This window comes from Choloepus didactylus, chromosome 2 (genome assembly GCF_015220235.1).
Source record: "Choloepus didactylus isolate mChoDid1 chromosome 2, mChoDid1.pri, whole genome shotgun sequence".
Classification (NCBI taxonomy): domain Eukaryota; kingdom Metazoa; phylum Chordata; class Mammalia; order Pilosa; family Megalonychidae; genus Choloepus; species Choloepus didactylus.
The window spans coordinates 246,485,054-246,624,994 of NC_051308.1; the positions used below are offsets into that span (position 1 = coordinate 246,485,054).

The following is a 139,941-nucleotide window of genomic DNA, read 5'->3' on the forward strand; positions in this document are numbered from 1 at the left end:
GACATTTTTCTGAAGAGGAAATACAAATGGCTCAAAAGCATATGAAAAAAATGCTCAACTTCACTGGCTATTAAGGAAATGCAAATCAAAACCACAATGAGATATCATCTCACACCTACCAGAATGGCCATTATCCAAAAAACAGAAAATGACAAGTGCTGGAGAGGATGTGGAGAAAGAGGCACACTTATTCATTGTTGGTGGGAATGTAGAATGGTGCAACCACTCTGGAAGACAGTACGGAGGTTCCTCAGGAAGCTAAATATAGATCTGCCATATGACCCAGCTATTCCATTGTTGGGTATATACTCAGAGGAACTGAAACTTAAGACACAAACAGACATTTGTAAACTGACGTTTATTGCAGCATTATTCACAATTGCCAAGGGATGGAAACAGCCCAAATGTCCATCAAAGGACGAGTGGATAAACAAATTGTGATATATACACATGATGGAATGTTATGCAGCTGTAAGACAGAACAAAGACATGGATCATGTAATAATGTGGATGAACCTTGAGGACATTATGTTGAGTGAAGTTAGCCAGAAACAAAAGGACAGATTCTGTATGGTCTCACTAATATGAACAGACATTAATGAACAAACTTGGAGAGTTAAAAGCTGACAACACAGGTGACCAGGAGATAGAAAGAGGGCAGAGATCAGCCATTTGATGCTGAAGGACTACAGGATGTTTAGGATTGATTGCATCGATCCAGAAATAGATAGCATAATACCGTGTGATGGTAGCACGGTATTGTAAGTACACTGAACAAAGACGTCTGTGAGTAAAGCTGAAAGAGGTGGGATAGGAGAATGTATGACACCAGAGGTAAAGATAGATGATAAAGACTGGGACTGTATAACGTGGCAAAAACTGGAGTGGCCAATGACTGTTACTAAATATACAAATATAAAAATGTTCTTTGCATGTGGGAAAGCAAATGAATGTCAACCATGTAGAAATTTGAAAAAGGGATGGTATTCAAGAAAAAACATAATCAAAGCAAACTGGAGTCTATGGTCAACAGTAACATTGTAATAAACCTCCATTAAGTGTAACAAAGGCAATATGCCAATGCTAAATGTATATGAGAGGGGGATATAGGGGAGTAATATGGGATTCTGGGTAGTGGTGTTATTTGCTGTCCTTAGTAGTATATTGTATTGTATGACATGTTATTTTTCTTTTTATCATTTTTTCTTATTGCTAAAAAACAAACAAACAAACAATTTTTCTTGTAGTGATCAGTATGTTCAAGTGCTGATTGTGGTGATAAATGTACAACTTAATGATGATACCATGAACAACTGATTGTACGCTGTGGATAAATGTATGGTATGTGAATATAACTCTATAAAATTGTAGGAAAATATATATATAGGAGTAAAAGTGTTGGAGAAAACATGGTGAGAGGGATGATGCCTCACCAATATGGACTAACTACAATGTGTAAACTCAGAATTGAATCTTAGAACATAGCCTAACGTGGACACAATAATTGTAATAGTCCCTAGATTGTAAGCTCTTACAGCAGTTAACTCTATCCCTGAATTGTAAGGCCTATCTCTAAACTTTGAGATGCTGATCCCCTAGCGTATAACCTGATTGGTCTCTGGAACAATGCATATCTCTGAGACACCTGAAACTCAGAGCTAGAGCTCAGCAGATATGAATGTCACTATTAGTGCACACAGCCACTGTCAAAAAAAAAAAAAAAAAAAAAAGCTGAAAAAAGAGCCCAGACTTCAATTAGTGATAGGAATGAAGCAGGTCTGGTTAAGACCAGGGCAAGCCAGGCCAAAGGATAAAGGTTGAAACTGACTGTGTTTTAAAACGTCAACTTCCATATGAGACCAAGGGAAGAGATATATATTTGGTACAGGATCTAAATTTTCTAAACGGTACAACTCTACAGTCGATTTGTTCAAACACCACAATTGCATGGAACTTTGAATAGGAAGTGAGATACGGTAGGTTAGTATAGGCTGGAGTGAAATAGTGACACATTCCAGAGTAATTTGGGCAGATAATAAAAAATATATTTACAGCCTCCCCCTCCCCAGCCCCGAGGATCTGGGGGAAGGTGTGGATGTGTTGGACATCTTCGCCTGGACTGGTGTTGATGTTGTCACAAACATTGGGACTGGCGGTTTGATGTGCTGAGCCCTCGAGCATGGGACTTGCCCTTATGAAGCTCATTACCACAAAGGAGAGTCTAAACTTGTATGTAATGGTGCCTAAGAGTCTCCCCCCGAGTACCTCTTTGTTGCTCAGATGTGGCCCTCTCTCTCTCTAACTGAGACATCTCGACAGGTGAACTCGCTGCCCTCCCCACTACGTGGGACCCGACTCCCAGGGGTGTGAATCTCCCTGGCAACGCAGAGTATGACTCCTGGGGATGAATGTGGACCCGGCATCGTGGGACTGAGAGTATCTTCTTGACCAAAAGGGGGATGCAAAATGAGACGAAATAATTTCAGTGGCTGAGAGATTCCAAATGGAGTCAAGAGGTCACTCTGGTGGACATTCTTACGCACTATGTAGATAACCTTTTTAGGTTTTAATGATTGGAGTAGCTAGAAGTAAATACCTGAAACTATCAAACTGCAACCCGTAGCTTTGACTCTTGAAGACGATTGTATAACAATGCAGTTTACAAGGGGTGACAGTGTGATTGTGAAAACCTTGTGGATCGCGCTCCCCGTATCCAATGCATGGATGGATGAGTAGAAAAATGAGGACAAAAACAAAATGAAAAATAGGGTGGGGGGTGATGTGGGTGTTCTTTTTTTACTCTTATTCTTTTAATTCATATCTTTGCTTTTTCGGATACAAGGAAAAGGTTCAAAAAATAGATTGGGGTGATGAATGAACAGTTATTTGATGGTAATGTGAACAACTGATTGTACACTTTGGATAACTGTAGGGGATGTGAATATATCTCAATAAAATTGAAAATCAAAAAAATAAACAAGTAACCTCAAGCTTGTCTGACCACATACATCTGCTGCCCAAGCAAACGGCAGTTTGCCATCGAAACTGCCCGAGGCAGCGGGGGCATTTGTGTGACACAGAAACCGGAATCTCCTTCCTGCATCTGTTCCATGGAGAAGTCACTGGAATTTCAAAGATGACCTGCCCTGCACAATACGGGAGCCAGCGGCCCCTCGCGGCTGTTTAAATTTCAATGATTTAAAATTAAATAAGCACAACGTCAGTTCCTCAGTCACGATGGCTAAGTTTGAAATGCTCAGAGGCCACCGTGGCCAGCGCCGGCCGTGTCAGACAAAGCAGACGCAGAACATTTCTCTCCTGGCGGAAAGTTCTGCTGGGCCGCGCTGGGACCCCAACGACCACGGCCCGGGTACCCCAGGGTGGTGTCCAGTACAGAGTCGGGACTCAGTGAAACTCGTGGGGTTGACTCCTTGCCATCTCCACAAGCCCCGGCTCCGGGTTCGACTTCATGGAAGGGGGCAGGATGGGGGTGGCTGAGCCCGACGGCCCGGATCCCCCTCCCGCCGTGGCCGCAAGGCCCACTGACCCACCCAGAGCTGGGCACTGAGTGGGGCATGGTGGGAGCGGAGTAAGGGAGCAGCTGGTCAGGGAGGGCTGCCTGGAAGAAGTGGAACCTCGGCCACTTGGATGCAGTTGACCAGTGGGGACCCGGCCGAGGTGGAGCAGACCCTCCCAAGCCACCCTGACCCCCCAGCATCTCCTGGCTGCAAGCCTCTCGATGATTCCCACAAGCAGACCTGAGCCCCACGGAAGGAGGAGGGGAGCCCGGAGCAAGCACGGGAAGCCGTGCCCAGCAGGGCCGGGGCCAGGGACCAGCCACATGCCCCCACAGAGCCCGGTGGGCCCATCCTGCTGCTGCACTTCCTGCGTGCCCCAGAGACCCCCGGGCAGGGCCCCCCGCCAGAGCTTCCCCCTCTCACCTGCACCTGGCGGCCATTACTCCAAGCTCGAAGGGGGAATAATGCACCGAAGGAAAGTCCTTTCCTTGTGTTGTGTTTTTTATTTAATTTTCCAATGAACACCACTCTTTTATCATCCAAAACCGTGAAAGTAATTAAGAAGAAATGGGTTTCTTTCAATTAGGCTCAGCGTTGCTTTGAGTAACTGCCTATAATTCTATTTAATGAAAAAATAAAATCATTATTCCACTTTTCCCCGGCCCTGTCACAAACCCACAGACGGCCTCCATTAGTGTGCGCCGTAGATACATTTAATTAGAAAAATATTTTGTTTTCTCTGATTTTGTTTTGGGGGGGGGGGAGTGCAGAAAGAAAGAAAGAAACCTCCAGGCACAAAATTAATCAAATTCTGTTACCTGGTAGTTAGCGGTTTCTAAACTCGGCCTCTCTCCCTCCTCCCGGTTGTTCCTGCCCTTAGGTTTTGCCCGAATTTGGATTCTGTACAAAGGCTGCCACCTCCCCGGCCGTGCCTGGCAAACCCAGATGCCAAGACCCTCGCCGCCAGGGTGGGGACCCCACGGCGGGCACATGGGGAAAGGGGCCAAATTCTTCCATTGCCAGGAAAAAGCCAGTCTTCTGGGTGCAGCTCAGGGACGCACACGTGCTGCTCGTTAGGCCAGCGCCTGGGACGCGCCCCACGTGTGGGTCCTCGGGGACCAGGGACCGTGTTGTGGGGACCAGCTGGGACAGCGGGGAGAGGTGAGCTCACCGGGGATGACATTCTCCCTGCCCTTCCCCAACGGAGCCCCTGCCATGCGGCCCTGCCCAGTGATGCCCCCGCCGGTGGTCCCCAGGGTCTCGTCCACAGAGCGGGTGTACCCCAAGCTGGCACGCCTGGCGCAATTCTGCACATTTACTTGGCCAGCTCTGAGCCCAACTCAGGAACACCCTTAGCTCTCCCGGAAGACAGAGCACGGACCCCCCTGTGGACTCGGGGTGCAGGGGAGTGGATCCCGGGCTCTCCCTGCCTGGGCAGCAGCTGGATGGACTTCAGCCAGACTGAAGGGAGAACTTCCCCAGGGCAGGGCCTTTGTCCAGCACCCACAGCAGGTGCTCGGTGAGTGTTCACCGAGGACCAGGGGACTGAGGGGGGCTCTGGAATCTTCCCTCTGGAGCAGGGGGAAGATTTTTTGCTTTCTTAAGATCCTGAAGGAATCTCTCAGTGAAAACCCAGCCTGAGCTGTTCTCCTAAGGACCCTTTCAAGGCCCCTCGCCCAGAGAGAAGGGTGCCCCCAAAAGAGTACCGGGGGGGGGGGTCCCAGAGTGTGTTTCATGGAACATAGTATCTGTGAGGTCGACCCTGATAAACGCCCCCCCCCCAGCTGAGCTTGGGGGTCCTGAGAAAGAGAGGCAGATAAAGCACAGGACGCCAAGTCAAATTTGAATTTCTGATAAATAAGGATCATCTTTAGTACGACTGTATCCCAAATAGCACAGGGATGTGCTTACACTAACGAGCGGTTCCCCGCTTGTCTGAAATCCCCTCCAGCTGGTGTCCCGCGTCTGTTTGCTCAGCTGACCACCCTGGCTGCAGATCGCAGCCCCCACAGGGGACACCAAGGGACCCCCCTGTGCCCTGTGGAGACTCAGGATGCGCCCCCTCCAGCCCCATCCCCAGAACCGGCTCCCCCACCCATGGGCCAGCCCATGGGGACCCCAGACGAGGTTGTGCCCCCAGTCCTGGAATGAGGCTCTACAGAAGAGCTTGTGGGGCCCAGGGTCTGGGGGAGACCTCGAGCCCCCGAGGCCCCCGCCCAGGGGTCTGCTCTGGGCAGCTTCTCCAGGGCTCGCCCCCCCCGACCCCACGGCACTCGTGACCCACAACCTGCAATCCCCACAAATTGCAATTTCCAGCTGTGAACTTGCATGTCTGTTTTCCCCAACGGAATGTCAGCCCCATGGGTGGGAACTCGGCTTCTGTGTCTTGTCTGATGGAAGCCGAGAGCTGGGGGGATGCCAGAAGGTGCTAGAACCTCGGTGGATAACGGACACACACACCTTTTGTGGACTAAAAAGAGAGACTGCGTGTCCTTGTGAGACAGGCCCCCACCCTGAAGCTCGTGCCCAGGGCTCCCTCTCGTCCTTGGGGGCCCGATTCGTGGCTACCCCACCCCGCCCGGGCGCTGGGCCGGGGGCTCCAGGTAGCTGGGTGCGGCCACTGGCCGCCGGCTCCTCCCAAGGGGACCCTGACAGGCTCTGCTCCCAGGAGAGCTGGTCCCTCCGTCCACTCTGCAGGGGCCGGGGGTGGGAACCCTCGCGTGTGGCCTCCCTTTGTCTCCCAGTGACCCCATGTGACTCCTCGAGCGTGGAAGGGCCGGGAGGGCTGGGGAGGGGGGTTTCAGTGGAATTCTCTGGGGAGTTGGCTCAGCCGGGCATGGGGCTGGGGCCGGCCATCAGCTGTCCTACTCCACGTCCCAGGCCAGGCCCAGCCCCTGGTGCCTCCCGGCCAGCCTCAGCCAGGCAGTCTCAGGGGGACGCAGGCTGGGCCCTGCCCCACCACGGGGGGTGTGCCGGCCACTCCACTAGGGATCTGGGTGCAGGGTGGGCTGCGGTTCCCTCGGAGATGCCCCTCCTCCAGGGTGGGGATCATGACGGTCCCCAGCCAGGCCACACACCCGCTCGTCCCCACACGTGGCCCAGGGATGGACGGGCAAGGGGCACCGGCAGACGGAGGACACTGAGGACCAGACTGCACCACTGGGGCTGAAACCCACCTCCAGGCCAGGTGGAGGAGTGGTGGGCCTTGAAGCCGTGTGTGCCCCAGAAAAGCATGTTCTTAAAGCTGAGCCGTTCCCGTGGGTGTGGACATTGGAAGTAGGAGGTTGGAGAGGCTCCTTCACTCTGGTGTGGCCACGGCAACCAGGATGGCTTTGGTCCTCTTACGGGAAGCCTTTATAGGAGAGTGAATGCAGAGAGAGAGGGAGAGAAGGAGAGAGACAGACAGACAGAGAGCACCACGAAAGCAAGCAGCACGAAAGACGCAATGACACCCGGGAGAGAAGGGAGTGACAGCAGACGTGCCCTGTGCCTGCCCCGTGGCCAAGGAGCCTGGGACGCTGCAGCCAGTCTAAGGAAAGAAGCATCAGGCTTGATGACACCTTGATTTGGACATTCTCACAGCCTCAAAACTGTAAGCGGACAAATTCCCATGGTTTAAACCCAACCCATTCCATGCATCCGCCTTCCACAGCCCAGGAGACGAAAACAGAGGGGCCCGCGACACGGCAGCCACGGCGACCATGAGTCGGACCCTCCCTGTCTCTCTCATTTTCCCAGAGGACCTTGCAGCCCGGCAGTGGGACCCACAGCTCTCACAGACCCGCCTTTCCAACCCCGCGTGCCCCTCACCCCCACCCGTCCCCAGCGCCTTGAGAACGGGACCCGCTGTCTGCTCCCGGGACACTGTGAGGGGCTCAGGGCTCTTGCCCTCCCGAGGTGACCAGCGAGGCCCTCAGGCCTCAGTCCAGGCCACACGCCTCAGCCAGCGCCACGGCAGAATCCTCCTGGCAGCTCCGAGCAGCATCGGCGGCTCTTTGGATAATTGGGAATAAAAAACCCTTGCCTTGAGATTGTCAAGTAATTCAAGTAAAAGAGGATTTGGCAGGTGGGGGCAACCTTTAAAGGTAGTCAGAGAGTGCCACATAGGGCCAGGATCCTGGATGGGAGAAGGGCACCCCACCCCCCTGAAGATGGGGGGCAGGGGAGGGTGGGGGTCCCCTCCCAGCCTGCTTGGACCTTGCCTTCAACAGCTGTTTAGTCCCATCACCCCAGCCACGTGCAGCCCTCCATCCAGGCACCCCCGGGGCTGGGGTCCCACACGAGCTTCTTTGCACGTGGCCACCGTGGTGTGCACCCCACATCCCCCAGGACCTCTTCCCCTTGGCAGGTGCCCCAGTTTACCAATGCTGCCATTTTGCAAAACATCAGATTGGCTTTTATAAAGGGGGGTTATTTGGTTACAAAGTTACAGTCTTAAGGCCATAAAGTGTCCAAGGTAACACATCAGCAATCGGGGACCTTCACTGGAGGATGGCAAATGGTGTCCGGAAACCTCTGTTAGCTGGGAAGGCACGTGGCTGGCGTCTGCTTGCTCCCAGGTTGTGTTTCAGCTCCTCTCTCAGCTCCTGTGCATTCTTCAAAGTGTCCCTCTTGGCTGTAGCAAGCTCGCTCCTTCTGTCTAAGCTTATATAGGGCTCCAGTGAACTAATCAAGGCCCACGCTGAATGGACGGGGCCACACCCCCATGGAAATTATCCAATCAGAGTCATCACCCACAGTTGGGTGGGCGCATCTCCATGTAAACAAACTAATCCAAATGTTCCAACATAATCAATACTAATACATCTGCTCCCACAATATTGCATTAAGAGATCATGGCTTTTTCTGGGGGATGTAGTGCAGCAGGAGAGCCCACGGGGGGCAGCCCCATTATGGCAAGGGATCTCGCTGCACAGGCACAGGTGCCCTCTGGGCAGAGGGCCAGGCAGGGGCCAGGAGAGGGTCTAGGGCCGTGTCCCCGTGTGGGGAGCCAGTGGGGAGCACACACATCACCCACTTCTCACCCTCCTTTAGCCTTGCCTGGGGTGCAAGCCCACTCGCCCTCCATGGCCACAGAACTCTTCTCCAAGCCTATTCAGGGACAAGGCTGGCACGGCCGGTGACACAGCTCTGGGAAAGACCCCATTTTCAGGTGCTGACCCCCAGGGCCTCACAGCAAAGAAATGGACAGGGCCAAGTCCAGGAGCCTGCCCTGGGCCTACCCCTGGCCCTGCCCCTGCTCTGGCCCCACGGCAGCCGGTGGGGATCGGGGTGCCCACATGGCACCCCTGGCTCAGGCTTCCACCAGACACACCCACGAGGACCCTGGGTCCGGGGGCTTCACACATGGAGGGGTCTGAGCCGCTGGGGCCTGGTGGGGAGATGACGGCCACACGGTGTCCAGGGGAGGGGCCTTCCATGCTGCCCCCACCCCTCACCATGCTCTCATTCTCACCCCCATGTGCTGACCCAGAAGCCCCTTCCTCAGGAAGATCGCAGTGACCTGAGGGTGCTGGCACAGGGCAGTGGCGAGGCTGATTCAGGGCTGGCATCTGAGGCGGCACCTCCAGGGGCCACCCCAAGCCCGGCTGCAGCGCCTTGGGTGGGCCCAGCTCCGACCCCCCAACTCCAGCCCCTTGGTCACTGCAGCCGCTCACACCCAACGTCCTCCGTGGAGCAGAAAGACTGACGGCCAGTCCCCGCAAGCTCAGCTCCCTTCCAGCTCTGCTGGGCAGCGTCTGACGGAGACGCGAGCCCACATGGGCGCTGAGCAGAAGCCCGCTTTGTGATCAGTGATTCCTTCTAGCCGTTCCTCCAGAATCGTCTCCCATCACTGATGCTGTAAATCGCACCGTGGTGAGCTCTGTGCCCGGGGCCACCCTGGGACCTCACACTGTCCCCTGTGGGTGCGTAACCAGCGGGACGGCCGCACCCCCACGTCCAAAGCGCTGACACTGCACGACCCGTCCACTCGATGGCTTCTGCAACCCACGTGACATGAGGGGACAAGAGACCTCGTTTTCCATGGCCCAAGGCAAGTCCCCTCTCGGGGGGGGGGGGTGTCTGGTCCTGTGGGGGCCGCCCTTTCTGTAACGGGGCACCATCTTCTCTCGGTGCGGTCCGGTCTCCTGACATGTGTCTGTGGGGTCCTTGGCCGGGGAGCTGGCTTCTCGCAGGCCTCACCTGCCGTCCCCCCAGGAGAGGGGAGGTCAGCACTCTGCCCCGGGAGGGGCCCTCGGTGTGCTTGGCCGACACTCACGGACAAAGGCCCACGTGGGTGCAGGGCTGGGGGGCCATAAGTCTGGGGGTGTCTCAGGCAGGGCCCCTCTTCTATCAGCCCCCTCCCCAGTTAGATCTGGACGTAGCGGAGTATGGGGTGTCCCTGCTGCCCACCTGTCCCCCCTCCCAAGCCCAAGCCTGGGGTGGCCCCGCTGCCCACGTGTCCCCCTCCCTGGCCCGGGGCCTGGTGTGCTCCAGCCACACACCACACCCCTTCCGCCCCTGCTGTGGCCTCGTCCTGGACCTGGGTCCGAGGCCCTGCGCGGCCCCCGCCCCTCCGGCCCCCACCGCACCCCGGGAGGCCGCGGCCGCGGGCAGGGCTGGGCTGGGCACGGAGCGCGGCCGCCCTCTGCTGGCGCCTGAGTGCAATGACCGCGGGCGAAATGCCGCCCGGACCACGGGCCCCGAGTCCCCCCGGCCAGCCCGCGCCAGAGCCCCCTGGCCTGCCAGAGCCGCCCAGCCCCTCGCTACCCACGCTGTATCAGGAGGGAAACCGAGGCACTGCTCTGGAGAGGTCTGCTCAACCTACACTCACCCCTCCCCAGGGCTGAGCCTGCCGTCTCCCCATGTGGGTCTCTTCTCTCCCTGGACACGCTTCAATGTCACCTCACCCACTGCCCAGAAGGAGAAACTGAGGCACAGCGGCCTGAGCATGGCGGCAGGCCGGAATCACGGCTGGGCCCGGCTGCAGCTCAGCACCTTGAGGGTCCGGCCTGGGGGCTGCCCCAGCCAGGGTCACTCTGGAGGGAGGGCAGTGGAGGGGGGGATGCTGACATCGTGAGGAGCCTCAGCTGGGGGCCTGGTCACCGCCCCCCGCCCCACAGGGCCTCCCTCAGCCCCATAAGCCCCTCCCAGGCCTGGCTGTGGAGGTGTCCAGGGGGCAGGACAGGGTGGCAGGTACTTGCAGCCTTGGGGACAGACCCTCCGCCACGGCTGGGCCCGGCTCGGGGCTTCCTGTGGCCCCAGCTATGTCCCCTCCCTGAGACCCCCTCCCTGGCCCACCGCCCACATTTCAGCCAGCCCCCACTCGAATGAGGTCCCTCTGGGAGCCGGGCGGGTCTGTCACCCAGCAGCTGCCCCTCACCACCCCTCCCCCGGCTGGCTCAGAAGTCCTGGCTTCCGGGTCCCACCCCAGCACCCCCTCCAGCTGCCACCGGGACCCAGGGTCCACAGTCGGAGAGCAGGCCCAGCCTGCGGGTGGGCCGCTACTCTCAGGGCCCGGGCACAGCCCAGCCCCAGTTCCCAGGAGGGGCCTGGCAGCCTCCACAGCAATAAAAAAGCAAAGCTGGGCTGTCTCTGTCGGCCGGGCCGCCCCCAGGAGGAGCCCCCGCAGGACACAGACAAGCAGGGACCAGGATGCGGAGGCCGGCTGCACTCAGCCTGCTCCCCACCAGACGCTGGGCTCGCTGGGAGCGTGGGGCACCACCCTCGGGCTCCCGGTCTCCAGTCCCCTGACCTCTGACCCCTGGACCCGGGACCCCAGTCCCCTGCCCCTGGCCCAGGCGTTTCCGCTTTGTCATCTAAGCACAGACAAGTAAGAAGACAGACAGCCCTGGCCCCTCCGCGCCCCCCACCTGTTATCATCTGAGCCTCTCCACTGTCCTGGGCTCTGAGCTGGGCGTCACTGCTACAGGAGGGGAACTGAGGTCCAGAGGTTAGGGTGGGCCCCAAGGCTGGTGCAGGTCAGGGTTAAACGAGGGGCCACTAATGCACGAGGGGGGCTCGTCCTGAACAGGAAAGCTGTGACTGTGGCGACGAGGAGGCTGGGCCTGCCCCAGGCATCGTGGTGCCCCCAGGAAACAGCCTGCTGAGCTGGCCGGACCAGCCGTGCCCACCCAGGCTCCCGGAGAACAGGGTCGAGAGCAACTCCAGTCTGCTGGGGCCACCTGCAGATAAAAGAGTCCAAGTATGGAGAGTCAGAAGGAGCTTTTCTTTTATTATATGGTGTTTAAATTTTTTATAAAATGCTTGATCATAATTAATGTTTTTGCTAATACCTTATTTTGGATAATAGTATATGTTTGGTGTAAAACCGATGACTTATAAATTTACATTTTTGCTTCATGTGTGTAATATGCATAGGCATTTTTGTATTTCAAGTGTGGCAAGTATTTACTTTCTTTTGATTTTTAAACAAAATTTGGAAACTTTTTCAAGAATATGCCATTCTAGTATTGTGTGAAATAAATACCAAGCAGCGGAATGGCCATTCTGCGGCGGCTTCGTGGCCACTCTTGTCACAGACTGGGCCACACGCGCACAGGAGAACACATCCCAGGGCCGCACGGACCCCGGGCCCAGGCACCTCTCCTGCCCTGGGGATCAGAGCCGCGTGGCTCCGCGTGTCCCTGGCTGACCGCTGGGCAGAGACCACAGCCCGGGACAGTGAGGGAAGTGTCCAGCCCCGCTCTCCTGACCCCACCCCAATAGCCCAGATGCCCCCCCAGGGGTCTTGAATTAAAAAACCTGGCTCAGGCTCTTGTGTAACACACAGAAAACTTACTATCCTTTTTCTAATTTTAGAAAATTGTAACCATCATTTTTAAGGGTGCTCACAATTTAATTAAATTCCTTCAAACATTTTAGATAGCACCCATAAATGGAATAAATTTTCTTGTATTCTTTAAGTACTTCCATTGTCTAATAAAAAATCTTCCCAAGTACTCACTAAACAACTCTTATGATTGTTGTGAATTAAACTGATAAACATGGGAAATCTTTCTGATATTGTTCACAAACTTCACGAAGTTATTTTATGCCATTGTACTAAAATTACAAAGCTGAATCGATTACTTTATTTAAAATGTTAAACTAGAATTACGAGGCTGATCTGTTGGACAATCTAATATGCCAATCACCCCTCAATATTACAGGTACTTAAAATGCCAAGTGCATGTAGATCGGTTCTAAACTTAACGGCAAAACATGAAGAGGGCAGGCTGCTCTGCACCATCATTTCTGCCCTCTTTTGCATTCTCCAGGGGATGCAGATGGTTGCCAGGGAAGTGGGGGCTGACCTGCGGGACCCTGCAGAGAGGGATGCCCTGGGCCCCGGCCCATCCTTCACCTGGGATGAAAGTGGAGAACGTGACTCAGGGGCTCCCGGCTCCCCGGGGTCCGAGGTTGGCCCCACAGCCATGCCATCCTCCCAGCAGGCTCCAGGTGTGGTCTGTGCACGATCAAGAAGAAAGCCCCGGGTGGGAGGTAGAGGCGTGCCCTGGAGAGCCAGGTGGTGCCCGTTCGAGCTCCCCCAGGGCGCCCCATGGGCCAGGAAAGAGGGCAGGGGGCAGGAGGATCTGCACTGGAGCACAGCGGGGAGTCGCTCAGGAGGGCAGCACAGGAGACCCCGCAGCTGCTCGCCATGGCACGGGTGGTCCTATAGGCGGGAGGGGGACATGGAGGTGAAGACCTGGGAGTCACCAGGCCCGCGGGGGATCAGCCCCTCCCTGGAAAAGCAGCGGGGAAACGTGCTGGGACGCGCAAAACTGACGCGGGAACTCACAGCGCCGACGTGCGCCAACACAGCAGATCAGGAGCTCCCGGGGAAGGGGCCCGGCGAGCAGAGCAGCAGGAAGAGGCCACAAAGCGGGGAGCCACTTCACAGTGTGGACGCAATCAACAGCACTGAATCACACGCTTGAACGTGGTTTAAAGGGGGAGTTTTAGGTTGTATGTATGTTCCTAGAATAAAAATTAAAAATAAAAAACACAGGGCTGTACCACACAGTGAACTCTATCGTGAACGACAGGCCATGGTTAACAGCACAATCACAAAAATGTTCTTTCATGAAATGCACCAAACGTGGCGCACTAAAGCAACGTGTTCCTAATAGGGGGTAGACGGAGACTCTGTTTTATGGATGACTTTTCTGTAAAATAACTTCTCTAATTACTGTACATATATATGAAATCTGTATGAAAACAGCAGTCTTTCATAAATCAATCAATACATTTAATAAACACCCCCTTAAAAATCCTATGCAGCTTCATATTGGAACCAGCCTGAATTTAAAGTTCACATGGAAAAGTAAAACTGAAAGATAGCTGAATGCACCCACTGCCCGGGTCTCTACAGCCCGGGAGCAAAGAAGGGTTTCTACATTTATAAATGAATGGAAAACTTCAAGAAACGGGACTATTTTGTGATGCGTGAAAATGATACAAAATTCAAATGTCAGCACCCATAGATGAAGTTTATGGGAACAGCCACATCTTCACACTTAGAACTGTCTGTGGTTGTGTCCCCCACGACAGCAGAGCGGGCTGGCCGCGACGGAGGATGACTGGCCGCGATGGAGGATGACTGGCCGCGACAGAGGACGACTGGCCACAATGGAGGACAACTGGCCGCGAGGCCCGAGCCGTTTGCTCTCCGCCCCTTTCCAGGAAGCATCTGCGGAGCCTGCTCCGGGTGGCACCGAGCTCGACTTAAGCCCCAGCTCCACAACCCCCAGCCAGTGCCTGCCACGTGCCAGTGCTGGGGACAGGGCGAGGGGGCAGCTCTGCCTCGTGAGCTCACATCCGAGTCGGGAAGACAGGCAGTAAGCCACACAAGCCAGGCAAGCACTACGGACAGAAATAAAGCAGGAAAGGAGGACGGGTGGAGATAGACAGGGCAACTGCGGGGTCCCTACAGACAAAGGCTCTTGGGGGTGGCCCGAGGGAGCCGGTGGGTCTGGAGGGGAGGGAGCAGAAGTGGCAGGTGCACAGGCCCTGAGGCCGTCCAAGGAGCAGCAGGGAGGTGACTGGGCCAGCAGCTGCCACTTGTCTCTCTCTGCCTCGGTTTCCTTGTGGCTGAAACGAGGCTGTCGTGGTCAGTCCTCGGAGGGCTGTTCTGTGGGCAGGTGGGATAAGCAAAGCCATCCAGCCCCTGGGCCCGAAGAGGGAGCTCCACGAGCGTCACCTCTTCTTATGAACAAGAACTGGGGCTTGGCTGGGGAGCCCCCAGCCCCGGAGAGAGCCAGGGGTGGAACCAAGGATTTCGAGTCTGTGACCCCTTCTTTCCAACCCAAGCCCGAGTCTCGACTCTTCCAGTCCGTCCGTCCCAAGACCCTGCCCCAGGGTAGGGGAGGGGTCACGCCCTGGACACCTCAGCAGCCCCTGGTGGCCCCACCGCCTCCGAGGTGCCAACGTCCAACGTGCCACCGATGGGCATCGCCTCTTACGGGCACAGACAAACCCCCACCGGCCCCGCCCAGCTTCATTAATCACACTCGCTCGTGTCAAAGTGCACGCAATTTCTTGTAAAAATGATTTGGCTGCTAATTAGGCTGTTTATAACTTGTTTCCCCGGTCGCTAATGATAATTAACATGCAAATTAGCTCCGGGAGGGGAGGCACTGGGGGCCTCAGTTCATTACCAGTTAATTACTGTTTGCACACTTAACCATCACAGATACAAATGGCGGCACTTAGCGTAATGGGCAAATGATAATTATACCAACGACATTTGGAAAAGTCATTTCGCGGCGCCGTTTCTCTGCGTGATGGATGACCCGGGCCCGGTGGATACGCTCGGTGCAGACCGATGCGGGCTCCGTACACAAGCGGATGCCCAGGCCCGCGGCACCCATTACTCTCGCCCGATCCGGGTGCAAAGTTTCCCAGGAGGGGAAAGGCCAGAGAGGGAGTCGGGCAGCTCTGGAGGAAAGCGAACCTCCCGCTTCAAAAGGCGCTGGTGCCCTGGGAGCGGGGCCAGGGGGGCCTATTTAAGGGGCTGAATTTGGGGAGGTCGGGACATCCCAGGGAGCCCGAGTCGGCCCTCACAGTAGCTGGTTTCACCCCTTCTCCTTCCCTTCGTCCCTCCTTCCTCCCCTACGTGCCAGGCCCTGGTGGAGCAGCCACCAGCCAAGCCTGTCCTCCTGGGCCCACCTTTCCCATGAGGAACCCCGCAACGCACAAGTGTGGGGGCTGAAGCAGGGGAGGGGGCAAGAGGACGGGGAGCTGTTTCAGATGGGGGAGGGGGTCCGTGAGGGCCTCTCGGGGGGCCGGGCAGTGGCAGCGGGAGTAGGGCAATGGCCCGGCTCAAGGGCAGTCTTGTCGGGGAGCGGGGGCTCTGCTGCTGCCGAGTGAGGAAGGGGCTAGGGCAGGGGCCGCAGTGAGGACACGCAGGCTCATTGCACTGGGGTCCGCAGTGGGCGCAGGGGAAGGGAGAGACCCTCAGGACACGCTCCACAGCTGGACTGCCAGGGACTGCCGGTGGCAGATAGGGGTGTGTACCCAGCGCTCAGAAAACATCACCAGCACCCGGAGAAGCTGCTCCCTTCCTGGAGCCCGGGGCACTCCTGGGCTCCCCAGCCACGGGACACCATGGCCACCCCTCCTCTGTGGCCCAGGCCCAGGGCCACTGGCTCACGGGTCCACAGCTGAGCCGTCAGCACCAGGGAGCCCGGGGCCCTTTGTGGTCACCCCAGAAGGTGCTCCCCTAAGGCACTGGGACAACAGGACGCAAACTGGCTGCTCCTGAAATGGGAGCCGGCTCCACGACTGCCCCCACATCCCCCAGCACCCCGGGCTGTAACTGAGAGCCAATGCAGGCAGGGGGTGTGCAGGAAGGGGGGGCACCTCCCACTCTGCATTATTGATCAGGGGAGAGAGCTGAAACAAGAGAGGAGGCAGCCCGGCGAAAGGTGTGGCCCTGGCTTCGCCCGCCAGCTGCCGGGCCTGCGGGAAGCTCGGGGTGAAGCCAGCATTGGGGTGGGGGAGGGTGTCCAGCTGGTGGTACGGCCCGTGGCCTGTGGGTGGCCACGAGGGGACAGGCCGCCTCCCGCCCGAGCCCCCGGGCTGCACCCCTTCCCTGGAGTGGCCCAGCTGCAGTCCCCACCGTCTGGCCCAGCGTGAGAGCAGGAAATTTCATCTGGTGACCGCCAGGCTCCCGCCCCGGCCCGGTGCCCCGGAGCAGGTGAGTCTCCCCAGAGCAGGTGAGTCTCCCAGGGTCCGGGGGGCTGGGCTCTGGCAGCCAGGGAGGGGCCTGGGGGGCTCGCACGGTCAGAGAGCACCCGGGTGTCCACGGGCTGACAGGGGTTGCAGCTGAGCCCAGAGAAATGACTGGAGCTGCCCTGGCTCTGGGGGGGTACCCCAAGATACCCCAAAGTTATCCTTTCTGGGGGTGCAGTCATGGGCTGTTGCTAAGAGTTCCCCTTTCCAATTGAGGCTGGTTTAGACAAAATGAGTCTGTCTTCCAGGGTGAGAACCACGGAGGAGGGGAGGGATGGGGGGCAGGTGATGGGGGACAGACTGGGGAAGGGGGGCACCCCGGGGCAGCCCAAAGCTGAGACTGTGAGAGCTGAAAAGCTCAGGCCTGGGAGGTCCGTGGCCTGGTTCCAGCTGTGGCTCAGGGGCCTGGGACTGTGTGGACCCTCCCCCTCCCTCACATGCCAGGGGGGTGCACAGGAGCCCTCGGGAGCCCCTGCTCTGGGTCCTGGCAGGGAAGCCCCACATGGGTGTCGAGGGGCCCTGCAGTGCCCCAGGTCCAGACCTTCCAGCTGCTGGAGGAGCAGCCCCCACACGGCCAGTCTTCAGGAGCCACGGCTGGGCCTGTATCCAACGGGCTTGGCGGAGGGAGGGTGGAGCTGGGAGCCCATTTTCTCAGTTTCTGGGCCCTGAGCAGGGACCAGACTTGGGCATCGGGCAGGCAGAGAGCAGGCAGAAGGTGGCTGCTGACCGCCAGGGCGATTAAAATGCACCTGCTTTCAAAAGATGGTGTGTAACTTGGATGTCCCTCGGCCGCACACCTTCTAACCCACCTCAGGAGAGCGCCCTGGGTTTGCAAAGATTCCTTTACAGGACAGTCACCCCCATGCCTGCTCTTGGCACCACTCCTGCGGGGAGAGAGGCCTGGGGAGCTCTCCCCTGTGCAGGTGACATTGCTGCTCGGGGCAGCCCCCGGCGGGCAGGGCACAGTGAGTGAGTGCCCACCAGCCCCAGGGAGGACATCGGAGAGGGCTGTGGGGTAAAGAGCTTCACAAACGCAAGGTGATGGCCCATCTTTCTGAAACTACTTATATTTACAACGTCTCTAATGTACTCCTGCTTGCACGTAAGAAAATTCTCGTAATGGGAGCTCAGAGCTCTTTCTCCAGCCAGCAGCCTCTTTCTCCCAGAGTCGGGGTCGTGACAAGGACACGCCGTGCCCGGCTCAGGGGTCCCTTATGTGAGCACCACAAGCAGGCGCCACGTCAGAAGGGAGCTCACCTCCCCCGGGGCAGCCGTTTCATCGTCAGGTGCATCCAAGCGCCAGCGGGGGCTTGTGGGGAGCTCATGGCACATCCCCGTCCCTCTCTGCACCTGCCAGGTCCGACCCCACCCTGGGGCAGCCGGGCAGGCCGGACCCACTGCAGCAGGACGCACAGCCCCGGGACCCCATCCTCCTCGCCGGGCACCCGGGGTGCGGCGAGAGATGGTTATTGTGGGCTTGGCATGGTACTTACTTGGATCCAACATACAGGGTGTCGGAGGAAGTGTGGACAGTCGGAGCCCAGAGCCTCCATCACAAGAGGGATCCCACGCCCACCTGAACCCACAGCTGAGCCACGAGCTCCCCACAAGCTCACACCTGCCCCAGGCAAGCATTTGGCAGAGGGATAAGATCAAAAACCCCTCCGGTTAGATGCACATCAGAAACCGTAACAGGTATCTTGACTCTTTGGAAGTTGGCCGCTGTGCCTGGGACATCAGGCAAAGTGCACCACGTGTGGGGCCAGGTCACGGGCCCTGAACCCTGACATCCCCCTTGCAGGCCTCGCCCTCACCCCACCTCCCAGCCCGGCCGCCATTTCCCTTTGCGGCAGAATCAGAAATGAGAGTGGGTGTGTGTGCTGGCCCCGAGCAGGGGGCCTGGGGGCCCCACTGCTACCCTGTGCTGCTCCCGGGTCCCCCCACACAGCAAGGTGCAGGACCTGGTATCTCACAGGTCCCAAACTTGGGGTGCTTCTTGCTCAGCCCCAAGCCTGCCGTCCTCACGGCTGCCACTGGGTCCCTCACAGACATCTGGGGGTGGCAGGGGCTGGGGTTTTTGCAGCTCGTGAACCTCTGGGACAGCCGGGCTCCACCCTGCAGGTCCCTGGGCCCCATGTGCGAAGGAGTGGAGTGGGGGGTCAGCTGGGCCAATGTGACGGCAAATGTCACACAGCCCCCCTGCCACCAGGTCCCTGGCCCGTTCCCACAGCCGGTGACAGCCGTGCTCCATTACCGCTCCACACCTAATTAGGGTAATTAAAATGAAAGTAATCAAAGTAATGGGAAATCTCTTAATAAACTGTCACCACTGCATTCCTTGTGTGTGGTGGCGCCTTTGTGAATGTCAGAGAGCCGAGTGGGAGAACAGAGACAGAGCTGGACAAGGACACTGGCCCTGCTGACCGCACCGGCCTGGCCCAGGCCACAGCCCAGCCTCCGGGGACACGAGCCGCCCCAGCACCCACCTCCCCCAACGCCTAGTCCCAACAGCCCCACAGAGGAAAAAAGGGTGAGCCACGCAGCTCACCCACCTCCCGTGGGTCCCCAGGCTGCTGCTGCCTGTGCCCCTGAGGGCCATAGCCTGCCCTGCTGCCCCGCTGCTCGGCTCAACCCTCCTGCCGCTGCTGGGGTGACTCTCAGACCAGCCCTGGCTGCGGTGCCCCCTCCCCACACAGCTGGGGCTCCCCATCGCATCATGGCCCCTCTGCTCAGGGCCAGGCTGCCTGGTCAGAAACAGGGTGGGCGTGAGTGAAAGGGCCCTCGTGCACCAGCCCCAAGAGGGAGCAGCCCTGGAGGGGTGGGGGGACCCAGAGCAGGGTGAAAGGGCCCTGGGAGCATGGGGGGGGGCCGGGACACAGGGCACACCTGGGCCAGTTTCCCCAGCAGCAGCCAGGAGAAAGGAGCTCGGGGGCTCAGCCAGGGCAAGCTCCTGGGTGGCAGCCAGGAGGAGGCAGCCCCCCGCGGCCCCCCGCACCCCCCGAGCCCCCACTGCACACTGGAGTTTCTCTGCAGGGGCGCCCCCATCCGCGCAGTTCCTGTGGCCAGGAGGGCCGCGGGCCTGGCCACCGGGAGGGTACCCGCAGGGCCGGGGCGCCTCTGGCCACCGGAGGCGCCGCCGAGCGCCAGGCAGCGGGGTGGGTGTTGACGCTCTCCCGGGCAACGGCCCTCGCGGACCCGGGCGGGCGCCTCTGCAGAGACCCGCTGCGTCCCGCGACCCGTCCAGGCGACCCCCCGGCCCCCGGCCGCCCCCGGCGACTGTGAGTGTGAGCCGGGAGTGTGCGCGGGCGTGCGCTCCGGGCAGGAGTGTGTGCGGCCGGCGGGCTCGGGGGTCCCGGGCGCCTGGAAGAGGCTGACGCGTCCGGGGAAGTCCCTCGCGGACAGTGCCCCTCCGACCCGCGCAGGAGAGGCCGGGGGTGCCGAGGGGCGAGCAGGGGGACGACGGGGGTCCTTGAGCTGGGGCGCCGTCCCGGGACACTGCCCTGGCGCTGAGAAGGCTGCCGGGCGCCCCCGGCGTGGACTGGGTGGGTGGAGGGGTGCGCCGGCCTTCCTGGGGGTCCTCGCGGAAGGGGCCGGGGGCTGGGGGCGGGGCCCTACGCAGTTCCGCTCGGCGCCCGCCCCTCGCTCCGCCCGACCCCTCCCACCCGGAGCTCCGCCGGGGTAGGGGGGACGGGATGGGGGGACGCTGCAACCTGAGCTGAGCCGGGCAGCCCCGTACCCCCAATTTAAGGCGGGGACCCCGGCCTCCAGAGTTACGTCGTCTGTGGTCTCGGCCCCCACCTCGGGCAGGCCGCCCGCTGGGGCAGCCCACAGTGCCCCGGAACGAGGGAGTTCACCCCGTTTTCATTCGGGGGGCTCTGAGCCGGCCCTGGGGGTGCGGCGGGGAGCGGGGTGGGAGGGCTGGACTGGAGGCTGGGGGGAGACACGGACCGCCCCACCTACGCGCTAACCATGCCCCCTCCTGCCGCAGGTGCCATGAGGACCCCAGAAGGGCGGGTCCCCGGCGCGGGCGGGACATCGGCCCAGGAGCTCGCGGCCGGCCTCTGCCGGGAGGGGGACCGGCACCTGGCCCTGGGGGCGCCACCCCTGGCCGCCGCCTTCTACCTGGCCGCTTTCAGCTGCCACGCCCGCCTCCACCGTGCGGAGCGTCCGCGCGGCCCCTGGCGGAGGACCGGGGCGCGCCCGTGGTGGCCACCCTGGAGGCCTGGAGCCGCGGCGACGCCGGGATCCCTGGCGATCCACTGGGGACGGCATGGCGTGGTCTCCCTGAGCGGGACGCTGGCTGCCGCCTTCCTGGCCGCCCTCCGCCCGGACCCCCCCGGCCGCCACCCTCCACGCGCTGGCCGGCCTGCTGGCCCGAGGGCGCCACGACGAGGCTGCCCGCCGCTGCGACGACTCTGCTGGCCGACCCACTCCCAGCAGGCCCTGGAGCTGCGGCTCACGCGCGCCCTGGCCTGGGTGCTGTCCGGGGCGGCGGGGCAGGCCAGGGCGTGGCCGCCTATCTCCAGGCCTTTGAGGCCAGCGCCAGCCGGACAGTGGCCTTCATGCGCACCCACCAGCAGCCCTACCTCCCCTTGCTGGTCAGCGCCCTGCAGGACCACATCTCGGGGCAGTGGGAGGCTGGCTGCAGGGGCTCCTGGCTGCCCTGGACCCAGAAGGCACCTGGAGCCGACCCCCTGTCACCCACGGCTCTGCTCCGCCACGGCCGCTATGAGGACTGTCCTGGCAGCGTGCAGCCCGGGCGCTGGAGCCGGACCCTGCAGGCAGCAGGCCTCAAGGTAGGGGTGCGAGTCCCGTCCCCCTCTGGGGCCGGGGCACAGGCAATCTCCACTTTCCTAGCTGGCTCTGTGAAGTCCTGGATTAGCCAGACGCACACCCATATGCCGGCCCCGGGGTGAGCAGGCGGGTGGCCCGTGGCCCTGAGGCGGCAGGACGCCTGTCGGACCTGGTCTGATGGGGGCTCCCAGCTTTCCTGAGGGGTCCTGTGCCGGGAGGGAGTGAAGCAATGCGTACCAGCCTTGGTGGGAGGGAGGGGCTTGTCCTGGGGCTGGGGACAGGGCAGTGACAAGACGGGCAATCCTCCTGCCCTTACAGAGCACCCAAGGAAGCAAGTAAACAAAGTAAAATAACCCAGTGGGTGCTTTGGAAACATGGAATGTGCAAGGTATTGCTCAAGAGCCAGTGGTCAGGGCAGGCTGCTCAGAGGCGGTGTCATCTGAGCTGCGACTGAAGGATTCTGGGTCCTGGGGAGGAGGAGCCTGATCCCCGCCACTGCCCCGAGCCAGGGAAGGGGAGAGAGTGGAGGCAGCAGCTGCCACCAAACCCTGCTGGCCTCTCCAGGACGTGGCTTTGAGCCTCAAAGCAGCGAGGGCTCCTGAAGGACATTCCACCGTGGGGCGAGGTGCCCGAGCTGCGTCTTTTCAGTTTCCTCTGGCTGTTATGGGCAGAGCACACCGCAAGGAGCTGGGCTGAGGGTGGGGGCTGGCGCGGGAGGGAGCAGGCTGGGGGTGGGGGGGGCAGGTGGAGTGGGGCAGGAGGGTCTGAGTGGTCAGCGAGGTGGGAGCAGTGGACTTGCAGGTGGTGTAAGGTGGAGAGAGAGGCTGGGGTGGGACGGCAGGAATGATTTTATAAGTCGAGCAAATGGCCTGGGGTGGGCCAGGGGAGGGGCAGCCGTCACAAAGCCCCAACCCAGTGGCTTAAATGACAGACATTTATTCTCCCACAGTCCTAGGGGCCTGAGGTTGGGTCCAGGCGCCGCAAGACTGGGCCCCTCCAGAGGCTCTGGGGGTCCCCTTCCTGCCTCTTCCAGTTTCTGGTGGCATTCCTGGGCTGGTGACCACGTCCCCCTGTTTTGGCCCCCCTCTGTCTGTGTCCAGTTGTCCCCTATTTCAGGACATGGTCCCATTGGATCAGCCCACCCTCCCTCATGTTAACCAATCACGTCTTCAAAGACCCCATTTCCAAATAAGGCCACAGACATGAGGGGCTTAAACAGTCTTTTGGGGGGACACGACTTACTGTTGTGAGGGGTGTCGGGAGCTTTAGACATGTCCAGTTCAGGGTGCTGCTCCTCCCCAGTCCCCTTTGCCAGCCCCCCTTCTCCAGCGTTCTGCCAATTCCCACTCCAGTTGCCAGCTCCACCCCCCCCACTCCTGGGCTGCTCCTCCCCGGCCCCTCCACTGGCCCCTCCATCTCAGGAGGCAGCTGTGGGGTTCAGAGCACCCCAGGGCCAAATTCCAGGTTTAAGTGAAAATGCATAGAAACCTGTAAGACGGTGTCCACCACAGAGAGGACTCGAGTGTCACTTGAGCTGATCAGGCAGATATGTCATCAGGCAGCTGGACACAAGGGCCTTGAGACAGAAGGACCTTGGGTTTGATGAATGGGTTTCAGAACCACCAGCACAAAGTTCTTAAAGCCAATGTCCAGATGCACCAGGGGAGGGCACAGAGCAGAAACTCAGAGCCGTACTGAAGGACAATGAACACCCCATGAGTGGAGGGTCGGTCAGTGTCCATCATTAGAGGACCCGATATGAGAGCAGAAGAGCAGACGGCCAGAAAGTCAGAGCTTTCCGGAAGATGAAGGAGGAGGAGATAGGCTTTCAGAGGGTGGGGGTGGCAATATTATCTGGCATTTATGAGTGTCACTGGGGTGGAAATCATTTTTGAGGGTTCAATACACTTTCATTTAGTCCACACGGCAGCCATCGGAGGTGGGCACGAGGGTCACCCCATGCCAGATGGGGAGCTGCTTGGAGAGGCCATGTGCCACAGAGACCCAACTGATGGTCAGCGCCAGGCCCCAGACACATGGATAGGGCCTTAGCCTCTCCAAACCCAGTTGAGCCACCAGGTTCTGCAGCCACAGGAGGGACCCAGGTGAGCCCAGCAGGAGAACTGCCCGGCTGAACTCAACCCCAAGCGAATAATCGTGGGGAAGCAATGGCTGGTGTCTGAAGCCACTGTGTGCTGATTTGTTACATGGCAATAGTTAACTGATACAAACTGCTAACTAGACTGAGAATCCAGTTTTGTTCCATGTTTTAGCCAAAACTGAGTTAAATGTTATAACATTTGTAATTTATACATTTTCATAATAACATAAATCTCTACATTCAGTGATTAGAATAAAAAAGAATATATTATCAACACAGTAGATTCAGAAAAATCATTTATAGTATTTAACAGCCTCCAAGGAACAGAAGGAAAATAGTCTATCAAAATCTAGCTATAAACCTTATATTAATGGTGAGATTTTAGAAGCCTTCCATTCCAGTTTGCTAAAGCTGCCAAAATGCAAAATACCAGAGATGGATTGGATTTTACAATGGGGCTGTGCTGGTTTGGATATATTATATCTACCAAAAAGAGCCATGATCTTTAACCAGTCTTGTTGTGTGGAAACTTTTGATTGTTTCCATGGAGATGTGACTCACCCAATTGTAGGTGATACGTATGATTAGATTATTTCCATGAAGGTGTTGCCCCACCCACTCAGTGTGGGTCTTAATGAAATCACTAGAGTCCTTAAGAGCTCAACAGGAGCTCAGTGCTGCAGCTGAGAGATACTTTTGGAGAGAAGCTGGGAGTTGACATTTTGCAGATGCTAGTCTAGAGTTTTGCTCTGGAGAAGCTGAGAGAGACAAGCCCAGAGACATTTTGGAGAAAGCCATTTTTGAAACCAGAACCGCAGAGCAGATGCTGGCCACGTGCCTTCCCAGCTACAGAGGTTTCGGCCGTTCTTCAGTGAAGGTACCCGATTGCTGATGTGTTACCTTGGACACTTAAGGCCATAGTCTTAAGACTGTAACTTGTAACCAAATAAACCCCCTTTATAAAAGCCAATCCATTTCTGGTATTTGCATAATGGCAGCATTAGCAAACCAGAACAGGGAGCTTATTAGTTCACTGGTTTACAGTTCTAAGACCATAAAAGTGTCCCAAACTAAGGCATCAGCAGAGGATACTTTCACTGAAGAAAGGCTGATGGCATCTGGAACAACCTCTGTCAGCTGGGGAAGACACGTGGCTGGCATCTGCTGGTCCTTTGCTCCTGAGGTGTATTGCTTTCAGCTTCTGATTCCAGTGGCCTTTTCTTTAAGTGTCTGTGGGTTCTCACTTAGCTTTCTCCAGGGCAAACTCTGGGCTTCATCTCTTAGCTTAGCATTTCCAAATGTTGTTCTGTCTGCATCTCCAAGCATCTGGGTCTGTGTTGGCCCCTGAACTCACTTAAGGACTCCAGCAAAACTAATTAAGACCCACCTTGAATGGGCAGGGTCACAATTTCCTTGGAAATAATCTAATCAAAAGGTCCTGCCCCACAATAGGTCTTCACCAACAAGATTGGATTAAAGAACATAGTCTTTATGGGGTACATAACAGATTCAAAACCAGCACACCTTCCATTTAAAATCAAGAATGAGATGGCTGCCTACTTTTCTGTTTATTCTTTTATTGTGTTTTTCTGGATTTGGCAGTCTGTGTCCTATGATTGATGATGATACGAGCAAGCCAGTAAGGAATGCAAAATAATGAGATGGCTGCCTGCTCCTCCCATTTATTCTTCATTGTGCTAGAGATCCTCGCCAATGCAATAAGATATGAAAATGAAACAGAACAGTAAGACTGGAAAAGGAAAAAATGAAAGAATCAGTATTCCGGACAATTCAATTATCTTAGTAAAAACTCCAAAAGAAACAAGAGAAAAAGTATTAAAAATAGTAAGAGGGTTTAACAGGATTTACAAAAAATCATTTACATTTATAGATGCAGCAATAATAGAAATTTTATGGTTTTTTTAAAAATATATCATTTAACATAGCAACAAAAATAAGTTATTTAAAAGATTCATATGCCTTTATGGAGAAAATTATAAAATTTTATTGAAAGACAGAAAAAAGAATCATTAATGGAGAGATATTCAACTTCTGTTGTTAGAAAGATTGATATTATAATTGAAGAGCAAAGGCTGGTAATAGATAAAACACTCCAGAAAAAATGAGGAGGAAGAGGAGAAGAAAGGAGGTGAGATGGGGAGGAGAGGGGTGAGAAGGTGTTGGGAGGAGGCCCTTATTCTACCAGTTATCACAAATTCATACTAACTATACAGAAGGTTACTGACTTATGGAATAGATAGGATGATCAATAGAACAAATTAGAGGGGCTAGAAATAACCCTACATATATCCAGAACTTAATATGTGACAAAATGAGCACTGCAGAGCTATAGGGAAAAGAAGAGAACTGATTCTGTCCTTCAAACCATGCCAAAACATAAATTCCAGGTGGATTAAAGACTAATAGGCAAATGGAAATTACAAAGTTTTTTTAAACATATATGAGACTATTATTAAGACTTCTGTATAGAGTTGGACTTAAGATACAAAAGATGGAAACTATAAAGGAAAAATTGATGATACATTTCATTAAATTAAAATGTTAAAGTCCCATTTTGCTTATAACTATAGAAAATGAATGGAGGATCCACAGAGAGAAAATGTTTGCAAAATATTCAGTGAATAAAAGATTAGTATCCAGAGTGGTTGAATAATTCGTACAGATCAATAAGAAAAAAAAATCCACTAGAAATGTAAGCAAAAGCATTTCCCAGAAGAGAAAACACAGATGGCTAATAAGCATGTGAAAATGCTCAACATCATTAGTAACAAGGGAAATGCAAATTAAAATAATGAGATAACATATTCTACTCACCAGATTGGAAATAAACTGATGAATGGAAGCTCATTAGTAATAAAGAAAATGAAAATTGAAACAATGGGTAACATTTTTATATCCCCCCTACCCCCCACCCCCAAATGTAAAATTTTAAAACCTAACAATAGAGATTCTGGGCTTCCCATAAAGATTGGAGTAAATTAACTGGACTAAATGTCCCATTAATAACTATTATATATAAAGTTAAGACAAAATATAAAAAGCAAACTATTTGAAGGTACTTGATAGTGGCCAAAATCAGAAAGAACTAGAGGGACGTCAACCCTTGCAAAATGGGGACTGAAACCAGGTGAGAGTTGCAGCTATTTGCCTGAAGTAACTCCCCCCAATCCCATATGTCACAGTACACAGAAAGCTGCAGCTTTATTGGCTTGAATGTCATAAGACAGAGGCCAGAGCTGACAAAAGTGGCTGGAAAGTTGAAGGGGAAATCTTGGAAAGGAGGGACCACAGAGGGGATGGGATCCAAAATCTGTGTATTGAATTCACTTCAATCCTTGGCTGGTCACCAAACTGCCCATAGAAGGGAGAGAGTAGTGGCTGACAATGCAGCAACTGGAAGCCTGCAAGAACTAAAAAGATTTCAGTTGCTGCCCACCATATAGGAGAGACAGAATTTGAAATTTGAGCCTAGGCAATTTAACTGCCCACTAGAACAAAAGCCAGCCTCTTCCGAGGAACATAACTGAATCCAGAGTCTCTACAAAGCCTAATTCACAATATACAATAGAAATTACTAGGCATGCAAAGGAACAAGAAAATAAAATGTGACCCACATTGTGGTCCATTTAGGACATTGGACAGGAGAAAAAAGAAGTCAATAGAAACCAACCTCAAGATGACCCAGATGTAGAGTAGGACGATGTTGGAAGTAAAGTAGTTATCTTAGGTTAGTTGTCTTTTTCTTACTCCCTTGTTATGGTCTCTTTGAAATGTTCTTTTATTGTATGTTTTTTTTTTAAATTTTTTTAGTTTTTTAATTTTCATACAGTTGATTTTAAAAAGAAATTAAAAAAAAAAAACAAAGGAAAAAAATATGCAGAGCCTCCTCGAGGAGCTGGTGGAGAATGCAGGGGTTATTGGCCTGCCCCACTCTGATGGTTGCTAACATGCTCAACAGACATAGGGGCTGGTGGTTTGATGGGTTGAGCCCTCTACCACAGGAATTTGCCCTTGGGAAGACTGTTGCTGCAAAGGAGAGGCTAGGCCTCCCTATAATTGTGCCTAAGAGCCTTCTCCCGAATGCCTCTTTGTTGCTCAGATGTGGCCCTCTCTCTCTGGCTAAGCCAACTTGAAAGGTGGAAATCACTGCCCTCCCCTCTACGTGGGATCAGACACCCAGGGAGTGAATCTCCCTGGCAACGTGGAATATGATCCCCGGGGAGGAATGTAGACCCGGCATCGTGGGACGAAGAACATCTTCTTGACCAAAAGAGGGATGTGAATGGAAATGAAATAAACCTCAGTGGCAGAAGAGATTCCAAAAGGAGCCGAGAGGTCACTCTGGTGGGCACTCTTATGCACACTTTAGACAACCCTTTTTAGGTTTCTAAAGAATTGGGGTAGCTGGTGGTGGATACCTGAAACTATCAAACTACAACCCAGAACCCATGAATCTTGAAGGACAATTGTATAAAAATGTGGCTTATGAGGGGTGACAATGGGATTGGGAAAGCATAGGACCACACTCACCTCTGTCTAGTTTATGGATAGATGAGTAGAAAAATAGGGGAAGGAAACAAACAAACAGACAAAGGCCCCAGTGTTCCTTTTTTACTTTAATTGCTCTTTTTCACTTTAATTATTATTCTTGTTATTTTTGTGTGTGTGGTAATAAAGGTGTCGGGGATTGATTTTGGTGATGAATGCACAACTATGTAATGGTACTGTGAACAATCGAATGTACGATTTGTTTTGTATGACTGCATGGTATGTGAATATATCTCAATAAAATGCATATTAAAAAAAAAGAAAAGAAAAAAAAGATGACCCAGATGCTGGACTTAGAAAACTAATGACTTCAGATGAACAATCATAAATATGTTAAAGCACTAAAGGAAAATATGGCCCTAATGAATGCACAGATGTGGAATCTCAGCAGATAAGAGGAAACTATAAAAAAGACCCAAATGGAAATTCCAGAATTGAAAAGAGCAAAAACTGAAATGAAAAATCCAAAGCAGAGTGGAGCCAGCAGAAAAGTCAGTGAACTTGAAGGTAGATCAATAGAAATTATCCAGTATGAAGAGCAGAAGAAAAATGAACAGAGCCTTAGTGACCTGTGGGACAATATCAAGAAATCTAACGTGTGTGTTGTTGCAGTCTTAGAAGGAGAAGAGAGAACACATTTCTAGGGGGTAAATAAATAATCACTCCCCCTAGTCCCAAGAGCTCTTTTCCCACTGCAACTCCCAAGGATCCAGGAATGATCACAAAGTCAGGGAGAGGCTTGTGTCTGCTCAGCAGTTGGTAACTGAAAGAAAGGGGCTCAAGGTTTCCTTTACTTCAGCCACCAGGGTTGGACAGGGCCACCTGTTGTAGTTGGTTAATTGGTTGGTTGGTTGGTTGATCTCAGGGTGCAAGATGCTTTTCCTACTTGACTCTGGGCTGTGCTGTAATGCTTATCCATGTGGGAAGGTGTTTTGCCTTCCGCAGAGTACTATGTGATTGTTAAGCTGCTTTCAACATTAGGTTACAAGTTTAAAGGCTCCTTGAAACTTCTGAAGGACTCAGTGCAAAGAGCACTGAAGTGAAGGTGCAGCGAGCTGGGGTTGGGACTCCCTGGCCTCAGAGAAGCCCTTGGCCCTGGCATCAATTTCCTGAGTGCCCGCAGCCTCAGGCCACCCCCAGCACCAGCATTTCTGTGCTTCTCTCCATGGGAGACCTTTTTGGATGGGACTGAGCTTTCTTTACTAATCCGAAAGACCCTGTTTATGTTGCTCAGACATAAAATATGAGGATGGTGGAGGGGACGCTGATGCTGCTGCCACACCTTGCTGGGTTACGCAAGGCCCTGCACAGGCACCAGATATGTTGGTCCATTCGACCCCATTAACCCATTGTAATGCAGAAAAGGAAACTGATGCACGGTGAGCGTCAGCACAGCCTCCAAGTTGGCCCACCCAGTAAGCCGCATTGGCTGCATCACTCCCTCGTTCCTAGGCCTGGCAGGGGGATCCCTGTTTCAAAGAGGAAAACCCTGTGACTACATAGCCCCAACAAGGCAGGACACCAAGATGCCTCAGGACAGATGGCTCCTACAGAGATGGTGGTCACAGCTGAGGCTCTGACCGGGGGGCTGGTTCCCGGAAGAGGGGAACTTAATCCTCAGAAACCACCGTTAAAATGCCAGGGAAGGGGGAGAGACGTATTAGTAACTAATTCCCGTTTTGGCTGAGAGACGAGGCTGACTTTGAAACCAAAGCTGCCAGAACAGTGTTCACGGGGCCTCAGGTTCCATCCTGCAGAGACGTTACCTCCGTGTAGGGGTGGCCCGTCCGAATCAGACTGGACTTTAATCCGGATTGCTCGAGTCCTTTATAAGCACAGTGAAATTCAGAGAGGAGAGAGAGTCCAGGGTGGTGGGGAAGAGAAGAGAGAGAGACAGGGAGAGGGATGGAGAGAGGGAGAGAGAGAGACGGAGGGAGGGAGAGAGAGGGAGAGGAGGGAGGAAGAGAGAAGCCGCAGGGATCAGCGAGAAGCCGGAAGTCAGTGGGACGCAGAGGAGAAAGGAGGGGCCGCCAGGTGCACGGCCACGGGACAGAAAAGCCAAGGACCAAGGATGGCGGCAGCCAGCCCAGAACTCCACAGTCTTCAGGGAGAAAGCGCTGCCTTAGCTGACGCCTCAGTTTTGGATTCCTCCTGCCCTCAAAACCGTGAGCCGATAAATTCCCATCGTTTAAGCCAACCCATTGTACAGTCATCGTTTTAGCAGCCTGGAAGCTGTTTTTTGGTACAGGTTTGGGTTCTGCCACTAATGGGCCTTGTGGCTTCTGGCTGGCACTTGCCTGGCAATGTCGGTGTCAGCACTTTGGAGGATCCCAAGTGCTGGCCCAGAGCAGGGTCTGTGGGAGGCATTCCAGAAAAAACTGCTGCAAATAGGAACCACACCTCTGATTCCCTCCCCAGGTGAGCGCCTGGCGGCCCTGCTGGTCACCCGCGCAGCCGCAGCCTTCTTCCTGGACGGCCGGGCCCAGGATATGCTCCGGACCTGCTGGAGGCCTTTAAGAGAGCCCCTCCGGGGCCCGGAGGCAGTTCGACGCCGCGCTCTCCGCCGCGGACAAGGAGAGCGTCCGGACCCAGGCGCAGGAGGTCGCGGATGTGGGCTTTGCCCGCTTCCAGGAGGCCGTGCGAAGCCGCGCGGAGCTCCGCGAGGACGCGGACCGCGAGCTGCTGGCCCCGGTGACCCGCGCTCCGCTTTCTGCTGCGCGTGGCACCGCCCGGGGCGCGGCCAGCGCTGGGGGCCCGCCTGGCCGAGTGCCTGCTGCTAACCGGGGACGCGGCGGGCGCCCGGGTGCTGTGCGCGCCTGCTGCGGCCCGCCGCCGGGGAGACCCTCCCGGCGAGCGCCCCGGCCACCGGGCGCCCCTGCTGGCGCTGCGCGGCTTCTGCGCGCTGCACGTCGGCGACGCGCGGCGCGCCCGGGAGGACTTCCAGGCGGTGGTGGAGCAGGGCGCGCCGCACCCCGGTGGCTGCGTGCGGGCGCTGTGCGGGCGCCGGGCTGCTGCGTGTGCTGGCGGGCAGCACGTTCCTGGGCGCGCTGGACTATGTCACCCGCGTGTCGGCTGCGGCACGAGGAGGTGCTTCTCGTGGCCAAGGCGCTGGTGCCCTGGAACCAGCGCGGTTCTGCTGCTGACCGTGCTGCGAGAGGAGGGCCGCGGGATGCTGCAGCAGACGCCACGGCCGCGGGAGGAGGGCCGCGGAGACGGGCGGCCCCCCCGCGCCTCAGGAAGGGTGAGGACTGGGCGTCGCCCGCGGATTGCCGTTTCTCCATCCTGGTGCCCTGGGAGGTAGGGAGGGCAGGGGTGTTGTTTCTTCCGATTTTACAGATGAGTAAACTGAGGCACAGAGCGGCTGCAATTCCCCTAAAGCACGGGCAGATTGAGTCCAAGGCAGTACGGAAATTAGGAAATTAAAAAGCATGAGAAAAATGGAAAGAAAAAAAATTTACCCAGTGTCCCACTCTTAGTGTTTTCTTCCAGTGGTTTCGCACTGCACACATAAATATATTTCATAAATGAGCTTCAACTGTATTAGTAGCTCATATTCTTTTTTGCTCGATAGATCACAAACCCTTGTTGTTAAACCTGTTTCCAGGGCAGCACAATTTCCCGTGCTGCAAATGTGCCATAATTCTTTTGGGCATTTCCAGATTTTTTTGCTCATAGTTGTAACACCATTGTGGACAACTTCTCGTTGCCACAAGTCCGCCCAAAGGCGGAGACCCGGACCCAGGTCACAGAGCCGGCCCACCCGTGGGGTCCTTGGCTTAGGAGCTGCCCAATTGCCATGTTTTGTAGACTTTGCCAACCTGAGGGGCCAGGTGGCTGCTTTCACTGGTGCTCCTCGGGCCGGGAGGCGCAGGGGGTGATTTTAGCCCAGTAGAAAGCGCTGCGTCTGGAGGTCCTTGCCTGGGGGTGTAGGCTGCCCCCTCCCTTTCTCTTCCTCTCCGGTTCATTTCCATGGCCTCGATTTGCCGCGAGGTGGAACTGTCATTTGTGTGACAAGAGGCGTTTATATGTGTTTTCTCTGCATCTGGCTCCTTTTCCCAGTGGGAGCTCACTAGCGTTCCCACTAAAGTGCTCTCACATTCTGGACGCAGCCGTGTGTGTCACCGCTTTCGGCCTGTAGTGCATCCCTGAGTCTGGCAGGGCCAGCACTGCTCCCGTTGCAGGAAAGGAAACTGAGCCAGGGCCTGCTCAGGTCCGTGCCTCTACTGACAGTCTCCGAAGCCTCGATTCTGCCGCCTGTGAAACACCCCCTCAAGGTGGCAGGAGGGTTGAATGAGGCAGTGAGCCAGGGGAAGGGCAGCATGGGGTTCTGGGGCTGCAGGGACCCCTCCAGTGCCCCACTCGCAGTTGTGGGAACGATGTGCCCGGGGACACGGTGGACCTGTGTCCGGACACCTGGGCAGGTGGAAGGGTTTGGGGAAGGAGGGGTCCCCGAGCTCTCCTCTCGCAGGACGCCCGCGGTGGTGTACCAGCTGCCACGCTGCTGATGGAGCTGGACACAGAGGACGGGGCCGCGCGCCTGCTGGGGCCGACGCCCTGTACCGCCTGGGCCACCTGAGACGCCCATAGGGTGCTGCTGGTGGCCCTCTCCCCGAGGCCCCAGGCGGCCCCTGTGCTGGCGCGGCTGGCCCTGCTGCAGCTACGGAGGGCTTCTTCTATGACGCCGACCAAGTAAGGAGGCAGGTGGGGGGAGGGGGGGGTACGGCAGGGCAGAGCCCCCCGGCTGGCAGAAATGGGGCTCGGCTTCTGTGGAGGGCACCAGACCTCTGCAGCCCCATCGTTCTGTCTGTGTCCCACAGCAGGGCCTTGGGGTCAGGGCATACCTTCTTCCAGCCCGACGCTCTGCCACCTGGGGCATAATCCCACTCCTGTCTGACCCTTGGTCTCTCATCTGTGCTCTGGCCTTGCTGTATCGTGGGAGTTCCCTGGGAGGAGGTACAGTGGGGCCCAGCAGGCTTCCTGCATGCAAGTGGGCGCTCTGTGCTTGCTCTGCTGTGGTTGTGAGAAAAGGGCCAAGAGCCGATTGTTAGCTGAACACCATCCACGTCTCTCACGTAAACCGGTTGGCCCTGGAGGTGAACCTGCCTCCAGGAGGTCAGCAGAGGGGTCCCAAGCCCATTGGACCCCTGCCTGCCTCGAGCCTCCCTCCAAGACAGCTCTGCCCCAGGGAAGTGCAGAGGCTCGGCTCACCGGGTGTTGAAGCTTCTTTTTGCGCCATAATCCGAGGTCATGTTTGAGGGGCCGGGTTTTCGGGCTTTGGGGCCAGGGCTGTGGGCCTGCTGCTCCCGACCCTGTCTGTCCTCGGCCGGTAGCCGGCGTGCACCCACGAGCGGCCGGCAGGGGGCAGCACTGGGCCTCGCTCGCAGCCTGGAAGGGACCTAGGGGACCACGGGGTCTTGGCACCCGGGGGAGCGGGGACAGGGGGCCAGGGTGACTCGGCCCTACCCCTGCCTTGGTGGAGAGGCTGGTCCGGGCCGGGGACACAGCCTGCCTGCCGCCTGCCCTGGAACGTCTTCCGTTCCGACGAGGAACCGGCAGCTGCTGCACAGGCCACTGCCACGCCGGGCCCTGGGCATCCTGCGGGTGCAGCCAGGCGCGGTCGACGGCGGGCCCCGCACCCGGAGGCCATCGCCTACCTCTCCCTGGCCATCTTCCCACAGGTAGGAGCCGCCCCCACCCCACCCCCACAGGGAGTCCCGCCTTGCCAGCTCTGGGGGCACAGGGATCACGGGGGCCGCGGTCATGCTTGGTTCATGGCTTGTGCACCCAGGGGTACCCGCTGGGGTGGACTGGATGGGGCATCCACTGAGGGCCCCCCTGTGCCAGGCCCCGACCGTCCAGGGAACAGGCCGTGGGGACAAGAACCGCGTCCCCTTGCCAGCGTGCCAGGCTGCCCAGCTCGGCCCCCACCCTCGTCCCCTTCCTGGAAATCCTGACTGAGGCTCCCGGCTGGGCCTGGCCACCTCCCTGCGCCCCCCTTCACAGGCCCCAGATGAGGGGGCTGCCCGGGTGAGCCCGGGGTGCAGGGCCATCCTGAGCACTCAGTCAGGCCCGAGGAAAGAGGACCTTCCTGAGGATAAGCAGCGGGGTCCTAGGGCCCAGGGGTCCTGGGGATCCAGGTGGCCGGGCTCCTCCCCACCCCCGCACCTCACTTTGCTCTTCTCCAAGGAGGGGCAGGAGAGACGGTGCAGGCCCCCCCCCCCCCCCCCCCCCCTGCTGTCCACTGGCTCGGCCTTGCTGCTGGGCCCCATTTCCTCCTCTAGCAGGTGGGACCAGGTCACGTGTGTGTGATGCTAGATGATGAGGGGGTCCCTTGGTACCTGCCCCCCAGGGAGCTGCCCCCAGGCCTGGGCCACTTGGCCCCCAACGTGCTGTGTGCCCCCGGAGAGCTGCTCACCTCCTCTGGGTGGCTTCCCAGCTGTGACGAGGGTCCTCTGCATCAGCAGCGCCAGAGCCCCCAGCCTGCCCCTTTGAGGTTCACTCCACTCACTGCCCTGAGCCTCAGCTTCATCATCCAGGATCGTCCCCCTCCAGGATTGGGGTCCTGTGCGTGGACAGCCAGCACCATGCCCAGCCCATGGAAGGCCCCTGGCACACCTGAGCCTGGTCCTCAGTGCCCCCCCGGGACAGCAGCATTCCCTTCCAGAGCTCACGTGGCGACCTCACAGGGCAGGGAGGGGCGAGACCCGATGGAGAAGGGGCATTCCTGGAGCATGTCCAGAGGGACCATCGAGGAAAGCCCCCCACCCGGGGACACATCTGCCTGGAGGGGCCTCCTGCGGCACAGCCATCCCTGGGGCTGCTTACCCCACCACAGCCCAGAGACGCCCGAGGGGGTGCACCGCTGCCCACAGCCCCCCCCCGCCGAGAGCATCGGGCTGCATCACCCCAGCCCAGAAGAGGACCCCAATGCTGGGGAGGCCGGGCAGCCTCAGAGGCCTGGATGAGAAATGTGCCTTCGGAAAGCCAGTTTTTAAAAAGAAAATGTCAGGAACTCTCCAATTATGGGGGTTCTCTCCCAAACACAGTAATGACTCCTCCTGTCAGGGTACCCCTGTGCCAGGCTCTGTGCTCACACCTTGGTCACATGTGCACATTTAATCCCCAACAAACCCAGGAGGCAGCCTCGGTTGTCCAGAGGAAGACAGAAGGTCAGAGAGGCTCAGGAGCCACCGGGCCCAGGCTTGGACCTGGACCTGGCCTCTTCCCTTCCAGGCTGGGGTCCGGGGATCAGCAAATCATTCCAGCCAGTTATTGCTCTGATGCCCCGACTGCCCTAACCTTTGTTTACAGGTAGGGAGACTGAGGCTCAGAGAGTGGCAGTGACTCGGCCAGGCCACAGGCCCTGGAACTGAGCCCACGGGAGACAGCCCAGGCCTGGCTCTGTCTGGGCACTGGGCCAGCCTCTGGGCGTCATCGTCCGCCTCTCGGGTTTCTGCACTGCAGGCCCTTCTCCCGCGTGGCCACAGCCACACTCGTGCTGAGTCTAAGGAGCAGCACAGGACAGTTCCCTGAAATTTGGGTGCCTCTGTCCCACAGGGCCCAGTGGGGTGACCAGTGGGGACTCTCCATTCCAGCAGGGCCTCTCTGCAGTCTGTGTGGCTGGCGATGGCTGTGCGTCTGAAAGCAGAAGAAATGGAGCTGTTGAAGCCACAGCCTCCGCCATGGCCCTGAAAGCTCCAGGAAGGGGGTGGGGGTGGGGGTGGGGCAAGCAGCTGCCTCCAGGCTTGGGTCGCAATTGCTCCTGCTCTTAGCCGCCGAGAGCCCAGGTCCAAGTGCCCAGACCCCTGGTGGATGGGCAGCCTGATGCCTCGTCTCCACTGGAGCCCAGGGCAGCGGGCCGGGCGTCCCCTGCCTGGGAGAGCCGAAGTGGAAGCTTCACCCCGTGGGCAGAAGTAAAAGGCAAAGTCAGAACATTGGGAGTCGGGGTGAGCCGTGTCGGACAGCACCCTCTCCACTGGAACATTCCACCTTCCTCGAGTGCAGAAAGCCAGGGGCCCCAGCAGGGACGTCAGGTACCCACTTTCAGCCCCGAAAGGGCCATGTCCGAGCCCCTTCTGCCCCAGACCCGGCTCATGCTGTCCTCCCACCCCACCTGGTCCCAGGGTGTGACCCCCAGGCACAGCCCCAGCTGCCCACGGGAGGCCTGAGGTCCTCGCTGTGAGACCCGTGGTGCCCGCGCTCTGCCGCCCACAGGAAGGACGAACACGATGCCTGCGTTTCTGCTTCTGGGCTGCTCAAGCAAGCTCCAGGCAGTGTGCTGGCTTCAACAAGAATTTACCAGCGCACGGTTTTGAGGCCGGGACAAAGGCCATGTCGAGGCTATGCTTTCTTCCCGAAGGCTGGCATTCGGGGCAGCCGTCCACCTGGGTCCTGGGCTCCTCTGCCCTGGGGCGGTGCACACGGCGGCCTGGCCTGGCCTCTCCCTTCTCGTCTGGGTTCTGCTGACTTCTGCTTCTGGCTGCTCCCGCTGTGGCTCTCTCTCTGTCTGTCTGAATTACTGCTTCTAAAGGCCTCCGTGACAGGAGTAAGACCCATCCCGATGGAGAGGCCACACCTTCACCGAAGTTGCCTCACCCGAAGGTCCTACTCAGGGTGGGTTCACACCCACAGGGATGGGTTAAGTTCACCAACATGTTTTTCTGGGGGACAGAGCTGCAAACCACCACAGTTCGCCTCTGCCTGGGTCGGGGATGTCACTGGTGGGCAGCGTGTCAGCATGTCCGAGAGCTTCTGCCCCGATGTCCTGGTGGCCGCGTGGGCAGCCGAGGGATGGGGCAGACAGTGGTCCCCGTGGCCAGGCCGGGGCTGACAGGGAGAAAGGGACAGGCAGGAGCACCCAGGCCACGGGTGCTGGGCCGAGTGGCAAGGTCCCCCACAGGGTGCACCCAGGCCCAGGGGCTGGGCAGTTGGTTCCCTCTGCCCTGTGGGGGCGCGGGGGCAGGCACTGGCCACGGAGCTGCAGGGGTGAAGCCAGTCCCGGCTCCAGCTTCCAGGTGCCTCCTGCCGGGAAAGCACTCCTGCCCCACGGAAGGGGGAAGTCTCCCCGTAGACTTGGAATTGGCGGAGGCTGAGGTTCACTTTCCTGCTGCCAACCAATGAATAAGCCCGCGAGGGCCTGAGGCTCAGGGCCGTGGCGCGTGGCCCCTGCGCCCCTCCGGCTCCAACTTGCAGCCGCACCCGGTCACTGGCTCTTCACGCACTTGAACGTGATCGCGAGCGTGTCTGTGAAAATGGTCCAGGGCTCGGCCGTTCTGTAATTCTCCCCGGTCCCCTCACACGCCCACCTCTTCACACACTTTTGGCCAAACTCCGGCTCTGTGGCTGACTGACCCTCCAGGGAGGCCCTGTGGGCTCTGCGTGGCCCGAGCTCCCAGGGACTGGGGGTGGTGGGGGCTTTGACAACCCCTCCAACTCAGGAGCCCGTGGGGGGGGGCCTCCCTGGCCTCCTCCGGCTCCTGGTGGGGGCCGCCACCTTGCCGTCCTCGGCCTGTGGCCACATCACCCGTCTCTGCCTCCACTGCCGCATGACCCAAGTGACCAACCCCGTGTCTGCATCAGGACCCCCAAGGGTCACCTCGTCTTAACTGACACGTGTTCAAAGACCCTCTTTCCACATGAGGCCACATCCACGAAAAGGGGTTCAGACTTGAATACAGCTTTTGGGGGGCCCAACATAGCCTATAGCACCATGGGATCACCCCCGGCCAGTCCCCATCCCCCAGGAAGGGGCCATGGTGGGGGCGCTGTCTGCGGGGAGGGCCCCTCACTGCCTGCTGGCCCCCAGCCTGTCCCTCCATCCCCCTCCAGCTGCAGCCCCGTGCCCCGGCTCTCAGAAGTCCCTGCTGGCCACCCAGCAGCCTCCCTGATGCACCCCTCCTGCTCAGGCACCCCCAGGTCATCCCTGCCTGTGTCCTCCTGGGCCATGTGGCAGGTGCCGGACAAGGGCGGCCACACTGCGCTCACGTCCTGACACCCAGCTCCCCCCAGGGCCCCAGGCCGGCGAGGCCCTGCTCACCCGCGCCCGCTGCTACGGTTTCCTGGGCCAGAAGAAGACTGCCCTGCTGGACTTTGACGCCGCGCTGCGGGCCCAGCCAGGGAGTGTGCCTGCACTGTGCGGACGGGCCCTGGTGCGCCTGGCCCTGGGCCAGAAGGAGGTAGGGGCTGGGCAAGGTGGGCGGCTGGGTCAGTGGGGAGGGACACTGGGGAGGCCCCGGAGGAGAGGAGGCAGGGAGCAGTCCAGCAAAACCCCGACCTCCTCATCCCAGCCTGCACCCCGGGCTCACCGGGCCTGTGTGACCCTCAGGGGCTCCCAGCCTTGGTCTGCACAGAGAAGCTCAGCCCTCGGGCACATGAAGGGGCCTCCAAGCCTACAGGAATTCCTAGAGGGCACGGCGGTCCCCACAGTGGGGTGGCAGGAGTTGTCACCTCAGTCACGCGGGCTGGAAAGCTCCAGAGGCCGCGTCCAGACCCAGCAGCAGCAAGTGCTGGGATCGATGGTGAGGCCGCCGGGGGCGTGGGAACGGAGTGTCTGGAACCTGGTCCGAGCTGAACTGACCCTCTGTGCAAGGTGAGGCGTGTGCCCACCGAGGCCTTCCCGTGCAGAGGCTGCTCCGTCAGAATGGAGGGCCGGGGCAGGGGTGCCCCGGGTGTGGGGACCTGCGTGCTAGGAAGGCTTTTGGGGTCTCTCTTCTTTTTTTTAATGGTCAAAAACCTTAAATTTAGAATTTGCCAGCTGGACTCAGTTTAGATGATCCCAATTTTGTTGGCAACATCCAAAGCATCATAGTCAGGAGCCAGTCGAACTATGCCTTCTTCTCTCCATCAGGCCTGATCAGGGTGTTACCCTTTGCCACGTCAGTGTCACAGAGCTTCACAGCCTGTGTGATCTGGGGCTTGTTGGCCTTGACATCCACAATGAACACAAGCGTGTTGTCTTCAGTCTTCTTCGTGGCCAACTCAGTCGGGGGAACTTGACGATGGCACAGTGGTCCAGCTTGTTTCTCCTTCCGAGGATATTCGGGCTGTCTCCTGAGACGCAGCATCTTGGGCCGCCGGAATGTGGGTGAAGTGCGGCTCTTCTTTTTCTTGTGACCATGGACGCCTTTCAGTACTGCCTTCTTGGAGGGTTTCAAAGCCTCTGCTTTGGCTTTGGATCTGGGAGGGGCAGGGGCTTCCTTCTTCACTTTCGGCGCCATCTTCGTGAGAAGCTCTCAGTGGTTTTTAACGGGCCTTTCTCATTTGCCACTGTACTGCCCACCACACCTCGGACCCTGGGGTCCCAGGTTAGGCTGCATCCTCACCCCACTCCTGCTCCCCTCAGCACGGGCTGCTGCCAGCTGCTGACCGGTGGCAAACTCAGCTCAGTCTCTTCCCCACCCAGTGCCTCGGTGTCCTGCTGCCCCACCTGGGGAGCACTGAAACCCTGTGTGGGATGTGCCCCATTAACCTTGGCACGAGGCGGCTGGGGGCAAGGGCAGCCGAGGTGCAGCGCATCCCCCAAACAGCCAGGATCCAAGCCAAGTGGAGAGGCAGCAGCAGGGGAGCCACATCAGCATGTCCAGGGGCTCGTTTCCCTGTGAGCCGGGACATCAGGCCACCGTCCAGAGGTACTGAGGGCCTCGGGAACCAACCTGCAGATTGGATTCATCAGACAGGCTAGGTAGGGGATATCACAGGAGCAGGCCTCCTGGAGCCCCTCAGCCGAGGCGTAGTGCCCTCCTGCTGGCAGCTGCTGGGGATGAGGGTGCAGGTTGTCCAGAGCAATGTGGCTGGCCAGTCCCTGCGACGGGTGGCCTGCCAGATGCCCCGCTGCACAGCAGCCCAGAGGCAGCCGGCAGCCCAGGCTCCCGAACGCTCTTCAAGGTTGGAATCCAGGAAAGCAAGGAAAAGAAATCCACACCACCACTCAGATGAGAGCACCACACAGCAGCCCCATAGCGTCTGTGGGGCCGGGGGGCCATCCAGGGTGCCTGTGCCTCCCCAGGTCTGGGGGGGGTCCGACTTCCCATCCAGCCTGGCCTGCACGGTGGGAAGCCTGGCCCCCTGCAAACTCCTCCTACCGCGGACGAGCATTTGTGGCTCTCGGGGACCAGACCATCAAGGGGAGATGGGATGTCGTCAGTCAGACATGACGAAGGAAAACGACAGACCAACGCTCTCATGAAAACAGGTGGGAAAAGTCCTCAATGAAGTACTAGCAAGTCATATCCAACTGTGTACAGAAATAATTATACACCACAACCAGGTGAGACGCATTCCAGGTGTGCAAGGCTGGTTTAACATTTGGGAATCACTTAACAGAATCTACCACATTAGCAGGCTAAAGAAGAAAAATCATATGATGATATCAATCTGATGAAATCCAACACCCATTCATGACAGAAACTCTTAGCAAACTAGGAATAGCAGAACCGCCTCAATTTGGTAAAGAACACCTACAAAAAACCTGCAGCTAACATCATAATTAGTGGTGAGACTGGGAACAAAACAGGGATGTCCCTTTCACTGCTCCTATTCACTATCATACTGACACTCCCAGCTAATCCAATAAGACAAGAAAAGGAAATAAAGGTACACAGACTGGGAAGGAAGAAATGAAACTGTCCTTGCAAATGATACAATTTTCTATGTAAAAAAAAATCCCAAAGAATCAACAAAAAATTTCCTGGAACTAATGAGTGACTGTGGCAAAGTTACAGGACAGAAGGTTAAACATACAAGTCAGTTGTTCCCCATATATCAGCAATGAACAATTGCAATTTGAAATTAAAAGCACAACACCATTTACATTAGCACCAAAAATTAATTAATTAATTGAAGACTTAGGTATAAACCTAAGAAAGTATGTACCAGATCTGTAGGATGAAAACTACAAAACTGATGAATGAAAAAAAGATTTCAGTAAATGGAGAGAGACCACATTAATGGATAGCAAGACAATGCTATTAAATGTCAGTTCTTCCTGGCGTGACCTAGAGATTCAACATAATCCCAATCAAAGCCCCGGCAAGTTATTTTTTGGATATCGACAAGCCAACTCTAAAGTTTATACGGAAAAATAGCCAACACAACACTGAAGAAGAAAGCTGGAGGACTGACCCTACCCAACTTCAAGACTTACTATAAGCTACGGTGATCAGAACAGTGCGGTGCTGCTGAAATAACAAACAGATCAGTGGAACCAAACAGGGAGCCCAGAAACAGACCCAGACAAGCACGGCCAACTCATCTGTGACAACGGAGCAAAGGAATTCCATGGAGAAAGGAGAGTCTTTCCAACAAATGGTGCTGGAACAACCAGACGTCCACATGAAGAAAAAATCAATCCAGACACAGATCTTACACCTTTCACAAAGAGATATACAAATATGGGTTACAGACCTAAATGTAAATGGCAAAACTATACAACTTACAGAAAATAACACAGGAGAAAATCTAGGTGACTCTGCGTTCGGCAATGAGTTCTTCGATACAACACCAAAAGCATGATCTGGTCCATGAAAGAAAAAACTGATGAGGTGTACCTCATTAAAATTAAAAACTAATAAAATCAATGAAAAAAATTAAAAACTGCTGCTCTGAGAAAGACATCGTTAAGAGAATGAAAAGACTAGCCACAGACTAGGAGAAGATATTTTCAAAATACACAACTAATAAAGGACTTGAATCCAAAATATACAAAGAACTCTGAAAGCTCAACAATATGAAAACAAACAACCCGATTTAAAAATGGGCAAATATCTGAACAAACACATTACCAAAAAACATACACAAATGTCAAAGAAATATATGAAGATTCTCAACATCATATGTCATTAGGGAACTGCAAAGTAAAACAAAAATTAGATACCACTATACAGGTATTAGAATGACTAAAATCCAAAATACTGACAACATCAAATGCCGGCAAGAATGTGGGGCGGCAGGAAGGCTCATTCATTGCTGGTGGGAATGCAAAATGGTCCAGCCACTCCGGAAGACAATCGGGCAGTTCCTTACAAAGTTAAAAAGAGTCTTATCAAATTATGCAGCAATTGTGCTTGTAGGTACCCAAAAGAGTTGGACACTTTGGGTCTGCACACAAAAATCTGCACATGGATGTTTACAGCATCTTTATTCATAAAATTGGAAGCAACCAAGATGCCCTACAATGGGTGAATGGATAAACCTAATGCATGTATTCAATTCAGTGATAAACAGAAAAGAGCTATCAGGCTATGAAAAGACAGGGAGAAAATTTAAATGCAAATTGCTAAGTAAAAGAAGCCAGTCTGAAAAGGGCACATGCTTTATGAGTCCACTATATGGTATTCTAGAAAAACAAAACTATAGAGAGAGTGAAAAAATCCATGATTACTGGAGTTTTGTGGGAGAGGGAAGGAGGGATGAATGGGTGGAAAGCCAGGGATTTTAGGGCAGTGAAACTGCTCTGTATGGCACTGTAATGGTGGATCCATGGCACTGGGCATTTGTCAGAACCCACAGAACTGTGCAACACAGAGAGTGAGCCCTAGCTTAAACCATGGACTTCAGTTAGCAATAGTGCATCCATACTGGCTCATCAATTGTAACGACTGTACTCACAAATGCAAGATAGTAATAATAGGAAAAACTGGGGGGAGGGGAGGCAGAGTATGGGAACTCAGTATCTTTTTGCAAGTTCACAGTAAACCAAAAAAGCTGTTCTAAAAAATAAAGCCTATTTAAAACAAACAAACAAAAAGCCAAGTCTGGCATGCAGTATGATCCCCCCAAATTTTAAAACCTACCAGACAAAACTGAACACCCTTTAAAGAAAGGGGACGTATCATGCACAAACACAAGCACAGTCAAAAAATTGCTGGAAATGCAGAGAACCAGAAAAGTGTGATCAGCAAGCAAGAAACTAAGCCCTCACAAAATAAAGCTTCAGTGGCTGAGAGATTTCAAATGGAGTCGAGAGGTCACTCTGGTGGACATTCTTATGCAGTATATAGATAACACCTCTTAGGTTGTAATGTATTGGAATAGCCTGAAACTATCAAACTCCAAACCAGTAGTCTGGACTCCTGAAGAAGATTGTATAACAATGTAGATTACAAGGGGTGACCGTGTGATTGTGAAAACCCTGTGGATCACACGCCCTTTATCCAGTGTATGGATGGATGAGTAGAAAAATGGAGACAAAAACTGAATGAAAAAATAGGGTGGGATGGGGGGGGATGATTTGGGTGTTTTTTTATTTTTATTTTTTATTCTGATTCTGATTCTTTCTGGTATAAGGGAAATGTTCAAAAATAGATTGGGGTGATGAACGCACAACTATATGATGGTACTGTGAGCAGCTGATTGTACACCATGGATGATTGTATGGTATGTGTATATATCTCAACAAAACTGAATTTAAGTGAAAGAAAAAAAGACGAGAGAGAGAGAGAAAGAAAGAAAGAAAAGAAAGAAAGAAACTAAGCACTTGATAAAACAGGCCCTGAAGATGACTCAGATGATGGCTTCAGCAGACAAGGATTTTAAAGCAGCTACTCGAAACACGTGAAGGGTTTAAAGGAAAATGTTTCAGATGGGGATACTACAGAGAAACGGAAACTACAAAAGAACCAGTTGGAAAGTCTAGTGCATCTAAAATTAAAAATGTAGTAGATGGACATAGCAGCAGATTGGAAACTGGAAAAGAAAACAGTAAACACAAGGACAGATCTATAGAAATGATCCAATCTGAAAAGCAGAAGGGAAAAAGATTGGAAAAAAAATGAAGAGACCTTCAGTGACCTATGGGGCATTTCCAAGGCATCCAACATATATAATTAGAGTCCCAGGTGAAGAGGAAAACAACAGAGCAGATCTAGGTAGGTAGGTAGGTAAGTAGATTTGAAGAAATAACAGCAGAAAATTTCCCAGGAAGCTCAGCAAACCCCAAGATGATAAACACAAAGAGAAACACATCTGGCATATCTTGGTCAAACTGCTGAAAACAAAAGATAAAGAAACCTTAAAAACAGCCAGAAAAAAAACATTACATACAGTAGGCCAAAAAATATGAATAATGGCTGACTTCGCATCAGAAGCAATGGAGGCCAGAAGACAACAGCATGATATTTTTAGGATCAAACTAGAATTCTACATCCAGTTAAAATACTCTTCAAAAATGATGAAATTAAAGATATTTTCAGATAAATAAAAATCAAGAGAATTCAGCAGCAGCAGACTTGCAATACAAGAAATGTTAAATGAAGTTCATGAGGTTGCAGAGAATTGATACCAGATGGAAATTCTCTCCTGGAAGAAATGAAGAGCACATTAAATACAAAAGAATATATTTATTTCTTCTCTTATTTTTTTGAACAAAGCTTTTAAAGCAAAAATAACATTGTAATAAGAGGTTTATTGCTTAATACATGTCAACAGCAACACAAAAGTGGCGGGGGAGGTAAATGAAATTTACCATTGTGTAGTTCTTACATTGTGCCAGTTTGAACACATTATGTCCCCCCAAACTCCATTATCTTTGATGCAATCTTGTGAGGGCAGATGTATTAATGTTGATTAGATTGCAATTCTTTGAGTGTTTCCATGGAGGTGTGCGCCACTCAACTGGGTGATAACTCAGGATAATTTCCATGGAGGTGTGGCCCTGCCCATTCAGCATGGGCCTTGATTAGTTCACTGGAGCACTATATAAGCTTAGACAGAAGGAGCGAGCTTGCTACAGCCAAGAGGGACACTTTGAAGAACACACAGGAGCTGAGAGAGAAGCTGCAGCTTACAGAGACATTTTAGAGATGACCTTTGAAAGCAGTCTTTTGCTTCGGAAAAGCTAAGAGAGGAAAAATGCCCCAAAAGCAACTGAGAGTGACATTTTGAAGAGGAGCTGCAGCCTAGAGAGAAATGTCCTGGGAGAAACCCATTTTGCAACCAGAACTCCAGAGCAGATGCCAGCCACATGCCTTCCCGGTGAACAAAGGTTTTCTGGACACCATTGGCCATCTCCAGTGAAGGTACTTGATTGTTGATAACTTACCTTGAAAGCTTTATGGCCTTAAGACTGTAACTGTGTAACCAAATAAACCTCCTTTATAAAAGCCAATCCTTTTCTGGTGTTTTGCATTCTGGCAGCATTAGCAAACTGGAACATACGTTGTATATGAAGTGGTACCAGATTAACTCTACCTGGGTATGAAAGGATATATACTGGAATCTCTAGAGCATCTGCCAAAAGTAATATCAAGAGGCATGGCTAAATGGCCATTAGAGAATCAGAATGAAATACCAAAAATATTCAATTAACCCAAAAGTAGGGAGAACTGGAGGAAGGAAAACACGGGTGCACAAGCCACTGGGACATTTTTGTTTCCCAGGGCTTCCATGACAAAGCGCCACCTCAGGAGGCCAAAGGTCAAAAACCAAGGGTGGGCAGAGCCTCCTCCAGCTCCCAGTGCTCCTTGGCTTGTGGCTGCGTCCCTCTACTCTCTGTCTCCACCACCACATGCCCCCATCCCCGTGCGTCTCTTCTCTCCGTATAAGGTCACCAGCCCTGCTGGACTGAGGGCTGCCCTGCTCCAGTGACCTCATCTTAACTAACTTCATTGGCAATAACCTTATTTCCAAATAAGGTCCCATTCCGTGATACTGGGAGTTCACTTTCAACATACCTTTCCAGGAAACAATTCAAACTTGTAAAAGGACAAGCGGAACACGATGATACCGTGAGCCAGGGATTGTATATTTTGGATGGTTTCTATGGTGTGTGACAATATCTCAATGAAACTGCATTTTTTAAAAAAGGAGGCACCTAGAAAACAAATATCAGCTAGGAAGACTTGAAGATGCTCCAACGGCTCTGCACTCTTGATTGCAAATCACTTTCTTGACCATTAAGGCATCCCTAAAGGGGGCCACCCACTGCCCCAGTCCCCTGTGCTTCCCCCAGCACAGTCAGGGCCTCCGAAACCTCCTCTCCTTTGCCCTCTGTCCTCCACACTCAGGGCTGCCCTCCTGCCCAGGGCCTTGCTGCCCCACGGGTGCCCACTCAAGCCTGTTCCATTGTGGGTTCTCCATCAATGCAATCCTTTGCCTTTCCCATCTGATCCCTTCCTTTCCCAAACTCTAGCATGCTTGCCGGGCAGCTTCACCAGATGGCCCAGCTATCTTCACTTTGGCTGCACGTCGGGTGCTGCGAGGGCAGGATCTGTGCTTTCTGCCCCCTCTTGTAGTCCCCAGTTCCCCACACTGGGAAGAGCTCTTGGCAGATTGAGCTCCTGAGTCACTACCTGTGAGGTAGACCAGATGCCCCTGCGGAGGGACAAGCATAGGGTGAAGCCACCTATAAGCAAAGGGGACACTCAGATTGCAGGCAGCATCAGGGGACTGAAACCAGTGAGGTTTCATGAGTGGATGTGGGGCCTGACCTCACGAAGGGGGTTCTGGGCCCAGAGACACTAGGGATAGAGGCTGTTCCAGTTTGCTAGAGCTGCTGTTGTGCAAAATATCACAAATGGACTGGCTTTTATAAAGGGGGTTTATTAAGTTACAAATTTACAGTTCTATGTGTCCAAGCTAAGGCATCAACAAGATGATACCTTCACTGAAGAACAGCCAATGGCATCTGGAACCCTCTGTGGGAAGGCACGCGGCTGGCACCTGCTGGTCCTTTGCTCCCAGGTTGTGTTTCAAAATGGCTTTCTCCAAAATTTCTCTGGCTTTCTGTATCTCTTAGCTTCTCCGGGGCAAACTCTGGGCTTCATCTCTCAGCTCAGCATCTCCAAACCTCCTTCTGTCTGCATCTCCAACAATCTATAAGTGTCAGCAAGCGTCTGGGTCTTGGCTTAGCATATCTCGGGGTGTTTTCATCTCTCTGCTCTCTCTGCAAGCTCCCTTTAAAGGACTCCGGTAAACTAATCAAGGCCCACGCTGAATGGGTGGAGCCACACCTCCAGGGAAATAATTTAATCAGAGTAATCACCCACAGTTGGGTGAGTCACATCTCCATGGAAACAACCTAATCCAAATACCCCACTAGATTGGATTAAAAAATCATGGCTCTTTCAGAGGTCATAATGTATCCGAATTGGCACAGAGGTCAATAAGCTGGGACTCTCAAAGTTGCTGGGCCAGAAAAAGGCTGGAAGGTAAAGGGGCTGCCACCATGATGGGGAGGGGCAGAAAGCTGGGCAGCAGAGCCTGAGAAAGATGGGACAGCAGAGCCAGCCCTCCCAGCCCCAGCCTTCTCCCAGCAGGGAGGGGTCTGCCACCCACCCGACCCCTCCCCCGGCAGGAGGCTGTGGACGACATCATCTCTGCCCTGAAGCTTGACCCAGGGACCGCGGTCCCCGAGATCTGCTCTCTGAAGCCAGAAGCCCAGGCCCTCATCACACAGGGCCTCTACTCCCACTGCCGGGCGCTCCTGAGCCGGCTGCCAGACACTGGGGCCCCCCTCAGCGACGAGGACTCCGAGGGCCTCCTTGCCGCAGGGGAGGCGCTCATCAAAATCGACGCCCAGCAGCCCAGCTGGCACACCCTCCTTGCAGACATTCTCATGGCAGCTGGTAGGTGTCAGTTCCCAAGAAAGCAGCACATGTGTCTCTGGGTTCCTCTGACCTTCTGTATTTTCTGTTAATGGGGAGGACACTGGACATTCTAAGGTCCTGTCCAGGCCCATCTGTGACCCCTGACCCTGCTTCCTGGGGGGCTCTCGTTTACCCTGGCCTCACGTGGCTGTTTACATGGAGCAGGGACAAACAAGCGACTTGGGTTTCATACGAGAGTCACATGCTAGGCCTCCTCGGTTCAGGTATTTGTTCAAGGGAGACTTACTGAGCAACTGCAGGAGCGAGGACCTCTTCCAGGTGTGACCACCTTAGGCTCACCAGTGTCATGGATTAGGTCTGCCCTGCACACCTGAGGGTGTCTGCAGCCTGCACTTGCTTGTCCTGTCATCTTCACCCGATGACCCAAGGCCTCCAGCACTGGGAGGTGCCCCCACCAGGGGCTCCATGGGGTCTCCAGGGGCTGTGGCCTGCCAGCTCCCATTCCATAGTTCTCCTGCAGGCCGTGCCTTCCTCCAGGCACTTGGGGTGAGGAAGCAGCCCCTCATGGTGACCATGGCAAGGGGCTCAGAGCTGTGCAGCTTGGCCCAGGGGTTAAGGGGTTTAAAACACCCCCGCGACCTGCAGGAGGGCAGGGGCTCGGTCGGGAAGTGGATCCCTGTGACCCATGGGGTGTGCCCCTGCTCCCTGCACCTTGCTCCCATCAGCCTGTCACTCCTGGAGCCAGCGGTGATCAGCAAAGGCTCCAGTGGGCTTCCTGGAGCCGGCATGCCCCACCTGTCTGGGACATCCTGCCCTAGCCCTCGTCTTCTGACCATCCTCCCCAACCCCCCGACAGGCAGGTTTGAGGAGGCCAGTGCCCATCTGCAGAAAACCCTACACCTGGCCCTGCAGTCAGAGAGGGCACGGGCCCGGCTCAGCCTGCTCCAGCTCAGGAGTGGAGAACCGCTGGCCGCTGCCCAGGAGCTGCAGGGCCTGGCGGAAAAGGATGCCGAGGACCTCAACTTCCTGCTGCATCTTCTGGGGGCCTCGGAGCGGCAGAGCCTCAGCCAGGTGCGTGGCAGACGGAGCCCCCACCCCAACACCACAGCTGTGAGGCCCTGGGCTTGCTGTCGGGACAGCTTTTCCCTCCCTGCTGTCCATCCCAGCAGGTTCCACCCGACAGGTGCGCTTTGGGGTGGTGGGGGGATGGGGGCGGGAGGCAGCCAGGACTGGCCCGAGAAGACGGTCTGTGGCCGACTCAACACCCACACCGCCGCTGGCCTTGGGACACCTAAACCACGGCGGCTTGGGGCCAGCCAGGAGCACTCGCCCTCGCAGGAAGCCCACCCAACCTCCAGGTGAGGTCAGGAGAGGCAGCGCCCTTTCCCGGGGCCCAGCGGCCACGCAGGGGTGGGGCGAGGTGGCGATGCCGGGGTGCTCTCGCGCCTGACGCAGCTCCCACCTGGAGCCGGGGCGGGGCTGTGGGAGGAGCCAGGGGCCCGCCCTGCTCACCTGAGGCCGTTTCAGGGCAGGCGGCGGCGCAGGGACGGCGCTGTGCGGGGCAGGGCGGCAGTGAGGGGACGCGAGGGCAGAGCCAAGGCCCTGAGGCAGCACAGTGCTGGGGACGTGCGAGACTCGAGGCGGGGGGGGGGGGGGGAACCGGAAGTGGCTCTGTGCGGGAGGGGCGCCGCGGGCTGACCCGGAAGTAGACAGGAAGTGCTGGCGCCCAGGCCGCACTCCGGGGGCACTGCGGCTGCGCAGCCGGCGGCTCCGCCCACCGAGCCCGGAAGTGGTCGGCCGGAAGCGGGTCCGCTTGGCGCTAACCCGGGGTCCCGCGATGAGTTGCGTCGGGGTCCCCGGGGCGCCGGAGGTTGGAGTCGGCGCGGTCCGGGCTGTTTCGAAAAATGCGCTTTTAAAACTCCGAGCCCGGGGCCGCGGGGCGCCCCGCACCCGGATGGGCCGAGACGGGCCCAGCGCGGCGCAGGGCGGCGGGACGTGCGGGGCCCCCTGCCCCAGCGCCGGGGGAGGGCGCGGAACGGAGGCCAGAGGAGGGGGTGCCCGGAGCGCGGCCGGGGCCGGGGGCGCACGCGCGTTCATTCCTCCGCGCGTCTTTTCGCTCAGGATGCGGTGGAGCCGGGCGTTTGCCGCGAGAGCCCGCGGTTCCGTTCGCGTGGCCTCTCGGAGCCTCGTTGCACAGGCGAGGCGGCTGAGAGCAGAGGGGTCACACGGAAGGAAGGGGAGGCTGGGATTCAAGCCCAGGCCGACCCACTCCTCAGGCCTGCTCTGCGCCCCTCGCAGCCAGGGAGGGAGGGAGACAACCAGGACGTCCGCAGGGACCCCCGGCCGCAGCGCTGGGTGCTGATCCGGGGATGGGGTGCACCCCAGAGCTGGCCCTGCAGAGTGACTGCTGAGAGAAGCGCAGGCCCAGGGATGACGAAGCGGGGCAGTGGGGATGCAGGAAGGGGCAGGACTGGTGAGGAGGTGACCACCCGAGACCTAGGGACAGTGGGAGTTGAGGATGCCATCTGAGAAGGGCCTTGCAGGTGGGCGGCTGCCAGCGGGCAGCAGGGAAGGGGCCTCTGTGCTTGCCCCCACCCCGTCCCACACGCCAGCAGCTCTTCTGGGGGAGCCAGCAGTGCTGTCACACAGGGACGAGGCCGGCTGGGGGATGTGCCCACTGCAGGGAGCGGCAGAGGCTACTGTCGGGCTTGAGCAGGTGGGCGGCAGCTGCTCTCTGGGCTCACCCTCCCTCCTCCTGTGCAGGCTGCAGCCCAAGAAGCCAGCGCCTTCCTGAGGAAGGGGCTCCTGGAGCAGGCCCTGGGCTACTGCTCGCTGGCGGTGCTGGCCGACGGGGGCAGTGCCCGGCACCTGCGCCTGCGGGCTGCCTGCCTGGCCGAGCTGCAGGAGTTTGGCCGGGCCCTGGAGGACCTAGACCGCGTGCTGCAGGTGGGCACAGGAGACGGCGACGCTCCAACGCAGGTGGAGGACTTGTGCTCCCGGGGCCGCCTGTTGCTGAGCCTGGGCGATGATGCCGGGGCCGCCAGGGCCTTCTCCCGGGCCCTGGAGCTGGCGCCGGCCCCAGCCTTGTGCAGCCTGCGGGAGCGGCCGGGCCGGGCCCCCACAGCCTGTGTGTTCCTGCGCCAGGGGCAGCGCTGCCTGGAGGAGCGGCGCTACCCTGACGCTTGGGCGGCTGCTGAGAGCGGCCTCCTGGTGGACCCTGAGCAGAGCGACCTCAAGAGACTGAGGGCGAGAGCCCGGTGGGAGGCAGCGTCAGGCTGCCGGCTCCACTGACCATCCAGCAGCCCACCACGGGTCCCCTGCAGTGCTCATCGGATGCCCAGCCCAAATCAGGGAGACGCTCACCCACCTCCCGCCTTTCCCAGCCGTGGGTGGGTGGGTGCTGGGGGAACTGCACCTGCTTGGCAGGACCCTCCTGGGAGGGTGACTCAGAGCCCCCTGCCACGATGACACCTCACCCCTGCAGTTGGGCACCTCTGGGCCAGCACCTGCGAGTCAGGCTTCAAAGGAGCAGCCACAGGCTTGTCCCTGACTCAGGGTCCTGCAGGTTGGACGGGTTAAGGGCAGGCCCCCCGTGCCCTCAGGGAGATGGGTGCACACCCACCCCACAGGACCCTTCCTGGGGTGAGCAGCTGCCTGAGACGCAGAGCCTGGTGTGATCCTCAGGCTCCTGCAGGACAGAGGGCCACCCCCAGGACACCACTCCCAGGCAGGGCACGGCCTGCTGACCCCACCAGGGGCTTTCGTCAGTTCCTCTCCCCGGGGGAGCCCAGCGCCTGAGCCCTTCACCCACGACCACCAGCTTCCAGGCCTGCAGGTCCATGGAGCCAAACAGAGACCACCGAGGGGGCCTTGAGGAGAAAACGTGCCTGGTTTCTCCATGGTTAAACTCGTGGTGAAGCTGTTGGTGCACACGGTGTGTCCCAAAAGCTCGAAACGGCCTGGTCTCCGTGGATTAAACTCCTTTGCACGATCTTGCTTCCCTGTGGATTTGCTTGGTCCTTGCTGGTTTCCCAGGCTCAAGGGCAGCAGGAAGCAGGTTTCTCTTATGCTTGGCAATGGTGGGGCAGCCTGGCCGTGGCCTCGGGTGTGACATGGCGGTGCCCAGCCCTGTCCCTTCTTTGCCCTTCCCTTTGTCTCGCTCCACCACGGTTCCTCCTCCTCTGTCCCTTCCCTCCATGGTGGGAGCCGCACGCAGATCTGCCCCTGCCCCCTGCCTGCCTCCCTCCTCGGATCCCAGAGCTGACCACCCCACTCCCATCCCTGCCCCAGCCCAGGCAGCAGGTGGGCTGGTGGAGGGGCTGACGGCCCCCCTTGTCCCTCAGGCCACCTCTTCTCCCTGTCCCCACCCAGTTGGGGGAGCCCTGTGCCCCCCTCACGGTCTTCATCCCGCTGGGACTTGCTGGGCTCCGGCCTCCACCACAAGGAGCAGGGGAGGCAGGGAGCCCTAAGAGTAGGGAAACGGGGTCCAGTGAGGGGCCACTTGAGCCTGGCGCTCTACTCGTGCCTTCCTCCCCTGTGGAAACCAAGTGGTTCCAGCTTTTCCAAGATGCTGCAGTGCACAGTCCCTATCCAGTCATGCCCTCACCCACCCACCATCCATCCATCCATGCCTTGATACAACAGGCGGGGTCCCTCTGGGCCAGCCCTCAGCCCACCACCAGAGTCCGTGGACCCTCACACAGGCCCTTGCCCCTGGGCCCACACCTGGCTCTGGAGCTTGCAGGCATTTGTAGACTCCCCTCTTTGGCCCCAACCCTGCTGTGCCTGCACCCCTGTTCTCTCCCCTGGGGTGACCTGCCCCGCAAGGCCAGGCCAGAGCTTTGTGCCCCAAGGACGTGGATGCCTGGCTCCCACAGCGGCTCCTAGGACCTCTTGGGCGGTGCCACTCACCATCCACCGGCTCACACTGTGGGACTTTTGAAAAATTAAGCTATAGCGTTGTCTTGAGGTTAGGTTCTAGCATCTGTACCATTTCCACTTCTCAGTTCTGCAGGGAGCATCAGCACATCTGCCCACATTCCCTGGGGCTCCCCCAGCCCACCTCTCCTTGCCCCCCACCTGGACCCCACCCCATGCTTCACCACTGGAGGCTGAGAACGCAGGGTGCCCCTTTCTTTGCTGCCTCCTGCCTGGCTTCCCCTGGGGCCCTGTCACTCCTGGGTACTGGACGGTAGGTCCCCACACTGCCCTCTCTGCTGGGAGGACGGAGCCAATGGCTCACTGTTAGCAGCCGCAGGGGGTCCTGCATGGCCTGTTCGAAAGTCTTATGGGTCCATGCTTGGAAGGCAGCTGAGGTGTCCCGCTGCAACAGCTGGGAAGCTGAGGCTAGAAGGGTCCAGAAATGTGCCCACGATCACAGGGCAAGTTAGCACGGGGCAGCTGGAGGCCAAACCCGCTCCTGGCCCCAGGCAGGCGTTAGCCAGGAGACCCACCAGAGGGGCTCAGCCACCCGCTCCACGGACAACGCTCGGCCCTGAGCCCACACCCCCTTCCACCCGGAGCGACTCGGGGTGCGTTTGGCGTCCACTCCCCGCCCTCCAGGTACGCAGGAGGGATGGCGCCAGCCCAGGCCTGGCTCCCCAGGGGATGGCGGGGACAAAGCCAGCAGGCTCTGGGAGGCACCTGCAGAGTGGCCGGAGCAGGGGCTACACCTGCTCCACCAAAACTACCGCATGTCAGATCACCAGGAAAAGGACTGAGAAGTGAAAACAGTACAGATCAAGGAAAATGTTCAAAAAATTGATTTTGGTGATGAATGCACAACTATATAATGGTACGGTGAACGACTGATTGTACACTAGGTGATTGTATGGTATGTAAATATATCTCAATAAAACTGAATTTAAAAAAAAGGTACAGATGCTAGAACCTAACCTCAAGACAACAACAGTATAAGTTAATTTTTCAAAAGTCCCTCAGTGTGAGACAACTCCTGGGTCTGAGAGAAAATCAAACCTGGAATTGCAGAATCTCAAATAGTAATAACAGAAACAGGACACGGCAGCGTCTATGGGACACAGCTGAAGCAGTGACAGAGGGAGGGTCAGAGCCTAAACTTCTGTCATTAAGCCATAAAAATGAAAATAAAAAGTATATGTTCAAAAGGTTAGGAGAAAAAAGCAGAATGAAAAGGGGGATTAGTAAGTATAAAATTAGAAAGTAATGATTTGGAGCAGAAAAATGGAGGAAATATATCTAAAATAGCGTTCTTTAAAAAATAAAATAAGTGAACCAATAGGTAACTTGATCAAGAAAAATGGAAAATGCACAAAGACTCAAAATAAGTGATGAGGTCAAATTAACAATACAGAGCAAGTTTTAAGAATCATGAGATTACTTTTCTTGACTCTATGCAGCTAAATTATTTCCCATGAGAATCTTTGACTCCAGAATGGATCCGATTTGTACAGAAAACTTTGCACAGAAGGTTGCCCAAGAGCAGCCTCCAAACAGGCGCAGTTCTAAACAGTGTCACAGGGAAACCCACACGCCTTTAAAGAACAGTCATCTCTGAAACGCCTCAAGCTGCTTAATCTCCCAGCAAAAGAAGAAACGTGTCCAAGGTCTTTTGGAAGCAAATATAAATAAATAAAAAGAAAACCATGAACCCATTTCATTTATAAATAGCAGTTCCAAAACCTTAAGTAAAACACAAAGAAGACCAAATCCACCAGTGCATCGGAAGACCCCACCATGATCAGTGCACACGGGAACGCGAGGACGGCTCACAGTTAGGAAGTGTTGTCGTGTCGTTTGCCATCAGAGCAGAACTAAGGGGCAAAACCTCAGGATGTGGGGTGTGCCCGCCGCCTGTGAGAAGTCCGCTCCATCGCTTCTTTCCAGGCCTTTGGCCCCTCCCTCTACACGGTGCCGGGGCAGTTCTGGCATCTCGGCCTCGTGAGCTGCAGGCCCCGTGGCGGCCGGACCCCACCCCGTCCAAGGAAAGCGCCAGAGCCGCGTCCAGCAGCTCCCTGAGCGGACGCCGTGATTCCGTTACCTCCGCGGGGCGCCCGCGTCAGTAAATGCAGCCCGATCCAGCGTTACGGTCCGCCTTCCTGGGTCTAGTGCTCTTTGAATCCTTTCCCACACGTATCTCCGGTTTCTGCCTGGGAATTAACAAAATCTTGCGATTCTTTTGAAGAATAAGCTACTTCCTCCTGGGTGGAGACTTTGAACCTGCCGCCCTGGACCCGACCCTGGGTCTGGAGGGGGTCGTGGTGGAGGGCGAGTAGAAGGAGCATCTACCTGCAGGGACGTGGCCCAGGTGAGCTTACCCCTGAGGGTTAGCCTGGGACACGGAGGACAAGCTTTTGCGGAGACAGGCTCAGAGTGACCCGGGTTCAGGATTCTCATTTTAGTGAGTCCAACCCGGGACCCCATTCCCGCTTTCAGGGTCCCATTCTCCCCCATCAGTGCCCTGACTTTCTTACAGGTACTTTGGTGAGGCTGAGTCCAACTTATGTAGGAATTACACAACTCAGGATTAAATCTACATGAGCCCTTCAGCAAGCTCAGCCCTGGGGCTGGGAGGGGTAAGGGTCTTCCAGGGTGCGCGGAAGCGCTCTCGTTCTCTGGCTGAGGCTTGAGCCGAGGGTGGAAGGGCTGCTCCAGGGCCCTCCTGCCTGCTGTCGGCTGCTTCCCGCCCATGCTCCTTCTGCCCGCTCCCCCGACCACGGCGAACCTCCGCCTTCCCAGGCCATTGCGTGGGCACCTGGCCCCTGGGGCACTGGGCAGCGAGGAGGGGAGAGCCCACCCCTGGCCACCGGGCGAGGCTGAAACGATTCACAGACATCACCAAGGTTGGCCTGTGACCCAGCGGGCGCAAGACAAAAGCAAGGCCACATCGTGACCAGGTCTGAACTCAGAAATAACAAGGGCTTTGTCCAAGCCACAAAAACAACAAAACACAGCCCATCCTGGCTGATTTTTAACGAAACACAGCTTTACTCCCACACCATTCTTCTTACATTCTTGGTGAGATTTATGAAGATACCCAGTTGTGGACTCACTCCTGCTTCCTGACAGCACCCAACCCAGAGCACACCACCTCCCCCAAACCACCCAGCACTGCCCTATGGAATTCAGACTTGCCAATCCCAGTGTCACATGAGCCAATTCCTATAATAAATCTCTTAATATTTACATAATTATGTATATATATGTACACATAATTGTCCCCTGTTGGTCTGGTTATCTGGAGAACCCTAAGACCTCTTCCGGCCTTCTTGTGTCCTCTGAGTGGGCCACTTGTGTCCAGCCCATGTGGCCGGGCACACCCAGGGAGGGGGCACATGCACCCACGGGAGTGGGGGGCTGGGCAGGATGCAGCGAGGCGTGTCCAGTGCAGGACGGCCACCAAACAGCCCAGGCCGGAGCGGGCAGCAGGGAAGGACGGCACAGTGGTCACGGGCAGGGGTCAGGGGGCCCCTACAGCAGCATGACAAACACCCCACGCTGACTCTCTCCAGACACCGTCTATCCGAGAACCTGACATGGAAAGGGGTGGCCTGCCTGCCCTCCACCGGGGGCCATCCCCTTGGACCCCCGAGCTCAGCCTGGGTGGGCCTCAGAGCTCACATCCCACACTCCTGCCCAAGCAAGGGGGAAGGGGGCAGGTAGGGACCCTCAGGCTCCCCGACCTCGGGACCTCCCTCCAGGAGAAAGGACTAAGGCTCCATCCTTCACAGGGGGCCTGAGCCCCAGGTGTGGGGAGTCTCTAAGTCTGCTTGGGTGTCCGTGAGTCTGCCCAGGCACTGCCCAGGTGTCTGTGTGTCTATAACTCTGCCTAAGTGTCTGTGAGTCTGCCTGGGCATTGGCTGTGGCCTGCAGTGGGTGTCCAGGTGTCTGTGAGTCTGCCTGGGCTTCTGCGGGTCTGTCCAGGCCCCTGGGCTGCTGGGCCCTGTGGCCTCTCTGGCCCTGTAGACCTGCCCCAAGGTGCCCCACAGCTGGCAGACAGGGCCGTGAGCACCTGGCACTGCTTTGTCCTGTGAACCCCAGGGCCCGACGGAAGCACGGGCCCCGCTGCTCAGCTTCTGGGCTTCACCGAGGGAGCTGCAGGGAGGGGGGACCTGGGAGCAGGGCAGCCCCAGGTTTGGCTTGTTTTCTCCATCCCTGGAGCGGAGATGGAGGTGGCAATGGGGCCACGCTCCAGGGACAGGCCAGCCTGTGGTCCCCGGTGTCCAGGTGGGCTGAGCCCGGCACCTGGGGTCAGCCCAGAGGGACGGGGGCAGCTCCAGCTGGGCCGGTGTGGCACGTGGGGTGGGGCCACGAGAGTGGCCAGGGGGGTGCCCTGTAAGGCACCGAGAGACCCAGCAGGGCTCCCAGCCGCGGAGGGGAAGCAAGGGAGAGGCGGACACAGGGGGTCCCTGCCACTCCCCAGGGTGGCTGCCCTCCCAGAGCCCCCGGTGGCCGGGCAGGACCCCGGCCACCCCCGCCTCCTCGTGGGAGCTCTCACCTACCTAGACCCTGCTTCCGAGGCGGCCTCGGGCCTGGATGCCGGCTCCTCGCCCAGGGCCGGCTTCTGGGCCTGGGGTAAGCCAGGCGGCTGGGAGGGCCTCCCCTGGGCCCTGGGGTCGGGGCTGGGGTCTGAGCCCCCGGCCTCGGGGCCCCTCAGTGCACCCTCCCCAGGACGAGGCTGGACTCAGGGCCGTCGGAACATTCCTATTGGAAGTGCCAAGAGTGGTCCTCGGGAGACGGGCCAACCCGAGGGGCTGTGTGCCAGGAGACCCCCGGCTCTGTGGCCCAGCCCCCACCCAGGTACCCTCGTGGGGTCTCGGGTCTGGCCGGGATGTCTGGCTCCGTGGGGTCCGGAAACAGAAGCAGAGCCAGGCCGGCAACCACACCAGGCCTGGAGAACAGAAAGGCTCCGATTTGGAGCCTGCTTGGCCCCAGCCCACCCCTCCCTGGCCTCACTAGGGGGTCCAGGCACAGCCCCCCACCAGCACGGCTTCTGACCCCCGCCTCAGCAAGCATCGGGTTTGAGCTGTGAAAGAGTGTAGTCAGGGGTAGGGGTGTGCACGTGTGTGTGTGCGCGCGTGTGTGTGTGTGCGCGCGTGTGTGTGTGAAGGGTCCAGCCCTTGCCCTGCAGCCCCCTGGACGAGCTGTCTTGCGCCTCCACCCCTGGTCCAGAACCCCCCGGAACCCCCTCGGAATCCCCCGGGCTTCGACTGCATCACAATGGAGGCTGGAAGCCGGCACGGCAGCCTCCGCAGCTCGCTCAGGCCCCCCAGAAGCCGCTGCCCTCTCGCCCCCGGGAGCCCACCTGCCTGCCCCGGCCGTCCCCAGCCCCAGTGGGCGACGCTGCTGTAACGCTGCTCCCGAGTGATCCGAAGGTGAGTGCGTGGAGAGCAGGGGCCCCTGGGTGCCGGGAAACACCGACCAGGCGCCCGGCCCCTCGCCCGGGATGGGGGGACAGCCCTCCCGCTCGGGGACGCCCCGGAAAAGCTGCGCGTGTCCTCGGCCGACAAGGACGCGGCGCCTGGCTGCAGAGCCCCGTCACGGGCCCCTCCCGTCAGCAGCTGTCCCACCCCCTCTGGCCGCCTGGCTCTGTCCCTAAACCCAGATTCGAGGCTGTTGCTGTGGCCGCCCCTTTCCTGTCAGGCAGCGAGGACAGGACGAGGCACCCAAGGGGCGAGAGAAGCCGTTCTGAACACTGGTGATGCGAGTGCCAGGCCCGGCCCGCCCAGTCCAACTCATTCATTCATTCACTCAGTCAGTCATTCATTCCCTGACGCTGATGGAGGCTCCCAGGGTGGTGGGTGCTGGTCCGGGTGGTGGGGAGAGAGCAGTGGTGTGACCCCTGCCCCCAGAGCCAACGGACAGTGGGAAGGAGAAATGAGTGAACGGGGATGCTGGGGCCAGCAGGGAGGGGGAGCCGGCAGGGGCCGGGCTTGCTTTTGGGACAAGGTTGCCATGAGGGTGGCTTTGAGCAGGGACTAGAAGCAGGTGAGGGGGAGCCGGGCGGGGGTCTGGGAAAGGGGGTCTGATGAGGGGCCTGCCTGGGGGCTGGGACGGGTGTGGAGGGGGTGGCAGGGGCTGTAGAGCCCCAAGGTCACAGCCAGGGCTGGCTTCTCCTCCGAGGAGAGCAGAGAGAGGTGCCTCCCGCTCCGGGACACGGGCCCCTAGGGCTGCTGCTGGGATGGGCAGGGCAGGGGACCCCACCGGGATGGGCGAGGCAGGGGACCCCACCGGGATGACCGAGGCAGGGGACCCCACCGGGATGACCGGGGCAGGGGACCCCACCGGGATGACCGAGGCAGGGGACCCCACCGGGGGACCCTCCTGCAGTGCAGGATGAGGGTCAGACTCCGAGAGTGTGGAAGCAAGCGAGGGGCCAGCCGCTGGAAGGACAACGGTTTGGGGGCCAGGAGGGTGGGCACAAAAGAGCTCAGTTTGGACAGGTGGGTGCAGAGGTCCTTAGCCTGTCCAGGTGGGGCGCCAGGCGGGACGTGGGCAGGGGCCGAAGGGCAGGGCTGGGACTGCAGAGCCGGGGACCGAGGGCGGCCAGTGGGGAGCAGGGCAGCCGTGGGGGATGCGTCCAGGGAGGCCGAGGAGGTGGGGCAGAGGTGGAGCAGGACACTGAGGGTCCAGAGGCCCCAGTGGTGCCGACGGAAGGAGGGACGGAGAGACCGGCTGTCATGGCGCAGCGGGCAACAGGACCGGCGGGGGCAGGAGGGCAGGGTGGGGGGGTGGACATGGGCACAGACCTGGGCAGGAGTCAGACGGGCCCAGCCCTTCACAGTGGGGTCCTGGGAGGGACAGACATGACAGGGAGTCTCCCCACTGCAGGAAGACCCCCACCGAGGCGCCGAGGGTGCCCCGAGGGAAAAGGTCTGGAGCAAGGATGGTGCGGCCCGGGGCTCTGGGGGCAGGAGGGAGAAGGTGTTTAGGGACCGCGGGGACAAGGCGGGAGATGGCCGTGCAGGGGAGGGGGCTCGGGCATCGGCCACCGCACTGGGACCCCCGCTGCTCAGTGGTCACAGCGTTGTCCCAGCATCAAACGAGCATCAAGTGGATGTCGGTTCTTGCCCTCAAGAGTTGCCCAGTCCCCTGGCAACTCCCGGGAAAGCCCAGCTGTCGGGCGGCCCGGGGCAGAGAGTCAAGGACCACCCTCGCCCCGTCCTGCATGCAGGCCCCAGAGGGAAGGGGGAGCGGCCCCCAGCCCAGGGCCGATTCCAGAAGATGGGCGGCTCCCGAGCAACCACCCACTGGGGAATCTGCAGGAAAAGGAGGCTTTAAAGGACAAAAGGGGACTCGATTGTACAGGGGGGTGGAGGGTGATCAGGGCGCAGACTTGGGGCCTGTGTAGGATGTGAAGGGGTCCCAGCCCACCCAGCACAGGCGCTTCCCGTGGGGACACAGCACCCTGGGCCTCCCGGAGGACACCCCTTCCCCGCCCCGTGGAACCCCAGCTGCACACAGCTGCCAGCGCCCACTGACCTGCCCGGGTCCAGGCCGGCCCTTCCCAGCAAGGCGGTAGGAGGCAGAACTCAGAGCAGGAGGAAGGGCCAAAAAGCAGAGGAGGGCGCGGCCTGCCGGGCAGCTGCCACCACGGTGCCCACCCCCATGTCGGCTGAATGCCAGCAGGACATCCTGCTCGGGACCGGCCGAGGGCTGAAAGGTGTTGGACCAGGGCAGAGCAAGGCGCCAGGGGAGGGGACCAGCACGAGACGAGCCACCAATGAGGCCTGGGTGTCTGGGGAACCCCCACATACCCCCACTGGAGCAACGGGCCACCCTGGGGCCTGGTGTGGGCTCTGCCTTCTGTGACTTCGTCTAGTCTCCTTCCTTCTCTGGGCCTCGATGCCCCCGTTGGCCCAGGCTGACATGTGGGAGCTGGGGGAGACCTGGGGGAAGCCCTGAGGGCTTCCTGGAGGAGGCAGTGCTTGAGGAGGCTCTGCCCTTCTGCCCTCTGTAACGGAGCCACCTTGGGATGTGGACACAAAGGAGTCGATACCTTCCCCAGCCTGGGAACAGGGATGTGTCTCTGCTCAGAACCCCCCCCCCAGGCACCCCCACTCCAGCAGATGCGGCCACAGCCAGGCACCCCTGTGCTGGCCACGGCCACTCCCTGGGACACTGAGCTCTGGGGATTCTGAGCTTTTCAGTCTGGGGGGATGGGGACCTTGGAGTCCTGTCAACCTTTAGGAATCCCAGGGTCAACTGCACCCCGAGAGGCTGAGAACAGTGACTTGGGGGGTGGGGAGAGTCCAGCGTCAGCTCTTGGTGCCAGGAGTCAGGTTGCTTCTACTCGGGAAGTGTAGGGCACATGGGGCCCAGCAGAGGCAAGGACCAGTCCGAGGAGGAGAGGGTCCATCAGCCGGCCACGGCGCTCTGCCAAGGAGGGGCCACAGAGCACCCCATGCTGTCACGGAGGCTCAGGGGCGGCCCCCAGAAGTAGCCCCCAGCCCGGTGTCGCTGGGACCAGAACCCATGGTGGGAGCACGTGGCCAGGACCTGGCGGCCCGAGGCTGAGGGAGGGGTTGGCAGTCATGGCTTCGCACCCCTACCCGCCCCTGCCCGCCGGATCCTCACCAATTCCAGGAGCGCGTCTGGTCGGTTTCAGTAGCGCACGCGTGGGAGCTGGCTGGACACCCGGAGCTGGGGGGGGCCGAGGGGCACCTCGGCACGTTCCGGAACGTGGCTGAGCTTGTGTCACCCGGGAACCTGCAGAGCAGAGCCGGATTCAGTGTCACGGGGGTGCAAGGGGACTCAGGCCACAGAGACCGGGGACAGCCAGTCTGCACCCGCACAGGCCGGGGACGGGCTGCACCAGGTGGCAGAGGCCTGGGGTCTTCACGGGTTGAGCCGCCTTTGCCCCTGACGATCCAGGGATTGCCTGGTGATGTCCAAGCCCCACAGGGAGGGTGACGCCCAGAGAGGCTGAGGCACACATCAAAGACCCACCACCGCAGCAGGGACAGGACTCGGACCCAGGTCTGCAAGGGGGCGGCCAGCCTAAGAGCACTTCGCCTGGTGGGCGGGGGTCTATGCAGCAGGACGCCCCTTGTTCTCCCAAATTCCCACCCTTACCAAGCACAGAGCGGGGCGTGGGCGCGGCCCCGGGTGAGCAGCGTCTCCTGGAGGGCTGGAAGGGGGAGCCCAAGAGGGTGCCCCAGCTAGGACCCAGGAGCTCAACATGCTCAGCCAGCGAGGAGCACGTTCCTGCACACACACACATCTTCATGCTCACAATGCACACACATTCTCACACACTCACATACCCCACAACACTCACACTCATGCACTCACATGCCACATATGCACAAACGTGCACGCACACATTCATTCACACACTCATGCATATTCCACAACTTTCCCACATGTATTCACTCACTCCCATGCACACACGCACACACCAACACATATCCACAACTCTCCCGCATATGCACACACTCCCATGCACACATGCACGCTTACACACACTCATGCACAAGCAGACTTGTAAGCCCATGGCTTCCTCCAGCTCCCCCCCCCCCAGCTCCAGGCAGCACCCCCTCTCCCACACCTGATGCAGCCCAAACCCCAGCCCCACGTGTCCTGCCACCACTGCCCGCTGCTGCCTGGCTCGAGGACACATTCCCTCCGCGGCGACAAGGCAGGGCAGTGACAGGAGCTGCACGCCAGCGCCTGATGCTGCAGAGCCCCCAGAGGCTGCAGTGCCTGTGCAGCCCCTTCCAGCCCTGGGCTCCGGGCAGAAAGTGGGCAGGGAGTGCAGTGGCCCGAGCTACTGCCCAGATGGTGTCCCTGTCCCAGAGCCCAGGCCCACTGCCCCAGGACCCCTCCCCGGCCATAAGCACTCTGGGCGCTGGGACACCCACTGCCAGAGGGTGGGTGGGAGACGGGCCAACCAGGAGGGAGGAGAGACCCACCAAGGCCAGCAGGTCGGGGTCCCTCCCCTGTCACGGGCCCCCCTGGCACAGCGAGCCTCACGCTCAGGGCTGGTGTCAGGAGGCGGAGGCAGACCCGCGGGCCAGGGGTGTGGGCTGGACCAGTACAAAGAGGCCAGCCAGAGAGGATGGGGGACCTGCTCGCAGAGACGATGAGGGACCTGCTCTCAGACAGGACGGGGGCCCTGCTCACAGCCGGCCTCAGGCAGGGCCCGGAGGTGCCAGCCGTGTCCCCCTGTCCTGGTGCCCCCCCCTCCTGCCCTTGGCCTTGGGGGCTCAGCCACCACTGTCCCCTGCCTAGAGACGCGGCGATGGGCAAGTCCGAAAGCCAGATGGAGATGGTGGAGAGGGCCGGCTGGTCCGGGAAGAAGGGCCGGCGCCTCCTGGAAGGGGGGCTGCTGCTGCTGCTGCTGCTGCTGGCGGGAGCCCTGGTGGCCCTGGCTGTCCTCTACGCCACCAGCGGAGGTGAGGCGCCCCCGGACCGGGCCCCAGGCTGCCCCCCACCCGGCCCTCGCCCCTCAGGAGGCAGCAACAACGCCGGCGGGGCAGGGTCCGCGGGCCCCGCGGGGAGCCGGGCGCGGCCCTGACCTGCGTGGAGCGGCCGCCTCCTCCAGAAGGCTCCTCCCGGGGCTCCGGCGGGCGCGCGCTGGCTCTGGGGGGCCCCCGGGAGGCCGCGGCCCGGACACCTCCCGCCCCCGCCCCGGGCAGCGCATCCCCAGGCGCCCGGCGCGATGACGATGCCCTCTCGGCCCCGCAGCAGGAGCGCGCGCCCCACGGCGGCGGGGAACAGGCCGAGCCCGCGCCCCCCAGCCCAGGCGGGCTCACCGGGCCGCCCCTGCGCCACCCCCGCGGCCAGGGCCCGCTGCAGGAGCGCGGCGCGGTGCGGCTGCCCTCGGGTCCGGCGGGGGTAGCCGGCACTGCCCACCCCAGGGGCGGGGACGGGAGGGAGAGGGCTGGGGAGCCCTCGGGGGCCACGTGAGCCCGGTTGTGAGGCTTCCGGGGCAGGACTGCCTCCCCACTCCGGCCGAGGGGTGCAAGGGGGCCCCTCTCCTCCTCTGGGGAGCGCGCGGGGCGTCAGCCCAGCCGGCCAGGAGCTCTCCCTGCCTCCGCGGCTGCCCTCTGCGGTGCTGGGCTCTGCTTGGTCCCATTTCTCAGCTGAGGAAGCCGAGGCCACAGGGGCTTCATGACCTGCCCGGGTCGGACCCGAGTCCCGGCGTGATCCATGAGCGCGCAGTTCCCTGCGCCAGGCCCGCGTCCAGGCGCCTGAATTCTCCCCGCGCAAGCCCCAGGGCCCTGAGGGGGTGGGGGGTGGAGGGGCGGCGCACAGCGCACCCGGTGGTGAGTGCCGAGGTATGGGGGGCTCCGGGGCCCTCCAACCCCGGGCATCAGGGAAGGCTCCAGAAGAGGAAGGGCTCACGCCCAGCCCAGAAGGAAGGGCGTCCCCAAGCCCTGGCGCGTTGGAAGGAGGCGAGTTGCCTCTGCAGGACTTCATGTCCTGTGGTCTAGGGGACTTGCCACCCCTCTTCTGGGGCAGTCAGGCCTGACCCTTCTCAGCCTTTTAAAAGACTCAACTTCGAGCTTGATTAATCCTCTCTATTGTACCTTGGTTTCTAGTTCATCGATTTCTGACTTTATCCTCAGTGTTTCTTTCCTTTTATTTTTAGATTTACTCCACTGTTCTCTGTCTGATTTCTTAACTTGTTTGCTTGGCTAGTTAGGTTTCAGCTCTTCCTTCTACCGTAAGCATTTAAGTCTAAATGTTTCCCTCGAAGTGCCATTTTAGCTAAATGCCAAAAGGTTTTATATACAGTCGTCTTCTTATTTATTTCTAAGTATTTTCTCATTTCTGCTATGATATTTTCATTGATTCAAGAGTTATTTAGAAATCTTAATTTCCAGATGCAGGCTTTTTTTTTGGGGGGGGGGAGGCTTGCCATTGTAACCTTTTTAAATTGATTTCTAACTTAACTGCATCATCAGAACATGGTCCATGTGACATTGTTTCTCTGGTGTTGGCTGCCTCTTGCTTTAGGGGTGACACATGGTCATTTTTATAAGCAATTAATGTGTGCTTGTGGAATATAAGTTGTTAAAAGAAAGCTTTTGTATATACAATCAATCAAATATTTTATATATTTACTTTTTTTCATTTGTTTGATCTTTCAATTACTGGCATATGTGTGTGTTAAAATCTTGCACTACAGAGTCATTAATTTCATATAGTTATCCAAATGTTAATTTGCCTATTTTAAGACAACATTATTATGTGAATACAAATTTAGAATTGGTTTATCTTCCTGGAGGTCTAAGCCTTTAATAATTGTGTAATAAGTCCCTATCTTAATGCTTTTTGCCTTAAATTCTATTTTGTCTGATATGAGTAAGAACAACTCAGGAATATTTGCTTGGTTTATTTTTTCCATTCTTTTTCTTTAAGCCTTCTCATATCTTTAGCTATGGATGTCTCTTGTAACAGTGTATAGCTGGATTTCGTTTTTTGTCTGACAATCTCTGTCTTTTAACTGAAAGATTTAGTCTACTTACATTTATTGTGATTACTGAAATGTATATTCTTTCCCTTTTGTTTTGTTCTTCTTATGCCTCTTTTTCCCTTTCCTTTCCTTCTTTTGCATTGACCTATTATTTTTTTTCATTTTATTATCCCTCTACTAGCTTGCAAGTTTTGAACTTTATAATTTTAATATTTATCTTAAATTTTTAAAACTATTTATTATATTTAAAGTTATAGATAAACACTATTAAGAAAATAGTGTTTCTTACAGTGAGAAACACATTCCCATGGCCCTGCTCCTGTGCTATAACACAAAGTTGTCTAGTGGAGACAGGGACTGTGTTTGGACCATGAAGTCTAAACTATTTACTATCTGATCCTTTACAGAAAAATTTTGCCAACCCTGGACTTAGGCTGTCTTGGTTTCTAAAGCTCACCCTTAAACTCTTGTCTTTTTTGTACAGTGTAGATCTTGAGGAGGCTTGTAAAGAGGGTGGTTAGCCCCAGGCCCCCAGTGTGGCCACCTGGCTGGACATCCCAGCTCTCCTGCCTCCCGGGTGTGAGTTTGCAAGGTTTTCGTAGCCCCTCTGTGCTTCCGTTTCATTGTCTGCGAAATGGAGGTAATAGTAGTACATTCCTTAAAAGCTTATTTGAGTGTTCGATGACTTGGTACATCAGTAACACTCAGAAAAAGGTCCATCAGGCTCAACATGATCAATCAATGTAGAGTCCATCACTGACTTCCTGTATGGAAGGTAGGTTCATCTCCCTGAGCCACCTGGGCCCTCACTCGCCCAGTATAGGTTTATCGTAAGCTTTAGGTTAAATCCGTACTTGCTGTTTACAATATTTTCACTATGTGTTTTTCACAGCTGGGCTATGAAGAATTGTGGGAGTATTTTCCTTTCTTTGTCATTATTTGGTTTTCTCTATCATTAATAGCTGCCTTGTTTAAGGGGTTTGTTTTGTCTTCTGTCAAATTACTTTTATTACTAGCCTGTCTTCTCCCATCTCAAATACACGCCTCACGCTTGTAACATATATTTTAGTTAATTGTGGAAAGTCAAAACATGTGACTTACATGTAAGGTAATAACAGCCCACAAATATCACTTATTAGTCACTGTACATGTAAGCCAGTTCAAGATGACATTTCTGAATTTTAAAAATCGTTTTCCCAACATCCCTGATCTTTTCTCCAAAATCTTTTTTTAATTGAACAGCTTTTAATTTTGCACAATCTGATACAATTCACTGTCTTCTGCAGAAAGCTATGAGTGTGAATTAAATAAAAGACCTTCTGATAGTTTCTAAACTGAAACGCAGTTTAGAGCGTGTTTATACTTTATCCTCTGTTGCTTACTGGCTGTGCGATCCTGGATAACTTACTTCACCTTGGCTCAGTTTTTGCTTTTTTTAAAAGTGGACGTTAGGCTAAATCTATAAGATTGTATTCATCTCAGAAATCCAATGTGTCTACAAAGCAGCAAAAGAGAGTAACTCTTGTGCTACTTTGTAGTTCTTAGGCAACTGATGTGTGATAATATGGCTTGAGCGTACACAAATATAAAGTATAATCTTTCCAGAATTCCGAGAATTTTAGAGCTGGATAAGCCTCACCGGTCTCTTTCACTTTTTAAAAAAATAACCGTTTCCAGTGTTCTTTGCTTCTTTGTGTAGATCCAAATTCCCATCTGGTATCACTTTCCTTCTTCATGAATTTCCTTTAACATTGCTTGTAACGCATGTGTATTGGCAATGAATTCTTTCAGCTTTTGTTTGTCTGAAGAGGTCTTTATGTCATCTGTATTTTTGCTGGGTATAGTTTTATGGGTTGACATGTTTTTACTCTCTGTCACTCCGTTTTCTTCTGGCTTTCATATTACTGATGAAATTCTTATTTTTGTTCCTCTAAATGTAATGCTTCTTCTTATTCTGGTTGTCTTTGAGATGCATTCTCTTTATCTAGGGTTTTTAGGCATTTGACTACGGCCTATCTAGGAGTGGTGTGTGAGTGTGTGTGTGTGTGTGTGTGTGTGTGTGTGTGTGTGTACTGGTACTTGCTCTGCTTGGGGTCCTCTGGGATGCTTCAGTTTGTGGCTTGCAATGATTCACTTATTTTGGAGAATTCACAGCTATTGTCTCTTCAGAAGATTCTTGTACTTCTTTCTTTCTCTTTCCTTTCTCTGACTCCAGTTACATGAATGTTAGATAGTTTGATACTATCCCACAGCACCGGGATGCTCTTTTTGGTTATTATTCACCCTTTTCTTCTTTGTGATTCGTTTGGAGAGTTTGGCCTGATTAGTCTCCAGGTTCGCTGATTCTCTCCCCAGCTGCGTCCCGCGTGCCGATGTGCCAGATTCTTCACCTGTAATAATGTGCTTTATATCTCTGGCATTTCCATGTGACTCCTTTTCATCGTCTCCATCTCTTGGCTGAAATTTCCCATCCATCTGTGTGTCGTCGCCTTTCCCATGAGATCCTTTAGCATTTTAATCTGAGTCTCCAACATTGCCAATATCTGGGCTTATCTCGTTCTATTGGTTGCTTTATCCCTTGACAATAGATTGCTTTTTTCTTGCTTTTTGCCCGTGTGCCTCATACTTTTTTATTGATTGATGGACACCATGCAGGAGAGTAGAGGCCAAGTGTTGCGGTCGCAATTGATTCGTCTGGGGGGGGGGGTGGCGGCCGGTCCGCTAAATCCTAGGCTCTCAGGATTGCTCGGAGTGGTACCGGCGGCGGGGGCTCTTTCCCGGAGGCGAGGGCGAGGCGGGGGACTTGGCCAGGTCCCCGTCGGAGGCGTTGCAAAGTATGGAGGGCGGCGAGAAAGGAACAAGGCGGGACACGTTTTCTTTTTAGGGTGAAGAAAACCAAGAGAGTTTATTAGGGGAGGAGTACAAGCTTATAACGGGCGGTCTAGAGGGCGGGGTAGCTGTAGAGGTTAAAGGCTTGGATTGGTTCTGAGAGGGCGCGGAGGTTGTCTTTGGTTGTTGGGTGTTGCACAATGATTGGTGCATGCGCACTGGCAGTAGGGGACATTGCATTGTAACTGGAGGGTTGAGTGGTTAGACGAGGGAGGCGGTCTTACCCGGCAAGCCTTCCTCCAACGGTTGGTTTGGGTGAGGAATTGGGGGCTGCCTCCGGCCTCACCTTCTCAGGCCCGGGGGGCTGTGGAGGGCGCTGTCACCCGTACCCACTACCCTCCCCAGGGGTGGATCCGGTCCCCCGGCCCAGGCCCGCCAGGTTTGACGCACGTAATCAGTATCCCGCACCAAGGTAAATAGTATTCGCGCCCAGAAATAGGCACCCGTCTTCTCCTGCCAGGCTGTGAGTGCGAGGGGGGAGTCAACCAGGCCGGACGCTGGTTTTGCTGACGTTCAGTTTTGCTGCTGGTATTTTTACCCCCAGTGCCCCAGAGACTCCAAGTTCCTTCTGAGCAACGGGCTGTTGTCACCCCACGCTTAGGGCAGCGGGGCTTGGGGTGCTTGTTCCTGCTCCCCTTCAGCTTTCAGAAATCCCCGGATGCCCGTGGCAGTTTCTCTCCGTGCTCTGTCCCTCGACAGGTGGTGGACTGCGGTTGTTTTCAGTGCTAAGCCCCTGCTGGGGTGGGCTCTCGGCTCGGGCAGGCCTGGGGGTGGGGCGCTCGGGGCTCCCTCTCCGTCCCCCGCAGTCGGCCTTTGCCTTCCCCTGAGGCTGGCCTTGGGGTTCCTGCCCCTCCCAGCCATACCTCTGCGCGGTGCCGGGCTAGGGTCCGGGTCCAGGAGGATTTTTTCTTCTAACCTCCGTCCGGCACCGGTGGCGTTTGCTCCCCACAAGAGAAGAGTGCAGGGAGCAGTTGGGGCTTCGTAGCCTGTGCCACCAGGGGGGCCGTCCCCGTCTTCCGACCTGCCTGCCCTCGGTGCCGCTCACACACCTGGCGAAGGTCATGGAGAAGAACTGTCAGTGTGAAATCCCCTTCTGCTGGGGACCCCCAGCTCTTCTAACTGAAATGCTAGCCCCCTCGCGGCCTTCGAGAATTTGTTAAAACATTAGCTGATTTCTTCTTACCCACTTGTTCGATGGCCAACTCTTATTCCCGGGCTCTGCCAAAGGTGAAAACACTCATGCGTCCGTCTGTCCGCGGAGGCACTTGTCACTCTGTAATCCTGTTTTCCTGATTTGCCTCGTGACATCAACTCTTGGATGAGCCCCAGAAAAGTCATGTTGTTTGTCAGTTTTATGGCTTTTTCCTGTTAGGATGAGAGTGGTGTTCTATTGTGACTCCCAGTGTCCTGAGTAGAAGCAGAACTGTTCTACCTTAAATTTGTATATTCCTATTAATGTAATAAAGTGTTAAACTAATGAATATATCCGCTTTTCTTCCACACAATACAAGGACTTTAGCTCTTCTCCCACCACTCCCCAGCTCTCATGGAATTACTGCTAAGTACTTGGATTCTATTGTAATTTTTAACCACTAAATGTAGGCACTGCTGTTATTTGATCTGGCCAGTGTTAATTTACATTTTCCCATGTTCCCCATTCTTCCTACGTCTCAGGCATTCCTGCTGAAATGATTTTTCTTCATTCCAAAGTGCATACTTTAGACATTCAATAATCAAGCACGGTCCATGGACAGGGGGCGTCAGCATCCCCCCAGAGCCAGTTAGAAATGGAGACGCTCACAGCTCCCTCCAGCCATGGGGTCACTTGCTGGACGATCAGAATTACCCCAGGGGGCTGGTGAGCCTCCAGAAATGGGTGGGACCCAGGAACGTACAAGGCAGGACCTCAGGATCTGGGTGTCAAATGGGCCACGTGATCAGGCAAGTTTGGGGAGCACTGCTTTCAATAACTGTCATCAGTGAACTCTTAGATTCTGTCTGTCTGAAAAATGACTCTTATGTAGCACTCACCCTTGAGTGATCATTAACTAGTTAAATAAATATGAACTATAGAGTTGTTTTCTCTCACTATGTTCAAGATTTTTGTCCCACTGTCTTCTGATTCTTATTGCCGGGTGTTCTGAAATCTGCTGTCAATCTGATTGTCATCCTTTTGCTGGTGAGCTCTCTCTTTTCTCTCTAAATTGTTTTCTTTCTGTCTTTGATTTTCTTGCACTGTTATCATGAAGTGCTTCTTTTTTCCATGCTGCTTTAGATTCATTGCACTTCCTGAATCCAAAGTATTAATGACTTCTATGATTTTGGAAAATTTCAACACCAGTCTTTTTTTAATATTGTGTGTCCCAACCTTCTCTCCACGTCTCCTTCCAAAATTATTATCAATATAAGCTCAATTTTCTTACTCTAGCTCCATGTCTCTCAAGTTTTCTTTCACATGTCCATCTTTTTTTCTGCATTCTTGGTAATTTTTTTAGAATTATGCTTCAATCACTAAATCTCTCTTTCAGAGTTGTTTATCTGGCCATTTAACCTATCCATTTAGTTGTGTATTTTTTTAATCTCGCAATTACGTTTTCTTATTTATAGAATTTCAATAACTTTTAAAATGATTCTTTTTCCAATTGCTTATTATTATTTTTTATTTCCCTTGCCCTTTGTTTTCAATTCTGTCAAATATTTCAAATTTACTTATTTTCTGCAAGAGTTAGCTACTGCTGCCTAACAAACCACCCCCAAACTCAGCAGCTTAAAGCAACAACCATTTGTCATGATGCACTTCCCCAAGGCCTGGCTTGGCTGGGGCACCCCCGTCCCACGTTCCTCCTCATCCTCCCATCACCAGCAAGCCTGGGCAATGGCGGCTGCAAGAGGCAGGTGAAAGCCCACAGGATCTCGGAGGGCCTAGGACCAGAACACCGTCATCTCCTCATTCCGTCATCAAAGCAAGTCACGTGGGCAAACCCAGCGTCAAGAGATGGAGAAATTATCCTCTGCCCTGTAGTGGGAGGAGCCACAAGGTCACGGGGCAAAGGCATGGATGCAGAGGAGTCACCTTCCAGATCGTATAATTCCAAAATTAGGGCCACTGATGCCATCTTCTGCAGCTTCTGGATTGTATAATTCCATACTCTGAATTCCTTGGGGTTCTGGTTCGGCTGTTTCTTTTCTCACCCCTAGAAATTTGTCTCCTCATAAACATAAATCTGTTATCTGCAGGAATCCTTGTTGCTTGGGCTGAGAAATTGTCCCTCCAGAGGTTACCTGTGTTTGTTTCCATCTGGCACCTTGGGAGGCCACCAGCCTGGGGCTGCTGTAAGTTAATTTCTCTGCCGTGGTTCCCTTGACCACACAGTCACGTGAGCACACGCACCACACCTGCCTGACAACCAGCCAGCAGTTACACTCTCAGGGGAGGTGTGTTTTATTCTACCCAGTCTAGTTCTTTGCCAGCCCTCTTTTTTTTTTTAAGAGAGAGAGGAGGAAACATAACTTATTCAGATCAAGGTCAATCTCTAGGAAAGCAAAACTTTCAGAAGAAATGTCAAAATTCCTTTTTAAAGAATAGAAAGTATAAGTGAAAATAAGTGGCATAATACAGAAGTTATTCAAGTCAACAAAATAAAAAGAAAAGATCACATGTTAATTGGTTATTTAAAGAAAGCTACTCTCTTTTGGAATTATGAAGGAAACAAGAGCTTGTATTCAGGGAGAAAAACATCCTTCTGTGTTTCCTGTTGCTTGTATTTGAGCATTAGAGTAAGTCAAGTTTAATTTCTAATCAGCATTTGTGTCAAAGGGGTCTTGCTTTTTGACTTTTTAACTTACTCAGGAGAACAAATATTTCAAATGGGAATATGGAGGCTGGAACTCCAGATTCGGCCACTTGCTGGTCATGTGGTCTTAGATATATCCTTCAACCTCCCTGTTAGTTTTCTCATCAGGAAAACTGGAGATGTGACCCTCACAGGCTTCTTATGATAACTTTAACTTCATGTAATTTGGGGGCAGTGCCATGGACAGAGTGGCTATCTCATCCATTTCAGTGTAGGAAACGCTGCCTCGAGAGTCCACTCCGTCTTTGGGCAGCTGTTGCGCTGCAGCATCTGATCAATTCACCTCCTAATTTCCTCCAACAAGCAGCTATGGCAGCCAATGTTGGGAATGCTATGGAGGCAACAGAAGAGGGAAGTGAGCCTGACAGAGCTGTTATCCATAGCTCCTCAGTCCCAGCCTTTTGTTCTGGACATTTCTGATGACAGGAAACAAAGGAGGGGCACTTGGGGGTCTTCTAGATCACCATCAATATTTCTTCACCCTTTCTGCTGCTCTTCATTCCTTCCCGCCAATCCAGGCTTCCAACTAGTTTAATTTTCTTTCTGCCCAAGGACATTTCTTTAGCATTTGTCATAGTGCAGATCTGCTGGAGATAAATTCTCAAAGCTTTCATCTAAAATGTCTTTATCTCACCTTCATTTTTGAAATATATTTTTCTTGGTATAAAATTCTAAGCAGATAAGCTGCTGATGGAATCTTTTGTCAGCATTAAGTTCACTCCATCGTCCTCTGGCCACCATTGTTTCTGATGAGAAGTCAACTGTCTTTTTCCCTTTGTCTGCTTTTAAGATTTTTCCCTTTCTCTTTAGTTCTCAGTTGTTTGGGATGTTGTTAGATGCAGTTTTCTTTGTGTTTATCCTGCTCAAGATACACTGTACTTCTTGGATCTGTAGGTTTATATTTTTCAACCATTTTTAAAAATTCTTAGCTATTCTCTCTTCAAAAGTCACTCTAGCCCCTACCAGAGTCTCCTCCGGGGCTCTAGTTGCATGTATGTTAACGATTTGATAGTGTCCCACAGGTCTCAGGTCCTCTGTTCAGTCCTTTAAAACAAACTTTTAATTTTACAACAGTTTTAGATTTACAGAATTATTGCAAAGATAGTACAGAGAGTTCCCATATACTCCATACTCATTTTCACCAATTATCAACATCTTACATTAGTATGGTACATTTGTAACAGTTAATGAACCAATGTCGATACATTCTTATTAATGAATGCAATAGTTTATTGAGATTTCCTGTTTTCCCCAGATGTCCTTTTTCAGTTCAGGATCCTGTCCAGGACACCATTTATGTCCTTAGGCTCTTCTTGGTTGGGACAGTTTCTCAGAATTTGCTTGTTTTTGATGACATTGACATCCAGTTTTTCAAGGATTTCTGCCAGTTATCTTGTAGAATGTCTCTCAATTGAGATTTGTCTCATGTTTTGGTCATGATTAAAGTGCCAATCTCATCCTGTCATATCAAGAGTACATATTATCAGTATGACTTGTCACTGTTGATGTTGACCTCGGTCCCTTGATCACTTGGCTTGAAGTAGTGTTTGCCATGGTAAAGCTACTCTTCCTTTCTCTCCCTGTGCTCTTTGGAAGGAAGTCACTTTGTGCAGCCAACACTTAAGGTGTCAGGAGTTGCTGCCACCTCCTTAAAGGTGGAGTATTTACAAAAACTCTTTAGGGTTCTTCTGCGTGGGCAATTTGTCTCTTCTCCCCCGTTTGTTTATATCACTATGGAGTCAACACATTTATTTTATACTTTGGGTTATAATCCAATTTTACTTTGTTTTCTTTTATGGCTCAGAGTGTTCCACCTTTGGCCATTGGGAGCTCTTTCTGTTGGCTCCTGTATCCCTTTATATACACCCATCACTGAGGGTTGTTTTTCTAAGTACTTTCTGATTCTCTAGCACTACAACACATACCAGGCTCATCTGTTTATTTCCTGCCCTGTCTTTAAGAAGTCCTGGTTAACATTTATTGGAGGATGGTGTTAGAAACCAAGATCTGGGTGCTTGTTGCACTCGTTGCTCCTGGGGTGTCACTGTTTCTAGGCCCTCCCAGCTGACAGAGCAAGGAGATCCATGTATGCATACTGTTCTAGTTTGCTTATGCTGCCGGAATGCAAAACACCAGAGACGGATTGGCTTTTATAAAAGGAGGTTTATTTGGTTACACAGTTACACTCTTAAGGCAATAAAGTGTCCAAGGTAACACATCAGCAATCAGGTACCTTCACTGGAGGATGGCCAATGGTGTCTGGAAAACCTCTGTTAGCTGGGAAGGCACGTGGCTGGTGTCTGCTCCAAAGTTCTGGTTTCAAAATGGCTTTCTCCCAGGATGTTCCTCTCTAGGCTGCAGTTCCTCAAAAATGTCACTCTTAGTTGCTCTTGGGGTGTTTGTCCTCTCTCAGCTTCTCTGGTCAAGAGTCTGTCTTCAACAGCCGTCTTCAAACTGTCTCTCATCCGCAGCTCCTGTGCTTTCTTCAAAGTGTCCCTCTTGGCCCATGCTGAATGGGCGGGGCCACACCTCCATGGAAATGATCTCATCAGAGTCATCACCCACAGTTGGGTGGGGCGCATCTCCATGGAAACACTCAAAGAATTACAATCTAATTAACACTGATAGGTCTGCCCACACAATATTACATCAAAGATAATGGCGTTTTGGGGGACATAATACATTCAAACCAGCACACATACTAACCCATAGGTACGCACATATCTATAAATATTTCTATATGTAACTGTCTGTATCTATATCATGCTAAACATGAGTCCATATCAATGTCTCCAGCTCTAATCCAACACTGCATGGATCATTCCAGCCTCCTCCCCTTACTTATCTATAACCTCCCACTAGGTTATCTTTGATCCAACACTGAGAAGTCTAGCTCCCGCCATCTTCCATACATTTACTTCATTGCTCATGTGCTTGCAGAGTTTTTTACCCAAATCCGCAGCATGAACAACCTTATCAAATAGAGCACACGCTTACGCACAGTTCCTTTTATAGACCACTCATTTCCAGTGACTCAGGTCAGCATGGTTTTCCCTCCCCACTTCAGTGAGGTTCTGCTGTACATCTTAATACATTTAGAATTGTTTGGCACATTTGCATTCCATCCTGGGATCCCCCCTCCCCCTAAATGATTTTTAAAGTTTGCAGACATTAAGGCTTACTCTTTGTGCTGTAAATTTCTATGGGTTTTGACAAATGTTAAATGTCTTGTATTCACCATTACAGTATCATACAGAATGGTTTCATCATCCTAAAATCCCCTGTGCTTCACCTGTTCAACCCTATACACAAACAAACTCCAAGCAGCCACAGATTTTTTTACCATCTCAATATTTTTGCCTTTTCCAGGATTGGCATTGTACCATATGTAACTTTTTTTGACTGGCTTCTTTCACTTAGCAATGTGCATTTAAGATGCATCCATGCATTTTCATGGCTTGATAACTCTTTTTCTTTTAATTGATGAATAATACTCCATTATATGATGTGCATTGGTTTATGTAGCCATTCATCCACTGAAGGACATCTTGTTTGCTTCTGGTTTTTGTTGATTAAGCTCTGCTATAAACATTCACATGCACGTTTGTTTTGTTTTTTGTGTGTGTGTGGACATAAATTTTCAAATCAGTTTGTTAAATACTTGAAAGCTTGATTATTGGATCAAATGGTAAGACTGTGTTTTACTGCCAAACTGTCTTCCAAAGCAACTGTACCATCTTGCCTTCCCACCAGCAATAAACGAGTGTCCCTGTTTCTCCACCAGCAATTTGTGTTGTCAGTTTTGTTTTTTGTTGTTTTGGTTTTTTGGGTTTTGTTTTTTTAGCCATTCTAGTAGGTATGTAGTGGTATCTCGTTTTTCTTTTAATTTGCATTTCCCCAAAGGCAATGATGTTGAGCATCTTTTCATATGCTTATTTTCCAAATATATTTTTTGGTGAGATGTTTGTTCAGATCTTTTTCCCATTTTGTAATCATGTTGTTTGTTTTCTTTTTGTTGAGTTTAAGAGTACTTTGTATATTCTGAGTACAGATCTTTTATCAGATATATGTTTTTCAAATATTTTCTTCCAGTCTGTGGCTTGTCTTTTCATTCTCTTGGTTTCTTTCATGGAGAAGAAGTTTTAATTTTAATGAAGCCCAACATCACTTTTTTCTTCTGTGGATCATGCTGTTTGTGCTGTATTTTAAAATTCATCATCAAATCCAAGTTCAGATAGATTTTCTGCCATGTTTTCTCTAAGAAGCTTTATAGTTTTGCATTTTACATTTAGGTCTAACTCATTTTGAATTCATTTTTGCATAAAGTGTAAGGTCTATGTCTAGGTTCATTTGTGTGTGTGTGTGTTTGGACATCCAAATGTTCCAGCACCATTTGGTGAAAACCTATCCCTTCTCCACTGAGTTGCCTTAGCTTCTTTGTCAAGATCAGTTGACTATATTTGTGTAGACCTATTTTTGAGCCTCCCATTCTGTCTGATCGGTGTGTCTTTTCTTTCACCAGTGTGAACAGTATCACACTGTCTTCATTACTTGTAGTCTTACAGTAAGTCTCAAAATCAAGTAGTGTGAACTCTCCAACTTGGATCTTCTTCAGTATTGTATTGGCTATTCCAGATCTTTTGCCTTTTCATGAAAACTTTAGAATCTGTTTGTCAATATCTGCAAAATAGTTTGCTGGGATTTAATTGGGATCGCACTAAATCTATAGGTCAAGTTGGGAACAAATGATATCTTAATAACGTTGGGTCTTACAATCCATAAACATAGAATCTCTCTCTATTTACTTAGATCTTTGATTTTTTTTTACCAGTGTTTTATAGTTTTCTACCTATAGATCCTATACATATTTTGTTTAATTTATGCTTAATTTTTTCATTTTTAGGTGATATTATAATGATTTTTTTTATAATTTCAAATTCTAATTGTTGCTGGTATGTAGGAAAGCAGTTGAATTTTGTATATTAACATTTTGTTCTGGGACCTTGCTATATTCACTAATCAGTTTTAGAGGAGTTTCTTTTGGTTGATTCTTTGAGGTTTTCTACACAGGTGACCATATCATCTGCAAATAGAGACCATTTTATTTCTTCCTTTCCAGTTTGTATATCTTTTATTTCTTTTCTTGTTTTATTGCACTAGCTAGGACCTCCAGTATGACGTTGAATAGAAGTGGTAAGAAAATATATCCTTGCCTCATTTTCAATGTGAGAGGGGAAGCGTCCAGTTTCTCACCATTAACTAATGGTGCTATCTCTAGCTTTTTGTAGATGTTCTCCTCTGTTCCATCTTCTTCATGCTTTTTCCTTTGTGTGTCAGTTTGGATGATTTATATTAGCCTATCTTCATGTTCACTGATTAGTTCTTTTGCAGCATTCAGGCTGCAGCTAAACCTGTGGTCTTAGTGTCCTGGGGCCGCCGTAACCAAGCACCACAAACAAGTGGCTTAAAGCGGCAGAAGCCTACTGCCTCAGCGTGCTGGGGCCAGAAGTCCAAATCAGCCTTCAGCCGGGCCCCGCTCCCCCGATGGTGGCTGGCGGGCCTGGACACTCTGCCCAAGTCTCCCCTTCTTGTAAGGACCAGTTGGATTGGATTCAGCCCACATGAATCCAAGTCGGCCTCATCTGAACATCTCCAAAGACCCTGTTTCCAAATAGAATCACGCTCCCAGGACTGGGGCTGAGGACTCGAATGTATATTTTGGGGACACAGTTCAATAATGCCCATGAACAAATTCTTCATTTCTTTTTTTTCCCCTTTCATCTTAGTTCTTTTTTATAGTTCCAGTCATCAGATGACATTCACCATATGTCCGTATGTCCCCCACCTTTCCTACAAGACCCTTTTCTTATTTATCATAGTTATTTTAAAGACCTTGTTTGCGTCTTCTGACACCTGGGTCACCTGAGTCCACTTCTTTGGGCCTTTTGGTTTTTTCCTGGTAATGGGTCACATTTTCTGATCTCTCCGCTTTGCTGCCCTGCCCCTGCCTTGGGCGCCTCCGTGAGAGAGGATTGGTGTTGGGGTTCAGCACACCCTGGGGCTGCGGCTCCTTAGAAGCCAGCCCAGCACACCAGCCCACACGCAGGTGTAAGAGGCTTGTGAAACGTGCATCCAAAAACAACAAAAGCAAATTAAAAAAAAAAAAAAGCCCATCCCCTTTTTATAACCCCCCACTTCTAGAGCACGTCTGCCCCTCCCTGGCTCCAAGAGTGAAACAGGCACGGGTTTCCCTTTGGGGAAGGCTCAGCCTTTCTGGCATTTGGTCCATGGACGTCTCCTTGTATCCTCAGCTCTCTGGTGGCCCTTCTAAAAGCCCTCACCCTGTGGCATGTCCAGTCCCCAGCTTGCTCTCCTGACTGGGGTGGGCTGAGGGTCTCCTGGGACATCCCATGGCCCCATGGAAGCAGAGGCCCCTTCCTGGGCTCCTCGTCTCGCTGGAGGGCAGCTGGGGGCCTCAGCCTGCTCTGCCCTGAGCCCGGCCCGGGTCTCTGCAGCTTCACCGCTTCGCTTCTATTTCCGGCCTGTGGGGCTCATCCTCCTCCCAAGCTCAGCTTTGCCACGATGCAGGTGTCACCCGGCAGGGGTTGCACCTTTCTCGGCGGCTCCCCGAGGGCAGGACCACCCAGGACTCCTCTGGGACTCCGCCTGCACATGATGAACAGTGTTGGGTTCACGAGTGAAAACTGTGGGCGGAAGGAAACGGCGGCTGCCAGCAGGGCGGAGGAGGACACTGCCCCCTTGGGCCCTATGCCGTCTCGGCGCCCAGAGCTGAGCCGGGCCTCAGCCCTCCCGGCCCGGCCTGAATGTGCCGTCCTCCCTGCCCCCCGTCGGGGACACCCAGCCGGATCTGAAGGGGCCAGGCCTGGCCTGCCCCATCCTTGGCCCTGGGGTCTCCCCGTCCTCTGCCTGGTCCCTCCTCCCCTCCCACCGGGAAGCTGACCCGGGCACCCCTCCTGCACGGAGCTGGGGGACGGCAGGAGGCGGCTTTGCACCTGCAGCCGTCAGCGAGGGTGGAGGGGCTCGGCTGGGGGACACGGACGGGACGGGAAGCCTGCAGCATGGACCCCTGACCAGCCCCTTCCACGGGGCCTTCCCCCCTAAATCAGACAGAGCCTCTGTTGGGGAAAAAGTCTCTAAGTCCAGAACCTTCCAAGCCCAGGTGCGTGGGTGGAGCCAGAGTGGGGGAGAGGGGGCCCCGAGGGAGCTCAGGCAGGGGCTGTGACGGAGGCCCAGAGCTCCTCAGACCCCACCCGGCAGGGCCCCCTGGCACCCTGGACCCAGCCCCATCGGAGAAGGCGGCTGCTGTCCCGCGGGGGCCCCCAGAGCGGCGGGCTGGAGGGGCGGCGGCCGAGCAGCGAGCAGCGTCTTCTGTTTCTCCCCAGGGAAGCCGCTGCCACTCTTTACTATTCCGCTTTGTTTCTCAAAGGAAGAGAAGACCACTGTAAAACGAAAACCCCGAGGTAGCTCTGCCTTCCCTGCCCAAACGTGGTCCCAGGCAGGCGGGCTCGGACACCGGGCCTCTCGGGGGGCAGGGGGCCCTCGGCCAGGGGGTCCTGCTGCACCCGCCGAGCGCTGTAGGTGGGCAGGCCACGCTCCCCAAGTGCCCAGGGTCCTGCTGGGCATAAAGGACAGTGGTCGGGACCCCCGCCCGGGGCACCTGCTGTGCAGGCAGCGGGGCAGGTCCGGGGCCAGCAGGGCGGCTCCCTGGGGGCTGGGCAGCGAGGAGGGGGAGTGGAAAGGCCAATCTGGGGCTGGGGGCCTGGGGTGCTGTGAAGGGGAGGGTCTGCAGAAGCGGAAGGTGTGAAGGGCTCCAGGGGGCTGCAGGGATCTAGCAGGGACCAGGCCCACCCTCGATTCAGGCCCCAGCCCTGGACCCTCTGGGAGGGGGCCGCGCTGCCCTCCCGCGGGTGGGGTGAGGCCGCCCTGCGTGCCCGGCCCTGCCTCTCTGGGGCTCACGCCGCTCCTTGCCCGCAGACCTGCAAGAAACCGTGAAGACCATGGAGCTCTGCACCAGCCCCGGCTGCGTGATCGCAGGTGAGCCCCCCCCACCTCCCCCCCCAAAGCCGTCCGCGACGCTGCCCCTCCATGAAGCCCCAGGGACGAGACCCTGACTCACTGCCTAGGAAACCTGGTGGGGTGGGGTGGGGGGGATGGGAGGGGAGGAGGGGGAGGGGAGGAGAGGAAGAAGGGGAGGGGGAGAGAGTGGAGGAGGATGCGGAGGGAGGGAGGGGAGGGGAGGAGAGGAGGGGAGGGGGAGGGGAGGAGGAAGGGAGGGGAGGGGGAGGGGAAGGGAGGAGGGGAGGGGAGGGGAACGCCACCCTGAGAAGCAGGGCTGGATCTTCACTCCTGGCTCCCGTTTCTCACCCCTGGCGCCCCCAGCCCAGCCCCAACCCACCTGGCCCCGCCCCCAGCCCCATCCCCCTCCATGAGCTCCACCTTTATGTGCTGCTTCGATCTTAGGGAATTCCAGTCACATTTACCGAGAGAAAAGGGCTCTCTTGATTTTAAATTTTCCTCCATGAACTTGTCTTAAAATTGGGGGCCCTACGCTGCTATTTGCAGATGACAAAACCAGTGAATGTGGTGTGAGGCATCATAGCGACCCCAACTCCGCCGCGGTCACCAAGGCCAATGGTGACGCTCTTGCAGAGGCCCGGCCTCCAGGGTGACTTGGGCCTGTGGCCGGGGTCCTCGGGGCCAGCTGACCCTGCACATCGCGGCTCCCGGGGGCAAGGCCTCCCCACCACCGGGAGCAGCCCCCGCTCATGGTGGCACGGCCGCACCCGCGGCCCAGGAAGTGGCGCTGTCAGGGGCAGAGCTCGGCCCCAAAGACCCTGGCCTGAGCCAGGAGCGGGCGGCAGCTCTCAGGGACCGTGCCAGCCAGAGGGGGGCTGCCGGGGCCCCCAGATGTGCAGACGAGGAAACGGGAGCTGGGAGAAGACACAGGGGGTCAATGCCACGTGGCCAATCAGGGCTGACACCAGACCTCAAATCCAGGTCAGGGGGCTCTACCCTGGCACCCAGCCTCGCCGGGGCTCAGAGAAGGCGCTTCACTCCCCAAAGGACACACAGCAGGGGCTGGTTCCCAGGGGACAGGACTGCATTTGAGGACAGACTGTCAGCTCTGACCCCCCTTCCCTCCTCACCCTGCCCCCGACGAGCAGCCGCCAGAATTCTCCAGAACATGGACCCGTCCCAGGAGCCCTGTGACGACTTCTACCAGTATGCCTGCGGCGGTTGGCTGCGGCACCACGTCATCCCCGAGACCAACTCCCGCTACAGCGTCTTCGACATCCTCCGGGACGAGCTGGAGGTCATCCTCAAAGGTGGCGCAGTGCGGCCGGGGGGCATGGGCTGGGGTCCGCGGCCTCGCCCTGGCAGGGTGCGCCTGGCAGCCACGGAGCACCCCTGGGCGCCACCTCCTCTTCCGTCCGGTGGGCACGGAGACGGCCGGCGGAGGACAGAGGCCGGCAGGGGCAGGGCCAGCTCCGGCTGAGCACGGCCCCTGTCACGCCGACGTTCTCCCCTGCCCACAGCGGTGCTGGAGAACGCCACCGCCAAGGACCGGCCGGCCGTGCAGAAGGCCAAGCTGCTGTACCGCTCCTGCATGAACGAGAGTGAGTGCGGGCGCGGCGGGAGCGGCTCCCCCGGGGCCCAGGGGGTCAGCTCTGGGACACCTGGCAGCCCCCAGTAACCCTGGGAGCCCCAGGACCCCCGGCAGCCCCAGGACCCCCGGCAGCCCCAGGACTCCCCCTGCAGCCCCAGGGGAAACCAAAACAGCCCCCAGAATGCCCCAGCCCTGCAGCACGGCAGGATGAGAGTTGGGGGGACCACTCAGGACTCACATTGGGGTGTCTGTGTCTGTGCCCCCACTGGGCTCCCTGGGGGCATGTATGCACTGCCAGCTGCCCGTGACCTGCTCACCCCTTGGCTCCAGACCCAGGTCCCCTTCTGCTCAGGCAGGAGGAAGTCAGCCTGGAACTGCTGGGGACACCCAGGAAAACGGGGTGTGCTGGGGGGATTTTTGGTGTTTGGGTTCCTATCTGCTTCTTGACTAGACTCAGGGCACCACCAGCCCGGAAGCCCCTTAGGTCCTCCGCTTGGGGAATCAAGCCCAGCCTGTGGGGCCTGGGGTTTGTCTCTAGCACCCCTGAGAGCGGGGTTCTTTGGGACCCCAGCTTTATGGGTGGGTGTCTCTCCTCCCCTTCTAGACTGTAGGTCAGGTCACCCGGTTTGGCTGACACCCTCCCGGTGTCCTCTGCAACCTCACAACTTGGCCATCAGCCTGAGTTGTCCTGCATTTCTGGGCATGTCATGCCCCATCCAGCCCTTCCTCGCCACACTGCTGGGACCAGAGCGCCCGGGCCACCCCGAGTCATCAGAGAACAAACTGGGCTGCTCCGTGCTGCCCCTTCTTCTCAGCCGCTTGCCCACCCTTCCCACTCACCCACTCTCAGCTCCGAGCTCGGCTCCCCCGGCCCGTGGGTGCAGCCGCTCCCATCTCCTCCTGGGCTGGGCCCGGCCTCCATCCTGCACCGCGGGGTGCTGGGGCTCATGCCAGCCACCTGGACATCCCCGAGGGTCTGTGTGACAGTGTGTCCACACGCCGGCGCCAGGTGAGGTCCCGCCCTCTCCCCTCCCAGGTGTGATAGAGAAGCGAGACTCCCAGCCCCTGCTCGACATCCTACAGGAGGTGGGCGGCTGGCCAGTGGCCATGGACAAGTGGAACGAGACCGAAGGTAAGGCCAGGGGACAGGGGCCCACCTCTCAGGCAGACACAGACACTCGGCCCAGACCCTGGGCTCGGGGCCTTCTGGAAGGGTTGCTCTCCTGGCTCGAGCCACCACCTGGCTGGCTGCCCCTCTTGGGGAGCCCAGGAGGCCCAACCCCACCGGGGCCAACCTTGGGGTCCTGGGAGCCAGTTCGAGCACTCTGTGGGGAGTTCCTGCCCCTGCTGGTGGGGGGCTGCCTGGGGCTGGGCCCGTCCAGCTCTGCAGGGGAGGGTCCTATCTAGACTCCTGGGAGGATTTGGCTCCCCGACACAGGCCCCGGGCCCCAGGGCCCCCAGCTCTGAGCCGACACTCCGCTCTCACCCTCCCAGCCCTCAGGTCTCCCAGGGGGAAGGGGACACCGAGCTGCAGAAGCACCCAGCCCGGCTCTCAAGGCCCGGTCGTTTCCTGTGGGCTATTTGGGGAGACACATCCCCCATGTCCCCTGGGGTCCCCCAAGCCCCCTGTGTTCAGGGACTTAGGAGGCGGCCGCCCCGGCCCCCTTGCCCGGGATCCACCGTCCACAGAGGGGTTGGGCTGAGAGACCCCCAGCCCTGGGTCCCCCAGTGGGGAACGCTGACTCCGCAGGCCCCAAGTGGGAGCTGGAGCGGCAGCTGGCCATGATGAACAGCCGGTTCAACAAGCGCGTGCTCATCGACCTCTTCATCTGGAATGACGACCAGAACTCGAGCCGGCACATCATCTACGTGAGGGCTGCACCGGGGCTGGGCGGGGGGTGCCCGGGGGGCAGAGGGCAGGGGCCAGGGCTCTGCCACTGACCACCAGGATCTGCCTGCATCCTGGCCCAAATCCATCCCAGGGGGGCCCACGCCCTGCTCGGAGGGGTCAGCGTGGGCCCTGCTCGGAGGGGTCAGCATGGACCCTGGTCACAGGGGTCATCATGGGCCCTGCTCACAGGGGTCAGCATGGGCCCTGCTCGGCGGGGTCGGTGTGGGCTGTGCCCGGCTTGCAGGCGGTTGGTGGAGGCTTTGGAGCCACAGCAGAATGCCTGACCCGAGAGCCACCGCTGGCCACGGGCTGGAGGGCAAGAGGATCACGTGGGTTTGTCCCTCTGCTCAGAGCAAGGGACCAAGACCGGGGGACCAAGGGCACAGTGAGGCCACGCCAGCAGCCCACGGCCCCTTGAACCCCCCTCCTGTCCTCCCCGCAGCTCCCCCTCCCCTGTGCCCCCCGTGGCTCCCTGGCCTGGTCCCCCTGCAGCCCTCTGTCCCATCACTCACAGAGCGGGGCTCGGCCACCCCTGGGTGCCAGCCCTGGGCCCGTTTGGGTGGGAGGCTGGGAGCGGACGCCCTGCCCTGGCCCGGGCTCACACCGTCTGTGTCTGCAGATAGACCAGCCCCCCCTGGGCATGCCGTCGCGGGACTACTACTTCAACGAGGGCAGCAACCGGAAGGTGGGTTGAGGCCCGGCCTGCCTGCACCGAGCCCGCGACGCCCCCGGGCCTCGCCTCCACTCCAGCCCTCCCCCACCATCGGCCGGGGAGCACTGCCGCACCCACCCCACCCCGGCAGGACCAGGCCTGAGACCGCACCCTCCCTTTCTGCCCCCACCCCTTGGAGCTCAGAGCCAAGAGAGGGGAGAGAAACCAGGAACCAGACAGTGGCACGCTGGGGCCTGGGGAGTGGGAAGTGGGGGCCCAGGGGAAAGGGAAGGACGAAAGACAGGGAGCAGGCAGGGAGGATGGCAGTGGGCGGTGGCCAGAAGCATGAAATGGTCCCAGAGGGCTTCCTGGAGGAGGTGGCCTGTGAGTGAAGTGCTGAAGGATGGGTAGGGCCAGGAGAAAGGGCAGATGTGACCAAAGATGTGGCACGGGTTGGTGGGGCTGGGAGAGCCAGGCCGAGGGTCCTGAGGTGCAGAGGCAGGTGAGGAGCACAGCAAGGGGCTCACGCCTCCCAGTCTGGTGCGGATAAGGGGCCAGGGACTCAGAAGAGGTGGCTTCTGGGTTTCCCACCCACAGTGGTCAGGGACCCAATCCCTGACCCTGTGGCCCAAATCATCTGACAGGCCCCTCCCTGGGGGTCTGGAGGATGTGGTAAGGGAGAGGGGGAGAGGCCTCTGGCCTCTGTAACCGGGCCAGTTCTGGCTGGGGCCCGTCCCTAAATGGCACCGGCAGCCGCATGGTTCCATCCCCACACCAGCCGGGCAGAGGTGGCCTCACAGTCCCGGTCAGAAGGGATGGAGGCAGGACTGGAACTCAGCCCCGAGCCGCTGGGGGGCGTGGACCTCGTGGCTTCGGCAGGATGCACGGAGCAGGTGCATCCGGGCTGTGAGCTCACGGCCCCGCTGGGCAGGCTTGTCCCAGGGAGCAGGAGTGACCGCCACGGCTGGCTGGGGCACTCACGGGAGCCCCCGTCCTGGAGGGCATGGGCTGTGTGAGACACTCACGCTCCGGGGTGCTGCGTGCCACATGCCCACCCCACCCCAGCCGGGAGCCCCTGTGGGCGCAGACGCCACCCTGTGATGCAGCCTGCCGCCCACCCCCTCTGGCCCAGGTGCGGGACGCCTACCTGCAGTTCATGATCTCGGTGGCCACCATGCTGCGGGAAGACCTGAACCTCCCCGAGAACAGACTCATGGTCCAGCAGGACATGATGCTGGTGCTGGAGCTGGAGACGCAGCTGGCGAACGTGAGGCGGGGGCGCCTCGGGGCCAGGGGTGCACGGGGCAGGGTCCCCGGGGGTCTGCCCTGACCATGCAGACTCCTGCCACAGGCCACGGCCCCCCAAGAGGAAAGGCACGATGTCACCGCCCTGTACCACAGGATGGAGCTGCAGGAGCTCCAAAGCAAGTTCACCCTGAAGGTGAGCCCGGCCGGTCCCGGAGGGGGAAGCATGGGAAGGAGGCTCGGGCCTGGGTGAGGACGACCCCACAGTCAGAGGGTGAAGAGCGGGGCAGGGACGGAACCGAGAGTCAAAGGGTGGAGGGCATAGGCCACAATGGACCCCAAAGCTCCATCCGACCTCCTGTTGAGAAATTTTAAGTGTCTGGAGACACAACCCTTGCCTAGGACAAAACAGAAAAACTTGGGGCAAACCCGGCCCAGGTCGCGGGCCCCCTGGGCTTGCAGTTCGTCCTCACGGATCCTTAGATCCTTTCTTCAGCCGTGGCCTGGGCCCGCGTAAGCCTGCTGGGGTGCAGCTCTCTCCAAAGCCTAGAGACACAAACACGGCTTGCATTCTGCTGGGGGAGACGCACAGGGAAACGAAAATGTTAGACAGCGATAAGCGGGCTGAGCAGGGAGGGCGGCGGGAGGATGGTGGCCAGAGAGGCCCCCCCGGGAAGGGGACACCAGTGACGTCTGGGCATGCCCCGTCCAGGCGGGGCGGCTGCGCGTGCAGAGACCTCCTGAGAAGACAGTAACCTGGTCTGACTCAAGGTTTGAGAGGACCCCTGGCCGCCGAGGTGGAGGTGGGGTGCTGAGCTGCTAAAGGGGACACAGACCCGAGGCAGAGAAGTCCGTTGGGACTTGGGGAACAGCCCAGGCAGATGTGGCCGCCGGCGAGCAGGGAGGCGGTGAGAGGCGCGGCTTCTGGATTTATATTCTAGACAGGACTGGCAGCTTTTGCAAACAGACTAGTTATGGACTAGAAGTGAGAGGAAGAAGGCGAGTGGCCTGAGGGTGTGGAGCTGGCATGGGGGCAGGTTCGGGGGCAGATTTGGGGGGAGCCCAGGAACCCAGGTTCTTGCATTTGCTTTATAACGCTTCTTTCACACTTAGAATAGCCACGAAGTGAAGGCACCCACACAGCCTTCAACCCAGAAAGCTCCCCCAGGCCCCTTCCCACTACCACCCTCCCTCCTGCCCAAGGGGACCTCGACCCCACACCGTTGGAACCAGGCTCGGGGTCGTTTTCTCCCGGCTGCTCGTGCCACACGTTGCGGGTGAGACGTGGCCATGCTGCAGTGTCTGGTGGCTGTTGGCTCGTTTGCAGCAGGATTCGGTGCTGACGGCTGCAAAAAGCTGTGTCCTGGCTGAGCCCAGTTCTGGACTTGTCTCCACAGTCACCCTGGTGTGTCTTTTGGTGCACGCCCACGTGCATTTCCGTTGGAATGCAATGGCCACTGAGCATGCACGTGTTATGCTTTAAGGATGTCGAGCCATCATGGGAGGTGTCCTTCCCCTGCCTGGTGGCTTCTTCCCATCGTGGCCACTCTGGTGGCCGCTCACATCCACCTCCCCGACGGCTGAGAAGCCGCCTGCTGCTTCGCATTTATTGGCCGTCCGGTGGCCTTATTTTGTGACGTGTCTGTGCAAGCCTCCTGCCCTTTTGTTCCACTGGGCCGTCTGCCTTTTTCTTGATTTTAGAGGTCAAATTATCAAAGACTTGTCACTCTTTCCTTTGTGGTTAGGGTTCTTTGTGTTCTAAGAAATCTTTGCCACCCTCAAGGTCGTGTAGATCTGCAATCCACTGGGAGCTGACGTTTGTAGACAGTGAGATGCAGACATTCCATATCTGTCCTTATGGGAGGGCAAATGACCCAGCCCCGTTGACTGAAAACACACCCCATTACCCGCCGCTCTGCAGGGACGTTTGTTAATAATCAGGTGTGTGTGTGAATTTGGGGACTCTCTTCTGCTCTGTTGGCCTGTCTGTCCCCAGGCCAGTCACACACCGACTTTGTTTTTGTATCCAATAGAGTTCAGCATGACAATCTTGTTCCTCGAGATTGTCTTGATAAAACTGAGACTCAGCTTGTCGATTCCACAGAAAACCTGCTGGGATTTCGATAGGGATGAGAAAGACTGACATCATTACATCCTCCAACCCATGAACCTGACATTTAAGCTTTCTTTAAGTTCTTTCAATATGTTTTGTAGTTTCCTGTTTCAAGGTCTTACGTCCCATGCTAGATTTGTTCCTGGGGGGGGGTGGCTTTTTTTAATATGATTGTCAATGACATTATTTCGTAATTTGTCATCTTCTTTGATGCTGGAACATAGAAATACTGACCTTGGATCCAGAAGTCTTCCTAAATTCTAGTAGTTTATTTGTAGATCTTTTTGGATTTTCTGTGTTATTTGTGAAAAATATTTTTATGTCTTCCTTTTCAACTCTTACCACTTTTATTTAGTTTTCTTGTCCCCTTGGACCAGCTAGGACTTTCACCATAATGAAGTCCTGAGAACAATCTGCTTTAGTTTCCTGGCTGCTCAAGCAAATACTATGAAATGGGCCAACCTAAACAATGGGAATTTATTAGCTGACAGTTTTAAGGCTAAAAGAAACTCCAAATGAAGAGATCATCAAGGTGATGATGCTTTCTCCCTGGAGACTGTCCTTAGCTTGTCACATGGCAGCCTCTCCTGGCTCTCCCTTCTCTTCCCGATTCAGCCTCTTGCTTCCTGTGGCTTTCTCTCTCTCATGTCTGAATTCATTCTGATTATAGAGGACTCCACTAATAGGATTAAGACCCATCCTGATTGAAGTGGGCCACACCTTAACTGAAGTAGCCCCATCAAAAGTCCTACTTACATTGGGTTTGCACCCAAAGGAATGGATTAAATTTAAGAATTTATTTTTCTGGTATATACAGCTTCAAATCATCACAGAAGACATCTTATTTCCTTCCTGATCTGGCTATCAACATTTCGCCAGTGTTTGCTATTGCTGTTTGTTTATTGTCGTTGTTTTGTTGATTCCCTTTATCAGTTCAGGGAAATTGCTTTGTATTTTGAGTTTGCTACAAGTTTTTGTCATGAATAGATGTCAAATTTTATTAAATGCCTTTTCTGTTTCTGTTGAAATGACCACATGACTTTCTTTCCTTGGTTATCACAGTGAACTATAAGGATTTGCAAATGTTCAACCAGATGTGCATTCCTGGAATAAATCTAATTTGGCTGTGAAGTATTATCCCTTTTACATATGTCCGGCTGAATTCTGTTTGCTAATATCGTATTTAGGATTTCGCACCTGGGATCATGTGATCATAAGTTACAATGGTTAATTGTCTTCATTTCTTGTAATATCCTTATTTTGGTTTTAAGGTTATTCTTGGTCTCATAAATCAAGTTTAAAGAGCTTCACTCTTTTTTTCTTTGGAAAGTTGGGATAAAATTGGCAGTATTTCTTCCTTGAATGTCAGAGAGAATCCACTGGTAATACCAGATAGGCCTGGATATTTCTTTGTGGGAATATTTTAAATACTCAGTTTATTTACCATATAGGGCTCCCTATAATTTCTAATTCTTCTTTTGTTGGTTTTGCTAAGTTGTGTTTTTCCAGGAATTTTTCCATCACACTTAAGTTTTCAAACATATTGACATGACCTCTTATCTTTTGCCATCTGTAGGCTCTGTACTAATGTCACCCACCTTTTTTCCTGATTCTGATCGCCTGTGCCTTCACTCCTACTCCTGTAACCAGGAGGGCAGGGCTGGGTTTCTGGATGCCCAGGAACCACGTCTGCCCCTCTCCCTCCCTTTCTCCCCACTGCCTCCTTCCCCAGGGATTTAACTGGACTCTCTTCATACAAACGGTGCTGGCCTCTGTCGCCATCGACCTGATGCCTGATGAGGAAGTGGTGGTCTACGGCATCCCCTACCTCCAGAATCTCGAGGACATCATAGGTATCCACTCAGCTAGGTGAGACCCAACAAAAGTGCCAAGGGGCCTCACCAGCTCTGCCCTCTCTCCCCCTCCCCAAGAGACCCTGCTCTCAGGAAAGGGCCCCATGAAGCATTTACTCTGAGGAGAGAGGGACAAGAGAGGGTTACATTCCAGTGGCCATTGGAGCCTTACATTAGAGATGTGAACTTCTCCTTGGGGCATCTCAAGCATCCAGGGCCAGGCAGGTGTATCTGTAACAGGGGCTGGGGGAGGTGATGTTGTCTCGGAGGTCTTCTCCAGAACTCTGAACTCCCCGCTTGGGGAGGAAACTACTGGTCAAGGGTCCGTGAGCCACGTCCCCTCCTGGGTGAATACTGTTCCCCTGCTCTCTCCCCACCTCTGCCCCCAGGACGGTGCAGAACTACCTGATCTGGCGCCTAGTGCTGGACCGCATCAGCAGCCTGAGCCAGCGGTTCAAGGATGCACGAGTGAACTATCGCAAGGTTAGCCCCAGGGAGGAGTCCTCTGGCCCGTCACTCATTAGTTCATTCATTCATTCATTCAGTGTATGACACACGCATCTGCTATGGGCCACATGCCAAGCTCTACGCTGGGGTCAGAGTGGCAAAGAAGACAGATGAGGCACCTGGCCTGTTGGGGAGGACAGACAGTCAACAGATCAGAAATCTGCTCTAAAAAGTGTGTGGGGGAGCAGCTGAGGGTAGGGAGGATGTCTCTGCAGAGGTGACCTTGTAGAACTTTTAGGCAAGAAGAGGCCTTGGGAGAGATTTCCAGGGGGTAGGAACAGCCGGTGCAGAAGGTTCTAAGGCAGGAACCACACGAAGCAGGAAGAGGACACAGGGGGCAAAGGTGGGGGGAGGAGGTGGGGCCAGGGAGGGGCTGGGGCCAGGAGGGGGCAGAGGGCAGTAATTGCAGACCAGAGCAATGCCTCTGGCTTGTCTTTCATGTACAGTGAAAGCCCCTGGTGGCAGGGGGGCTGGGGAAGGTGGGGGGTGGTCTTGTGTCCTGCCTGTTCAGTCATTCTGGTTGCTCTGGGGAGAAGGCCTGGGTGGAGGGTGGGATCTGAGTGGAGGCAGGAGACATTCTGGAAGGTTGGCGTGATCATCCAGCTGGGAGGTGATGGAGACAGACCAGGGTACTGACAGTGGACAGATTCAGGAGAGGAGGTGGAGACCAAATGCTGATGGATTAGATATGGGAGATGGAGGAAAGAAGGGAGTCCAGGAGAATGCCAAGGTCCCTCTCCTGAGTGACAGAGGATGGAGGCCCTTCATGTGATGGGAGACTGGGGCAGGAGACATCGGTAAATGTGGCTGAGTGAATGAATGAATGCCTGGATTCTCTCCGGCCTGCCACCCTGCAAGGTGCTGTGTGTTGGTAAGTGTGGCAGAGTGAGTGAATGAATGAATGAATGAATGATGAGCACATACACAGATGCCCTCTGCCCACCCCACCATGCACTTTATGTTGGTAAATGTGGTGGCAGACTAAAGGATGGATGGGTGGATGGGGGATGGGTGGGTGGATGGATGGGTGGATAGAAGGAAGGAAAGATGGATGAAAGGATGGGTGGGTGGATGGATGGAAGGAAGGAAGGAAAAGATGGATGGGTGGATGGGTGGATGGGTGGATGCATGGATGGGGGATGGGTAGATAGGTGGATGGATGGGTGGATGGATGGATGAATGGATGGATGGGTGGATGGATGGGTGGATGGATGGATGGATGGATGGGTGGATGGATGGATGAATGGATGGATGGGTGGATGGATGGATGGATGGATAGGTGGGTGGGTAGATGGACTGGACGGGTGGGTGAATGGATGGATGGGTGGATGGATGGATGGGTGGATGGGTGGATGGATGAATGGATGAGTGGGTGGATGGATGAGTAGAAGAATGGATGGGTGGATGGATGGATGGGGGATGGGTGGATGGATGGATGGATAGGTGGGTGGATGGATGGATGGGTGGATGGATGGGTGGGTGGGTGGATGGGCGGATGGATGGGTGGATGAGTGGGTGGGTGGATGAGTGCATGCACAGATGCCCTCCACCCTCCCCACCAGGCACTTTATGGCACAACGGTGGAGGAGGTGCGCTGGCGGGAGTGCGTCAGCTATGTCAACAGCAACATGGAGAGTGCTGTGGGCTCCCTCTACGTCAAGGAAGCATTTCCTGGAGAGAGCAAGAATATGGTAGGTGGCACTGCTTTCTGCTCTCAGGTGTCGCTGTCCACAGCCTGCCCGGGTGGCTCACCCTGGCAAGCCTCCCCACAGTGTCCCTGCTCCATGGCAGGAGGGGAACGGTCACATTACCCCCTAGCCCCTGCAGCAAGTCTCACTGCTCCAGACCCGTGGGCGCCCCACCCTCCGATGGCACCAGGTGTATACTCAGAGGCATCCAGTGTCCTCCATGCCATCACACCTTGCTTGGGCTGCTTCCGAGTCCAAACAGGTGTTTCCAAACCCCCAGCCAGGGTCGTGCCCAGGACCCTGCTGCCTTGGCAGGTGGCCTGGGACAGGGACATGCTGTGGCCAGGCCCTGGGCCTGTGTGTGAGGATGAAGCCACAGCAGTGAGGACCCTGTCCCAGGGTCATCGTTCTCCCCACCTGTCCCTCCCCAGCCCTACCCAATACTGCAGAGTCCCGTACCCAGCAGCAACCCAGGACCAATCTGGGCCAGGTAGGCTTAGGTCCTGGCAGCCTGTGGGACTGAACACTGCAGAGGGCCCACCGGGCCACAGCTGGGGCACGAGGCTGTGCGTGCACACCCCCAGGTCAGAGAGCTCATCAACAAGGTGCGAGGCGTGTTTGTGGAGACCCTGGACGAGCTGGCCTGGATGGACCAGGAGTCCAAGGAGAAGGCCCAGGAGAAGGTGAGGGGCTAAGGGAGGTGCAGGCAGCCCAGCGCTGGGTGGCTGCCCAGACAGAGCCAACGGACAGCCCCAGCTGGAGCCCTGGCGAGCCCCCTCCTCCTTAGAACTCCCTGCAGCCCCGGGAGGAGGGCCTGGCAGACATCCTCACACCCACTTTGCAGATAAGAAAGCTGAGGCTGGGGTGGGGGTGTGAGCTGCTCCAGAAGGGGACCCCAGTCAGAAGCAGGATAGGAAGCTGAGCCCTTGGGTGGTGTCTGGGGAACCCTGCAACACCCTCAGGAATGTGTGGGGGCAGCCGTGGCCTTGGGGAGCAGGGCACCCTGAAATGAGGGCCAGAGCCGCCAGAACCCCTCTGGGCCAGTGTGACACAGTGGCCTAGAGACTCCTCCCAGCCCCCCAACACGGAGCCCTGCTGGCCGTGGATCCCAGGGTCTCATCTGGTGCTGAGTTATTCCCTGCTTTGCCCCGGGTGACCCCTTCACAGCCCTGCAAGGAGGGGCCAGGGCCCTTAGCCACCTTCCCAAAGCCCCTTGGCAAGGAGGTGGTGAGGGAGCCAGGACGCCCTGGGCCCCACTCTGGCCAGCAACCCTTCACCCCATGATGGGGTGGGCAGGTAGCAGCCCCTCCTCTCCTCTCCAGGCCATGAACATCCGGGAGCAGATCGGGTACCCCGACTACATCCTGGAGGAGAGGAACAAGTACCTGGATGAGGAGTATTCCAATGTGCGCCGGCTACCAGGCCCCGCCCACCTAGGGCCCCGCCCCAGGGCCACGCCTATCTCAGCCACGCCCCAGGGCCTTGCCTGCCCCCTCCCCCGGCCCCATCCAGCTGCTCGGCCTGTCCACCCGAGGCACCTGCCAGCCCCTCCCAGCTGCTAACGCAGCTGTCCCCACCAAGCTGTGGGGGGCTCCACCCCCATCCTCGGTCTGTGACCGGAAAGCAGACCCCGCGACTCTGAGGAGCTCGCCTAGTCGCATAAAGCTAGTGAGGAACTGGGGCACCGCGCGGCCCCTCTGCCTCCGGGGCCTAGAGGCCATGGGGCACACCCCTGGCCAGTCCCGCTGCCCTTCCCAGCCGCCCGCCCCGGGCCCTCCGCAGACCCAGCCGGGGCCGGGAGTGAGCACCGGCCCCAATCCCGCAGCTGAACTTCTCCGAGGACCTGTACTTCGAGAACAGCCTGCAGAACCTCAAGGCCAGCGCCGAGAGGAGCCTCAAGAAGCTGCGGGAGAAGGTGGACCAGAACGTGTGAGTGCACTGGGGGCCAGACCCCATGGGCAGGGGGATCTGGTCACAGGGACGGGAGGGCCCCGGGGGACGGGAGCTCCAGGCGACCCCCCTACTTGTCACAGCTGGATCATTGGGGCCGCGGTGGTCAACGCCTTCTACTCCCCGAACCGAAACCAGATCGGTAGGTTTGCCCTGCCAGCCCCAACCATTCCAGTGACGGGGTGAAGGGGCAACGTGCTGCCCCCACTCCTTCCTGGGGAGCAGACCCCCGGCACTCCCACCTGGGAGGACCCTCACTCCCTGCTGGACCACCTGCGGGGGTGTTACTTGTCCCCCGTGCAAGGGAAGGTGGCCTGCCTATGCAGTCAGTGAGCGGGTCTGGGGGAGAGGAGGGTGGGGTCAGCGGAGACCCCTTCCCTGGGCTCAGAACAGCAGGAGGCACTGGACTTGGGTCTGGAGCTGCCACCCACTAGCTCTGTCCCTGGCCTCTGTGCCTCGGTATCCTCAGTTGTTAAAGGGGAGTGGGGCTCCGAGCCTAGCACTCAGGAGGTGGGCCCCCAGGACCTGGCACTGGGAGGTGGGCCCTTGAGCCTGGCACCCAGAGGTGAGCTTGCTCACAGCTTCTGTGCCCCCTCCTTGGCGGGCAGTGTTCCCTGCTGGGATCCTGCAGCCCCCCTTCTTCAGCAAGCAGCAGCCCCAGGCCTTAAACTTCGGGGGCATCGGGATGGTGATTGGGCACGAGATCACCCATGGCTTCGACGACAACGGTAAGGGGGCTGCGTGTCCTCCCACTCCCACCCTGTCCACCCAGCTGCAGCCTAGAAAGGAGCCACCTGTCTTTCCTGAGGGCTGGGGGGGCTGTCCCATCCACCAGGGCCCAGCAGGGACCTTCCTGGTGCCCAGAGCAGGTCCCAGATGCCAGCCAGTCTCCACCTGCTAGGCAAGGACAGGCACAAGGGCTGGAGCCAGGGGCCAGGCGCCCAGCCCGAGCCCATGAACCGAGCACAGCCAGCTTACCATCACACCCAGGCAGCTCCTGGCCCCTGGCCTGGCACACAGCCCACACCCAGGGTCATTTCAGCGTCACAGCATCCTCCCCGACAAGGCACCGGCTGGCCCTGATGTTGTAGCCCCCTCCCCTGGAGGGGCCCCCCGCCTCATTCTGAGTGGCTGGTGCCCACACTCAGCCCATGTGGCTCAATGAGCAGACCCTTCCAGGGCAGCCGTGCCCAGGGGCCATGGGCTCCCTCACCCAGGGTTCTGGAGTCTGGACATCCCAGCAAGGGTGCTGGAACCATGGTGCCTCCCAGACCTTGGGACCCGAGGGCCCCGCCCTAGCCCTGGGGGGCCTGGGAGACCACCACAGCCTCCCTCTCCGGGCCCGAGCAGCCTCCAGCCACGGGCTGCCCCGCAGGGGCCCATTCTGTCTCGCCGACCATGCGCCGTGGACGCTGGGGCCCTGGGAGAAGGCACGAGGACAGGCCTGTGGGGCTGGGCGAGGGGCACACGCGGGGGGTGCACGTGAGCAGCCACCTGCGCCCCCGCCAGGCCGGAACTTCGACAAGGACGGCAACATGCTGGACTGGTGGAGCAACTTCTCGGCCCAGCACTTCCGGGAGCAGTCCGAGTGCATGGTCTACCAGTACGGGAACTACACCTGGAAGCTGGCGGACGAGCAGAACGTGAGTGCGCGGTGGGCACCTGCCCGCCCGCGGAGGGGGAATGTGCCCCGCAGCCCCGCCATCCCGTCTCCTGTCCCCCGTGCGCAGGTGAATGGGTTCAGCACGCTCGGGGAGAACATCGCTGACAACGGAGGTGTGCGGCAGGCGTACAAGGTGGGTGGGCGGCGGCCCCTTCCAGGGAGGGGCAGGGGTCCCTGGCTCAGCTGGGGGGCCCTCCCCACCCGCCTGCCTGCTCCAGCCGAAGCTGCGTCCTGCGGATGCCCTCCCTCACTCCTGGAGGCACCAATGGCCTGGGTGGGCAGGACGACAGATGCCCACCTTCTGCCCGTCCATAGCTGGGCCTCGACACTCTGGGGAGGCCACCGCCCTCCAGCTCCCGAAAGGCAGAGACTGACAGCCACAGTGACCTCTTCCCCACACCCACCCCTAACACCCCTGCCCTACAGCCCCAGAACAGGGGTGCCCAGAGGCTCTGTCCAGGTGCACAGCCACGTGGTGGGCACCTGGCAAGGGGACCCACATGGTCCCTGGGGGTGCCCAAACGGGCCCCCCACGGCAGCGGCGGAGCCCCCACCTGGGACGGGCTGGCTCCACGGACTCTGGGGTCCTGCGCATGCTGTCCGGAGGCAGAAAGGGCCGCCTGGCCCTCCGGAGCCCATGCCCAGGACCTGTCTGGTGGCCTCAGGCTTACCTGAAGTGGCTGATGGAGGGCGGCAGGGACCCCCAGCTGCCAGGACTGGAACTGACCCTCAATCAGCTTTTCTTCATCAACTACGCGCAGGTAAGGGCTGCAGGCCCCGCCCCCGCCCGCCCCAGGCGCCGCCACCTGCACTCATCCAAGGAGACTCAGGGCTTTCCCCGGCAGTGCCCCCAAACACACACACTATAGGACACCCCCAGGCTCGGGCAGGACCAGAACCGAGAGCCCGCGGGCTTCTGGAGGATGGAGGGGCGAGCGGGAGCTGGCGGGGATTCCCGAGGGAGGAACCTGCGCTGCCCTCCCCTACCTGGAAGGGGCAGCCCGGGCTGGCGGGCCCCGCTCGTGCCTGGAGAAAGTAGGCGCCGCGCCCCCCACAGTCTCCCCCACCCCCACCCCTCCTCCCCTCCCGGCGCCCGCGGGGAACGCACCCCTCGCCGGAGCTGGCCGCGTCCCCTCCTGGGTCGCAGCCTGGCCCGCAGCCTCCCCCGGTGCGCCCGCAGGTGTGGTGCGGAACCTACCGGCCCGAGTTCGCCGTCCAGTCCATCAAGACCGACGTCCACAGTCCGCTGAAGTACAGGCAAGCGCCCGCCCCGCGCCCCCCGCCCCCGCGCCCCGGCCCCGGCCCCCGCCCCGCCGTCCTCAAGCCGCCGCCCTCCGCCCGCAGGGTGCTGGGCTCGCTGCAGAACCTGGCGGCCTTCGCCGAGGCGTTCAACTGCGCCCAGGGCACCCCCATGCACCCGCGGGAGCGATGCCGTATCTGGTAGTCAAGGCCCCGCCGCCCTGCGCGGCCCACGCCCGCCCGCCGCCGGGAAGCGCCCGCGGCCCAGACCGTGCCGCCGGCCAGGCCCCGGGTGCGCCCCGAGCGAGCGCAGACGCCGCCGCAGGCCCGGCCGCCCCGCGCCCCGCCGCCGCGCGAGGGTCACCGCCGCTCCGTGGTCCTCGCCTACGTCCGCAGCGCGTCCTCCTGGAAAGTCCAGAGCTAAACACTTGAGCTAAGTAAATGCTTCAAAGAAGCCGGCTCCTTGCCTCTGTTGGGGTCTGAGGGCTCGGTTTCCCCAGCACTGTCCTTCAGGGGACACAGAGGTGACCAAGCTGCCCGAGGGGCCCATCCTCGGGGACCCCACTTGACTGGGGTTGGGGACCTGGGAGCCACACTGGCAGTCCAGAGGAGGGGTTTAGACACCCCATGATCATTTCTAACGACCACTCACTGAGGAGGGGAGGGGACAGGGAGGCAGGGGCAGAGGCAGGGATGGGGGACACGGGTACCCCGGCTTGGAATAAGTACAGGGGAGGTGCTGAGGTCACCTGAGAGGGCCACAGCTGGGAGAGGGGGCCAGGAGTTCTGCTTTGGGCCTGTCAGGTCTGACACTTGCTACACCTCCCCAGAAGGGGGTCTCACTCCATGACGACCATCCTTCCAGCCAATCAGCCCTCTCCCTAAGCCCCCAATGGCCTCCCAGACTTAGCAGGTGACAGGAAAACCACTCCCTCCTCTGCTGTCCCCCCAGCCTTGAGCCTCCCCCAACCTGGAGTGTCACCTCAAGGAAATGACAGGGCAGTGAGATCCCAACCCCACGTCCTTCTGGGGGACAGGGACGTTCACAGCAGGGAAGTGACTCCTGGGGACCGTGGCACACCGGGCCGGCCCGGAGGAACCCAACAGGCGGCGAGAGGGGGCTGTGAAGGAGCGGGTCGGAGCCAGGGACAAAAACCACACAGCCCAGGGCCCCAGCTTTAATGGCTGTTTAAATGCGGGGAGCAGGCAGCTCGGCAGGGCGTCCCGGCGATTTCTGGAAGGACTCTTCACCTCCAACTCCCGGCCCCTCCCAGATCCGCCGAGGCCTGGGGCCTTCATCTGCCACACACATCGTCACACTGCAGGGACAGAGGGACCCCATCAGGTGGCCACACTGCCGGGGGGCAGAGGCGGCTGAGCCCACCAGCCAGGAGGCGCGCTGGAGGCGGGAGGCAGCCCCCGTCACTCACTGCCCTGGACTCGGGCACAGGGACAGAGGCACCCCCCAAACCATGGAATCCCTGCGGCCGCCCCTCAGCCAAACCCCAGTGCCCCCAAAGGCCGACAGGACAGGCCTCTCCTCTCCCCTGTCTGCCCACCCCCCACCCCTGCCCTGTCCCTCAGCCCCTCAATCCTCTGCACGGATTCCCCTGCTGCAAAGTGGGGTCCCCGAGACATCTGCCTGGGGCTGCTGAGCACAACACAGACGAAGCCACACGGCTCCAGCTCAGCTTGGCCTGCGGCGCGGGCTCCACCCCAGGGCAGCCAGCAGCCCCCCGCCTGCTCCCAGGCCCGAGCTCACCTGGGGCGGCTCACTGGCCTGGACCTCGGCCGAGATGCCCAGGGCCTGGAGGATGCTCTCCTGGGGGATGTAGTCCCCAGGGGACTTTTGGACAAAATGCAGCAGCACCTTCTCTCCACCTGGAGCACCAGTGGGGAGGCGGTTGGGGTGCGGGGTCAGCGCGACCCTCCCCGGCAGGCCTCCGTGTGTCCGATCAGTGGGCCCGAGGGGAGGCGTGGGGCAGCCTGCTCAGGGATCCGTCCCAGTACCACCCGGGGTACCACCCTCAGCCATGTGTGCAGGCTCCCCCTGCCCCACTGCCACAGCCTCTCCCACCCTGGAGAATCACTGGGATGAGTGAGCCCCCAGTCCAGGCTGATGCTCAGAGCAGGGCCACCCCAGCAAGGAGGAGCAGAAAAACAGGGAGGTGCTAGAGGGAGAGCCAGTCTCAGGCTCTGCATTCAGCAAGAGTGTCCCCAGCTCCCTCCCGGGCACCAGCTCTGTCCCCTGACCCCGCCTGACCCACCTTTGCTGACCACAAGCAGACCCCCACTCTGCAGCAGGTCCCCGGATAGGTTCCCCTGGAGGCCGGCGGCCTTGGCCTGGAGGGAGGGGACCAGGGCTTAGCCAGCCCTCGGGGGAGAGCCCCAGGCAGCTGCTGCCCCCCACCCAGTCCTGCCCCACCTAGGCCTCCACCCACCTTGGCAGCCACGTCGCGCACCGGCTTCCCCAGGGCAGCGGGCAGGATGCTCAAGCTGTTGTACCTGCGGCGGCAGCAGCTGCTCGCTTGTCCAGGCACCTGGGCCAAGACTGAGCCCCAACGCCCGCCCCTCCTCTGGGAGATGCCCAGGTTAGCGCCCACCCTCAGGCCTGCCGCAGCCACCCTTCCTAGCAGAGACTCCGGGGAGGGCCAGGGGCAGCCAGAGCAGCAACCTGCGCGGCCCACAGACGGCAGGGCCCCGGCCTGGAGGGCCCAGCCTGGAGGAGCTGGCTAGGGCCCTGCAGAGCGGGCAGAAGCCTGGACTGGGCCCAGGCTGGCTGTGTCCAGGGATCTGGCACCGCAGGCACTAGAGGCTGGGGTGGCCATGATGGGGGGTCCGGGCCTGTGGGGGTCAGGGCCTGGGCAAGACGCCTACCCAGAGCCCGTAACAGACGCCCAGCACTCGGGACAACCCGGCAAAAGGGACGGCCAGAATGTCAGTGCTACGGGGGCCGGCTGGCTGGGGGAAGCAGGGGGGCGGGGGCAGGGGGCAGAGGGGCAGGGGCTGGGGGTCCAGAAGCAGAGGGGTGGGGAGCGGTGCCGGGTTCTGCCCACACACTCACCGCTTGAAGCCCAGCTCCTTGTAGAACCGCTTGCTCTCATCCAGATAGAGCTCTGGAAAGCACAGACCTCAGAGTGGGCCCCAGGCCCTGCCCCTGCCCCACCATCACCATCACCCAGCTCACCCTCCTCCAGCCACCCTCACCCACAGTCTGTGTCCAGGTTGGGGGGTACAGGGAAAGTGGGGACAGCCACAGACAAGGCTTTTGTCCCAGCCTCTCCTGCTTAGGGTGGGACGTCTGGGTCCCATCTACAGTGACAAAGATCCTTGGAGGCCCCTCACAGATGGAGACCGAGGCCCAGAGAGGAGGGTCAGGAGGAGGGTCTCCGGGCGGCTCCAGTGGGGGGCTGGGGGCACTCACCTCCCGAGAAGTAGCCGCCTTCCAGGAACTCCTGCAGGCCCAGGGCCTCGGGCCCCACGCCCACCAGGCGCACGCCGTGCTGCTCCAGGAGGCCCTGGAGGCCGCTGAGGTCCCGGGCGATCCAGCGACACACCAGGCAGCCGAAGCGCCGCAGCCCGGCCACCACGCACGCCCGCTCCTGCCACAGGCTCCGTAGCTCCACCGCCTGCGGCCGGAGGCCCGGTGAGGGGGCGCCCGCGCCCGCGCCCCCGGCCGGCTCCCCGCCCCCGCCTGCCCGGCCTCACCTCCCCGGTCACCGCATTCTGCAGGACGCACGCGCCCACCCGGGCCAGGTCCAGGCTGCTCATGGCGGGGCCTCCCGGCTCCGCGCCCCGCGCCTCCGCCAGCCTCCCAGCCGTGCCCCCAGGCTCCAGGCTCCCGGCAGCCCCAGGCTCCTCCCCGGCCCTCTGCCGCCCCGGGCCCTGATCCCCGCTGCAGGCCCCTCGCTCGGGGTTGCAGAGCGTCGGCCCCGGCTCAACCGGGTCTCTTCGTTTGCATATGCATGAGGCTTCGGCCAATGGGGCGGCCGCTCTGGCGGCAGGCGGAACTTGGGGGCGCGGCCTTACGCACGCGGTGCGCCTGCGCAGAGTGCCGCGGCTCGGAAGTGGCGGCGCCGTGGGTCCCTGGGGCTCTTGCGGGCGCCCGGCCGGGGGGAGGGGCCATGGCGCGACCTCCGTCCCCAGGTCCTGCCCGGGGGTCCTCAGCTGGGAGGAGGCTGCAGAGGGCCCCGGGGCGAGGCCGTAAGGGGGGCCGCCCCTGCTGACCCCGCGGCCGTGCTGCTCCGGGTCCCGCGGGGGAGCGCGCGCTACTGTCCCAGCACGAGGAGGTCGTGGCCCCGCGCTGCAGGCGGGAGTCGCCCCGGGAGTGAGCGAGGCCACCGGGGACGGAGGGGCGCTGGCCCGGTGGCTCCGAGGTGCCGCCCCCCGTGGTGTGGCGGCGGCCTGACGACCACAGCCCGTTCCCGCGTGGGTCCCTGATTGTGTTTGCCGGTTTTTACCCGTCGGGGGCTGCCTGAAGGACCCCAGTAAGAGGCGGGCCTTTGTCTCACCTACTCGGACCTCTCTCGGGGCACAGAACTTGCTATACAGAGGACGTGAGATGCAAATGAACAGTCTGCTGCCACCTGGAGCAAAGAAAAGAGTGGGGAAAACAAATCACACAGAAAACCAGGGAGGAGAAGCTGGGGAGTAGGAAACTTTGGGGAATAAAGGCCTTGGAAAGCCCCCGTGTATGCTGGAGAAACTGGAAAGCCTTGTGCGTGCCCAGGGCTGGGAACTGCTCAGAAGAGAGGGTAACTTTTCGCCTCTGGCTGATCTTGATGCTCACACAAGCAGGACGTGCAAGCTTAGGCAGAGCTGTAAAGGGCTTCACTAGCATTGACCAATGCCCCAACACAGAGCCAATATGCAAACACTCAGTATTTTTTCTTTCCCTTCTTACTTACTTTATTTTTTTCTCCGGGCATTTAAGGAAATCTGTTAAACCGCTAGCTGGCCACTAAACTAAAAGAATAGCGACCCCTGAGACAAAACACAACAAAGAATATAGTCTTTATGAAAAACAGAGAACTTACCAAACAAGCAACTACAACCCTCAGCCAGCAATAGCAACAAATCCTGGGAAGGGGAAGAATCTGATTTCCAGATTTAACACATCATAATATTCAAAATGCCCAGTTAAAAATATTAAAAAGCCTACAAAGAAGCAGGAGAGTGTGATCCATTCACAGGAAAAAAAATATTGACAGAACACATCCCCGATGCAGCCCAGAAATTAGACTTACCTGACAATGACTTTAAGTTAATATGCTAAAATTGTTGAAGGAAATCATGGACAGAGAACTAAAGAAGTCAGGAAAATGATGCATGAAGAAGTAGGAAATAAAGAGATAGACAGAAATAGTGAAAAGGAAAGAAATAGAAAATCTGAGGCCAAAAGTTCAGTAGTATATTGAAAAGCATGAGAAATTCATTAGAGGGTTTCAACAGCAGATTTGAGCAGGCAGAAAACAGAACCAGTGACTGGAAGATAGGGCAGTTGAAATTGTCCCGTCTAAGCAGCCAAAAGAACGAAGAGTGGAGGAAAATGGACAGAACCTCAGAGACATCTGGGACACTGTCAAGCATACCAACAGACACATTATGAGGGTTCCAGAAAGAAAAGGCAGAAAGGACAGAAAAAATACTTGAAGAAATAATGGCCAAAAACTTCCCAAATTGATGAGACATGAACATGCACATCCAAAAAGCTTAGTGAACTCCAAGTAGGATAACTCAAAAGAGGTCCACACTGAGACACATTAGAATCAAACTATCTGAAGACCAAGGCAAAGAGAGATTCTTGAAAGCAGCAAGAGAAGAATGACTCGTCACATACAAGGGATCCTCAATAAGATTAAAAGCCAATTTTGCATTGAAATCATGGAGGTCAGAAGTGAGATGATAAAGTGCTGATAGAAAAAACTGTCATCTAGGAATTTTTTGTCCACCAAAACTATCCTTCAAAAGTGAAGGAGAAATTTCAACACGATAAAAACACTACAGCTAACATTATACTCTGGTGAAAGGCTGAAAGTTTTCCCCTAATATCAGGAATAAGACAAACATGCCCAACCTCATCACTGTTAGTCATCGTTGTGCTGGAAGTTCAAGTTCTAGCCAGAGAAATTAGGTAAGAAATGGAAAAAGATATGCAAATTTGACAGGAAGAAATAAAGCTATCTCCATTTGCAGATGACATGATCCTATGAAAAGCTCTGAAGGAATCCACAAGGACGCTACCAGAAAAAATAAACAAAAACACCAAAGTTGCAGGATACAAGATCAACATGCAAAAATCGATTGTTTCTATACATCAGTAATGAGCAATCTGGAAAAAAACTTAAGATGATACCATTCATGAAACATCTAAAAGAATAAAATACCTAGGATAAATTTAACCAAGGAGGAGAAAGACTTCTATGCTGAAAACTACAAACATTGCCGAAAAAAAGGAAAGAAAGCCTAAATAAAGGGAACCACACCCCCTGTTCATGGATTGGATGACCTTATATTGTTAAGGTGGCAATACTCCACAAAGCTATCTGTAGATTCAACACTAGCCCTATCAAAATCAATGGCCTTAAAGGGTAAAGGTTGAAACTGATCATGTTTTAAAACTTCAACTTTCATATGAGACCAAGGGAAGAGATATCTATTTGGTACAGGATCTAAATTTTCTAAACGGTACAACTCTACAGTCGATTTGTTCAAACACCACAATTGCATGGAACTTTGAATAGGAAGTGAGATACGGTAGGTTAGTATAAGCTGGAGTGAAATAGTGACACATCCTAGAGTAATTTGAGCAGATAATAAAAAATATATTTACAGCCTCCCCCTCCCCAGCCCCAAGGATCTGGGGGAAGGTGCAGATGTGTTGGACATCCTCACCTGGACTGGTGTTGATGTTGTCACAAACATTGGGACTGGCGGTTTGATGTGCTGAGCCCTCGAGCATGGGACTTGCCCTTATGAAGCTCATTACCACAAAGGGGAGTCTAAACTTGCATGTAATGGTGCCTAAGAGTCTCCCCCTGAGTACCTCTTTGTTGCTCAGATGTGGCCCTCTCTCTCTCTAACTGAGCCATCTTGACAGGTGAACTCGCTGCCCTCCCCCCTATGTGGGACCCAACTCCTAGGGGTGTAAATCTCCCTGGCAACGCAGAGTATGACTCCTGGGGATGAATGTGGACCTGGCATCGTGGGACTGAGAGTATCTTCTTGACCAAAAGGGGGATGCAAAATGAGACGAAATAGTTTCAGTGGCTGAGAGATTCCAAATGGAGTCCAGAGGTCACTCTGGTGGACATTCATATGCACTATATAGATAACACCTCTTAGGCTTTAATGCATTAGAATAGCTGGAAGTAAATACCTGAAACTACCAAACTCCAACCCAGCAGTCTGGACTCCTGAAGACAATTATATAATAATGTAGATTACAAGGGGTGACAGTGTGATTGTGAAGACCTTGTGGATCACACCCCCTTTATCTAGTGTATGGATGAGTGGAGGAATGAGGATAAAAACTAAAGGACAAATGGGGTGGGATGGGGGGATGATTTGGGTGTTCTTTTTTCACTTTTATTTTTCATTCTTGTTCTGGTTCTTTCTGATGTAAGGAAAATGTTCAGAGATAGATTGTGGTGATGAACGCATAACTATATTATCATACTGTGGACAGTGGATTGTATATCATGGATGATTGTATGGTGTGTGAATGTATTTCAATAAAACTGAATTTAATAAAAAACAAAAAAATCGATGGACTTGTTTGCAGAAACTAAAAAGCCAAACCTCGAACTTATATGGAAGTGCAAGGGGCCCCAAACAGCCACAGCAATCTTGAAAAAGGAGAACAAAGTTGGAGGACTCACAGTTCCTGACATCAGAACTTACCACAAGGCTACAGTAATTAAAAGGGGGAAGATGTGACATAGGAAGTCCCAGGAGTCAGCTCTTCCACCAGAACAAGGATTAAAAAGGCAGGAACTGCGTGAATCAACTACTTTGAAACTCTGGAGACCAATGGAACTCTGTACAGCATCCAGGGAAGAGTGATAGGAAGATGCTGGTAAAGTACAGTAAGGACCAGTAAAGTGCATGCTGGGTTATCCACCACACTTACAGCAGGCTACAGTGGGATCTAGCCCCTGGCTAGCTCACTGGTGACAGAAAGGGATGGGCAAATCCTCGTCCCCAAGACCAGGGGTGGTCGCAGCCAATCGCTGATCATGCGATCACAGCTTTTGATTAGCAACTTATCCTTGGGGGCCTTAGGGGCAGAGCTAAGGATGTTGCCCATCCTGCCCCCGACGAAGGCGGCTGAGGAGACTTAAAGATGCTAAGCTTCCTCGGGGCTGCAGGGGGCAGCTGGCTGAAGGATGCTTTTGCTGGGCAGGCCAGGAAAGCTCAGCTTTGGGGAGCAGTGGAAGAAGCTCCTGATCCCCTCCCCGGGGTGGGTTGGAGCCAGTCTGTGCCCCCCTTCCTGAGTCCCCAGCCTCGTTTTGGCTGGGAAAGACTGACTTGGGAAAGTCCTTTCGGACGTGCCCTCCTCCCAGAATTTGCCCTCCAGGTGAAAGCTTGAGACAACAAAAGGAGTATAAGAAATCATAGAGGCAGACAGTCTGGGGCAAAGACTTCCCTGCTTTAAGCACCCAGGAGAGGGAGGTCTGCCTTCTGGGAAACAGAGGAGACAACCAAACTGCTGTAAACAAGGGACTCCAAAACAACGAACAAGCAGAAGCCCAGGACAAGACACAGGCCCAGAGAAGACGGAGAGGACCCTAAGTCCTGCATTGGGTGGACCTTCCTGATAGGAGGGCTGAAGCCCAAGAAAAATATCCTGCCATCTACTGATCGTTCTCTTGAATGCAAAGGAAAGGAGAGAATTCTGGAAGATTCAAGAGAAAAGCAACGCGTTATGTACAAGGGAGTCCCGATTAGATTGAGTGCTGATTTCTTGTCAGAAACCATGGAGGCGAGAAGGCAATGGGCTGAAATACTTAAAGTGCCAAAAGAAAATAATTGCCAACTGAGAATTCTGTATTCAGTGAGATGTTCTTTAAAAAGTGAGGGAGAGATTAAGACATTCCAGATAAAGACTGAGGGAGTTCGTCACCACTAGACCTGTCCTACCATCAGTGCTAAAGGGAGTTCTTCAGACTGAACACAAAGGCCACTAGACAGTGGTTCCAAGTGGCATAAAGAAAGACCTCCAGTAAAGGTAATCATTGGGGAATTATAAATGCCAATATTATTGTAGTGTATTATCTGGTATGGAACTCCACTTCTTACTTCCTACAGGTGCCAAAAGGCAAGTGCATAAAAAAAGCAATGATAAATCTGTGGTTTGGATATACAATGTACAGACATAAGTGGTAACAAGTACAAAAAAAGATGAGAGGACCTGGGAATATAGGAAAAGTGTATGTGTATGCTACTGAAGTCAGGTTGTTATCAAACCAAATACAACTGTTGTATTTTAGCATGCTGCATTTTAACCCCATGGTAATCACAAGGATGATATTTGCAAAATATATCCAGATAGAAAAGTGAAGGCAGTCAATACAGTATAACATACACACACAAAATAACTATAAACGTAGGCAGTAATGGAAAAGTTGAGAAACAACAAAAGGTATAACACTTACACAGGCTAAACAGCAAATGGCAGAAGAAAGTCCTGCATTACCAGCAGTGACTTTAAATAGAAATGGATTAAACTCTCTGGTCAAAAGACAGAGATTGGCAGAGTGGATTAAAAAAAAGCATGACCCAACTATATTCTGTTTATAAATGACTCACCTTAAATTCAAAGACACAAGTAGGTTGAGAGTGAAAGGATGGAAAAATGTATACCGTACAAGTAGTAACCAAAAGAGGGCTGTGGTGGGTATACTAATATCAGATAAAATAGACTTTAAGTCAAAAACTGTTTCAAGGAACAAAGACAGACATTATATACTGATAAAGGGGTCAATTTAACAAGAAGATGTAACAATTATAAATATATATGCATCTAACAGCAGAGCCCCAAAATATATGAAGCAAATACTGACAGATCTGAAGGGAGAAATTGATGGCTCAACAATAGTAGGAGACTGTAATATACTACTTGCAGTAATAGATAGAACTTCTAGTTACAAGATCAATAAGGGAATACAGGACTTGAATGATACTCTAAACGAAATAGATGCAATAGTCATATATAAAACACTTCACCCTACAGCAGGATACACCTTCCTCTCAAGTGCACATGGATCATTCTCCAGGATAGAACATATCTTAGGTCACAAAATGAATCTCAATAAATTAAAAAATATTGAAATCATACAATGTATCTTCTCCAACCACAACAGAATGAAGCTAGAAATCAGTAACACAGGGACAAATGGAAAATTCACAAATATATGGAAATTTTAAAAAGTACTCTTAAACAACCAATAGGTTAAAGAGGAAACCACAAGGGAAATTAGGAAATATCCTGAGATGAGTGAAAATGAAAATACAACATACCAAAATTTATGGAATGCAACAAAGGCAAGGCTGATAGGGATATTTTAGCTCTAAATGCTTACATTAAAAAAAGAGAACAGACTTCAAATCAGACACCTGACCTCAAAAATGGAAAAACTAGGAAAAGAAGAACAAAATAAACCCAATGTGAGCAGAAGGAAAAAATAACAAAATTTAAAGCAGAGATAAATGAAATAGAAAACAAAGAAAGAAAGAAAACGATAGAATCAATGAAACCAAAAGTTGATTCTTTGAAAATATCAATAAGATTGGCAAACCTTTAGCTAGACTGATAAGAAAAAAGAGAGAAGATACAAATAATGAAAATTGGAAATGAAACAGGACAATATAAAAAGGGCTATAAGAGGATACTATGATTAACTGTGTACCAATAAATTGGATCACCTAGATGAAATGGACAAATTCTTAGAAACATGCAAATACCTACACTTCAAGAAGAAATAGGAGATCTCAAAAAACCAATTACTTGTAAAGAGATTGAATCAGTAATCAAAAACCTTCCAATAAAGAAAAGCCCAAGAGCAGATGGCTTCTGTTTCAGTTTGCTAAAGCTGCCAGAATGGAATATACCAGAAATTGATTGGCTTTTATAAAGGGGGTTTATTTGGTTACAAGATTACAGTCTTAAGGCCATAAAGTGTCCAAGGTAAGGCATCAACAGTAGGGCACCTTCACTGGAGAAAGGCCATGGCATCTGGAAAACCTCTGTTAGCTGGAAAGGCACGTGGCTGGCATCTGCTTTTTCCCAGGTTGTGTTTCAAAATGGCATTCTCCAAAATGTCAGTGTCAGCTTCTCGGGGCAAACTCTGGGCTAGTACCTCCAAAGCATCAGGAAAACTGTGTTTCAATGGCTGTCTTCAAAATGTCTCTGTATGTTGCAGCAGCTAGCTAGCGGTGAGCTCCTTCTGCCTGAGCTCTTATATAGTGCTCTAGTAAACTAATCAAGGCCCATGCTGAATGGGTGGGGCCACACCTCCATGGAAATTATCCAATCAGAGTCATCACCTACAGTTGGGTGGGTCACATCTCCATGGAAACAACCTAACCCAAAGGTTCCAACTTAATCAACACTAATACATCTGCTCCCACAAGATTGCATCAGAGAACATGGCTTTTTCTGGGGGACGTAAGACATCCAAACCAGTATAGTAATGTTGATAGCAGCACTAATCACAACAGACAAAACGTGAAAACAACCCAAGTGTCCATCAACTGATGAATGGATCAACAAAATGTGGCGTGTGCATACCATGGAATATTATTCAGCCATAAAGAGGAAGATTGTGAACTAATCTCTGTATTTTTATTTGTTATAATTAAAATGTATCACCTTTGTAATTAAAAATCCAATCAAATTAAAAAAAAAACAACAAGAATGAAGCTCTGGTGCCTGCTACAACGTGGATGAGCCTTGAAGACATCATGCTGAGTGGAATAAGCCAGGCACAAAAGGACAAATACTGTGTGATTCCACTTATATGAGGTGTCCAGGATAGGTAAATTCACAGAGACAGTCAGAATCGTGGTGGTTACCAAGGGCTTGGGGAAGCAGAAACAGAGAGTTATTGCTTATTTGGTATAGAGCTTCCATTCAGAGTGGTAAAAAAGTTTTGTGACTAGATAACGGTGACGGCTGCACAACATCGTGAATTTACAAACCGCCACTGAATTGTACACTTCGAAATGGTTATAAAATGTTATGTGTATTTTATGTGTAATTTTACCACAATAAAAAAATCTGGGGAAAAAAAGAATATAGGGCTTGCAATGGAACAAATCTGGGACAATTTGGGCACCAAAATAAATAATGATATTAATGGGTTATACGCCATTGATTGCAGCAAGAAACATAAGGCCATGATGTAAGTTAGTGAGTGGATGGACTTATGGATGATGGATGCGTGGGTGGATGGGTGATGAATGGAGAAGGAAGGAGGGAGGGAGGGAGGAAAGAAAAGAAGGAGGAAGGGAGTGTGATGCATATATTATGTCCCCCAGAAATAGCCATATTCTTTGATGCAATCTTGTGGGGGCAGATGTGTTAGAGTTGAGTAGGTTGGAACCTATTGGTTCAGTGTTTCCATGGAGATGTGACTCAATCATCTGTGGGTAAGACCCTTCATTGGATTATTTCCATGGAGGTGTTATCCCACCCATTGAGGGTGGGTCTTTATTGGATCACTGGAGTACTTTAAAAAGAGCCACACAGGCCCAGACACTGCTACAGCCAAGAGGGACACTTTGAAGAACACACAGGGGCTGAGAGAGCAACTAAGAGTGATATTTTGGAGGAGCTGCAGCTATGAGAGGACAAAATGCCCCAAGAGCAACATTTTGGAGAATGCCATTTTGAAACGCAACCAGGGAGCAAGCAGACACCAGCCACGTGCCTTCCCAGCTAACAGAGGTTTTCTAGACGCCAATGGCCTTTCTCCAGTGAAGGTACCCGATTGTTGATGCCTTACCTTGGACACTATATGGCCTTAAGACTGTAACTGTGTAACCAAATAACCCCCCTTTATAAAAGCCAAGCCATCTCTGGTGTTTTGCAAAAAAGCAGAATCAGCAAACCAGAACAGGGAGGCAGGAAGGAAGGCAGAAAGGAAACTCTCCCTCCAGCAGCTGATGTAGAAAGAGTGATATAATTAGACCATCTCCATTAGGCAACCACAATGGCAGGAATCATCAGTGGGTGAAAGTCTGCTGAGAAGCAGCTTATTCACACAGTCTCAAAGCATCTCTGCACACAACGCTGATTATTAGGAACAGAAAAATAAAACACACCACACATTCAATGTAAAATGAGTCTGATACATGCTATTCACATGTTGCCATATCAATGGCTCGTCTCCTTTCACCCCAGTCGAGAGGGAGGGGCCGGCAGGCCCGTCCAGCGATGAGCAAGGAGAGGCTCCGGGGACTCAGGAAAGGCCGAGGGCAGGGTTGGGGCCGGGCAGCTCTGGGCGTCCAGGGAGAGGTGCGGAGACAGCTGGGAGCAGAAGGGCCTGGGGCGCAGACAGCCCGACCCTGGGCTGCTCCGGGCACAGGCTCCCCAAGGCTGCAGGCAGCGCCAGGGTGCGGGGAGGGCCCTGTGCACCGATCTCACTGGCAGGGAAGGTGGGTGGTATCCCACCGTCACCTGAGCTGTGACCCGGGCTTTCTGTCCACTGGTGGAAGCTGAAGCAACAGCAGGGACGGGGCCCCCGCCAGCTCCCCTGGCCCCACATTCTGCTCAGGGCGGAGTGGCAGCTCTAAGCAGGCCCGGCCCGGAGGCGGTGTCACGCCAGGGCCCCAGTGCTTGTTGCCCAGCGGGTCGGGTCCTCCCTCCTAATGGGCCGTCTCCTCCACGGCCACCGTGGTGACGTCCGGCTGCGCCTGCAGGAGCTCGGAGGCCGCGGCACCCCCGTCTGCACCTGCGGCCTCCTGCGATCTGCGCTGCTGGAGAAATGCAGCGTGAAGGTGCAGCCTTCCCCGGGCCCCAGCCCTCAGGCCTCCAGCTTCCGGGGTCATTCCCCTGGTTTTTAATTTGAGGAATTGTGTCGTTGCATCCAGAGGTAGCTCGCTGTAGACTTAAGGACTCAGAACCCCCAAAGAACTGCAAGCTCTACCCCATATCCCAGCAACAGCCACCAGAGGTCGCCGGCGGGCCAGCAATACCTGGAGAGACACTCACCTTGTCCAGACAACCTGCAACAGGGAGAGCACGTGGTCAGGTGTCAGGACAGAGCTGCGGACCCGGCCGCAGGGGTCAGACACCGGGGGCGGGAGTGGGGGATCCGAGAGCCAAGCAGGGGTCTTCAGACAGCAGGAGGGGGCGTCAGGCAGCAGGTGTGCCAGCTCCCTGTTCCTCGCTGCGTGGCTTCCCAGAGCCTGACCTTCTCTCCTGCGCCGGCTCAAGGATCCCGCCGGGCCTGTCGCCCAGGAAGCCCCAAGGGATGTGGGGACACGAGGGGGTGGCCCTGCCTGCCCTCCCCAGCTCTCAGCCTCCATGGTCACATCTTGCTGCAGCTCACTGCTCTGACAGGCACAAGGGGGGTGGGGCACACTTCCCCAGGGCAGGGGACATCCCAGCCCCCTCAGGGAGCAGGTGCCGCGGGGGGTGGAGGGGCGAGAAGGGAGATGGAGCCCCCTCTCCAGTCCCACCGAGACCCTGAGAATCGCCTGCACCCCGGGCCCCAGGGTTAATCCGAGAAGCGGGCCGAGCACCGCCAGGGGGAGCTCTCGCAGCCGAGCACAGCCCACCTGAGACCCCCCACTGGCCCCAAGGGCAGCTGAGAGCTGGAGTAAGGGGTGGGGAGCTGGGTACCAAGGCAGGGGGCCCTGTCCCTGGGGCCAGCAGGAAGCCCACCTCACTCTGCCAGTAAATCCTGAGGTGCACTGAGGGCCACCTCCCCACATGTGGGAGGGGACAGAGCCGTGGAAGGTCAAGGGCGCATGGACTGAGTCCAAAAACACAGATGGGGTTACTCGCCTGGAGGCCTTTTGTTTTTTGTGCAGATCCAGATTAAGGCAGGTGCAGTGAGGCCAGCGGGGAGGATGGCCAGGTACAGAAACGGCCTTGAGGAGAAGCAGGTGGTGTCTGAGCTGCTGGTTCCAGGGGTGGCCTCCCACTCCAGTGGGCCCTGGCACCTGGGGGAGAGGAGCGGCGGGAACTGGGGCAGCTCGGCAGAGACGCGGGAGGGGGCGGCCGACAGCGAGGGGCTGGGGCTTGGAGAGGCCAAGAGCCCTCCCTCGGTCCTGACCCAGGGATGCCCGGAGCCCAGGGGACCCAGGTTGGCACAGCGCCCGTCCCAGTCAGCTCCCGGTCAGGTTCGTCTCCTCGGTCCCCAGGAAACTCAAGTCTGAGCCGACTCCGCCCTCCTCAGCCTATCGCAGGCAGCTGCCTGTTTCCACGGGAGGGGCAGAGCAGTCAACTGCCAGGGCACCTCGAGGGCTCCTCCTGGGAGCAGGGACTGAGGCCACCCCAGGGCCACTTACCTGCTCCAGGGCTGACACTCGTTCAGGGCCCCGTGGGGAGTGAAGGTGCCCGGTGGGCAGTCTTCACACACTGTGTCCTGCCACTCAGTGCCTGAGAGAGCAAGGGGACAGCCGGGCAGAGGGGCTGAGTGGCCAGGCTGGGGGCAGCTGGGGCCTCTCAGTCCCCCTTCTCCCCCAGGCTTGGGGGCTGGGGCAGCCTCCTGTGGCTGGTCAGAGGGAGCAAGACTTTTAGAGCAGGGTCTGGGGTCAGCTCTGAACTGTCCTGGGATTTGAGAGTCTGGAGACCCAAATGTGTCATTTGGATCAATTGAGATCCTTTTAATCACCTTTTTTTTAAATTATAGTAACAAACACAACCTAAAAATTTCCCCTTTAACCACATTCAAACACAGAATTCACTGCTGTTAGTTACATCACCATGTTGTGCCACCATCACCCCAGCTTTCCCATCACCCCAACAGCAATTAGTCTTTAACTCCCCCTTCCAACTGGCCCTCCCCAGCCCCTGGTAACCTGTATTCTACTTTCTGACTCTATGAATTTGCTTATCCTAAGTTTCATATCAGTGAGGCCATACAGTATTTGTCTTTTTGTGTTTGGCTTATTTCACTCAACATTATGTCTTCAAGATTCATCCAAGTTGTCGCATGAATCAGAACCTCATTCCTTTTCATGACTGCATAATATTCCATTGCATGTGTATACCATGTTTATCTGCTCATCGGCTGGGGGCACTTGGGCTGCTTCCACCTTCTGCGATTGTGAATGATGCCACAATGACGTCAGTGTGCAAGTATCTGGGTCCCAGGTTTCTTCAGTACACACCCAGAAGTGGGATTGCAGGGTCACATGTAATTCTACACATACTTAACTTTCTGAGGAATCGCCAAACTGTCCTTCAAGGAGAGGCCTTTGAGCCCCCCACCCTACTCTTCCCTAATCTCTCCCACGCCCCCTCCCCCATCCTCTCCAGCCCCCACTGCCCCCACCCTCCCTTAACCTTGGTCCTCTGCTCTCCCCTAGCCCCCCTCCCATCCCTCCCCTTCCCCTCCCCAGCCCTCCCCTCCCCCAGCTTCCTTCCCCTGCCTGCTGCTGCCTCTTTCTGCTGCTGCCAAGAGGGGCTGGGATCTGGGGGTCTGTCATCAGAGGTTTCTGGACCATTGAATGATCCCCACTGGTCATGAAAAGGGGTGAGGCTGGGCTGTGCTGGGGGTGGGCACAGGAACCCGGGGAATTACACTGGCCCCAGTTCCCAGCGCCTCCCTGGCCTGAGTTCCCAGGGGACAGATGGGGGCGGGGGCAGGCGCCAGCTCACCGTTCCTCTGCACCCGCTGGCCTGGCCGGCAGATGGTGTGGGGTCGGCACAGGGCGCAGTGGTCCCCGTCTTCCCTGACACAGATGCGGCCCTGGGGGCAGCCACACACGGTGTCCGCGGTGCTGGAGCACTTCCGCCGGCTCATCAGGCCCATCACTGGGGTTCAAGAGGACGAGCGGTCAGCAGTGGCAAGAGCTGCCGTGGGCAGTAGTGAGCTCCCCATGCCGGGAGAAGACCAAGCAGGGGCTTCCCAGCACAGTCGGCCTCTGGACTCTGCCCCTGCCCGGGTGGCACTCTTAGTGCCCAGAGGGGCTCGGCCCCAGGCCCCCGGATCTGAGGCCCAAAGGGCTCCAGAGGCGGCAGCAGCAGCTGAGGGGGGAGGCGGGAGGCCCCTGGGAGGGTCCCCTTCACAGGGGGGCCTCGCAGGGAAACTGAGACCCTCTGCCCTGAGCCGGGAGTGGGGGTGGGGCCGGCGGGGAGGCAGCCCCGCCCCCATCCCCGCCCCCTCCCGGGGTCCCCGCCTCCCGGGCTGGTTTCCCAGCTCTGCTAAGCCGGCTAGTCCCTCCCAGAGCTGGAGGTGGACGTGGGGCAGCACCTGCGCCCCAGCCGGTCAGTGAGGAGCTTTCGCGGGGGCGCTGGGGGGCGGCACAGGAAGTTGTGGGCGCAGCTGGAAGCTTCTAGTCCGGGCCTCACCTGAGACCGGCATGCAGAGGCCTGGGCTCCGGGAAGGGCCGGGGAGGGAGCGCCCGAGCAGGGCGGGGGTGGGTCCCGGCCCGGGGGCAGGCCGGGGGCCTGGGGAGGCGGGTTGGCTGCCGCCTCCGGGGGGCACGCCGGGCTCCCACCTGGGTCGCAGACGCGGCACTGCAGGCACTCGCGCAGGCCGTTGGGGTGCGCCGTGTAGGTCCCCGGGGCGCAGGGCGCGCACACCGTGCGGGTCGCCTGGCCGCAGGCCTCTCTCACCCGGAAACCTGCCGGCGCCGAGGGCGGGCAGCTGAGCAGGGCAGCGGGGTCCCCGAAGGGCCTGGCGGAATGGCCGGGAGCCCCAGGCCGGCTCTGCCACCTGCCGCGGGGCTGGGGTCGCCTTCTCAGCGCCCTGCTCCTGGCCCCTGGCGGGCTGGCTCTGCCCCCCACCCCCGGCCGCCCGGGTCCCGGCTTCAGGCCACCCCATGGTGGGGGCTCCAGGGGCCTGGGCCGGGGGAGGGTCCCCCCAGGCTCCACCCACCTGGGCTGCACTTGGCGCAGCAGTGGGAGCCCGCGGGGAACTCCTGCTCCGTGCACGGGGGCGGCGCCGGGGCCAGGCAGGAGGCCGCCAGGGAGAGGAGGCCCAGCGCCTGCGGGACGGGCCCAGGGGCAGCGCGTGGGGGGTTGGGGTCGCGGGGATGGGGGGCAGTCTCTGGCTGGCTCCTGCTGTCCTGCCTGGCCCGGGCGGCCCCTGGGGAGCCAGCGGGTCAGACCTCAGGCTGTCCTCAGGGGCTCACAGGCCCCGGAGGGGGACGGGGTGGTCTCGGGGACAGAGGTGAGTTCGGGGCCACCGTTTGAGGGCCCTTTGGAGCCCCGGTTGCACGGCTGACCCTGCTGGGTGGTCAGCAGGGACCTCCTGAGCAGGAGCCACCTTTGGTGGAAGGTCAGCCCCCCAAACCCGACCTCCGGGCACCCAGGGAGGCTGTGGGCATCGGCTGCCCCAGCCTGCAGGGCCCAGCCCTAGGACACCTCCCAGCTGAGGGACTCCCCTCAGCTTCCAGGGGGGCTCCCCACCGCAGCTGGCCCGGAATGTGTCAGAGGGGTGGGGGGCACAGAAGGAACAATTCTGCTGGATTGTATATGGGGGGGGGGGTGCTTCCTGGCCCCTCCCGGGGTGAGGGCAGTGCTGGGGGTGAGGTCAGGCTGAGAGACTGAGGGCATCAGGGCGAGTGCAGAACGTGGAGCAGGGCTCAGGGCAGGGGGACAGTGGGAGCAGAAGAGGGAGAGCAGTGGGGGGACTGCGGAAATGGGGGGCAGACAGACGGGGGCTCGGCAACTCACCAGCCTTAGGCTGTTGACCTTGGGTGCCAGGTCCCCGGGGGGAGGCCACATGTCCCCTCAGTTCGCCTCAGCCCCGGGCAGCTGGCCCAGGACCCCAGCCGGAGGAAGAGGCTTGGAGCAGGCCCCTGCCATCGTGGGCTGAAGACGGCAGGAAACCAGAAGGGGCAGCAGGAGAACAGCGCAGGGCGTCTAAACTCAGAGGGAGGGGTGCACCCCGCGGGCGGAAACAGCTGGAGAGGGGCAGGGGCCTGGCTTTGGGGTTTTTCTTTTCTTTTTTTATTCAGGTGAAGTGCACATATCAACAATGAACCATTTTGAAGGGCACAGTTCAGTGGTGTTTCCATTATTTGCAATGTTGTGCAACCACCAGCACCTCTGGTTTGAAGACTTTTTCATCACCCTAAACCCCGTTTCATCAAGCACATGTGCTCTCCTGCCCACACCACCTCGAAAACTCTAATCTACTTTTTGTCACTGTGGATTTGCCTTTTCTAGATATTTCAGAAGAGTAGTGTCATTCAACGTTTGCCGTTTTTGTCTGGCTGATGGCACTTAGGATGTCTCCAAGGTTCATCCACGGTGTAGCAGGTGTCAGAGCGTCACGCTTTCCCGCAGCTGGCAATCCACCGTCTAATAAACCACATTTTCTCCGGTCATCGGCTGATGGAGGCTTGATTGCTTCCACCCTTTTGGGGATTATGAATCAGGCTGTAGACATGCGGGCACAACTTTCCGGGGGGGAGGGCGGGGGGCGTGTGCTTTCGTTTCTCTTGGGTGTAGATCTAAGCATGGGATTGCTGGGTCATATGCTAATTCTATGCTCAACTTTTTGAGAAACTGCCAAACTTTCCCACAGTGGCTGCAACATTTTACGTTCCCATTGGCAATGTCTGAGGGTTCCTATTTCCCCACATCCTCTCCAACAAGTGTTATTTTCCATTTTCTTGACTAAAGTCATCCTAGTGGGTGTGCAGGGTTCCCTTATGGAGGCTTTGATTTGCATTTCCTTAGTGATGGCAAACATCTTTTCATGAGCTTATTGGCCATGTGAATATCTTTGGAGATGTGTCTATTCAAGTACTTTGTCCATTTTTAAATTGGGTTGTTTTCCTTTTTGTTGTTGACTGGTTGGTGCTGTTTGTGTATTCTGGATATTAACCTGTTGTGAGATACATGGTTTCCAAATGTTTTCTCCCATTTGGTGGCTGTCTTTTCACATTCTTGATAATGTCCTTTGATGCACAAAAGTTTAAAATTTTGATGAAGTCCAATTTATCTATTTTTTTTTTCTTGCTCATGCTTTGGGTGTGATAGCTAAGAATTCATTGCCTAGTACAAAGTCCTGAAGATTTCCCCCAACATTTTCCTCTAAGAGTTTTATGATTCTAGCTCTTATATTTAGATGGTTGATCCTTTTTTTTTTTTTTTTGCTTTGTAATCAGTATATTAAGGAGGCATTCATACTTTTCAAGAATCGCTTAAATTCTGATATCCAGATTTAAGCATGTGAACATATGATGACTTTTCACCTTACAATTAAAGCTATCCATCATAATTTGCTGCACTGCCAGCACTAAATCACAGTTACTTTGGAGCATGAGTTAAATGGTTTAAGGCAAGCCCAAGAAACACCTGCCTCTCTCATACATGCAAACTCCTCCTCCGTGTAAGTTTCTCTTCACCTTAACTTCTAAGGTGCCCAGCTCCTGCCAGCACGACTCTGGGGCTTACCACTGTCCAAAGAGAAGGGAAAAAATAAATGTAACCACGACTGAGCAACACATTTAAATATTTTTTAAAAAGATGGCTCAGCAGAAGGGAACACAATCATAGAAGTGCATGCCCTCGGGAAGCAGCATATTACAATAAACCCCTTCTTTAGAAAGCTGTCGTTTCTATTACTGATAACAGACTAAATTATATACTGTGCCATCTTCAAATAACAGTGGCAGCAAAAGAATAAATGCAGAAGCATCACAACAGATCCCACTGAATGCAAATAACTAGATAGACCAACACTCCTCTACTAATTTTGTTTTCTGATTGTCAGTTAAATACAGTTTTAATTTCATAGCTTAACAAGGAAGGGTCAGACCCTGAAGCCAGTACATAGCTTATGCTTGGCATTTCACTCGAAGCTATGGCAGGTGCTCGGTGAAAGACGACGACAGGGTGTGGCCCAACAAATGCCAAGGGGACTTTTCTTTTTTTTTAAACCCAAAGTAGTTTTTCCAGGTATTAAACTTCATCTTGCACACTGAAGTCATCATACATACAGGGCAAAGTCAGAGCTTTTCTATTTGAGTTATCTTCATTTAACTTTTAAAACACGACTGTAGTTGAATATTCAAACAAAAACGACAGCAAGTAGTGAGCTGACTATGATTACAGTCCTTCGCTTACTCAGTACTGAATTTGAAACGCCATCGGGGAGTGTTACTCGTGGCCCCACTGAGAGTTTTCTCAGGCCGCCTCTGGGTGCCATTTGTCATCCTCACGTGCTTCTTCATCGCCCTGGCGCCACCTTCCCTGACTGGGATCCAGCGCCGCCGGTTCTACCTGATCCACTGCATCCGTCTCTTCTACTTCTTTCCTCTCAGGTGGGAGTTTTAGGACAGTTTATCAGGAAAGAGCAAGCGGTTCTCAGGAAAGTTTACCTTACACTAGATGATTAGGCACCCTCGGCATATGGCCACGGTAAATCGGCACGCCTTCATTTAGCACACACCTGAGAGCTCCACGCCGGATTGCTCCATGGTGCGGTTGTTGAGAGTGGGTGCTGGCTTTCGGAGCCACACTGCTTCAACCAAGCACATGTAAAGTTCTCCTCGTCGAGTGAAAGCAGCACGATCCTTCTGAACTAAACAATGACACTATCTCCTGGCTCCAGTCCTGGCTCTTGGTCTCTTCACCACAGACTGTCATCTTCTGGCATCTTCCATGCCTTTGCCAACATGAACGTCTTGAATCTTCTTCTCTCTAACATCTTCCTTCCATTGCAACTTGTACGTCTATCTTCAGGACTGATCTGTTCCCCGTGGCCCAGCATTCCATGCACAGACACTGAATTTGCTGATCCATTCCAGGTTCTAGCTGATGAATTATTTGCATTCCTTACCTCGGCAGCTGGGACAGCACTCTACTGCTTCTTTCTTACCACCTCAGCCTTCACTCTTGTCACAAATCACATTCTTTTGCAGAGCTGGTTTTCTTGTTGCACCATTATATAAATCTTCTAAGGTTACCGAGAGCTGATGTAGAACATTTTTACCTCTCCTTTCTGTCTGCATTCTTCCATCACTTCCACAAAACACATCAAAGGTGTCCATGCGGGAGCTGGAACCCGCAACTGCTCTCCACCCTCTTTGATGGGCTGTTTTCCTTCTTTATCATATAATCCTCTTTCCTTTGCATCAGACAGCACTTCATAAGCTTGGGAAATCTGTTTGAACTTTCCTCCCTCATTTAGATTCTTATCAGGGTGGTACTTCAAGGCTAGTTTCCTTTTTCAACTCTCCCTGGGTGGAATTGGGTTTGACCCCCAAAACATCATGGTAACTGGCTTCTTTCACCATTTTCTGGTGAGCGGGCTAAGCCAGTGAGAGGAAGCGGGGAGCAGCGTGGTGCTGTGTGCTACTAAGGCAGCTGCTGCTCCTCTGCCTCTCACCGAGTGTTCTGGAAAGTTCCACTGGTCTTTGATCCACTTTGCGTTAAATTTTGCATATGTAGTGATATAGAGGTCCAAATTCATTCTTTTGCACTTGGATATCCAGTTTTCCAGCACCATTTGTTGAAGAGACTACTCTTTCCTCACTGCATAGTTTTGGCACCCTAGTCAAAAATCAATTAGTCATAGATGTGTGGGTTTATTTCTGGACTCTCAACTCCATTCCATTGGTCTATACGTCTATCTTTATGCCAGTACCACACTGCTTTGATTAATGTGGCTTTATAGTAAGTTTGTAAATCTAAAGGTGTGTGTCTTCCTAGCTTGTTTTCCATTTTCAATATTGTTTTGCCTATTCTGGGCCCTTGCAATTCCATATGAATTGTAACGTCAGCTTTTCAATTTCATCAAAAAAAGGCCATTAGAACCTTGACAGGGTTGCATTGAGTCTGCTGATCACTTTGGAGAGTACTGCCGTATTAATATTAAGTCTTCCAGTCCATGAACATAGGATGTCTGTTAATTTATTTCAGTCTCCAGTTTCTTTCAGCAATGTTTTGTAGTTTTCAGAGTACAAGTGTTGACTTTGTTTTGGTTTCCTAGGTTGCCCAAGCAAATACACGAAAAGGGTCGAGTTAAATATGGGAATTTATTAGCTCAAGGTTTTAAGGCCAGGAAAGTGTCCAAATCAAGGCATCATGAAGACAAGGCTTTCTCCCAGAAGATTGTGGTGTTCCGGGGCTGCTGCAGGGCTGGCAGCCTCCCCTGGACTCTCCGTTCTCTTCTGGGTTCCACTGAATTTCATTTCTGGCTGCTCCCCACGGCATTCTCTCTCTTTCCACTTACGAGAACTCCAGTAATAGGATTAAGACCCATCCTGATTGAGGTGAGCCACACCTTAACTGAATAACCTCATCAAAAGGTCCTACTTACAATGGGTTCACAAGCAATGGATTAAGTTTAAGGACATGTTTTTCTGGGGTACATACAGCTCCAAACCACCACAAGCACTTTGGTTACATTTATCCTAGGTATCTTATTCTTTTGGTTGTTATTGTAAATGGGATTGTTTTCTTAATTTCCTTGTCAGATTATTTATTGCTGGTGTATAGAAACACAACTGATATTTTAGTATTGATCTTCTACCTTGCAACTTTGCTAAATTCATTTCAGGAGGGGTGTGTGTGTGTGTGTGTAATCTATGGGATCTTCTATATATAGAATGTCATCTGCAAATAGGGAAAGTTTAACTTCTTCCTTTCCAATGTGGATGCCCTTTAATTCTTTTTCTTGCCTGACTGCTCTGGCTAGGATTTCTAGCACCGTGAAGATAATTGTGAAGGTTGCATCCTTGTTCCTGATCTTAGACGGGAAAGCTCTCCATCTTTCACTATTGCATATGATATTAGCTGAGGGCTTTTCATAAATGGCCTTTTCATGTTGAAGAAGTTCCCTTCTCTACCTACTTTGCTGAATGTTTTTATCATGAAAGGATGTTGAGTTTTCTTAAATGCTTTTTCTGCATCCATTAAGATGATCATGTGTTTTTTCCCCTTTAGTCTATTGATGTGGTGTATCACATTGATTGATTTTCTTATGTAAAACACCTTTGCAATCCTGGGGTCAATCCCACAGGGTTTATAAACCATTTACTATGGTGTTAGGTTTGGTTGCTTAGTGTTTTGTTGAGTATTTTTATGTTTATATTCATAAGGGATATTGGTCTGTGGTTTTCTGTGGTGCCTTTGGTATCAGGGTAATGCTGACCTCATAGAATAAGTTAGGAAGTGATCCCGCCTCTTACATTGTTGAAAGAGTTTGAGTAGGATTAGAGTTAATTCTTCTTTAAATGTTTGGTAGAATGCACCACTGAAGCCATGTAGCCCTGGACTTTTCTTTTCTAAAAGGTTTTTGCTTACTGATTCAGTCTCTTTACCTTTTATAGGTTTATTGACATTTTCTATTTTTCTTGAGTCTTTTTTTTTTTTTAGTATTTTGTTTGTTTCAAGGAATTTTTCCATTTCATCTAGATTATCTAATTTGTTGGCATACAATTGCTCATAGTATTCTCTTATAATCATTTTAAACTCTGTAAGTTTGCTAGTAATGTCTTCTGATTTTAGTTATTCGTGTCTTCTCTTTTTTTCCATAGTCAGTCTGACTAAAATTTTTCCAATTTTGTTGATACTCTTGAAGAGCCATAAGTTTTGTTATATTTTCTTCTTCGTTAATCTCATGGTATTTTCTAATTTCCCTTGTGATTTTTATTTGACCCATTGGTGGCTTAAGAGTGTTTTGTTTAATTTCCGTGTACTTGGAAATCTTCCAGTTTTCCTTCTATTATTGATTTCTGGCCTTACACCATTGGGGTCCTAAAAGATACTTGGTATGATTTCAATACTTTTTAAATTACTGAGAATTGTTTTATGGCTTAGTATATTGTCTATCATGGAGAGTGATCCATATACATTTGAGAAGAATGTATATGCTGCTATTGTTGAGAGGAATGTTCTATCAATATCTATTAAATCTACTTGCTTTATAGTGTTGTTCAAGTTCTCTATTTCTTATTGATCTGTTTAGATGTTCAATACATTATTGAAGTGGGCATTGAAGTCTCCCATATTTGCCTCATATATTTTGGGGTTCTATTGAATTGTGCATGTATGTTTATAATTGTTATATCTTCTTGAGGAATTGACATTTTATCAATATAGAAGGTCCTTCTTTGTTGTTTGTAACAATTTTTTTACTTAACATCCATTTTATCTGATATTAGTATAGCTGACCCAGCACTCTTTTGATTGCTATTTGCATGGGAATACCTTTTCCCATCTTTTCATATCAACTTAGTTGTGTCTTTGAATCTTCATTTTGCTTTATCCATTCTGTCAATACTGTCTTTTAAGTGGTGATTTTAACTCGTTTGCATTTAAAGTTATTACTGATAATGAAGGATGTACTTCTGCCTTGTGCTATTTGTTTCATAGATGCCACATCTTTTTGTTTTTCAGTTCCTCCAATACTGCCTTCTTTACCAGTGTCTTTATTTCTTCACATGGCTTTGTGCCACCCTTTAGCATTTCATGGAGGGCAGCCCTGCTAGTGACAAACTCTCTTCCCCCTTTTTAAAACCTAGGAATTCCTTAATCTCCCTTTAATTTTTAAAGGATCATTTCATTGCATATAGAATTCTTGGTTGACAGTTGCTTTTTTGTGTTTTGTTTTGAAATATATTGCCCCACTGCCTCTGGCCACCATGGTTTCTGAAGAGGGTTCAGATGCAAATATTATCAGGGATCCCTTGCACATGACAAGTTGTTTCTCTCACTACTTTCCAGATATTGTTCTTATCTTTGTCTTTAAAAGCTTTTATATAATGTATCTGATTGTGGATCTTTTTGAATTGATCTTTCTTGGAGTTCACTGAACTTCTTGGATGTGTAGATTCACATCTCATCAAATTTGGGAAGTTTCAGCCATTGTTTCTTCAGATATTTTTCTTCCCCTTTTCTTTCCCTCTCTTTACTGCTTCTGGGGCTCCTGTAATGCATGTGTTAGTAGGCTGGATGGTGTCCCACAAGTCTTTTAGGTTCTGTTCAGTTTTCTTCATTCTTTTTTTTTTCTTTCTGCTCTTCAGACTGGGTAACTTCAACTGCCCTGTCTTCAAGTTTGCTGATTCTTCTTCTGCCTGTTCAAATCAGCTGTTGATCTCCCTTAGTGAATTTATCATTTCAGCTATTGTGTCTTGCAGCTGCAAAATTTTAATGTGGTTCCTTCTATAATTTCTCTGTCTTTATTGCTCTCCTCCATTTGTTCATGCATTGCGCTCCAGATTTCCTCTAGTCATTTGTCCGTGGTTTCCTTCTGCTCTTTGAGCATATTTAAGACACTTAATATGAAGTCTTTGCCTAGTAAGCCCAATGTGTACATTTCCTCAGGGATGGTTTCTATTTCTTTTTTGTGTGTGAATGGGCTGTACTTCCCTGTTCTCTGTAGGCTTTGTAAGTTTTAATTGAGAACTGTAATTCTGAAGATATTAACTCTGGAAGGCAGATTCTCCTCACCCCAGAGACTGTTCTCATTACTTGATGAAGATTGCAATGGTCTTTTTGTTTAGTGGCTTTGTCTCTTTCCATGTGTGATCACTAAACTCTCTGTTTTGTTAAATCCAGGGTAAACCCGTGAGCTGACAGAGATGTCCTTACATGCTGGGATGCAACAGGCATTGTTCCTTTAAATTCCCTCCAACTGGCCAACTTGCTGAGCTCTCCCAGCCATCGGCACCTGCCACCTGCCCCCCCCTCCCCGCTTCTTCACCACCAGCAGCCATCCAAGTGGGTGGACCCCTAACTCCCCACAAAGTGCATCTGCATTTCCTCCTCCCTGCTCTGAGCAGCCTGGCTGCTTAGCACCCCTACCCTCCACACTGACTGATGTTACCCAGCAAAGCCCTTGTTTTCATTTCCTCCTACCTGTTTCAGCCTCTTCTGAAGTGAAGTAAAAGTCCCCTCCAGAGAAAAAAACAACACACTCAGCAGAGAAGTCGGTCCCCGGGCATTTCCCCACCTCTGCCTTGAGCTGAGCGTCTAGTCTGGTTTCAAGCTTCACCGATTGCTGACACAGCTCTGCAGAAAGGGTCCCTGGAAGCAAGGACCACTCTCAGAGGCCCCAAGGCTACATGAGGTGAGGGTTGGGGAGACACTGTGGTCCCCACCTGTCACCTGGGAGAGGGCTTCCGGGGTAGCTCTGGCTCTCCTTTCACAGAGGGGGAAACGGGGGCTAAGAAAGAGACGGTGCCTGGCCCAAGATCTCCCATGTGGAAACTGCTCAGACCCAAACCCCAATCTTCCTTTGCTAGACAGGGCCCACCTCACTGCTGGCTGCCTGTCCCCACTGGGCTTCCCCAGCACCACCAACACCCCAGGACCGGGTGCATGAGCAGGCAGACCTGGGGGGACACTGCACACCTGAGGCCTCTGCAGACGCAGGTGTGGGGCTCCAGAGAGGCAGCCCCAGCCCCCTGGAGCACTGCACGTGGTCATGTGAGAGGATCAGGCTCCCCAACATTGAAACCCGCGGCCCCATGTCACCCGCCTAAGACCTCTGCCTCTTTAAGGGGGGTTGACATTTCAAATCCAGCCAACCCAGCAGCCTTAGTCTAATCAGACTGGTTCCCACCTTGACATGCTGGGGAGGAGCCCCCAGCCAGACGCAGGCATCTGCCCAGCCCCTGAGCACGTCCCTGGACGTCCAGCCCAGAACGGCCGCAGCCCCCTCCCGCCCTGGTCGCGGCCCTCGGTGTCCCTGTGCCTCTGTGCCTCGTCGGCAACGGGCAAGTCTGAAGGTGCCCCCGCTCGACCCTGGGAGCAGGGCCCCCGCCCACCCCCGGACGTTCCCCTCCGACGGCCGCAGGCGCTGGGGGCGCAGCCAGCTTTGCCAGCAGGGCCCTCCGGGGCAGAATTGTCCAGACCCCTTCAGGGTCGCTTCTTAGTACAGTCCCAGACCCCTGGGGGGGACAGCCCAGGCGGCCCATAGGGAAGAAGGCGCAGGGCGGGGGCAGTGAGGGGACGCGGTGGGGGCTGCAGGGTCTTGCTGCCCCCCCCACCCCACCCCGCAGGACGACAGCCCCCGCCCCTGCAGACCCCAGCGCGGGCAGGGGTGCAGCCTGGTACCCCGCTCGCCAGGCAGAAGCTCCGCTGTGCTCTGAGGCGGGCTGGGGGGCCGGGGGCCGAGGCCCTTGGGGGCCGGCGGGAGACGCCCCCCCCCCCCAGCGCCCCCGCGGTGCCCGGGGCCTGCCCGGGTGAAGCGCTGCGGCCTCGCCCACCCTCCCTTGCGCGGGGGCGTTTCCTGTAAAGGGGAAGAGGCCCCACCCTGCTCGTTCCCTCAGCTCTCATGAGCCCTGCGGAGTGTTCTCGAAACCCCAACAGCCGACAGGGCACAGGGCAAGGGTCCAGGGCAGGGTCTCGGGGTGCTGGGGCCCCCCCTGCTTCCCGCCCACACCCCCCTTTGAACGCCCCAGGGTGGGGGAGCCCAGACACTCCAGAGAGGGGGGGGCAGTGTCCCCACCCCGGAGCAGCCCCCAGAGCCTCCCTCGCTCCCACCTGCCACTCGCGCCAGATGCCCCCTGGGCAAGTGGGGAAACCGAGGCACGGAGGAGGCGGACCTTATCCGAACCCACCTAGTGAGCCTCGGCCTGCGGGATAGACGCGCAGCAGGCTCCGCCCTTCCCGCACCCCGTCTTCCAGGTCTCAAGGCTTCCCGGGAGCTGGGTCTGGTGCCAGGCCTCATGGGGGGCTGGGGGGGCATCTGGCCCTGCCTGGAGAGCCGTCCGCGCTGAAATGTCACCTCCCCAGAGAAGCCTGCTCTGACTGCTACAGTTAAAGCTGTGTATCCCCATCTCTCCCCATTCCTATCCTCCTCCCTCCCCATCCCCCATCCCTCCCCCTCCACGTTCCCCCACCCCCTCACCCTCGGCCCCCCCATTTCTCTGATTTGTTTATTGTCTGCCCTGCCCTCCCTTCAATGCAGACTGTGGGCAGGGATTTTTGTCTCCATCTGAGATGGAAAGAAACCCCTTGGGCTCCTCCTCAGTTACTCATTCATGCATTCATTCATTCACCATGCACAGATTATTCCACCTCTGCCACCGGCCAGGCCCTGTTCTGGGCACTGGGGACACCACAGAGCCCGGGTCAGGCAGAAGGAGTGGCTGGGGCTGGGGCCACCAGATCACCCACTGCGGGCTGCACCCTGTTGGGCACACATTCCCCTCCCTCAGCCCCTGGGTCACAGGGAATTCCCAGGGAGGGCGGGAAGCAGGAGGCCCCAGGGAGGTCCTCGCAGGTGGAGGTGGAGCCCGCACCCCCAGGACCTCTCTTCCCAGTGCTCAATGTGACCTGACCCCTTGGGACAGCAGGGACCCCCAGGTCCTCTCCCCCAGCCCCAACACAGCCAAGAACGGCCCGTCTCTCCCACCCTCGGGGTGCAGGGGGTGCCAGACAAGGGCTTTAGCACATCAGAGCCAGACGCAGTATACTGGTTTGGATGTATTATGTCTCCCAAAATGCCGTGTTCTTTAATGAAATCTTGTTGAAGCAGATGTGTTAGTGTACATCAGGTTGGAATCTTTGGATTAGGTTGTTTCCATGGAGGTGTGACCCACCCAACTGTGGGTAACACCTTTGATTAGATTATTTCCATGGAGGTGTTACCCCACCCTTTCAGCATGGGTCTTATTTAATCAATGGAGCCCTATAAGAGTTCAGACAGAAGGAGCTCGCTGCTGCAGCCAAGAGAGACATTTTGAAGACTTTTGCTATTCCATTTTGCCTGGGAGAAACTAAGAGAATACCTCCAGATGCCTAGAGAGAAATGTCCTGGGAGAAAGCCATTTTGAAACGCAACCTGGGAGCAAAGGAAGAAGATGCCATCCACACGCCTTCCCGGCTAACACAGGTTTTCCAGATGCCGTTGGTGTTCTTGTGGAGGTACCTACTATTGATGCCTTTGCTTGGACAGTTTATGGCCTTAGGACTATAACTTTATAAAATCCACTCCATTTCTGGTATTTTGCATAATGGCAGCTTTAGCAAACCAGAACACCTAGGAATCCAGACTTCAAGGCCCCCACCCAGTCTGCTGATGGCTGAGAAGCCTCAAGCAGGCAGGACCCGGCCCGTGCCCCCGGCCATCCTCTCCAGGCCCTCACAGGGCCCCGGCTGTGCCCCTGTGGTCAGGACCATCTCTGGGTCACATTCCCCCTTTCTTCCCGATGGTTTTCCAGGGTCTGGGAGGTTGCGAGAGACGATGGGAGGAAAAGGCTTGGGATGGGGTCCTGCAGGGGCTGGGGCTGTGGGTGGGCTCAGAGCCTCAGGCCTCACAGCCACTGGGCCACCTGAGCCCCCACCCACATTCACAGCCAGCCTCGGGCTCCTCTGGGGCAGCCCCTCCTGGCCCCCTGCTCTGGCGTGTCCCGGGGGGCTGGGCAGCAGGGCTCAGAGCACAGCCGACCTGGCGCTTGCCCTTTGGGGCTCATGGTCTCGAGAGGCCGACAAGTTTCAATGCAAAACTCCTGGTGAAGCCCGAAGAGGGGGGAGTGATGCGCAGCCACCGAGGGCCCCTCCTGGAGGGAGGCTGGAGCCGCCCGAGGGACGCACCCTGAGCAGGGAGACTTGATGCGGGGGCGCGTGTGCTGGGGGGCCAGGGTGTGCCAGAGCCTGGAGAGGAGGCTCCAGTGACCGTCCTGTGGGGGGCTGGTGGCAGGGAGGGTGTGGAGGGAGGACAGAGTCCCCCGTTCTCGGGGGGCAGGGGGTGGACACAGAGGACAGTGACCCACAGCCTCATGCGTGTGGACAAAAAGGAACCTAGTGGAGTGGTCGGAGCGGGTACTCGGGGTGTCGGGGCCCCCCAGGGACTGAGGTACCTGTGAGAGAGCAGGGCTGCCATCGGTGCATGGAACAGGGACGACACCCAGTTCTGGGCCCCCACCCAGCCCCCGTCTCCCCCAAGCCCCACACCAGGGCATTGGTTATCTTCTTGGACATCTCACGGCATCTCTGGCCTCCCGCAGCCCCGTAACCCTCCGCTCTCCCCTCTCAACTCCTGTCCGGCCACATCCCCCCCTTGGCAAAGATCTCTTCCCAGCCGACGCCAGGACCCCGAGAGCCAGTTGCATTCTGTGCCTCACCGTCTGGGCTGAGATGCTGCTTCTGGAACATTCCTCAAACCTTGGACGGCCTCTTGCCCAGACCCCCCATCCACTCTAGCTCCCCCACTCTCCGGTCTCTTCAAGCTGCACCTCAGCCCAGGTTCACCCAGCTTCTTGCCGGACCCCCACGCCTGCACCATCGGACCCTTGCTTTCCTCTCCAGCTCGTCTCCGCTCTCCCTTCACCACAGCCGCGGTGGGCTCCTTCCGTCCCTGCCTATGCCAAGCTCCTTCCCACCTGAGGGCTGCCGTACACTTCCTCAGCCCGGAATGCTGTCCCTCTGTCCCTTCCTTGTCCTTCAGCAGAACAGCTCCCTCCGGCTCCGGCAGCCTCCTAACTGGGCAGTGTCGGTGCCTTCTCCATCCTCACAGAAGCCCTCTGTCAGGGCACAGGGCTGACCCAAGAGCCGCCAAGATCCCACCTCACAGGTGAGGAAGGAGGTGCAGGTTGCTGAGCACTGCCAAGGCCACGTCACCAGCAGGAGCAAAAAGGCGTGTGATGTAAGCAGGGGTTCCCAAGCTCTGCACCCCGCTCTCTGCTGCCTCCCAGGTTCCAGCTTGGAGAGAGTGAGCTGGGAGAATGCCGGGAGGGGGAGGGGTGTCCCAGAGGGGAGGGTCACAGACCGCAGCACCGCGGAGGCCTCGGGGACACCCGAGCTGGGCAGGCAGGGGCTGGGAGCCCTCTGCAGAAAGGGGGAGGAAAAGAATGAGAGTGGGCATGGGGGGCTAAGACGGGCTGAAAAGAGCTGAGGAGGCCAAGAGAGAAAGTCAGAGCAGACAGTCACTGAAGACCAGGGCAGAGAAAGCTCCCAGCAAAGTGCTTCTGCAGGCTCAGGACTGGGCACAGCAGGTGCCCACCAAGGACTTAGGAGCTCGGAGCTGGGGCAGATGTGCAGGGCTCTGCCCCAGGGATGTGCACTGAGGCAGCCTCTCTGGAAGGCAGTCTGGAAGTAAATATCAGCACTTCTAAATCATTGCATTATTTGATCTGGAAAGTCCTATTTATGAATTTAATCCTATAAATACACTCCTCCAAGTGTGCAAAAGTGCAAGGACAGGCGTGCACACTGCAGCCTGTATTGTAGAGAAATACTGAGGCAGCTTCAGTCTTGACCAAAAGGGAACTCCTGACTTCTGTTTCCAGTTGGTGCTGCAGTGCAGGCTTGGTTTACTCCCTGCCATATAAGCTAGAAACCAAAAGACACTGGGCATCGGGCAGGCATGGAAAGGGAGCCCCAAGAGAAGGGGAACAAGTTATGATGTCCATAATCATAATGCCTTTCTACAAGAGATGTGTTCCAGGTGCAGGCAGGGAGGGGGTCCGAAAGCACCCAGGGCAGTCTTGCTTTGATGAAGGGCTCAGACGTGTTTAAGCAGATGGACATTGCAAACAGAGTTCTGGAAAGAAGGGAACTACCCAGAAAAGGCCCCAGGTACCTGCATAGTGATCTTCTTAGGTAGTCATGGAATAAGAAGCTGTGCATGCGATAGGTAAAATTCCACAAGGCTTGACAATGAGTCACTAAGAAGCAGTGAACTGAGTGGCTCACAGAGCCCAACAGGGTTGGGGGGCATTAGGTGCTGACCAGCCAGAGCTGACAGCCCTCACTGGTCATGCAGGACATGCAGTAGGGTCCCCAGAAGGCTAAACTATCCCTAGAGCAAAGGCTACTCTACATGTGCTCTAACAGAGCTTAAAAAACAGCCACAAGAGATCAAAGTGAACAAAAAGTAACTTAACTGAATGCTAAAACAAATACAACATGATTTAAATGCCCCCGAATCCAGATAAAAAAAAAAGTAAAATTCACAATGTCCAACATCCGATCAAAACTTGCTAGAGAGGGGGGCAAGATGGTGGCATAGAGAGGAGTGGAAGCTAGTTAGTCCCCTGGAGCAACTAATAAACAACCAGGAACAACTAGTAAACAATCTGGAGCAACTGCTGGGGGACAACTGTGACTGTCCACACATCGTGCACCAGCCTGGATTGGGAGGAATGCCTGAGATCGCAGCATAAAATCTGTTAAGTGAGAACTGCAGAACTGTGCTGGGAGCCCTTCCCTCCCATGGCAGGCTGAGCTACAAGACCTTGCTGTAGGAGAAAGCAGCATTCCCAGAGCCGGTGAATATAGCTCAGCCCAACTCCAACTGGGGTTTAGTTAACAAATGTGGACTGCTGTATACAAGCTACAAAAATAGACAACCATCTAACAAGCAGACAGAAAATGCCTGTGTCCCAGGAAAGGGAGCCCAGAAGACCAGTTGCTTTCTCTGACCAACAGGAGAAACTGGGGGGGGGGGGCATGCACTGGCTCTGAAGGGGGGCTTTCTTTCCCTTTTTCTCTCTCTCAACCTGAGTGGCTCAGTGGCGAGAGCCTCAGCCATTCTCAGTTTGCAGTGTTCTGACCCAGACAGGGGTGGAGATAACAGAGTCAGAGAGACAAAGGAGTAATTCAAATGCAGAGGATAACTCCTCAGAGAGTGTATCTTCCCTAAGAGGAAGGAGGTGAGGCCCAGCTCTAGAGCCTGCCCTCCCTGCAGAACCCAGACCCCTGGACCTGGGGGAAAACAGTCAAAACACAAACAACCTAAGTTAAGAATTAAAGGGGACACACCTCCCTACACCAGTCAGGAGAGAAAGGCTGATAGGCTCCACCTGCTGGGCAGGTTAGGACAAGCACCATGGCTAGAGACCTCACAGCAAAGTCTTTCAATCTTCTAAGACACACCCTGAATATAACCCCCTTCTGAGGCCTGAACCCATTCTGGCCTGGGAAAATCTGAGTGGGTAGCCAAGGAAACCAGATGCCTAGACAATGGAAAACTACAAACTACTCTAGGAAAAATGAAGATATGGCCCAGTCAAAGGCACAAACTTACACCTCAATCAAGATACACTTGAGATATTGTTTCACTTTAATGAAAAAAAAATTCAAAGAAATATGCTATATCAACACTGGGTGAACATAAAGTAGAAATCAAAAGTTTGAAAAAAACAACTGGCAAATTTTTTGGAAATGAAAGGCAGAACACAAGAGACGAAAAACACAATGGAGACATACAATAGCAGATCTCAAGATGCAGAAGAAAACACTCAGGAACTGGAGAACAAGACACCTGAAATCCTACACACAAAAGAACATATAGGGAAAAGAATGGAAAAATATGAGTAACATCTCAGGGAATTGAATGACAACATGAAATACATGAACGTGTGTGTCATGGGTTCCAGAAGGAGAAGAGAAGGGAAAAGGGGCAGAAGCAATAATAGAGAAAATAATCAATGAAAATTTCCCATCTCTTATGAAAGACATAAAATTACAGATCGTAGAAGGACAGCATATCCCAAATAGAATAGATCTGAATAGGCCTATGCCAAGACACCTAATAATCAGATTATCAAACATCAAAGACAAAGAGAATCCTGAAAGCAGCAAGAGAAAAGTGATCCATCACATACAAAGGAAGCTTGATAGACTGTGTGCAGATTTCTCGGTAGAAACCATGGAGGAAAGAAGGAAGTGGTGTGATATATTTAAGATACTGAAAGAGAAAAACTGCCAAACAAGAATCCTATATCTAGGAAGATTGTCCTTCAAATATGAGGGAGCGTTTAAAATACTCTCTGACAAACAAACAATGAAAGATTTTGTGAACAAGATACCTGCTCTACAGGAAATACTAAAGGGAGAACTACAGACAGATAAAGACAGGAGTGAGAGGTTTGGAACACAATTTTGGGTGATGGTAGCACAACAATGTAAGTACACTGAACAAAGATGACTGTGAGTATGTTTGAAAGAGGAAGGTTAGGAGCATGTGGGACACCAGAAGGAAAGAGGAAAGATAAAGACTGGAACTGTATAAATCAGTGAAACCTAGAGTGCTCAACAATTGTGATAAATGTACAAATATGTTTTTACATGAGGGAGAACAAATGAATGTCAACCTTGCAAGGTTTTAAAAATAGGGTGGATTGGGGGAAAAACACAATCAATGCAAACTAGAGACTATAATTAACAGAAACATTGTATTATGCTTCCTTTACTGTAACAAAGGCAATATATTAAAGCTAAATACATATAAGAGGGGGGCATAAGGGAGGGGTATGGGACTCTTGGCACTGGTGATGTCATATGACTCTTTTATTCTACTTTAGGTTAACTCTGTCTTTCCTTTTGTTGCTTTTTAGCTGTCACAGTTTTTTTTCCTCTTTCTTTTTCTTTTTCTTTTGTCTCTCTACCTTCTTTGACTCTTCCTTCTTTGTAAAAGAAATGGAGATGTTCTTATATAGATAGTGGTAATGGTGGTAAACACATAAATATGTGACTATACAGGGAACCATCAATTGTTTACTTAGAATGTATGGTGGGTGAACAAAACCATCTTAAAAAATGGGTTGATGAAGAAAGTTTGAGGGCACTATATTGAGTGACATAAGTCAGACACATAAGGACAAATATTGCAGGGTCTCACTGATATGAATTAATTATGATATTTAAACTCATAGAAATGAAATGTAGGTTACCAAGATATAGAACAAGGCTAAAGAATGGGGAGCAGTTGCTTATTATGAACAGAATGTTTAATTAGCTTGAACTTAAGTGTTTGGAAATGGGCAGAGGTCCCAGCAGCACGTTATCATGAGCATAACTCACAGTGCTGAATGGTGTGTGGATGTGGTGGAAAGGAGAAGCTTTGAGTCATGTATATCACCAGAAGGAAAGTTGGAGGTTAAAATATAGGAATGTGTAAAACAGTGAATCTTGTTGTGGACAATGTCCATGATTAACTGTACAAATATTAGAAATCTCTTTTATGAACTAGAACAAATTTATGATGCAATAACTAGAAGTTAATAATAGAGAGGCATATAGGGAAAACATACGTGTTGCAAACTATGTACTACAATTAGTAGTATTTTAACATTCTATCATCAACAATGACAAATGTACTTACCAATACTATGAGTCAATAATGGAGGAGGGTGGTTAGGAGTATGGGAGGATTTAAGTTTTCTTTTTTGTTTTTATTTCTTTTATGGAATAATGGATGCACAGCTGTATGATGGCACCGTGGGCAATTGATTGTGTACTTTGGATCTTTGGATGATTGTATGGTATGTGAACAATCTCAATAAAATTAAAAAAAAAATTGCTAAACATACAAATAAGCTTCAAATGTGAGCAAAAAAAGTAAGTAAATAGAAATAGACCCAAAAATAACAGCAGTGATGGATTTAGTAGACAAGGACCTGAAAACAACCATTAGCAGTTTAAAGGAAAACATAAACGTAATGATGAAATGGAAGATATAAAAAAGAACCAAATGGAACTTGTAGAGATGAAAAGCAATATCCCAATGAAGAGATGCTGTATAGGATTAACAACAGAATAGACACTTCAAAAGAAAATATCAATGAACTTGAGGATACAATAATAAAATATCCAAAATGAAATACAAACAGAAAAGAAAGACAGAAAAAGTGAATAGAATCTCAGTTACTTCTGGAAAATATTAAGCAGTCCAACATAAATGTGATTGGAGAGCCAGAAGAAGTAAGAGACGAGAGAACAGTTATTTAAAGAAATAGTAGGTTAAAATTTTCTAGATTTGAAGAAAACTATCAACCCACAAGCCCAAAGAGATCGAGACCCCAAGAAGAATAAACAAAAGAATACAAAAGCATTAATCACACTTCTGAAAAATAGTTTTAAAGAGAAAACTATGAGATCAGTCCAAGATAAGACTTGTACAAAGAAGCAAAGATCAGAGTTAATGCAGACTTGTCATACACAATGCAGGTCAGAAGACAATGAGAAAATATCTTTAAAGTGCTGAAAGAAAAACTCAGTCTAGAATTCTATACATAGTGAAACTGCCATTTTTTAAAAACAGAAGCAAAATAAAGACTGAAGATTTACATTTCATGATTTCAAACACAAGCTGAGATAATTCGTGTCCAACATATTTGCATTACAAGAAATCATCAAGAAGAAGAAAAATGATACAAATGAAAACTTAAATCTACACAAAGGAATAAGGAGTGACATAAATGGTAAATATGCCAGTAAACGAGATTTTTTTCTTATTTCTTTATTTAGATGATGTGCTGGTTTGTATATATTGTGTCCCCCGGAAAAAGCCATATTCTTTAATGCAGTCTTGTGGGAGCAGACATATTAGTGTGGATTAGGTTTGAGTCTATTGGTTCAGTATTTCCATGCAGGTGTGGCTGTGCCCATTCATTGTGGGCCTTGATTAGTTTTCTAGAGCCTTAAATAAGCTCAGACATAAGGAGCTCACAGCTGTAGCTGGGACATACATTTGAAGATGGCCATTGGAAGCTGATGCAGACATTTTGGAGAACACCCTTTTGAAATGCAACCTGGGAGCAAGCAGATGCCAGCCAGCTAATAGATGTTTTCTGGACACCATTAGTCATCCTCCAGTGAAGGTACCTGATTGTCAATGCATTACCTTGGACACTTTATAGCCTTAAGACTATAACTGTGGGAGAGGCGGGGCAAGATGGCAGACTGGTGAGCTGTATGTTTTAGTTACTCCTCCAGGAAAGTAGGTAGAAAGCCAGGAACTGCGTGGACTAGACACCACAGAGCAATCTGACTTTGGGCATACTTCATACAACACTCATGAAAACGTGGAACTGCTGACATCAGCGAAATCTGTAAGTTTTTGCGGCCAGGGAACCCGCGCCCCTCCCTGCCAGGCTCAGTCCCATGGGAGGAGGGGCTGTCAGCGCCGGGAAGGAGAAGGGAGAACTGCAGTGGCAGCTCTTATCGGAAACTCATTCTACTGATCCAAACTCCAACCATAGATAGACTGAGACCAGACACCAGAGAATCTAAGAGCAGCCAGCCCAGCAGAGAGGAGATAGGCATAGCAAAAAAACAGCAAGACAAACTCAAAAATAAAAGCGGATGCTTTTTGGAGTTCTGGTGAACATAGAAAGGGGAAGGGCAGAGCTCAGGCCCAAGCTCAGGCCCTGAGACGCATATGGAAATCCCGAAGAAAAGCTGATCTCTCTGCCCTGTGGACCTTTCCTTAATGGCCCTGGTTGCTTTGTCTCTTAGCATTTCAATAACCCGTTAGATCTCTGAGGAGGGCCCTTTTTTTTTTTTTTTTTAATCCTTTTTTCTTTTTCTAAAACAATTACTCTAAGAAGCCCAATACAGAAAGCTTCAAAGACTTGCAGTTTGGGCAGGTCAAGTCAAGAGCAGAACTAAGAGAGCTCTGAGACAAAAGGCAACAATCCAGTGGCTGAGAAAATTTACTAAACACCACAACTTCCCAAGAAAAGGGGGGTGTCTGCTCACAGCCATCATCCTGGTGGACAGGAAACACTCTTGCCCATCGCCAGCCCCATAGCCCAGAGCTGCCCCAGACAACCCAGTGTGACAGAAGTGCTTCAAATAACAGGCACACACCACAAAACTGGGCGTGGACATTAGCCTTCCCTGCAACCTCAGCTGCTTGTCCCAGAGTTGGGAAGGTGGAGCAGTGTGAATTAACAAAGCCCCATTCAGCCATCATTTCAGCAGACTGGGAGCCTCCCTACACAGCCCAACAGCCCAGAACTGCCCTGGGGGCACTCATCTGTGACATAGCACAGTCATCCCTCAACAGAGGACCCGGGGTGCACGGCCTGGAAGAGGGGCCCAATTGTAAGTCTCAGGAGCCATACGCCAATACCAAGGACTTGTGGGTCAGTGGCAGAGACAAACTGTAGCAGGACTGAACTGAAGGATTAGAGTATTGCAGCAGCTTTAAAACTCTAGGATCACCAGGGAGATTTGATTGTTAGGGCCACACCCCCTCCCTGACTGCCCAGAAACATGCCCCATATACAGGGCAGGCAACACCAACTACACACGCAAGCTTGCTACACCAATTGGACCCTACAAGACTCACTCCCCCACTCACCACAAAGGCTAAGCAGGGGAGAACTGGCTTGTGGAGAACAGGTGGCTCGTGGACGCCACCTGCTGGTTAGTTAGAGAAAGTGTTCTCCACAAAGCTGTAGATCTGATAAATTAGAGATAAGGACTTCAATTGGTCTACAAATCCTAAAAGAACCCTATCAAGTTCAGCAAATGCCACGAGGCCAAAAACAACAGAAAATTATAAAGCATATGAAAAAAACCAGACAATATGGATAACCCAAGCCCAAGCACCCAAATCAAAAGATCAGAAGAGACACAGCACCTAGAGCAGCTACTCAAAGAACTAAAGATGAACAATGAGACCATAGTACGGGATACAAAGGAAATCAAGAAGACCCTAGAAGAGCATAAAGAAGACATTGCAAGACTAAATAAAAAAATGGATGATCTTATGGAAATTAAAGAAACTGTTGACCAAATTAAAAAGATTCTGGACACTCATAGTACAAGACTAGAGGAAGTTGAACAATGAATCAGTGACCTGGAAGATGACAGAATGGAAAATGAAAGCATAAAAGAAAGAATGGGGAAAAAAATTGAAAAAATCGAAATGGACCTCTGGGATATGATAGATAATATGAAACGTCCGAATATAAGACTCATTGGTGTCCCAGAAGGGGAAGAAAAGGGTAAAGGTCTAGGAAGAGTATTCAAAGAAATTGTTGGGGAAAACTTCCCAAATCTTCTAAACAACATAAATACACAAATCATAAATGCTCAGCGAACTCCAAATAGAATAAATCCAAATAAACCCACTCCGAGACATATACTGATCACACTGTCAAACACAGAAGAGAAGGAGCAAGTTCTGAAAGCAGCAAGAGAAAAGCAATTCACCACATACAAAAGAAACAGCATAAGACTAAGTAGTGACTACTCCGCAGCCACCATGGAGGCGAGAAGGCAGTGGCACGATATATTTAAAATTCTGAGTGAGAAAAATTTCCAGCCAAGAATATTTTATCCAGCAAAGCTCTCCTTCAAATTTGAGGGAGAGCTTAAATTTTTCACAGACAAACAAATGCTGAGAGAATTTGCTAACAAGAGACCTGCCCTACTGGAGATATTAAAGGGGGCCCTACAGACAGAGAAACAAAGAAAGGACAGAGAGACTTGGAGAAAGGTTCAGTACTAAAGAGATTCGGTATGGCTACAATAAAGGATATTAATAGAGAGAGGAGAAAAATATGACAAACATAAACCAAAGGATAAGATGGCTGATTCACGGAATGCCTTCACGGTTATAACGTTGAATGTAAATGGATTAAACTCCCCAATTAAAAGATATAGATTCGCAGAATGGATCATAAAAAATGAACCATCAATATGTTGCATACAAGAGACTCATCTTAGACACAGGGACACAAAGAAACTGAAAGTGAAAGGATGGAAAAAATATTTCATGCAAGCTACAGCCAAAAGAAAGCAGGGTGTAGCAATATTAATCTCAGATAAAATAGACTTCAAATGCAGGGATATTTTGAGAGACAAGAAGGCCACTACATACTAATAAAAGGGGCAATTCAGCAAGAAGAAATAACAATCGTAAATGTCTATGCACCCAATCAAGGTGCCACAAAATACATGAGAGAAACACTGGCAAAACTAAAGGAAGCAATTGATGTTTCCACAATAATTGTGGGAGACTTCAACACATCACTCTCTCCTATAGATAGATCAACCAGACAGAAGACCAATAAGGAAATTGAAAACCTAAACAATCTGATAAATGAATTAGATTTAACAGACATATACAGGACATTACATCCCAAATCACCAGGATACACATACTTCTCTAGTGCTCACGGGACTTTCTCCAGAATAGATCATATGCTGGGACATAAAACAAGCCTCAATAAATTTAAAAAGATTGAAATTATTCAAAGCACATTCTCTGACCACAATGGAATACAATTAGAAGTCAATAACCATCAGAGACTTAGAAAATTCACAAATACCTGGAGGTTAAACAACACACTCCTAAACAATCAGTGGGTTAAAGAAGAAATAGCAAGAGAAATTGCTAAATATATAGAGACAAATGAAAATGAGAACACAACATACCAAAACCTATGGGATGCAGCAAAAGCAGTGCTAAGGGGGAAATTTATAGCACTAAACAAATATATTAAAAAGGAAGAAAGAGCCAAAATCAAAGAACTAATGGATCAACCGAAGAAGCTAGAAAATGAACAGCAAACCAATCCTAAACCAAGTAGAAGAAAGAAATAACAAGGATTAAAGCAGAAATAAATGACATAGAGAACAAAAAAACAATAGAGAGGATAAATATCACCAAAAGTTGGTTCTTTGAGAAGATCAACAAGATTGACAAGCCCCTAGCTAGACTGACAAAATCAAAAAGAGAGAAGACCCATATAAATAAAATAATGAATGAAAAAGGTGACATAACTGCAGATCCTGAAGAAATTAAAAAAATTATAAGAGGATACTATGAACAACTGTATGGCAACAAACTGGATAATGTAGAGGAAATGGACAATTTCCTGGAAACATATGAACAACCTAGACTGACCAGAGAAGAAATAGAAGACCTCAACCAACCCGTCACAAGCAAAGAGATCCAATCAGTCATCAAAAATCTTCCCACAAATAAATGCCCAGGGCCAGATGGCTTCACAGGGGAATTCTACCAAACTTTCCAGAAAGAACTGACACCAATCTTCCTCAAACTCTTTGAAAACATTGAAGAAAATGGAACACTACCTAACTCATTTTATGAAGCTAACATCAATCTAATACCAAAACCAGGCAAAGATGCTACAAAAAAGGAAAACTACCGGCCAATCTCCCTAATGAATATAGATGCAAAAATCCTCAACAAAATACTTGCAAATTGAATCCAAAGACACATTAAAAAAAATCATACACCATGACCAAGTGGGGGTTCATTCCAGGCATGCAAGAATGGTTCAGCATAAGAAAATCAATCAATGTATTACAAACACATTAACAAGTCAAAAGGGAAAAATCAATTGAATCATCTCAATAGATTGCTGAAAAAGTATTTGACAAAATCCAACATCCGTTTTTTATAAAAACACTTCAAAAGGTAGGAATTGAAGGAAACTTCCTCAACATGATAAAGAGCATGTATGAAAAACCCACAGCCAGCATAGTACTCAATGGTGAGAGACTGAAAGCCTTCCCTCTAAGATCAGGAACAAGACAAGGATGCCCGCTGTCACCACTGTTATTCAAACATTGTGCTGGAAGTGCTAGCCAGGGCAATCCGGCAAGACAAAGAAATAACAGGCATCCAAATTGGAAAAGAAGAAGTAAAACTGTCATTGTTTGCAGATGATATGATCTTATATCTAGAAAACCCTGAGAAATCGATGATACAGCTACTAGAGCTAATAAACAAATTTAGCAAAGTAGCGGGATACAAGATTAATGCACATAAGTCAGTAATGTTTCTATATGCTAGAAATGAACAAACTGAAGAGACACTCAGAAAAAGATACCATTTTCAATAGCAACTAAAAAATCAAGTACCTAGGAATAAACTTAAACCAAGATGTAAAAGACCTATACAAAGAAAACTACACAACTCTACTAAAAGAAATAGAAGGGGACCTTAAAGATGGAAAAATATTCCATGTTCACGGATAGGAAGGCTAAATGTCATTAAGATGTCAATTCTACCCAAACTCATCTACAGATTCAATGCAATCCCAATCAAAATTCCAACAACTTACTTGCAGACTTGGAAAAGCTAGTTATCAAATTTATTTGGAAAGGGAAGATGCCTCGAATTGCTAAAGACACTCTAAAAAAGAAAAACGAAGTGGGAGGACTTACACTCCCTGACTTTGAAGCTTATTATAAGCCACAGTTGCCAAAACAGCATGGTACTGTGGCACAAAGATAGACATATAGATCAATGGAATCGAATTGAGAAATTCAGAGATAGACCGTCAGATCTATGGCCGACTGATCTTTGATAAGGCCCCCAAAGTCACTGAACTGAGTCATAATGGTCTTTTCAAAAAATGGAGTTGGGGAGAGTTGGATATCCATATCCAAAAGAATGAAAGAGGACCCCTACCTCACCCCCTACACAAAAATTAACTCAAAATGGACCAAAGATCTCAATATAAAAGAAAGTACCATAAAACTCCTAGAAGATAATGTAGGAAAACATCTTCAAGACCTTGTATTAGGCAGCCACTTCCTAGACTTTACACCCAAAGCACAAGTAACAAAAGAGAAAATAGATAAATGGGAACTCCTCAAGCTTAGAAGTTTCTGCACCTCAAAGGAATTTCTCAAAAAGGTAAAGAGGCAGCCAACTCAATGGGAAAAAATTTTTGGAAACCATGTATCTGACAAAAGACTGATATCTTGCATATATAAAGAAATCCTACACCTCAATGACAATAGTACAGACAGCCCAATTATAAAATG

General features: G+C 54.1%; 3 protein-coding genes, 3 long non-coding RNA genes and 1 pseudogene across 11 annotated transcripts; 3 read left to right on the forward strand and 4 right to left on the reverse strand.

Moving 5' to 3' along the window:
• The first annotated feature begins 19,917 nt into the window (after window positions 1–19,917).
• On the forward strand, window positions 19,918–51,734 carry TTC34 (tetratricopeptide repeat domain 34). Its single transcript, XM_037828727.1, is given in 28 exon segments — window positions 19,918–20,011; window positions 20,722–20,879; window positions 20,882–20,983; window positions 20,985–21,065; window positions 21,067–21,144; window positions 21,147–21,227; window positions 21,230–21,374; window positions 21,377–21,420; window positions 21,422–21,481; window positions 21,484–21,529; window positions 30,616–30,707; window positions 30,709–30,896; window positions 30,898–31,201; window positions 31,203–31,259; window positions 31,261–31,329; window positions 31,331–31,386; window positions 31,388–31,482; window positions 32,688–32,738; window positions 32,741–32,771; window positions 32,773–32,858; window positions 32,861–32,886; window positions 33,668–33,773; window positions 33,776–33,832; window positions 33,835–33,875; window positions 38,196–38,372; window positions 47,486–47,756; window positions 48,595–48,809; window positions 50,502–51,734. Coding segments are annotated over 27 exon segments (3,240 nt in total). The 5' UTR covers window positions 19,918–20,011; window positions 20,722–20,726; the 3' UTR covers window positions 51,030–51,734.
• LOC119528071 lies at window positions 34,449–49,383 on the reverse strand. The gene is made up of 3 exons (XR_005215547.1): window positions 49,251–49,383; window positions 48,025–48,377; window positions 34,449–35,835 (listed from the first exon to the last, which is right to left on the reverse strand). It is a non-coding gene; the product is annotated as an uncharacterized LOC119528071 (long non-coding RNA).
• Window positions 51,735–62,958: 11,224 nt separating the features above from the next.
• Window positions 62,959–96,743, forward strand: MMEL1 (membrane metalloendopeptidase like 1). The gene is made up of 23 exons (XM_037828718.1): window positions 62,959–63,112; window positions 79,286–79,363; window positions 79,878–79,937; window positions 81,068–81,229; window positions 81,440–81,520; window positions 82,547–82,642; window positions 83,261–83,379; window positions 84,021–84,086; window positions 85,186–85,320; window positions 85,405–85,494; window positions 89,144–89,280; window positions 89,654–89,747; window positions 91,334–91,462; window positions 92,044–92,142; window positions 92,782–92,865; window positions 93,285–93,388; window positions 93,493–93,551; window positions 94,018–94,137; window positions 94,919–95,052; window positions 95,140–95,205; window positions 95,738–95,833; window positions 96,253–96,329; window positions 96,417–96,743. The coding sequence occupies exons 1-23, from the start codon at window positions 62,959–62,961 to the stop codon at window positions 96,514–96,516; spliced, it is 2,340 nt and encodes a 779-aa protein (XP_037684646.1). The 3' UTR covers window positions 96,517–96,743.
• LOC119528074 lies at window positions 80,680–82,530 on the reverse strand. Its single transcript, XR_005215549.1, has 3 exons — window positions 82,351–82,530; window positions 81,749–81,887; window positions 80,680–81,506 (listed from the first exon to the last, which is right to left on the reverse strand). It is a non-coding gene; the product is annotated as an uncharacterized LOC119528074 (long non-coding RNA).
• Window positions 96,744–97,475: 732 nt separating the features above from the next.
• PRXL2B (peroxiredoxin like 2B) lies at window positions 97,476–115,340 on the reverse strand. Of its 6 annotated transcripts, XM_037828721.1 has the most exons (9): window positions 111,325–111,632; window positions 110,527–110,540; window positions 100,020–100,897; window positions 99,736–99,940; window positions 99,376–99,427; window positions 98,753–98,816; window positions 98,579–98,654; window positions 98,074–98,192; window positions 97,476–97,630 (listed from the first exon to the last, which is right to left on the reverse strand). In XM_037828721.1, the coding sequence occupies exons 3-9, from the start codon at window positions 100,080–100,082 to the stop codon at window positions 97,607–97,609; spliced, it is 603 nt and encodes a 200-aa protein (XP_037684649.1). In that variant the 5' UTR covers window positions 100,083–100,897; window positions 110,527–110,540; window positions 111,325–111,632; the 3' UTR covers window positions 97,476–97,606. The 6 variants fall into 6 exon arrangements, with proteins under 6 accessions (XP_037684649.1, XP_037684647.1, XP_037684650.1 ...); XM_037828719.1 differs by lacking the exon at window positions 98,753–98,816; XM_037828722.1 differs by lacking the exon at window positions 98,753–98,816 and having other exon boundaries at window positions 97,494–97,630; window positions 100,006–100,897.
• Window positions 113,674–115,821, forward strand: LOC119528073. Its single transcript, XR_005215548.1, has 2 exons — window positions 113,674–113,754; window positions 115,663–115,821. It is a non-coding gene; the product is annotated as an uncharacterized LOC119528073 (long non-coding RNA).
• Window positions 115,822–118,027: 2,206 nt separating this feature from the next.
• Window positions 118,028–118,742, reverse strand: LOC119528069 (annotated as a pseudogene).
• Between the last annotated feature and the right edge of the window lie 21,199 nt (window positions 118,743–139,941).

What these genes read in the sequence shown, in the direction of transcription:
- PRXL2B (XM_037828723.1), bottom strand. Translation starts at nt 115,218, where the DNA reads ATGTGGCCTCCCCCCGGGGACCTGGCACCCAAGGTCAACAGCCTAAGG. An exon ending in CCAGCGGGTGCAGAGGAACG is followed by an intron (nt 111,922 to 113,145) that starts GTGAGCTGGCGC and finishes TTGCTCTCTCAG; the next exon opens with GCACTGAGTGGCAGGACACA. An exon ending in GAGTGTCAGCCCTGGAGCAG is followed by an intron (nt 111,483 to 111,830) that starts GTAAGTGGCCCT and finishes CCTCTCCCCCAG; the next exon opens with GTGCCAGGGCCCACTGGAGT.
- MMEL1 (XM_037828718.1), top strand. Translation starts at nt 62,959, where the DNA reads ATGGGCAAGTCCGAAAGCCAGATGGAGATGGTGGAGAGGGCCGGCTGG. An exon ending in CACGAGTGAACTATCGCAAG is followed by an intron (nt 89,748 to 91,333) that starts GTTAGCCCCAGG and finishes CCTCCCCACCAG; the next exon opens with GCACTTTATGGCACAACGGT. An exon ending in GAGAAGGTGGACCAGAACGT is followed by an intron (nt 93,389 to 93,492) that starts GTGAGTGCACTG and finishes TACTTGTCACAG; the next exon opens with CTGGATCATTGGGGCCGCGG.